The 144,179-nt window shown below is 35.5% G+C and overlaps 1 protein-coding gene and 1 long non-coding RNA gene across 2 annotated transcripts; one reads left to right on the plus strand and one right to left on the minus strand.

Annotated features, from left to right (window-relative positions):
* Positions 1-7,226: 7,226 nt before the first annotated feature.
* On the minus strand, positions 7,227-82,625 carry LOC123559793 (disintegrin and metalloproteinase domain-containing protein 10-like). Its single transcript, XM_053552253.1, has 18 exons — positions 82,376-82,625; positions 68,432-68,567; positions 60,632-60,744; positions 50,759-50,921; positions 46,784-46,835; positions 44,534-44,665; positions 40,215-40,370; positions 36,924-37,071; positions 29,762-29,890; positions 24,089-24,225; positions 20,098-20,278; positions 17,105-17,258; positions 15,927-16,034; positions 15,639-15,738; positions 14,333-14,444; positions 13,137-13,265; positions 11,924-12,063; positions 7,227-11,147 (listed from the first exon to the last, which is right to left on the minus strand). The coding sequence occupies exons 1-18, from the start codon at positions 82,458-82,460 to the stop codon at positions 10,794-10,796; spliced, it is 2,529 nt and encodes an 842-aa protein (XP_053408228.1). The 5' UTR covers positions 82,461-82,625; the 3' UTR covers positions 7,227-10,793.
* A 441-nt stretch (positions 82,626-83,066) lies between these two features.
* On the plus strand, positions 83,067-83,507 carry LOC123560887 (uncharacterized). The gene is made up of 2 exons (XR_008372610.1): positions 83,067-83,231; positions 83,468-83,507. It is a non-coding gene; the product is annotated as an uncharacterized LOC123560887 (long non-coding RNA).
* The last annotated feature ends 60,672 nt before the right edge of the window (positions 83,508-144,179 follow it).

The raw sequence follows: 144,179 nt of genomic DNA on the forward strand, positions 1-144,179 counted from the left end.
TGTGATGAAAAATACAAAATGTAGGGAGTTACCGTTCTTTGGACGGAAAACTACGTCGAATTTGCTTTAGAGGAATTGTTTTACCGCTCAAAGGAGGGAATCGTTCAAGTGCGGTGTCGTTTAGGGAGGAACACAGTAAGATCACCCTAATGTTTTGAAACAGTACGTCGATTAGAAGGTAATGTATTCGAATATATAACCAATGATAAAAAAAAAACTTAGTAAAGTAAACAATGTATCATCACGGAAAAGTCAACAGATATTTTCCGCGTTATCTGACCACAAAAGGTCAAGATTACCCTTGACAAACAAAACTTAACTAGTTTAAAAACACACAAAATGGAATGCACTTGAAGTATTCAGCATCTCATTTAAATGATTAACTCTTCTAATTTTTCTTAGCCACAGTCGCTTTTATTTCAATCGACATTGATTAGATATGAAAGAAAGAAATATGAGCGTTTACCTGGCCTATGTTATTGAACAAACATTTACGATTCTTGTTTGAACGTACCAAATTGTTCCAGATAAAAACTTTTTTTTTGTTTCGGTATTACCTACACAGCTGGGAATTTTCCCCAGAAAAATTCTTAATAATCTCAATAGGTCTGGGTTTGTTTCCTTTTTTGACAAATTGGTATTCGTCATAAATTTATAAGTTATTGGATCACGAAACCACCTGACCACTCACCAATTGTAGGTTGGTATTAACTTTCTTTTAATCTAAGCCCTAATATACTTTCTCACACAAAACCACCGGAAAACTGGTCTGCACAAGTCATTTCGAATCAGTTGAAATTTCTCCCACAAAATAAACAAGAAAGGCTAGTATGTACAAAAGTGTATGTTTACAGACGAAATGGACAAACTTACACTTACATCGATAATGGAGAAATAAGGCGAAAAGGAATTTCTCACTGACCCACTGTTCAAGCAGACGTATAAATGCCATCACATCTCAACAAAAAAATAATTATCTGTCTCTGAGCTATTTTCTCAAAGAGGGATTTGTAGCAGAGTAATATCGAACGACATTTTGCTTTGTCTTTCTATCTCCGCGAGTACTAATGGGTCAATGTTTCAATACAGAAAACTGAATCTTAGAAGGCCTTGCTCGAGTGGGATGAAAGTTTGAAGCTTTTTTGAGTCACTATCGAAACCGCTTTCTAGATACATTGGTTCTGGTGTGGATCTAGTACGAGAAGGTGAGTAGGGTTCCAACCAACGGTCTCCTTCCATTAAATGATAAATATACTTAACCTTATGCCACTTGGTGGCAGGTGATTCTGCCTAGTTTGCGACCAGTGCAGACCAAGATCAGCCTGCACATCCGTGCAGGCTTATCATGGTTTGCACAGTTCGCTATTCAGTCAGTAATATTTCAGTAAACACCCCTTTGAACAAGAAGTGGCACTGCCAAAACTGAATGATGGATCAGTCCATTTTGGAAATTTAGCAGGATGAAGGTTAAAGTTTACAAAATTTCTGACGCACGCCTCGATATTTTGGCGTTATTTTTAGACGTTGATGAAATTTCTCACACATTTAGAGAAGCATTTATTATTCATTTTACATTGAACCCTATATTAAAATTAACAAAAATACTTATTCTAACACGATCCGATTCATTTTCCTATTAAACAAAGAAGGCTGAAAACAGTGAATTATTATACAACAAATCACTGTTCTGACGTCACAATTATTACGTCATAGCGTCAAACGGCATAGCGGCGCGCTGTAAAAGAAACCGATTGAAAACGGTCAAATATTTAATGAATGTCGTCAAGGATGTACTTAAAAATCCTTGGTAACGTGTTAGAATCGAAATAATATAGATCTATCTCACTTAGTGATTTGCTCTTGAATAAATCATTGTTTGTCGTTCAGATGCGTATTATTATATCACTCGGGCTGCGCCCTCGTGATATATAATTCCTTCGCATCTGAACTCCAAACAATAATTATTCAACGACAAATCACTGGATGAGATATATTATTTCTTAACTAAATGTCTATAATTTTCTGATAATTCGATAGGCCATCTGCATCTCTCTAAACTTACAAAAACTAAATATTCATCCGTGTTTAATTGCATATAGTAAAGTATATGGTCATACTGTTGGTCGAGTATGTTTGACGACATGGAAGTTGATGCTATGTTTATTACCACAAAGACGACCGAAGTTTTCGTTCATTTAAATACCGTGGATTAAAAGTGCGATTAATGGTTTACTTGGTGTGCATAGCAGATCCGTCTTTACCCTTTCAGAACAGTTTTTATAAGTCATGCAATACAAACCATCTAATACAAGCCATGCAATACAAACCATCTAATACAAGGACATATTTTCCAGTCATGTAATACAAGGCTGAGTTTATCAGCAATGCAAAACAAGGCCATATTTGGGCAGCAATGCTTTCCAATGAACTAACAAGTCAACATGTAAATATATCTTACTGTTATGTACATGACATTATAACATTATAATCATGTGAATTAAATGTAAATGTTTGTATAAATTAATAGATATGGCGACGGATCTACAATGCATCGTCTGTGATTGGAATTCAAAGAATAAAAAACGTTTACGAACAATAACAAAAAAAACCCCATCTTTGTAAGTCTCAATTTACAAAAAAAACTGAAAATGGTAGAATGAAATATATAGCATCTCATATCCTTGCTGATTAAGTTCCAAATATATTCTGCAAATAACTAAAATCTGAGCTGTTCTATTGCACCGAATTATCAATAGTTGCAAAGGCATTCTTTTTTACGATATATGGAGAGAGTTAGCCATGACCTGACACCACCAACACATATTTTCAAATCGTTCTATTTGTGAGCAATAATATACATGTGTGCCTTCTCTCAACCTGTTTAAAGGTTTCGAAATGCAGTGCGGTCATGTTAGATCTATTCAGGTGAATAAGAAGTGACAGCGACAGTAAAGACGGCAGTTTACAGTACATTTCATTACTCGAAGTGACAGTTCTTACTTTCCAAGAGAGCTATTTTATGTCTGGAATAAAAGTTCTAATGAATACTTTCAAACTCATGCATAAAGATTATTTGGCAGGGAAGTGAATAAAGACGACAGGAGTAATGTCAGATTATTGAAGGGAATATTTTACGAAGGAATGACACAAATACCCATAACCTGTAAGTAAGGTCACTGCAGAAAACATTTTTGTTTTTGTTTTCCAATGTATTGTTCTTTTAAAGAAGATTGGTTCTGTTACATTAATTGTTATTATCTTTGCAGAAGAAAAATTCCGGTTTGCCGTACTCCTTAATCCGTAAACAGAATGCCTATAACATTGTTGATAATTTGGTTCTGAAGAAAAGCTCCGATGTCACTCATTTATGGTTTTATCCATAGTTCCATTATACATCCGCAAGCTCTGCTCTACATATCTGCTGTTTGAGAAATAACGAGACAATTCAATAACAAATACAACGGTTCTTCTTAAGAAATGGACCACAATGTCATAATTACAAAATATTTGAAATATTCAGTGTTATAAATTACTATCAGAGTAAAGTGTTTATTGTAGTGTCACCCCTACTGAAAGAGTCAACCAAGTTGACTTATGAGATACCTACAGACATTGATTAGCATTACTTCCCGATTCCTATTTTTAACGCCAGGCATCAGACAGGTAGGCAGTCAATAACCATTACCTAACCAGCTTGCGGCTCACCAAGCGGTCTCTCCTTAATAACAAGGTCTGCCCCTGACAGGACTTGAACCTCCGACCTCCCGATTGCGGAACAAGTGCCTTATCCATTAGACCATCGCAGCTCTATATTGTGTTTCAAAACTTTCCAAGTAAATAATGCAACTGAAAAAGATATTCTCGTTTAAGCAGTAATTAAGTTAGTTTCAAATTATTGTTATCTCATTAGATCGAAAGTTAATTTGCCTCCAAGAAACTTAATTTAAACTTAAATTTACAAAAATAGCTTGAAGCAACAATTCGGTGTTTGATAGACGCTTCTGTTTTAGGATCTCCGTGGCAATTTACACTGATTATTCAGTTCTTAAGCTTTTCGTTTTTCTGCTCTTTGTCATCAAGCTAAATTACATATTCCATTGAATTGGGTGAAAGTTATTGTCTTAAAAATATAAGCTTTGCGTTATTTCCAGATGAAATATGTAAATTTACTGTTTAAATAGTAATATGCCACCAGTCATTGTAGATCCAGACGGAAGATGAAATTTTAGATCTGAACTAAACGAGAAAGGTACGTATGTATAAAAAAAATATGTTAACAGACATAAAGGACACAATTACACTAAAACTGACAGAAACATGGTTTTTATGCAAGATTTCACTTGTCGTCTGCTAAAACAGTCATATTAATACCATAACAATACACTGACCGATTTTTCACCAAATAAGGAAAATATAGCTAGTATGCAATTTCTGAGCTAATTTCTCAATAGCAGATTCAGGAAATGTGGTTTGATCGACATACAATTAGCTTTGTTTTTACTGTCTCTGAAAGAAGTTGATCATATTTTTGATAGCTCCCAGTCCCAACATAGAAACGAGCATCACATTTGGAATTGTTTCTTAAAAAACTGTTTTACTGGTAATTTGTTTATATTGTTCTGTGTTCTAATTAAGCTACAAATGATAACTGCCCATGAATGAACAAATATTCTATATGCTTGTTACTGTTGTAACACGCTTATGCTAAAATGACGTCAAGTTAACGTGCGATGATGTCAATGTTTTTGTGTGTGTGTTTTTTTTTTTTTTTTGGTGGGGGGCGGACCAAGAAAGAGCGCGCGCTACATTTCATCTTTTGGTTTAGATAAAGGGCATATTAGAATCGAAAAAAAAATGCATAGCAAAATCGTGTTTACTGAAATTAATACACTCAAAATCCGTTATTCGTCAACAGCATAATTCACTCTGGCCACGCCCTCGTGAAATTATTCCGCGGACGTATAACCTCTATTTCGTGTATTACAACGTTAAACACGATTTTTCTATCCATTATATTTTAATTCTGGTATGAAAAATCCATGCACATTTCCGTTAAAACACGGAAATACAATCACCTTCGCTTTTTCTGACCTTTTACAGGATTGGTCAAATCATATGCCGACGGGCAATCGGGTAATGCTGTAGTCCTTCTGACTTCTAACTACAAGCGCCACGTTTTTCTGATATCAAATCGCAGACTTAAGATTGACCACTTAACAATCATTGAAATCTGCGAGAAATATAATTGCAATGCAACTGCTTCCAATGTATTGGCCACTTTTGCCATTGCTGTATCAAACATGAATGCTACTGAACCTTTTTAAGAGGACCATATGTCAGACTGGCTATAGGAAAATATGTTAATCTCTTCAAATAAAGTTATTTTTATCAAAATAGAAGGTCGAGTTGGGAATTAAAGCCCCATGTTGTGCGTTAATCTTATACACAACTATACACGAGAAAAATGCTATCATGTTTTTGACAGATTTGTTTGCTTGTTTATGTACGTTTACAATTTTTAAGTATATGCAGCATGCTACATTGTCCATTATACCATACCGTATTAGGTACAAACACCCCAATATTCTTGAAGAAAATAAGGATACTGAATAGTTCGCGGCGTCATGAATTGCTCTTAAGTTGCAGCTATGCAATTCAGCAAGGGCGAAACCATCGTTACGCAAAATACGCTGGATTCGCCCCCCCCCCCCAAGTTTTATGTCTAATATTAGGTATTTTACCAAAAAATATATATCAGCTTTGGCATTTCTGTATTTTCAAACTGTATAATTAGTTTTCAACTTTCAAATCAGAGGTGCATGTACATAAAACACTGACTTGTGTTTTCATATATAACCCTCTGAGCCGCGCCACGAGAAAACCAACATAGTGGCTTTGCGGCCAGCATGGATCCAGACGAGCCTGCGCATCCGCGCAGTCTGGTCAGGATCCAGGCTGTTCGCTAACGGTTTCTCTAATTGCAATAGGCTTTGAAAGCGAACAGCATGGATCCTGACCAGACTGCGCGGATGCGCAGGCTGGTCTGGATCCATGCTGGTCGCAAAGCCACTATGTTGGTTTTCTCATGGCACAGCTCATCTAATCCTCTTCGTTAGTTCAATAATATTTCAGGGAGAGAGGTTCAACATACGTTCAGGGATTCTGCAGGTAGTACCAATCGAAAATCGTGCTTTAATGCTGTTCTAGAATTAAACGCGAATCCAAATTTTGAAGTTATAGATCCACTTCTTAGTCCAGCTTTGACAAGTAATTGATTACTTCGTGTTGCTTACGTGTGCTGCTGAACTGAGTGCAACAGCATGTTCGGTAGCTTTTAATTAATTAAGCTTCAGTGGTTAGTTCGATTTTTTCCCAGAGTTAAGCATTTTGTAAAAAAAACAACAACAAAACATTTGTCTCTAGATATCTCATTTTTTTTTGGCAAAAAAAAAAAAGACTTATCAGCATCAATTATTAAAGTTTCGCCATGGAATGCAATTCAAAACCTATCATTTTTTAACTGTGCATGACTGTGCACACATATAAACACCCCTAAAAAGTGACATACCCTGAAAAATGACACAAACAGCAGCCTTATGTTAGATTGATAATCATCATTTTTTTCCTTCCACTGAGCAGATCATGCGACTTGCTCTTTGAAATGCAAAGTCGGAACAGTATATATTTTAGTGATGTCTTTTCTGCATGTCTGTCTGGAGCCGTCTTTCTGTCCGTGTTGCAAATCTTGTGTGTTCTTCTCCTTTCTTTATTTAGGGAAGATTTCATTCAAACTTTTGCAGTTGATCTATAATATTTTGAATGTATGCAAAAAAGAAAGAATTTTAGTCGACACTATATTTCTAGGAGTTATGACCCTTTGATTTTTTTTCCATAAAGAGGTTATAGCAACATTTTTATCGTTATAATGTTTGGAAAATATGTTTCTTTCAAAATAAGTTATTTGTGAGATTTTACTGACACGAACATTTCCATTTTTTTCCCCAGTTTGTATGGTATAACATAATCAGTGTTCAACTGTGAATGTTTACAAGACATTTTTTTAAATTCAAGGTAGAAATTCCACAGACCAGCAATTTGTGTTTTTTTTATTTCATTTTATTTGCAACTGCTTACAAATAAATGAATTCTCTAATTTTTGATGAAGTGTTCTTCACCTTGACAAATGCCCCTTTTAAAAACGGCTTATTTTAAAAATAATATAAAACAAGATTTTCACAGAATTTACTTCATTCATTTCATAGCAAAGCAATATATACAATATCAAATGTACAAAAATATACTAAATTATTCAAATAACAAAATTATGTACAATATTCATAACAAATCTAAACAGACTTTATGTAAAACGTAAACATAAAACAATAAAATTGCTGAAGCAGAAAAAAATTAATTCCTTACAACAGTTTTTACATTTTCATTAATTAAAGAAGTGCTATCAGAGGACAGCAATGCTTAAGACTATTCAAAAGTCTTGTTACTAAAACAAGAAAACATACTAAACACATAGACATAAACAAGTAAAACATGGTGCATTTTTTTTTAGTCATAGATCTTGATGCTATGTGAGGCAACAGATTATGACTAAGTCGAAAACAGGGGCAAAACTCTGGTTGCTGAGAAACTAGCTTAAAACAAAAAAATCACAAAAAAAATCTTAATTGAAAACACGGTATAACTTTGTAAAAATGTAAGAACAGATATAGAACCTGTGTATTGCGTGTAAAATCATCACAGTAAACAAGCGAGTGAAGTTCCAATCCATTCGCTCTAGTGTTACTGAACTGCCATCTTACATACAAAAATTTAACCAAACTGGGACACTGATGCCAACATTGATACTGACACGGATGCTGGTGAAAGGGTGTGTGCAATAGCTCTACCTATTCCTTGAAAAGTCAAGCAAAAAATGACTAAAAATATATTTTCTACCCCTAAAACAGCACACAGTTAATTCAATTTTATTGCACAGATTGGTGGTACTGCTGTTGTTAATGATGTTGATGATTATTTTTTTGATAAAAAGAAGAAAGAAGAAGATGTAGATCATGATGGTGATTTTGTTAACAATGATAAAGGGGCAGTGAGTCAAAATTGAAAGTGATTACATAAAAACTGTAAAAACTTTGTTGATGACTAGGATGATGAAGGTAGTCATGACTTCAAATAAACAAACTAGGATGATGAAAGTATTGATGACTAAACAAACTGGGTGGATGAAAGTAGCGATGACTTCAAATCTAAAATAAACAAAAAGCATGTTGACAATTTCACTATTTGCACTGATACTTTATGACAAACATAATGTATATTGTGAAATGAGGTGATTATTATGATAACAAAGAGTATTGCAGTTACACTGCTTCATGATGAAAGTGATGACAATGGTGTTGTAAATGGTGTTAATGATGTTGTTAATGAACAGCAATTACATTGCCAGTAAGTCACATGCAAATACTTTTAGATATCACAAGTTTTAGCAGAAATAAAAAATTGTGACTGCAATTGTACACTAGAATTATCACTAAACGCATTTAATACCCCTAGTTCAGTCTTGATACTGGCGAAGTAAAATGTTATGATCATGACCTTTTGACCTTCAAGTGTGACCTTGAACCTTGAACCTGGGTTGTGCTCTCTGCAAGTTGCTTGATGAGATTAACAACTGCTGTTGTTTGTACGAGAGTCCTCCTAGCATCTAGAGGTTTAGAGACTAAGGAGAAGATAGTCTCCGCGCAGTCTGGTCAGGATCCATGCTGTTCGCTAACAGTTTCTCCAATTCCAATAGGCTTTAAAAGCGAACAGCATGGATCCTGACCAGACTGCGCGGATGCGCAGGCTGGTCTGGATCCTTGCTGGTCGCACACCCATTATGTTGGTTTTCTCATGGCACGGCTCATTTCATTTTTTACCCTTATCATGCTGGACACCCCTTTTTAAAAGTTAATGGTACTGTCAAAATTGAAAGATGGACAAGTTCATTATAGAAATTTAGCAGGGTAAGGGTTAATCTTTGGCCTTCATGAGGTAAACAAATAATACTAGTTATTGAAGTAAAAGATCAAAGTTGCTGATAGGGCCTGAAGGGGAAGTGCCCCTACAGTCCATGAAGCTAATGGGGGTCATGAAATTAATACCTAGCAGTTTACTATGGGTAAAAACTTTTGTAAATGTATTGGAAAGTATATTTTATTACTAAAATAAGGGTAAAATGGGAAATTGATTGTATATAGTACTTGTTTCATATCACTGACAAATTCAAAGGAAAAAAATCTGAGTGAACGTTTCATGGTGGATTTCTCTACATAGATGAACACAATGATATCAGATAAAATGATCAAAAAGGCAATTTACAGACATGTACAAAGTTTAAAAACTAAAACTAGAACAGAATTATATTTTTTTTCTGTTTGCTCCAAAAAAAACAACAAAAAAACCCCTAAGATTTCACACTGTTTGCTTAAACAAAGAAAAAACTAAGATTTCACACTGTTTGCTTAAACAAAGAAATAAAACTAAGATCATGTTCTTGTACCCTGAAACCTCCTGGCTTATCGTCTCCTGTGTATGCTTTTGAAATCAACAAATTATTCCTGGGTTTTTTCAAGTATTTAAACTTCTTAATATTATTCAATATCAGGTGCTGAAAATGGAGATTTTCATACTTTTTTGCCTGACCTGTGAATAAATAACTGTTAATTTAAACTCACTGAGTTATTACATTCACAAAATTTATTCAAATTTGACTATCAGAAATGCTTAAATGCTAGTTTGTCCTTACAATTCAATTCTTTATTACTCTCATTTCATGAATCACATGATAAAATGAGGCAAATATTATACTGACATGTAATATCAGTGACGCTAAAATGCACCAAAGATTCAATCATGGATGTTTTAGTGACAAAAATCTCACTATTAAAACTTTAAAACATTAGAAGTCTGAAAATCTACTTTTTACGAAGACTTATATTGGAATATCCTGGAAATCATAAGCAAGAACCAGGATCAGTCCTTAAAAACCCAGACTTGCTAGGGAAACATTATTGATAAAAAAAAATGCTTTGACTATCAGAAATGCTTAAATGCTAGTTTGTCCTTACAATTCAATTCTTTATTACTCTCATTTCATGATACACATGATAAAATGAGGCAAATATTATACTGACATGTAATATCAGTGACGCTAAAACACACCAAAGATTCAATCATGGATGTTTTAGTGACAAAAATCTCACTATTAAAACTTTAAAACATTAGAAGTCTGAAAATCTACTTTTTACGAAGACTTATATTGGAATATCCGGGTAATCATAAGCAAGAACCAGGATCAGTCCTTAAAAACCCAGACTTGCCAGGGAAACATTATTGATAAAAAAAAAATGCTTTGAAATACTTTTTCAGAAATTACTACTCTCAAAATACCTGAACATGTTGATTTTTATAAAGATAATGGTTGGAACTTTTGTATTTGTATTTTTCGTATCTATTATGTATCAATTCATTTATATACACCACTGCTTTAACCCTGACCATGCTGGACACAATTAGTTCTGCCTTTGCAACCAGTGTAGATCATGATCAGCCTGCACATCCATGCAGTCTGATCATGATCTGCACTAGTCACTATTCAGCCAGTATCCTTCTGGTAAGCACCCCTTTCAACAGTTAATGGTACTGTCCAAATTGGAAGAATAGAAATTTAGCATGGTAAGGGTTAAGTAAGAAAACTGTATTCATTATCCACAGTCACTTAACATTCAGTTTCTTACATACTAGAGAAAAACATCGTCAACGTTTGTAGACGGATTATTATTTAAAACTTCCAATTCTTCTTCTATTCTCTTTAAGTCAAGTTCACTGGAAATAGGCCTGCTATTCATACGTCGAAAAGATGTGCGAAGACTTGTCACTGAGTTACGCATACTTCTCACTGAATTGCGAAACGATTTCTGAGGATGAATAACTGAGTCACGTACACTTGTTACAGATTGACGGACGGATCGATGTGGGTGCCGTAGCTCCACCTCTGGATTACTACTCTTTGTGTGTACAGCACAACACTTCACGAAGAGCCAAAATAAAAGTATACACGCAATACTGCCCAGCAGAACAAGCCACCAGTACACCTGAAACAAAATTAATAAAAACAGCTTTTAGATCATACGGAAACTGAAGATAGAGAAAGATCTGTCATCTTAAGTTTAAGGTATACCGACACTAAATATGACAATGGAATGAAAAAAAGTTAGTCACATAATGGTGGATTCAAATAGTTCTTAGTATATTTTTTTGCTCTGTAGAGCTGTTTTCTTTACTTTCATTACAATCTTTCTGCTGAAATCACATGACAGAGTGGTTAGTAGGTTGGACTACGACACCAGCGATCCATGTTTGATTCCCAGTCACGGCTGATATACTGACTAGTGTTCAAAGCTGGGTGATTTACTTGAATTGGTATTGTTTCCAACAGAATTGGCCTCACCTGGAATATGGGGAGATAAATATGACAACTGTCATGATCTAAACTGGAAATAAGTTGTTCCATTCATTCCAGAGGGGACGTTCGCTTACTACCCACGCTAAACAAGTAACATTAACCTTAATGAACAGACCCTTTGTCAATGCCAAAACTACATACTGTAAAATCATTTAATTTCGTGGGCATGAAATTTCGTGGTTTTGGTCAAAACGGCAATTTCGTGGGGATATGAATTTGTGTAGTTTAACTTTTGAACATAAAATGAATCAGAATTTTACTAGTTTGCTGGGATTAAATTTTGTGGATTGACTCAAACACGAAATCCACGAAAATAAGTCCCCCACGAACATTAATAATTTCACAGCAATAAGTTCCTACTTTTGTTAGCATTCTCATCAAGCAAAATATTTTTATAACGCTCACCTTCAAAATAGCTACAATCTTTGCACCACATTCACCACTTGAGATGCAATTTTTCAGTCTACTCAATGGTGTGTCAGGACTAGCACCTCGACATCGCTTGAACACATCACAGTACCCAGTGTTTCTGTTACAAGGGGTACCTGTAAAATAACAGAAGCAATTAAAGGCAGTCAGTGGTAAGGTAGCTGGTTGGACTACAGTGACCATGGTTCCATTTCCAGACAAATATGATATCCCAACTACAGTTCAGCACTGGGTGTAAACTTACATCTGAACTGTTTCCAGCAGTATCAGCCAGGTGATTATTTAATTCGGTATTTTTTCAAGCAGTTGAGTATCATCAGGGTGATAACTTAATTCGGTATTGTTTCCGGTAGTATCATATAGGTGATTACTTAATTGGGTACTGTTTCAAGCAGTATCATCTGGGTGATTACTTAATTTGGTACTGTTTCCGGCGGTATCATATGGGTGATTACTTAATTTGGTACTGTTTCTAGCGGTATCATATGGGCGATTACTTAATTTGGTACTGTTTCAAGCGGTATCATATGGGCGATTACTTAATTTGGTACTGTTTCCAGCGGTATCATATGGGTGATTACTTAATTTGGTACTGTTTCCAGCAGTATCATATGGGTGATTACTTAATTTGGTACTGTTTCATGCAGTATCATATGGGTGATTACTTAATTGGGTACTGTTTCCAGCAGTATCATCCGGGTGATTACTTAATTGGGTACTGTTTCCAGCAGTATCATCCGGGTGATTACTTAATTGGGTACTGTTTCCAGCAGTATCATCTGGGTGATTACTTAATTGGGTACTGTTTCCAGCAGTATCATCTGGGTGATTACTTAATTGGGTACTGTTTCCAGCAGTATCTTCTGGGTGATTACTTAATTCAGTATTGTTCCCAACAGCATCAGTCTAGACTGGATGGCACAAAGGTAAGAATGACACCTGTCACAGATTCCACTTGATACAGCTATATCAGAAGAAATGTTGGTCAACTTATTCATCAATTATTGGTGCTGTCAGTTTACTTACCTAAAGAAAACTATTTAAGAAGTACTGTATATCAGAAACAGAATCGTAATTCCTAGACATTGTAAGTTTATTTACCTATAGGGGTCAATATAGAAGTATTGTAGTATCTGCTGCCATGTTGGTCAAAAGAATAATAACTTCTAGGTGCTATCAGTTTACTTACCTATAGGAAGTCGTATCGGAAGTATTGTATTATCAGCAGTAATGTTGGTCAATAAATTCATAAATTCTGGGTGCTGCCTAACCTTGTCAAGGTCACTTGAACTAATACAGTCATCAGATTTAGGTTTCCCTGAAATAAGAAAGGTTTTCTATATAATAGGATGTATGAAATTCTTTAAACATAACGTCTTTGTTCAAAGCTCTATGGAAGATGTTGATTGCCCTACCTGAACTAAATATTATTCAGGCCACATTTCATCCAGATTCTCAGACAGCAAGTGTCATATAGTCCACATTCTAACACGACCAGCAAATAACCTACATACATGTAAAGCAAAATCTATCTCAGGTTATTCTGCAATAACCCACGCGCGTTCAGTGACGTCATACAATCCAGGTGCGTAGCACGGTCGTAAAAAGTAGTTACCATTTTTTCTAACACTGTTGATACTAGTATGTCGTGTTAGAATCGAAATAACAAGTTCCCAAGTGTGCTTTATCGTAGAATAACCAGAGTTTTTTGTTCTTATGCGAAACAATATATCACTCAGGCCAGTACGGCCTTTGTGATATATTCTTATGCATAAGAACTCAAAACACGGGTTATTCTACGATAAACCACGTTTGGGAACTTATTATTTCTTAAATATATTGTTCCAAAAGCAGCTATAATTGGGAAACTTTTGTAGACTTTTTGTTAAAACAGGAGTTATACTCGTGCAAAGTGTCACTGAAATCAATGTCAGTTTTACTAAGTATGACAAAAAGAAAACTAAGGAACTGGTCTATAACAACTACAAACATGGGCCCTGGATTTGTTTTGTTTGTTTTATCTTAGTTGCACCTACTCAAATCTGTGTAACATAGTGAATTTCCAGCTTAATGGCGGAAAAGGACCAACATCATTTCAGGGACAGGAAGGGGCCCAAAGAAGAACCACCAAACTTCCTCAAGTCACTTGTATAGCTAGGTACAGTGACATTTACCACTCGGCCACAAATTTATCCCAAAAAAATCCATTAATTTCATCTGTAAAATTTAAAATTCAGGACTTTGTGTTCCCATGAAATAGCAGTTTTGAATGAAACCACAAATTTTATGCAGACTAAATGAAAAGAATTCATGGTCATTTTCATTTAGCAACATTTAATGTGCTTCAATTACAAAGAAAAGAAACAATACAGCAGCTTAACTTACGACAACCAATATAGCACAGGTCCTCTTTCTCCTGAATGGTGAGTTTTTCTTCATCATTTGACATCTGACATTCACGCCATTGTATCAGTTTACATATGGATGCATTACAACTCTAGAAACAAAGAATATCCTTAAAATTATAAAAAAAAATGTTTTGAGCCTTTATCTTCTTTTTTTTTTTTTTTGGAAACATTTCAAAACATGCTGACCCAATTACAGGAAATATGGCAGGTGCCCCTCTGTGAATCATTTCATGCACGGACTGGCACATGGGTAGAACAACCAACCTTCCATAAGCCTAAGCCAGACTGATGGCTTACTCACATAAAAGAATCCAAAACTTCAAGCGAGGTTTTGAACCCATGGTTGTGAGGGGCAAGTGAATCAAAATGAAATGCATTCTGGGGGAATTTTACCTTAACAGAATTCGGCAGCCATTAAATCACTCTGAAAGAAACTTTTGGATTGGTTACATCAATAAAAATCTCTGAGGGTTAAATAATCAATTATTAATCAATTTATAAATTCATTTTTGAGTATTTATCTAATCTAAGAGTTTTTAATTATTAAATATTTTACTAAATTCACTAACTTTTTCTAAAAATAGTTTTTCTCTGATTACATAACTGGAATTCTACTGTAATAATAATAATTAAGTTATTTTATTCATTAAGCATTTGTCATCTGTATCAGTACTTTAGATTGTTAACAAAGGTTTTTGATGACTTATCCTAGTGACTTCATTTTTGACCTCAACAACAGACAGTTTATAAAGACAAATATTGGGCAAAGTTTCATAAAGATCAGGTAGAAAATGTGTCTGTTAGCCTACATCTACAGCGTTAAGAAGTTTTTTTTTACCTTCGACCTTAGGTTTTGACCCCTGAAGACCCAGTATCAAACCCATCTGAGATTTTATTGAGACAAACATTCTGACCAAGTTTCTTTAAGACTAGGCAAAAATTGTGACCTCTAGAATGTTAGCAGCCAAACTGTTCCCAATGAAGGACACAGGGCAATCACAATAGCTTTGTACTCAATTTATTTATTTATTTTATTTTGTTGGGTTTAACGTCACACCGACACAATTATAGGTCATATGGCGTCTTTCCAGCTTCAATGGTGGAGGAAGACCCCAGGTGCCCCTCCGTGCATGATTTCATCACGAGCGGGCATCTGGGTAGAACCACCGACCTTCCGTAAGCCAGCTGGAAGGCTTCCTCACATGAAGAATTCAACGCCCTGAGTGAGGCTCGAACTTGTACTCAGTTAAGGTAAAAAGGTTTAAGGAGAAGAAATATCTTACCCCAGCATCACAGACACGTCCATTTGGACTGCAAATGAAGCCATCTTGTCTAATCTCATGTTTTTCAGGTGGAGGACAGTGAGAGCCATACATCTCCCCAGTATAAATGGTTAAGGAACTTAATCACTGAACAAATCTCTATTCTCGTTCAACCAGACTCAATCACTGAACCTATGTCTAAACATAGCTTACAAACCTTAAATGGAACTATTTTCATATTATCATGAAGGTTTTATAAAAAAGCTTAAAGCTGCTTAATATTGCTTATTTGATACAATAAAAGGATATTGACAGTACAATTCATCCACACATGGTTTTGAGTTCTGACACACAAAGTCCTTTGAGCGGTTTATATACTGGCATACACTGCTGTCACAACACGGCCCTTGGCTTGGACTGAAATACAAATGTATACATATCTGACGTTTTTCACTTTATCGATCAGTTGTACCCACAGGAGAGTTGTTTTTCAAACTACTCTGCCCCATCAACACTATAAGCTCAACATTTCTGTGTAAGATACAGAATCCTGTCATGTGAGGAAGCTGTCCAGCTGGCTAGTATTAGATCAATGGTTCTTCCCCGCTGCCTATCCATGCCTGATGTAGATTTGCACAGTTAAATGCTAAATTTTCATTTTGCTCTTGCAAATGCACATATGCATAGATTGTAAGAGAATTTTGCGGAAATCTTCATTCGGCAACTATAATGATAGTTCAGCAAATTTCAGCTGAAATGAATGTGTGCTATTAAAGGTAAAAGGCAATGTTGTTCTTATATTAATTCTGTCTGCTAGGATTTCTTAAATCATTTAAAGAAGTGAAAGAATTTTCAAAATCGGCTTAAAAATTAGAAAGTTATGACCATTTAAACATTTTATCAAAATGGCCGCCATTTTGTTTCCATGACAACGAAAAAATGGCTGATTTATTAAATTTCGAGACATATATTTGAACTGCATTTACTTATTTCTGTAAAACAATTTTTCTACTTTTTTCAGCTATAATGAAAGGAATTACCATGTTTTACATCTTACACTCAAGAAAAATATGAAATGAATCTCTTTAAATTTGCTAAATAAAGAATATTATCGGTTTTTAAGTCCAGGTCTAAATTCCAGACTTTAAAATGCTGATGTGGCTCCAGGTTTTCCAGGAAGCAGACTAGAGTGATTTAAGCTCCAAGCATTCTTTAAAATTGTGCTAAAAATGGTACCGAGTCAACTAATTAAATCAGCTCAAAGGTTTCATTTTGTAGTCTTTTGTCTTTTAAAATATTAAATCTAAGACTATGAGCAAATAAAATTGAAAACGTACCATTGTCTACTCTTTTCAAAACCATGTAAAATTCAATTTAAATCTGATAAAATGATTTGTGTAAACATGTTAAATAAGGAAATTGATCAAGTCAAAAATTTAGAGAATACTTTCAGACACTTTGTAGAACAGTAACTTCATTATAGTTACCTGCACTGTGCTCCTTCTTTTAGCGTACATCTTAAACCTCCAGTTGCATTGTGGGAATGACAGCAGTTATCAAGGCCAGTGTCACAGTCATTGCCGCAGTCGCACTGCTCACCTTCATCAACTATACCATTACCACAATATGGTAATTCACTTTCTGTAGATAGAAAATGTATCATGTACTTCTAATTGCTGTTAAATTGGATTAACCCGTAGCCTGCTGGCAGCAAGTGATTCTGCCTTTGCAACCAGTGCAGACCAAGATCAGCCTGCACATCCGTGCAGTCTGATCATGGTTTGTACTGTTCGCCATTCAGTCAGTATCCTTTTGGTAAGCACCCCTTTTAACAGTTAATGGTACTGTCCATTTTAGAAATAAGCAAGGTAAGGATTACAAGAGATCATAGAGTGATCTTGGCACCCACTATTGAGCCATTTTTGAATGTTCCAAATTTCAAGACTAGCTCAAGGTCAAAATCAAGGTCAAATTTCATTTCAGTACACAACACTGTGCATGTGGTCCAAATTTGAATGCTTTACCTTGAGAAATGTGAAAGTAGGTCACAAGATCAAGTTCAAGGTCAAAGTTAATTTCCGTATACAAAACTATGCATGTGCTTAAAATTTGGAGGCTGCAGCTTGAGAAATGTGAAAGTAGGTACTAGGTAAAAATCAATATCAAATTTCAATATGCATGAGGTCCAAATTTGAAGCCTGTAGCTTCAGAAATGTGAAAGTAGATCACTTGGTCAATCTCAAGATCAAAGTTCATTTCAGTACACAAAACTATGCATGTGGTTCAAATTTGAAGGCTGTAGCTTAAGAAATGTGAAAGTAGGTCACTAGGTCAAAATCAAGGTCAAATTTCATTTCGGAACACAGAACTATGCAGGTGGTCCAAATCTGAAGCCTGTACCTTCAAAAATGTGAAAGTAGGTCACTAGGTCAATGTCAAGGTCAAAGTTTTTTTTCATTACACAAAACTATGCATGTGGTCCAAATTTGAAGGCTGTAGCTTGAGAAATGTGAAAGTAGGTCACTAGGACAAAATCAAGGTCAAATTTCATTTCGGAACACAAAACTATGCATGTGGTCCAAATTTGAAGCCTGTATCTTCAAAAATGTGAAAGTAGGTCACTAGGTCAATGTCAAGGTCAAAGTTTTTTCCAGTGCACAAAACTATGCATGTGGTCCAAATTTGAAGGCGTTAGCTACAGAAATGTGAAAGTAGGTCACTAGGTCAAAATCAAGGTCAACTTGAATCGTCTTGGTAGAGGACCACTAGATGATGCTTCATACCAAATATGAAAGCCCTAGGCTCTGTGGTTTTGGACAAGAAGATTTTCAAAGTTTTTCCCTATATAAATCTATGTAAATTATAAAAGTAAACAAAGGGCCATAACTCACTCAAAAATTGTTGAACCAGTCTGATTTTCAGGGGGACACAACTAGGGTACCAATACATCAATCTGACAAAGTTTGGTCAAAATCCCCCCAGTAGTTTCTGAGGAGATGCGATAACGAGAAATTGTTAACGGACGGACGGACCACGGACGCAGAGTGATTTGAATAGCCCACCATCTGATGATGGTGGGCTAAAAATCTCAATACTAAACAAAATCAATTTTGGAAATTCAGTTCTCTGCAATACCTCCATTCACTCTTCTTTTTCTTGAAAAAAACTTTCCTCACTTTTGGTGTCTCCTTTCATTCTAAATCTTTTTCTTGACCCTAGGATCACTAAACCTTCACTAAACCTTTTTCTACAATATCTGCTTTCACTTGAAATCTTTTCTAGATTACCTCCCTTCAACTGAAATCTTTTTTTAGATTATTTCCCTTCACTCTTATTTTTCTAACAATACCTCCCTGTACTCAAAATCTCCCTTCACTCAAAATCTTTTCTAGAATATCTGCCTTTATTTCAAAATCTTTTCTAGAATATCTCCCTTCACTCAAAATCTTTTCTAGAATATCTGCCTTTACTCAAAATCTTTTCTAGAATATCTCCCTCCACTATAAATCTTTTCTAGAATATCTCCCTTCACTCCAAATCTTTTCTAGAATATCTCCTAAAATATCTCCCTTCACTCTAAATATTTTCTAGAATATCTCCCTTCACACCAAATCTTTTCTAGAATATCTCCCTCCACTATAAATCTTTTCCAGAATATCTCCCTTCACTCTAAATCTTTTCTAGAATATCTCCTAAAATATCTCCCTTCACTCTAAATCTTTTCTAGAATATTTCCCTTCACACCAAATCTTTTCTAGAATATCTCCTTATATGCTACTATTTTCTAAATATCTCCCATCACTTTAATTTTCTTTTAATTTACAAAATATGTCCTGACTGGGAGGCTTTTGCTATGTGGAGGTGTTAATAATTTTTGTACTCCGCGTTACATCGTATAGCGGAGTACCTTTGTCCTAGCGTTATTATCTTTCAAAACCTGTTTTGAATGCTCGAGTGATTCGAGATCAGATATAAATAAGGTTTTTGGCGGTAAGAAATTAGTTCTAGCGATTCACTCTGTGCGGTGACATCGTTAAATTTAAATTCAATGTTATAGATCAGAGGAACATTATTGTAATACTTACTTTATTTACACAATAATTTGTAACCTCAATGTTGAGGAAACGTAACTTATCTAGAGTTAATAGTTATCCGACATATTGTTCATAAAAGATCTTTCAAGGATGAAGCCCAACATTCAGTGGTAAAAGACATGTGATAAAAGGGCACAGGTTTCCAGACACTGGTTTTTCCTGGGCGAGTCGACCACGTTTTGGAAATCTTTTATGAATATCATGTAAAACATATTCAAAGATCGTTTGTTTAAACGTATACATTTTGTGTTTGATTAATTCACATGTATCTACGGCTTGTACGTTTAAATATGTCATCGCAAAATAAATGTGTCTCGCAAATCGCACAACAGCGTCTGTTGTTGATTTTGTATAGTATATAGAAAGGACCAAAGGCTATACATTACCAGTGAAGCACTGTCGGGATTTTTGAAAGGAAAGCACTTCAGAGATATATTTCAGACTACATGCTGACAGTTTATAATGGTTGGGTTTGTCTCCTCGCTGTGCGACACTATGCATCAGGTAGTAACCATCTGTTGGTTCGTCTTTCAAGTTGAATTCTGAACATTCGTCCATATTGTCATGCTGTAATATATATCGTATTTATTTGTATAAATGAGCCACGCCATGGGAAAACCAACATAGTGGCTTTGCGACCAGCATGGATCCAGACCAGCCTGCGCATCCACGCAGTCTGGTCAGGATCCATGCTGTTCGCTTTCAAAGTCTATTGGAATTAGAGAAACTGTTAGCGAACAGCATGGATCCTGACCAGACTGCGTGGATGCGCAGGCTGGTCTGGATCCATGCTGGTCGCAAAGCCACTATGTTGGTTTTCTCATGGCACGGCTCAAATAAATAAAGAATAACACTGAGGAGCCATCAAACTGTAAGTAGAATTTTACACCGTAACTTATCGTACGCTGTTACATATGATAAACATATTGAAGAGTGAACGAGTCTGAAAAAGTCTTGAAATATATAAACTGTTAATCAAATGCTTAAAAATAAATAATAATTATTATATTAGTTTTAATATACAGGGTTGCCACTTAGTTGAGAAAATGAAATTCCCTGACTTTTCCCTGACTAAACCATACTTTTCACTGACCAATACCACCGTATTTTTTTCGGCTTCCTCCTCCCCTACATCCATTCTACCCACCCTTTGCAAAACTTTAACTAAAATTTTGGAGATAAAAAGGGGCAAAATGTTTACAAAAAACAAGAGGACCATGATGGTCCTGAATCGCTCCCCTGTCCCCACATGACCCAGTTTTGAACTGAGTATGACGTCATTTTTTCTATTATTTGACATAGTGACCTAGTTTTTGAGCTCATGTGACCCAGTTTTGAACTTGACCTAGATATCATCAAGATAAAAGTTCTGACCAATTTTCATGAAGATCCATTGAAAAAATATGGCCTCTAGAGAGGTCACAAGGTTGTTTTATTATCTGACCTAATGACCTAGTTTTTGAAGGCACGTGACCCAGTTTTGAACCTGACCTAGATATCATCAAGATGAACATTCTCACCAATTTTCATGAAGATCTCATGAAAAATATGGCCTCTAGAGAGGTCACAAGGTTTTTCTATTTTTATACCTACTGACCTACTTTTTGACCGCATGTGACCCAGTTTCAAATTTTAGCTAGATATCATCAAGGTGAACATTCAAACCAATTTTCATGAAGATCCATTGAAAAATATGGCCTCTAGAGAGGTCAAAAGGTTTTTCTATTTTTAGACCTACTGACCTAGTTTTTGACCGCAGTTGATCCAGTTTAGAAATTGACCTAGATATCATCAGGATGAACATTCAGACCAATGTTCATACAGATCCCATGAAAAATATGGCCTCTAGAGAGGTCACAATTTTTTTTTTTATTATTTGACCTACTGACCTAGTTTTTAATGGCACGTGACCCAGTTTTAACTTGACCTAGATATCATCAAGGTGAACATTCCGACTAACTTTCATGAAGATCCATTGAAAAGTATGGCCTCTAGAGAGGTCACAAGGTTTTTCTATTTTTAGAACTACTGACCTAGTTTTGGAACACGTGACCCAGTTTCGAACTTGACCTAGATATCATCAAGATGAACATTCAGACCAACTTTCATACAGATCCCATGAAAAATACTGCCTCTAGAGAGGTCACAAGATTTTTTTATTATTTGACCTACTGACCTAGTTATTGATAGCATGTGACCCAGTTTCAAACTTGACCTAGATATCATCAAAATGAACATTCTGACCAATTTTCATGAAGATCCATTCAAAAGTATGGCCTCTAGAGAGGTCACAAGGTTTTTCTATTTTTAGACCTACTGACCTAGTTTTTGACCACAGGTGACCCAGTTTCAAACTTGACCTAGATATCATCACTGTGAACATTCAGACCAACTTTCATACATATCCCATGAAAAATATGGCCTCTAGAGAGGTCACAAGGTTTTTCTATTATTTGACCTGCTGACCTAGTTTTTGATGGCACGTGACCAAGTTTCGAACTTGACCTAGATATCATCAAGGTGAACATTCTGACCAATTTTCATGAAGATCTTGTGAAAAATATGGCCTCTAGAGAGGTCACAAGGTTTTTCTATTTTTAGACCTACTGACCTAGTTTTTGACCGCACGTGACCCAGTTTCGAACTTGACCTAGATATCATCAAGGTGAACATTCTGACCAATTTTCATAAAGACGCAATGAAAAATGTGACCTCTAGAGTGGTCACAAGCAAAAGTTTACGGAAGGACGGACGGACGCTGCGCGATCACAAAAGCTCACCTTGTCACTTTGTGACAGGTGAGCTAAAATGGTAGAGTTATGTTAATTTTCCTGTTAGGTAATCTCATGATGCCAAAAACATAATTGAAGTTTGAAAGCATTTAGCCTGGTAGTTTTAGAGAAACCTACTTACATGCTAAACTTTTGTGATGTGGATGCTGATGTGGACACTGATGCAGATGAAAGGGTAACAACAAACGCTCTACTATTTGTAAATTTTTAAATAGACAAGCTAACAAGAGGGTCATGATTACCCTGGATCGCTCACCTGAGTAATATGAGCTACATGTTTCAAATGTCAAACTGATGGTAAAATATTAAGAAAGTAGGTCAGTAGGTCACATTCATGGTCACTGAAAGTCAGTGTTAAGAACGATCGGTGTGCAAAACTGTACATGTCATCCAAATTTCAAGGCTGTATCTTAAAAAACAAGAAAGAAGGTCAGTAGGTCAAGGTCACAGTCAAGTAACCCCTAATTACTTGGGGTCATCAGGTAATTATAATTAAAAAGTCTTGGAAATTTAATCAGATAATTTTTGAAGAATTTTTTCCTATATAACTCATATACAAGTGACCCCAGGGTGAGGCCTCTTTTCACCCCAGGGGCATAATTTAAATAATCTTGTTAGAGAACCACTAGGCGATGCTACATACCAAATATCAAAGGCCTAGGTCTTGAACATTCAGAAAAGAAGATTTTTAAAGTTTTTTCCTACTTTTTCCTATGTAAAACTTGGGACCCCCAGAGCAGGGCCTCTTTTCACCCAAGGGGCATAATTTAAATATTTTTGGTAGAGGGCTACTAGCAATGCAACATACCAAATATCAAAAGCTTAGGCGTTGCAGTTTCAGGAAAGAAGATGTTTAAAGTTTTTTCCTATATAAGTCTATGTAAAACTTGGGACTTTCACCCCAGGGTAATAATTTGAACAATATAGGTAGAGGACCTTAAGGCAACACTACACACCAGATTTCAAAGGCCTAGGTCTTGTGGTTTCAGAAAAGAAGATTTTTAAAGTTTTTTCCTATACGTCTATGTAAAACTTGGGACCCCCGGGTGGGGTCTCTTTTCACCCCAGGGGTATAGTTTGAACACTCTTCATAGAGGACCATTAGATGATGTCACATACCAAATATCAAAGCTCTATGCCTTGCGGTTTTGGACAAGAGGATTTTTAAAGTTTTTCCTTTCTGTTGCCATGGCAACCAGAGTTCTGTGTGGAATTCAATTCTTTGAACAACTTTGAAAAGGGGCCAAACAAGGATCATTCCTGTGAAGTTTGGTGTAAATCTGCCCAGTGGTTTTGAAGAAGATGATTTTTTTAGAAATTGTTGACAGATGAACGACACATGATGGACGGCAGACATCAAACGGTCACAAAAGCTAACCATGAGCCACTGGCTCAGGTGAGCTAATACTTTGGCAGGACTTCATAAGGAATTCCCAGTGCATATTCTCTGCACTGTTGGTATTTTGAAGTATTTCTGAAGCAGTTATTGTATTAACAGTATGTACTGGGCAGTTGGACAGTGGGGGCTGATGTGGTGGTGGCAGTAGAACAGTGATAAGACACACAACTTTTTAAATATACTTACTGCTGCACCAAATGCATGTGCAACTTCATGTGTAAACACGAGCTGTGTAACCTGGGCTGGTAACGCTTGCGGAGTTTCTTGAAATAATGTTACAAAGCCATTATTATTACTAGTTGAGCAGATCCCAGCTTCTTTACCTGTAAAAGATACTGATATTGTACAATAATATTCAATTTACTGAAAACTTATCCTTTGCCATATGGAAACCTTGCCAAATAGAGACCTCAGTCGTTATATTGCAGCACTACAATTTGTAGCCTTGATAACCAGGTCAGTTACTACTGAATGCTTCAGGTCAGTTACTACATACTGACGTGAAACATTCAGTAGTAACTTACCTGAAGCATTCAGTAGTAGCTGACCTGAAGCATTCAGTAGTAATTGACCTGACGCATTCAGTTACTAATGAATGCTTCAGGTCAGTTACTACTGAATGCTTCAGATAAGTTACTATTGAATGCTTATAGTCAGTTACTACTGAATGCTTATGGTCAGTTACTAGTAAATGCTTCAGATCAGTTACTATTGAATGGTCAATATAACAGAATATATTTAATCTTTGCAGCAAGGAAAGCTAGGCCAAGTAAAGAACTGAGTCAATATTACAGAGTACTTACCCTCTGCAGTATTATTACTATTATTATCATTATTATTATCATACCAGATTTATATATTAGGAATATATTACAGTATAGAATATCAAACCAAGTAGAGAACAGTGTCATTATTATAGAACACTTACCCTTTGCAGCATGGAAAGCTAGGCCAAGTACAGAACAGAGTACTACCCTTTGCAGCATGGAAAGCTATGCCAAGTACAGAACAGAGTACTTACCCTTTGCAGCACGAAAAGCTAGGCCAAGTACAGAACAGAGTACTTACCCTTTGCAGCACGAAAAGCTAGGCCAAGTACAGAACAGAGTACTTACCCTTTGCGACATTGAAAGCTAGACCAAGTACAGAACAGAGTACTTACCCTTTGCGACATTGAAAGCTAGACCAAGTACAGAACAGAGTACTTACCCTTTGCAGCACAAAAAGCTAGCCCAAGTACAGAATAGAGTACTTACCCTTTGCAGCACGAAAAGCTAGGCCAAGTACAGAACAGAGTACTTACCCTTTGCAGCACGAAAAGCTAGGCCAAGTACAGAACAGAGTACTTACCCTTTGCAGCACGAAAAGCTAGGCAAAGTACAGAACAGAGTACTACCCTTTGTGACATTGAAAGCTAGACCAAGTACAGAACAGAGTACTTACCCTTTGCAGCATGGAAAGCTAGGCCAATTACTAGGGGTGACTATTGAGGCCAATTTTGACTATTGCAATACTATTGATATTGCTTAAAAACTATTGCGATACTATTCTATTGCAGGTTACTATTGCGATACTATTGCAATAGTTATCGGCCATCATATTTTATACAGTAAAGCTACCAACTGGCATTGTTACACAGTGTAACAGATGGCACTGTTTATAATTGCTGTTAACACACATTGAGATGTTTGTATAACTGAAACGGACAGAAATAATTCTAACATTAAATATTTCTTGCCTTCCTAGGCTTTGGAACAATAAGTAAAACAATAAACCTATGCAAGGTATACTCAAACGAATCGGCCATTTTGTTGCGAAAGTCAACATGTTTAATAACCCAAAGCATCGAAAAAGGCGAAAATGAACGGATCGGATTAAGGTGTACCATCACTAAATGAAGGGCCCTACCGAACAGTTTGCTGTATAATACAAATAGCCTTCTTTCTCCATGTCCATAGTACATTTTCTCATCTAAAATTAACAGGTTATTTAAACATATTTAATTCTAAGAAACTAAATTTATTAATTATCTCCCAGACTTCTCAGTCCTTTATGGTAGTTTAATTCCGTGAGGGTAATTATTGTAATGGAGACGTAAACATTTTCCGAGGCGCAAATGAAAGCTGACCCTGTTTCTTGGTTTATAAATTATAAATTATTTCTGTATTTACTAAAATTTCAAAACTATCGAAACTATCGATTGTTGAAGGAACTATCGGCGATTGTTATTGGATCGTGACTTTTCTATCGATGCGTGCTATCGGGACACTTAGTATCGCGATGCATCGATAGTTCGATGTATCGTTACATCCCTACCAATTACAGAACAGAGTACTTACCCTTTGCAGCACGAAAAGCTAGGCCAAGTACAGAACAGAGTACTACCCTTTGCAGCATGGAAAGCTAGGCCAAGTACAGAACAGAGTACTACCCTTTGCAGCATGGAAAGCTAGGCCAAGAACAGAACAGAGTACTACCCTTTGCGACATTGAAAGCTAGACCAAGTACAGAACAGAGTACTTACCCTTTGCGACATTGAAAGCCAGGCCAAGTACAGAACAGAGTACTACCCTTTGCAGCATGGAAAGCCAGGCCAAGTACAGAACAGAGTACTACCCTTTGCGACATTGAAAGCTAGACCAAGTACAGAATAAAGTACTACCCTTTGCAGCATGGAAAGCTAGGCCAAGTACAGAACAGAGTACTACCCTTTGCAGCATGGAAAGCTAGGCCAAGTACAGAACAGAGTACTACCCTTTGCAGCATGGAAAGCTAGGCCAAGTACAGAACAGAGTACTACCCTTTGCAGCATGGAAAGCTAGGCCAAGTACAGAACAGAGTACTACCCTTTGCAGCATGGAAAGCTAGGCCAAGTACAGAACAGAGTACTTACCCTTTGCAGCACGAAAAGCTAGGCCAAGTACAGAACAGAGTACTACCCTTTGCGACATTGAAAGCTAGACCAAGTACAGAACAGAGTACTTTCCCTTTGCAGCACGAAAAGCTAGGCCAAGTACAGAACAGAGTACTACCCTTTGCGACATTGAAAGCTAGACCAAGTACAGAACAGAGTACTTACCCTTTGCAGCATGGAAAGCTAGGCCAAGTACAGAACAGAGTACTACCCTTTGCAGCACGAAAAGCTAGGCCAAGTACAGAACAGAGTACTACCCTTTGCAGCATGGAAAGCTAGACCAAGTACAGAACAGAGTACTTACCCTTTGCAGCACGAAAAGCTAGGCCAAGTACAGAACAGAGTACTACCCTTTGCAGCATGGAAAGTTAGACCAAGTACAGAACAGAGTACTTACCCTTTGCAGCACGAAAAGCTAGGCCAAGTACAGAACAGAGTACTACCCTTTGCGACATTGAAAGCTGGACCAAGTACAGAACAGAGTACTTACCCTTTGCAGCATGGAAAGCTAGGCCAAGTACAGAACAGAGTACTTACCCTTTGCAGCACGAAAAGCTAGGCCAAGTACAGAACAGAGTACTACCCTTTGCAGCATGGAAAGCTATGCCAAGTACAGAACAGAGTACTACCCTTTGCGACATTGAAAGCTAGACCAAGTACAGAACAGAGTACTTACCCTTTGCAGCACGAACAGCTAGGCCAAGTACAGAACAGAGTACTACCCTTTGCAGCATGGAAAGCTAGGCCAAGTACAGAACAGAGTACTACCCTTTGCGACATTGAAAGCTAGACCAAGTACAGAACAGAGTACTACCCTTTGCAGCACGAAAAGCTAGGCCAAGTACAGAACAGAGTACTACCCTTTGCAGCATGGAAAGCTAGACCAAGTACAGAATAAAGTACTACCCTTTGCAGCATGGAAAGCTAGGCCAAGTACAGAACAGAGTACTACCCTTTGCAGCATGGAAAGCTAGACCAAGTACAGAACAGAGTACTACCCTTTGCGACATTGAAAGCTAGACCAAGTACAGAACAGAGTACTTACCCTTTGCGACATTGAAAGCTAGACCAAGTACAGAACAGAGTACTTACCCTTTGCAGCACGAAAAGCTAGGCCAAGTACAGAACAGAGTACTACCCTTTGCAGCATGGAAAGCTAGGCCAAGTACAGAACAGAGTACTTACCCTTTGCAGCATGGAAAGCTAGGCCAAGTACAGAACAGAGTACTACCCTTTGCAGCATGGAAAGCTAGACCAAGTACAGAATAAAGTACTACCCTTTGCAGCATGGAAAGCTATGCCAAGTACAGAACAGAGTACTTCCCTTTGCAACATTGAAAGCTAGACCAAGTACAGAACAGAGTACTTACCCTTTGCAGCACGAAAAGCTAGGCCAAGTACAGAATAGAGTACTTACCCCTTGCAGCACGGAAAGCTAGGCCAAGTACAGAACAGAGTACTACCCTTTGCAGCATGGAAAGCTAGGCCAAGTACAGAACAGAGTACTACCCTTTGCAGCATGGAAAGCTAGACCAAGTACAGAACAGAGTACTACCCTTTGCGACATTGAAAGCTAGACCAAGTACAGAACAGAGTACTACCCTTTGCGACATTGAAAGCTAGACCAAGTACAGAACAGAGTACTACCCTTTGCAGCATGGAAAGCTAGGCCAAGTACAGAACAGAGTACTACCCTTTGCGACATTGAAAGCTAGACCAAGTACAGAACAGAGTACTACCCTTTGCGGCATTGAAAGCTAGACCAAGTACAGAACAGAGTACTTACCCTTTGCAGCACCAAAAGCTAGGCCAAGTACAGAATAGAGTACTTACCCCTTGTAGCACGGAAAGCTAGGCCAAGTACAGAACAGAGTACTACCCTTTGCAGCATGGAAAGCTAGACCAAGTACAGAATAGAGTACTACCCTTTGCAGCATGGAAAGCTAGGCCAAGTACAGAACAGAGTACTACCCTTTGCAGCATGGAAAGCTAGACCAAGTACAGAACAGAGTACTTACCCTTTGCAGCATGAAAAGCTAGGCCAAGTACAGAATAGAGTACTTACCCCTTGCAGCACGGAAAGCTAGGCCAAGTACAGAATAGAGTACTTACCCCTTGCAGCACGGAAAGCTAGGCCAAGTACAGAATAAAGTACTTACCCTTTGCAGCACGGAAAGCTAGGCCAAGTACAGAATAGAGTACTTCCCTTTGTAACATGGAAAGCCAGGCCAAGTACAGAACAGAGTACCCTTTGCTGCATGGAAAGCTAGGCCTAGTACAGAACAGAGTACTTACCCCTTGCAGCATGGAAAGCTAGACCAAGTACAGAATAGAGTACTTCCTTTTGTAACATGGAAAGCCAGGCCAAGTACAGAACAGAGTACCCTTTGCTGCATGGAAAGCCAGACCAAGTACAGAACAGAGTACTTACCCCTTGCAGCATGGAAAGCTAGACCAAGTACAGAACAGAGTACTTACTCTTTGCAGCATGGAAAGCTACGCCTAGTACAGAATAGAATACTTACCCTTTGCAGCATGGAAAACTAGGCAAAGTACAGAACAGAGTACATTTGTACTAAGCCTAGTAGAGACAAGTGACTGAGTAGTGCAGTGGCAATACAGAAGCCCCTACTGGTGAAAAATGTTTTAACATGACCTTCAATAGTGACCTTGACCTTTGACCAACAACCATGGGTCATGTGCGTGACACATAGTCTAATCATTGGGAACATTTCTGTGTAGTACTAAAAAATCCTCCCATGCAATTAAAAGTAATGGAGCAGAAACAAATTTTTACTTGACCTTGAACAGTGACCCGACATGCATAGATCATGCGTTGACACTTTGTTTCTTCATGAGGAATGTTTGCCTTTGCCTAGTACAGAACAGAGTACTTAACCTATGCTGCATGGAAAGCTATGCCTAGTAAAGAAAAGAGTATTTACCCTTTGCAGCATGGAATGTTAGGCCAAGTAGAGGACTTCCCTTGCCACGATACAACACTCTAGCAGTGATCAGGAAGGATAGACAATACTGTGCTTCATCATTTCCATAATAGTCAGTGTAATTATAATCTGAAATGAAAAAAAACAACAAAAAACATCAAGAAAACATAATTGTATTACAATGCTTGTTTCTGTTAAAACACGCTTAAGCTAAAATGACGTCAAGTTAATGGCTGATGACATCAATGTTTCTGTTGCGACCAAGTATATTTTATCTTCTGAATCAGATTACAGGCATATCTGAATCGAATTTATGTATGGCAAAAATGTGTTTTACTTAAATCAGTACACTCAAGATCAGTTATTCGTTGCCAGAATAATTCACTCTGGATAATTATGTCCTCATGAAATTATTCAGTTTTTTGTGTGTGTGTATTTCTAACATTTAAACACAATTTTCTGTACATTATTTCTCAAGTAACCAATGGTAATTTTGACAGTTTCAACCCTTATCATGCTGGACATGACTGATTCTGCCTTTGCGACCAGTGTAGATCATGATCAGCCTGCACATCTGTGCAGTCTGATAAAGATCTGCACTGTTTGCCATTCAGTCAGTATCTTTTGGTAAGCACCCTTTTTAACATTTAATGGTACTGTCCAAATTGAAAGATGGACAAGTTCATTATAGAAATTTAGCATGATAGGGTTAATTTCATCCAATATATGAGCCGCGCCATGAGAAAACCAACACAGTGCATTTGCGACCAGCATGGATCCAGACCAGCCTGCGCATCCGCGCAGACTGGTCAGGAGCCATGCTGTTCGCTAACAGTTTCTCTAATTGCAATAGGCTTTGAAAGCAAACAGCATGGATCCAGACCAGACTGCTTGGATGCGCAGGCTGGTCTGGATCCATGCTTGTTGCAAATGCACTATGTTGGTTTTTTCATGGCGTGGCTCATATTATCTATTAGCCATTATTCAATACTTCCTACAATAAAAAGCATTACGGTAGTGGACTTTTTAACAGTAATGTTTAAAAAATTGCATTAACCTGATACAGTCTTGAAGTTAACATTGTTTTGCATTGTGTTGCAATTTTAAACTACTTCTACCGTGTCTTTTTTTTTTATATTAATTTTGTATAATTTATGATATTTCCTCAAGCTCAAATAGAGGCATAATTCAAAGTGATAACCACTGTACAAAACGTTCGCAGAAAATTCAATATACCAATAATTTTAATAAAAGAAACCTCAAAGTATTAGTAAACAATTATAAAACACAAAATAAAACTGTCGTCAAAGGATTTAATCAGACAGAAATTTAGCCCTAACACTGAAAAATTATGGCTGATATCTGTGAGATCTTTTTAAATTTTGCTCTCTACATTCAAAAATAACCATGGGGCAGAAGTAAAACCTACCTACATTTCTTCCACAATATGTAAACTAAAGAGTAAAGGCGAAATTAAGAACTTTTACCGCATGTAACTCAGTATTAAGCAACTCAGTAACCCTGTATCAGAGGTAAAATTCACTTTAAACAGCAACTGAAAAATTAGTCAATGTAGGTTTATTGTAGGAATTTGAATACTCTTCAAAAGGAGGTACATTATTATGGGTCCATTACCTTAAGTATACAAAGGTGCGGATATTAAATCATTTGTAATATATGATTAAATAGTAAGCCGGATTTAAAACTGTTTCTAAGATACAGCCTGAAACTGAAGAAATTTTGCTTTTGTCATGATTTTCTGCCTTTATTAATAAATTTGTTTGTTAATTCTAAATATTTATATGTATTTTTGTGACTCTTTGAAATTGGATTGCAGCTACCCCCAAACAAGAGGGCCAAGATGGCCCTAGGTCGCTCACCTGAGAAACACACCAATACACACCATAACAGTGTAAACATGTTTGACCTTGTGATTTCAGGGAAAAAAATATTCTGACCAATTATCATTAAAATTGGAGCAAAAACCTTGAGTATAAACAAGTATTTTCTTTGATTTGACCTAGTGACCTAGTTTTTGACCCCAGATGATCCATATTCGAACTTGGCCTAGATTTCATCAAGGAAATCATTCTGACCAAATTTCATGAAGATCAATTGAAAAATACAGCCTCTATCGCATACACAAGGTTTTTCTTTGATATGACCTAGTGACCTAGTTTCTGACCCCAGACAACCCATATTCGAACTTTACCTAGATTTCATCAAGGCTATCATTCTGACAAAATTTCATGAAGATCAGTTGAAAATACAGCCTCTATCACATATACGAGTTTTTTCTTTGATTTAACCTAGTGACCTACTTTTTGACCCTAGATGACCCATATTCAAATTCTACCTAGATTTTATCAAGGCAATCATTCTGACTTATTTTCAGGAAGATCAATTGAAAAATACAGCCTCTATCGCATACACAAGGTTTTCCTTTGATTTTACCTAGTGACCTACTTTTTGATCCCAGATGACCCATATTCGAACTTGACCTAGATTTCATCAAGGCAATCATTCTGACCAAATTTCATGAAGTTCAATTGAAAAATACAGCCTCTATTGCATACACAAGGTTTTTCTTTGATTTGACCTAGTGACCTAATTTTTAACCCCAGATGACCCATTTTCGAACTTGGTCTAGATTTCATCAATGCAATCATTCTGACCAAATTTCATGAATATAAATTGAAAAATACAGCCTCTATCGTATACACAAGGTTTTTCTTTGATTTGACCTAGTGACCTAGTTTTGACCCCAGATGACCCATTTTCGAATTTGGCCTAGATTTCATCAAGGCAATCATTCTGACAAAAATTCATGAAGATCAATTGAAAAATACAGCCTCTATCGCATACACATGTTTTTTCCTTGATTTGACCTAGTGACCTAGTTTCTGACCCCAGACAACCCATATTCGAACTTTACCTAGATTTCATCAAGGCTATCATTCTGACAAAATTTCATGAAGATCAGTTGAAAATACAGCCTCTATCACATATACAGTTTTTTCTTGATTAACTAGTGACCTACTTTGACCCTAGATGACCCATATCAAATCTACCTAGATTTTATCAAGGCAATCATTCGACTTATTTTCATGAAGATCAATTGAAAAATACAGCCTTATCGCATACACAAGGTTTTCCTTTGATTTTACCTAGTGACCTACTTTTTGACCCCAGATGACCCATATTCGAACTTGACCTAGATTTCATCAAGGCAATCATTCTGACCAAATTTCATGAAGTTCAATTGAAAAATACAGCCTCTATTGCATACACAAGGTTTTTCTTTGATTTGACCTAGTGACCTAATTTTTAACCCCAGATGACCCATTTTCGAACTTGGTCTAGATTTCATCAATGCAATCATTCTGACCAAATTTCATGAATATAAATTGAAAAATACAGCCTCTATCGTATACACAAGGTTTTTCTTTGATTTGACCTAGTGACCTAGTTTTGACCCCAGATGACCCATTTTCGAATTTGGCCTAGATTTCATCAAGGCAATCATTCTGACAAAAATTCATGAAGATCAATTGAAAAATACAGCCTCTATCGCATACACATGTTTTTTCCTTGATTTGACCTAGTGACCTAGTTTTTGACCCCAGATGACCTATTTTCAAACTCCGCCTAGATTTCATCAAGGTAATCATTCTGACCAAATTTCATGAAGATCAGTTGAAAAATACAGCCTCTATTGCATACACAAGCTAAACGTTGACGGACGACAGACGCCAGACAGACGACAGACATCGAGCAATCAGAAAAACTCACCTAAAAAAAAACTGAAAGAATTTTGAAACATATTGTGCTAAACATGTACAAAATTTATAAATATTCCATAATGTAACATAAAATATACTGCAATAAAATATGAAGGGACATTAGAATTTTAGCTGGGTGAAATGTTTTGTACAAACAGAAGCTCTAAAACAAAGTAAGAAAAAGAGCTGTTAAATGATGGTGCACTTGACAAATTGAAACTCTTTTACATACTGTAAGCACTGCATATTAGCACAGTATTAACAGTTGTGCAGTTGGTGCTAGTCACTATTGTGTAAATTCATTACTGAGGCATTGTATGTACATAAAATTTAGTATAAAATCGTATCTTTATTGCTTTATTACAAGTAAGAACTAATAAATTCTAGAACTGAAAGCTGTCAGAAGAGACAGCGTGCCTAACTTGACGCAAGACGGTGAAATAGGGCACATTTGTAGAGACTAGAGTTATCGCTGGAGTGATATGGATGATGATGTGGGACAAGAAGTTTTAGTAAAATTCATTTAGTAATATCAGAGATACAGAGAAAGTGCATTAAAACCGCAACCTGATTCTGTAAGTACAAAAGGGACATAATTCATTGTATATTTCTGCCAAAGTAATGCACCTTATGTCACACGATGGAACAACTATTATTCTATTAACCCTTAGCCTGCTGGCGGCCAGTGATTCTGCCTTTGCGACCAGTGCAGACCAAGATCAGCCTGCACATCTGTGCAGTCTGATCATGGTCTGCACTGTTCGCTATTCAGTCAGTAAATTTTTAGTAAACACCCCTTCAAATGATAAATGGTACTGCCTAAATTGGAAGATGAACCAGTCCATTATAGAAATTTAGCATGGTAAGGGTTAAGTTTGAATCAATCCATTCAGTAATCAGCAAGATAAAAGTGGAAGTGCATAAAAATTAAATCTAAAAATCAAAGTAAAAACGTGGCATAATTCACAAAATATTTGAGTGGACCTTGTGTCATAATTAAGATGTTAGTGATAATATCTGGCAACTATTTCAAGTATGAATCAAATCTATTAAGTAATAATGGAAAGAAATTGCTGCAATTCTAGGTAAAAATACTGCATAATTGATATGTGTAAGTAGTATGCGAACTAAGTCAAATCTTATATTCTTCATATTTAAGTTAAGTAGTGCAAAGTACAGACTTACCTTCATCATATTAAGGGTACAGATTGCTAGGTCAATTAAGTCTTACCTTTTACATAATTAGAGTGTATAATATTAGCTTGTGTTTTACTTTCACAGTCAATGTATATATTGTTAGGTTACTGCTAGTTAAGGTAAATAATGTTAGGTCAAATCTTACCTTCTCCCTTGGTAATGTAGAGACCGTACCATAGCCCTTCGCATACTTTGATTTTTCAAACTAAAGTGATTTTTACAAGTGCACCGGTTACGATAAAAATGTAAACAACGGACTCTGTCTATGAAACTTTGAAATGAATGAATGACAGTCGATCTTAGTCATAATACTGACTGACAGTGAATGCTAATGACTCCATGTGTTGCAGAAAGGTATTTAGTTTGTAACTGTAATTTCCCAGCAATTGAAATCCTCTCAAAACTGGTAAAATAATTACTTATATTTGGACAAAACTCACCGTCTTTGCCGTTCGGCAGCTGCAAAAAGGGCAACTATAAAAGATTCAGTGTAAGTAATATTTCACTGGTACTACCAGTTAGTAAGTTCATACTCTGAACAACACGTCAGAGAAATTTTGGCAGATTTGACCGATTATGACGTTGGCAGCATTAGATTATATTTTTTCTTTACACAAAAATTGCCGTTAGGTAACAAAGCGAATACGCCAATAATCCGGAGTTCACCGATTATTGGTCCAGTTCACGCAATGTAATCCAGCAATTAAACTGCATAGCTATTAGCTACTGCTGTTATAGGGAAGTGGTAGAGTGTCTGCCTTGGGTGTGAGAGGTCCTGGGTTCGAGTCCCAGTTAGAGCTTAACTATTTAGATTCTGCTAAAGCATAGTTTTGCTGTTAATAGACTGTTCCAGATGTTCTAAATTTTTAGCACACAGTATCATGGATCATTATTTAGCAATCCAGATCAAAACTGAATGTTAAATCAAATGCACCCAATTAGAAAATATTGACTATATTATGTCCCTTTGATGTTTATGCTCTCCATGTTCAAGAAGAGTTACATTTCCTTGATCACAAAATTTTCGTTAACATGAAAATATTAAATGCTCATAACTCCACACTTCTGGTTAAAATATTGTCGGTATTTCTGTTTTTGAAAAATATATGGACATTTGTATTCATTTCAAAGCTTTTTAACTTCAAACCTATGATTTGAAAAATTTAGGTACTATCTCTAGGTAATGTCTTACCCTTTTCATAGTCAGGTCAAGTCTAGCATTCTTCATACCTGGGGTAAATACTGCTTGGTCAAACTTTACCATACCTTTTCACAGTCAGGGGAAATATTACTACATCAAGTCTTACTTTCTCCATATTCAGGGTAAGTATTTATTGGTAAAATTGGTAATCTTAACTTCTTCATAGTTGAGTAAATATTGCTAGGTTGCATATTATTTTCTAAGTCAATTTATTTATTTGAGTTTTACGGCGCACCAACAAAGTATAGGTTATATGGCGCCAAACAGGACTATAAATTTTGGTTCCACATCTCATTTACATCGAAATAAAAACATGAGGTATGGAATCAAACTTTGCATACCTGCTGAATCACAGAGTTACTGGAAAACCAAATGTTAAGAACCTATTAGTTGCCTCTTACGATCATGCAAGGGTAAGGCAGTGGTTCCAATTCTTTTCATACACAGATCATCCCAGAACCACATGGGGCTTTCTCAGTCAAGTCAAGGTAAATGTTGTAAGGTCATAGCTGGTCAAGGTAGTATTGCTAGGTCAAGTCTTACAATCTTGCTTGGTCATGTCTTACCTTATTCAAAATCAGGGCAAGTACTGCATGGTCGTGTCTTACCTTATTCGCCCGCCTACTTAGCTCAGTAGGTAGAGTGTTGGTCTACCGATCGCGATTTCGATCCTCGGGCGCGGTGTATGTTCTCCGTGACTATTTGATAAACAACATTGTGTCTGCAATCATTAGTCATCCACCTCTGATTCATGTGGGGAAGTTGGTAGTTACTTGCGGAGAACAGGTTTGTGCTGGTACAGAATCCAGGAAGACTGGTTAGGTTAACAGCCCGTCGTTACATGACTGAAATACTGTTGAAAAACGGCGTTAAACCCAAAACAAGCAAACAAACTTACTTTATTCAAAATCAAGGTAAATACTGCATAGTCATGTCTTACCTTATTCAAAGTTTGGGTAAGTACTGCATGGTCATGTCTTACCTTCATAGTAATAATTATCGTCCTCATAGTAATCAATTAATTTCTCTTCCTCTTCAGATGAAAAATTTCTTAGCAGTGTCTCTCCATCAAGATTTTCATTGCACGTAACAGATTTTTCATCACCTGCGCAATCTGTATCTGTCATAATCTGTTTAGTAAACACAACATCTGGTCAATAAGAGTTCTTGCTTTCAAAATATATTCAAACAAATGTTCAGGCTATTTGTTCAACTGGGCTGGGGTTAGAGAGAGGGGTGGGGGGCTTGAGTGGCTAAGGTGGCTGACTTTGAATTAAATGCCCCCACTGACGCTTGTTTGAGGACCTCGCTATGGGGTGAAGAATTCTTCATGTCAGGAAGCTATCTAACCAGCTGACTGAAAGCTGGTGGTTGTTCACAGGGGCCCACCAAGCCTGAGACAATGCTTGTAGGACTTGGGGCCTTAATTCACCATCAAAAACTGGAAATGTTGACACATGACCTATGATTATGTCTGTGATGTTAAACCCAACAAAAACAAACTAGTTCAACTGGATTTAACCTTTATCCTGCTGGCGGCAAGTGAGTCTTCCTTTGTGATCAGTGTGGACCAAGATCAGCCTGTACAGATGTGCGGGCTGATAAAGGTCTGCTTTGTTCTCTTTCTGTCAGTAAATTTTCAGTGAACACCCCTTTGCTGAACATGTGGTACTGCCAAAACTGAATAATAGACCAATCCATTTTAGAAATTTAGCGGGGTACAGGTTAAAAACAACTTGTTCATTTGGGTTTAAATCTTCAAAACATACTGTGAAGTCATTAATATTTGTGCAGGACTAACTTTCATGGTTTTCGTGGCCGATTCAATCAACAAAATTCAATCCCAACAAAAAGGTACTTTTATATATTATGTTTCCAAAATAAAAAATCCATTCTTTTTATGTTCAAAATTTTAAAACCGTGAATTAAAATCTCCAAAAAATTGCCATTTTTGACAACACCGCGAAAATTTGTGACCATGAAATGAAATGATTTTGCATGTAAAATGACATTAATTATTTTGACATTCAGAAATAACAAGATATGTGAAAACATTTCTAAATACTTCAGAAGTATCTCAGGTGGTTTACTGTGTATGGCTTTCTCCTTTCAAAGCATTTTCATGCACATTACAGTGATACTTAGCAATAACACATGTCAGTTAATATACAGCAAAGGTCATTTTCACAAAATTCAAGTTATAACCTTTAGCCTGCTGGCGTCAAGTGATTCTGCCTATTTGCAGTTAGTGCAGACCAAGATCAGTTTGCACATCCATGCAGGCTGATCTTGGTCTGCACTGTTCCCTATTCAGTCAGTAAATTTTCAGTGAACACCCCTTCAAATAATGAAGGGTACTGCCCAAATTGAATAATGGACCACTCCATTTTAGAATTTTAGCAGGCTAAAGATTAGATACTGAAAGTCTCCCTTAGCAAAAGAAAGTTGCCGAAGTTATGACAATGCCGCACAGTGATAACGTGCCGTTGCTTTGATGACACCCGTGTGTAACCAGGGAAAATGTTCTTTAGATGATGTCACATTGTTCTGTCTGATGAATAAAAATGAACGGGAAGCAGATTCTAATAAATATGTGCAATTTATAAGATCTTGTTAACAAATGGAAAAGTATAATGTAAAACTAAGAGTCTGGAGTTTACATGATTCAGTATTAATTTGCTTATCACATTATGTCATTCATTTTGCATGAACCCTTAAAAAACAGTTCAATTTCTTGAATAGATTTCAAGACAATGAAATTTTTTTTCATAAAAAGTATTACTTAAATATTCAATATTTACACTGCTTTTGAATACCAGATGAAAATCCTATACTCCTATAATTATGACCTGTGTATTTACTATTTCTAAATAGGTTATACAGCTTTAAGGGGTCACTTAAAGACAAAACATTTCAGTGGACAAAATGTTTGACTGACTAAAATTGTATACATATGTTACCAAATGAAGACATACATTTAACTGAAGAATACGTATGGATAGGGTGCATCATGACATGATCTTAGAACATATGAGCCATGCCATGAGAAAACCAACGTAGTGGGTTTGCGACCAGCATGGATCCAGACCAGCCTGCACATCCGCGCAGTCTGGTCAGGATCCATGCTGTTTGCTAAAAGTTTCTCCAATTCCAATAGACTTTAAAAGCGAACAGCATGGATCCTGACCAGACTGCGCAGATGCGCAGGCTGGTCTGGATTCATGCTGGTCGCAAACCCACTATGATGGTTTTCTCATGACACGGCTCATATGGTATTCCAATGACCACCTTTGCTTGATGCTTTGAACCTTTCAGAGATTTATTACTTCAAAAGTATGCAATGGTGGATCAACAAGAGCTGATGAAGCATGCCCCCATGATGGCTTGTCCCATTTTCAGTCCCGTGATCACTATGACCTTGACATTTGACCTACTAACCCCAAAAACAATAGGGGTCATCAACTTCAAAAGCCCAATCAAGCTATAAAGTTTGAATACACTGGTTCAAGTGGTTCTCAGGTTATTGAATTTGAACTGTTTTCAAGGTTCTGACCCCTGTGGCCTTGACCTTTGACTTACTGACCCCAAAAATAAAAGGAGCATTCTACTTCATTAAGCCCACTCATGCTATTCAGTTTGAAGGTTCTTGATGAAGTGATTCTCAACTTATTGAAGGGAAACCATTTTCAATGTTCAGGTCCCTGTGACCTTGACCTCTGAACTATTGACCACAAAAACTTTAAAGGTCATCTACTTGATAATCCCTATCATGCTACCAAGTTCAAAGGTTCTGGATCAAGTGCTTCTCAAGTTACTGGGTGGAAACTATACTGACCAACAGACCAATGCAAGCAACAGGTGAAAAGCAATATACCTCTCCCCCCCCACCAACCCCCGATTTATCGAAAGGGAGCATAATAAAAAAAATGTGAAGAACGATTGTATGACACATGCCCCCAGATAATATATGACCGTTCTTAACATTTTAAAATCTTATCCTACTGTAAAAGCAGAAATTTTCACAAGGGTTTAATTTAAGCTATATCTGCGAGGCCCTAAATCTTGCGAAAATTAATCCTCGTGTAAATATTCACCATTAGTATAATTCAAATTCAAGCAGGATACCAGAATACAATTTCACAAATATACTGCACCTCGCGCACGTGCTCAAAATTAAAAATTCGAGAAATTTTAACCCAACGAAAATATGTGATTTTATAGTATATGGAAATCAAAGGAACCACAATATATAAATAAGAGAGGTTTTCCTCACCTTTATTCCTCTAATCTCAAACTGAATTCCTTTCAGCTTTTCCTCTGTATCTTGACCTTGATTCAAGGTAAATTCTGTATTTCTAAACACGTCATTAGCCTCGGCAACATGGTTCTCCAACAAGAACAAAATATCGTAATAGCTTCGATCTTCATTCTGTACAAAAGAAATATCATTTTACTGCATAATTTAAAGGTAAATAGATTTGTATCATGAAATATGTACAAGTTCTGTAGCGGAAGTATTGAGCAACTTCAGGAGCGCAGTATTATTCCGCAAAGATCGAGTGCATATTTTTTATGCAAATCTTTTTTTGTTTTGTTTTGTTTTGTTTTGGGTTTAACGCCGTTTTTCAACAGCATTTCAGTCATGTAACGGCGGGCAGTTAACCTAACCAGTCTTCCTGGATTCTGTACCAGTACAAACCTGTTCTCCGTAAGTAACTGCCAACTTCCCCACATGAATCAGAGGTGGAGGACTAATGATTTCATTTATGCAAATCTAACATTCTTTTTATTACAGATACATATTACACTTATATTTATTATATAAATGTTATAAATTTGGTATTTAGCATGAGTAAAAGTGAAACGATCATCGTAAAAGAACATCTAAACTAGATGTTTGCCCAACTCCTGCCACTGTAACATGGTTTAATGACTCTGGTTAAACAATTTTTAAGATGTTTGCAACAAAAACTTATAAGAACCTTATGTGTATTTTTCACTTAGATGGCCATAACTCTGGGCTAGCTGAGTAAAATCCTAAAGAGAACACTTCATAGGCTATAAAACAATCCTCTAATGTTTTATGATTCGAGGTCAAGTACATTTTAACATACATGTTTCACAAACTTTTTTTTTGAGTAAGTCTGGACAAGAAGTCTGGTCTTGTGTAGTGAAATAATGACTGTAGGTAAAATATTTTCCGAGTTATGCGCAACAAAACATTAAAATGACAATTTTTTCCTAGGTCAGGGGCCATAACTCCTACAATACTGAATGAATCCGGACACAAAACCCCAGGTGCACAACTGCACATGCTGACCAACATTCCTGTAAACTTTGGTGACTCTAGGTCAAATACTTTTAGAGCTACGCGCAACACAACATTAAAATGACCAATTTTTTACTAAGTCAGGGGCCATAACTCCTACACAACTGAATGAATCAGGACGCGAAACCCCAGGTGCACAACTAAACATGCTGACCAACATTCCTGTAAAGTTTTGGGGTGGGGGGAGGGGGGGGGCACAAGGCACAAAAACAAACAACACCCATGAAATTGGCATCACAAATGACTTGTATAATTATAACTTGTAAATTACATACTGTAAAAACAGAAATTTTTGTGAGGTTTCATTTTCTCTATATTCACCAGCTCCTACATCTTGCAAAAAAATAATCTTCGCATAAATACTCACCATAAGAATAATTCTAATATGATACCTTTTTACACAATTTTACAAATACTAAACCTTGCGAACATACTCAAAATTTCAAATTCACGAAATTCTGACCTAGCAAAAATATGTGCTTTTACAGTAATCAACACTATTTTGAAAAATTTAATGTTAACATTATGTCAAAATGAAAGAAAATTCCATTTTGGAATGACATCAGTTTATTTGTTTTTAATTCTCAGTCAATTTTGATAATATTGTACAATACGAATTAATACATTGCATTTATGATATTTAAGTAATTCGCTCATATTTTTATGGTGAATTAGAATTATCTAAAAAAATACATTATATTTCAAACTGTATTTTTGAAAGTGGCATATGACATAAATACTCTGACATGAACTTCTACAATTTCTTAATTGGTTTGAAATATGAATGAATTGATTTATTAAGTAACTATGTTTCAAGGCCTCCTTAAGAAATGTCGTACCGTAATCGGCCGATTATAGGTCGCACTCTGGTATAGGACGCAGTGAAAAAATATCAACAGAATTCTGGAAAAATGCTTATACCCATGTAAAGAGAATCTCTCGGTCTGGATTGTCCATACTTAGATTAAAACTACATGTTGTTAAACTGAGAATTCTTCTCGTTTTAATTAATTGTAATATCACAAAAGGAATGTCAATCAATTTTTATAAACTTGCAAAATCCATAGGGTAACTTATGAATTGCAATTTATCTCATAAAATTCACTTATCCGAATTTATGTTTGTCTGAAATTCTCTATAGTTTTTGACACAAACTCGCCAGTTTTTGCTAAATCATTATCATGTTTTTGCATGTTGTGCAAGTATTTAAATTGAAAGCATAAACTCTGTTTAAGTACTAAACTACCATATCCTCTAATATTAATAAACGCCAGCGAAAACGAAAGGACACTTTGGCACTGGCAGAAAAATGACGTAATTTCAAGACTGGTTTGCAAATTGTTTTGAACATTACGGATCAGCGACTATGATGTTATTAGATCAGTCTAAAATCTTGCATGCACATGTTTACAATTGCCTCTGGGTATGATTAAACGGTTAATTGTTTGCCGACTGTGACAGTAGGTGGTAAGATAATTAATGCCTTGGGCATAAATTTCTCGATGAACAAGAGGATTATAGAAAACTATCAAAATTATGTTTGAAGACTAGATAATCGATTTCCGAGCTACTTGATATGGAGGTTCAAGCATTTTATTGCAAAATGTGGGAAAGTTTTACACAGGTTTTGATAAAAACTTAATGATCACTTACAGAAATGCATTGTAAAATGTATTTTAATGAAAAACAGCATTTATTTATCTTAAGATTTTTCGTGAGCTCTTAATTTTACATTTTATACAAAAGTAATTTAAGATGCCGGGTCCCGATACCTGCTATTAGCTATGCCCGAGTCATTGGTATTTACTCCCCTTGAATTGAACTCTTCAATATAAAGGTACACATTGTAAACAAAGATCAATTTTCTTAATTTTTGAGTAGGGGTAAATGTTTGGTCTTTTTCTATCCCCGTATATAGGATGCACCGGTCCTTCCAGACCAGAATCTTGGTAAAAAAGGTGCATCTTATATTCGTAGGATGATGGTGATAATTTTCTGATGAATGAAAATTTTTTTCTTTTCGTTGTTGTACCATATGGAAGTCAGTGCCTTTAACACAAAAGTTCTGAGGGAAACTTGAACTAGGCTGGTTTATTTATTTGTTTGTTTTGGGTTAAACTCCATTTTTTCAACAGTATTTCAGTAAATGGCGGGCAGTTAACCTAACCAGTGTTCCTAGATTCTGTACCACACTGGTACAAACCTGTTTTTCACAAGTAACTGTCAACTTCCCACATGAATCAGAGGTGGAGATGAATGATTTCAGACACAATGTCTTTTATCAAATTGTCATGGAAAACATATGCCCCGTCCGGGGATCAAACTCGAGATCCTGTGATCCGTAGATCTGTGCTCTCCTTATTGAGCTAAGCAGATGGGTGGAACTAGGCTGGTATCTGTCCTCATATCATTAGATGCGGGTGTTACTGCTTAAGGTTTTTTTTTCTGAGTTCTACCAACACTATATTCATTGTACTGTAACTCAATTTATGATGAATATTTGGTAAAGAAAGATTAAATGAGCCCATTTACCACTTTTCTCATACTTTTATGAGACTGGTTAGTCCTGGAAAGCCACAGCACTATCCATTTGAATTTGTAACCTATTTTTGTACATACAACTCAATTTTTTTTCCAATCAAAGTTCATGCATCTATAAGATATTATATTATAATGAAGAAAATGTTATGCAATGCAAAAATGGTCAGATATTAGAATTTCATAGTGTCCTATTTTAACTTGGAACACTTCATGCAATTTTCCATAATGAAGTGCAAATTTCATACCAGGTGAGTGAAGTCATTTGTGATACACATATGTACAAGTGGTGTTCAATAAATACCTGGAAAAGTGCCCTCAGTTCTTCATGTATCATCAAAAATAAATAAAACTGCTATATAATGTAGATGATACAAGTTGTGTCGATAAATCATGTGTGGTATGACAGCGTCATAATGACGTTTGGTCGCTTCGGAGGTAGTAACATTGCCTAAGAGACAATAAATAGATATTGGGCATGTTCTGAAATCTGGTATTCAATGAACACCCCTTGTATGAATTCATGTTAAAAAGTTCATTAACAGCAATGATTTTAACTTTACATAATAGGCTAAAGAACAAAATAAACATTCTAGAAGGCAATTCACCTTGCCAGGGGGTTGAACTTTGACATTTTCTTTGTGAATTATATCCGAGTTTACTTACACCAAATTTTATTTAAAAAGCTCCTTAATAAACTGGTAAATGAAAATGAGAATCCTTACCTGATTTAAATTCATGAAATATTTCCAGACAGTGTCGTCTGTTGTCAGTTTGACAGTGCACACATGATGGTCTTGTCCCGGGCGTGGAGAGAGTAAATCTCTTTTCAATCTATCTCTAGGCTTTTTAAACACCTGTTAAAAGACAAAAGAACATGTTCAACAGAACGACCATGAAGAGGGTGACAAATAAAGAATATTTTGCAGTGGGTAAACAAATATTTGCAGTGAGCGTAAACAAACCCAGTCTGAGACAGAATATAAACAAGAGCTCATCCTAACATGACATTTCATGCCAATTCACCAGCAGAATGAGACAGAGCAAAAAGGGCATTAAAAACAACAAAAACTTTGGAAGTGTGTGTGTGGGGGGGAGGGCTCTTTTAAACAGGAGAAATTAGAGATGATACAAGAGCGCACTTCATTTTTTCAAGGCTTGTCAGAAAATGTTCTATCTAAGAATAGGCACATTGTTAAAATTCATGCAAGATTTATGGGACATAATGCTGTAATCTTGTTCAACTGCACACTTTTCACCATGTTTCATCCACATAAATAACTTGTATAATGTTTCAAATATCTGTACTGACCTTGTAGAGAGCAATTTGTATACAAAACTTCAACCCAGATTTTCTAAGTCGATTTATTTATTTATTTTGTTGGGTTTAATGTGGCATCGACACAATTAAAGGTTGTATGATGACTTTCCAACTTTGATGGTGGAGGAAGACCCCAGGTGCCCCTCCATGCACTGTTTCATCACAAGCGGGCACCTGGGTAGAACCTCCAACCTTCCGTAAGCCAGCTGGATGGCTTCCTCGCATGAAGAATTCAATGACCTGAGTGAGGCTCAAACCTACATCGATGAGGGGCAAGTGATTTGAAGCCAGCGACCTTAACCACTTGACCAAGGAGGCCCCTTTCTAAGTCAATTTTATTTATTTATTTATTTGGGTTTTATGGCGCACCAACACAGTATAGGTTATATGGCGCCAAACAGGACTACAAAAATTGGTTTCACATCTCATTTACATCAAGGAGGATATTTTGTTAAAATTCATGCAGAGTTATGGGACTTGATGCTGAAACCTTGCATTATTTCCTAACAGAAGAGTGTGAAGTTTAAATGCAGTATCTGTAGTGGTTAAATATTCATGTCAAGTTAAAAATATAGAAAGGATGTAATATTCAACTTTTGAGCCACATCATGAGAAAACCAACATAGTGCGTTTGCGACCAGCATGGATCCTGACCAGTCTGGTCAGGATCCATGCTGTTCACTTTCAAAGCCTATTGCAATAAGAGAAACTGTTAGCGGACAGCATAGATCCTGACCAGACTGCGCGGATGCACAGGCTGGTCTGGATCTATGCTGCTCGCAAACGCACTATGTTCGTTTTCTCATGGCGCGGCTCATTTGTATTCATTTTATATTACACTTGTCACATGTCTGAGAAAACTCTGACATCAAATGCATTAATTAAAATTAAAAGCCTAAAATTGGTTTCAAAGGAAAATGTTCAACTAAGTAAAAATAATTTCAAAGTGAAGGATGTAGATATTAAAATGTACAAATGGAATATTAATTACCTTACCCTACTTAATTTCTATAATGAACTTGTCCATTTTTTAATTTCGACAGTACCATTAACTGTTAAAAGGGGTGCTTATCAAAAAGATAATGACAGAATGGCAAACAATGCAGAGCATGATCAGACTGCACGGATGTGCAGGCTGATCATGATCTACACGGTTCGCAAAGGCAGAATCAATCATGTCCAGCATGACAAGGGTTAAAGCCAGTTTTTATTTTCTTATCACTACTAGTGAATCCTATCCTTAGAGTGATCTTTTATGTTTGGCAAAATCAACATTTGATATAACATGAATACTTCAAATTCCTGGAAGTATTATAGTTCTATTATTCTATTATGAAAAAGAAACTGAAGCTCTCTTTTCAATGAAAAGCTAAAAAGTCATTTCAAGTTACACTGCATTGTTAAGTATTTCAGTTGCTTTTTTGATGTTCTTTTTGTTTGTTTGTTTTATATCATTTCGAGGATACACTACCTTCTAAAGCATTTCTATTATTTTTTTTTTTTGTTTAGCACCTTTTTCAACAGTATTTCAGTTATGAACAGTGGGAAGGTACCCCTATGAGTGTTCCTGGATTCTGTACCAGTACTAACCAGTTCTCCACATGTAGCTTGTTCAGTCACTGAATAGATAATTACTATGTAACTATGAGCAAACCTGTGTCTGGCTGCCAGCATGCTGCACTGTATCAGAATGAAACGTGTGATTCCTGTAAAATATACAAAACAGGTGAAAAGTCCCCTACTGGAAGATGTCAAATTATCTCCACTGCAGCATAACCTAATGATATCATCTGGCCCCGTGTTCACAAAATTTTTTCGGTCTCAGCTGAGTTTGAGTTTGAAATTTTAATATCAGTTTTACTTAAACTTCTATGTTAAATTCCGAGTATGACTGACCATCAATACTGAATAGCTACTTGAAAATAGTTATTGATTTAAAATTCAGTTTTAAACATGCTATTTAGATATAAATGACTAATAAAGTTTCAAACTCAAACTCAGCTGCTGAGACTGAAAAATGTTTTGTGAACACGGGACCTGATAACTGTCAATAAGGTCCAGCTTAACCTGCCTATGTAGCCAATGTTAAGAGGATATCATCAAAACACAGAAATACTTGATAAATGAAAATCCTCCTTACAAACAATCTACCTGACCATTTCAGGTTCTGCCATACTGTCCTATATGGTGATACTTAAATTCTTGCATACCAGATGGGGATTTCCGGTATTTTTACCAGTGCTGGAAAAAAAATGATCCATCTTACACCCCGGGGTGAAAAAAAGAAAACTTTGAGAATGAATTTCTGATATCATGGAACAAAATACTTATTGAATAGCTTTCAGGTCAATAGTCAAAACTACTGACCTATGGTCCTTTGGGATCAAAGGCAAAAGTAACTGATATTGACTGTCAAGCCAGTCAGTAAGTATTATAAATTATATTACTAATACTTAGTTCAAAGACCAGCATAGGAGAGTCAAATTTGTCTTAGTTTACATGTAGCATATAGCATAATGCAAATGCTTAAATCAGAGATGAAAGTAGTGGTCGTTTCTGCTCAAAGCAGGTTTTCGAACACTGTTAGGATGGTATGTGACAAGGTGTTTTATACCCCCATCACACCAAGCTCGTTTTCAGTACGTTCTGAAAAATGTAGCCGAACGGTCTAAAACTGCGTGGCAACGGAACAGACGTAGTAGCGACGTTCTACAGTCTCTCTAAGAACTTTATGGACTGGCTCAGGCGGGGTTGAACGGGAATGGTGCTCCAGAACTTTGAGCCTACTCAAAATTTTCGGCCGATCATTCCGTCCTACAGTTAGACGGACTGACAACGTACTTAAAACGAGATGGACGTACTAAGAACTGAACTGCCGTACTTCGCTCGTACTAGAAACGTGGTATGATGTAATGCGATCGGGAGTCAATTTAAGTACGCGTGCAAACCGACCGGATCCGTTTGTAGCTCGTTTAACCTGTTCACAGAAAGACTTAACTCGACCGCATTACATCCTTAGAGCGTCGTTATTCTGTCTGAATACGATCAAAACAAAATACTAAGTCTGCAATATGTTTCAAAACAGTTCTAAGAGTTTACAATACGTTCTCAGTACGCTCCGCATGTTTTTAGTACGTTTATTCACAGTTCCTACAACGTCAATCCCGTCTGTAATACAACAAGAGCCATGTTAGACATGGCCAATCCCCCCGCCGGGCATATTATAACTGAAGGCTAAAGTTCCTGGCAAGTTAGTGTCTGAAAGTATTCATTTTGGGAGAAGCTTTGAAAAACCGTTTGGTCCGCATCAGGGGTTTTAAAGATGTGGAAGAAAGAATTATTCAGTGGTGAGGTGGTTTACTGCTAAATTTTATTAATTTTCATGAACAGTATAGCTGTATGATGTTTTTCTATATGGCTACTGTAAAAAGAAGGAATGGAAAGCTAACAGGGAACAAGAGTGCCAGACTGTCACAATATACGCCCGTCACAGCAAATTTCTTTACTCTAGCAGCTGTATTTGCAAATTGAATTTTAATTTTGTAGAAATCATTGTAAGTCTTTTGTTTTTCTAAGTCCACAAAAAAACTCCTTACTTGGTCTTGTTTTTTTCCCTGTGCTCTATTATAAAAATGTTACAACATAAGTTATTTATAGTAATAACTAATGGAAGTTAATCTTTAAAAAAAAATAAAAAAATTGTAAGTCCACACAAAAATCTTTACTAGGTAGAGATTGGTCAAAATACACCTCAAAATTGGATGTAGCATGCATGTTGTACTACTGAAAGGTGGTCTCGATTTTTCCCTACGACTAGTAATGAAAAAGTTACAATTAAAGCTATTTAAAGTAACAACAAAGGGAAGTAATTCTAAAGAAGGGAACTGCGCATGACACTTCGTCTCATGATGGTGTATAATTGTGCCAAGTTACATCAAAATCCCTCCATGCATGAAAAAGAAGTGCTTCGGACAAGCTTTTCATTCTTGTATCCTTTGACCTCTAAGTGTGACCTTGACCTTAGAACTAGGGATCTAGTTCTTGCGCATGACACTCCACCTCGTGGTGGTGAACTGTTCAACATTTGTGCCAAGATATATCAAAATCCCTCCATGCATGAAAAAGATAAGCTGCAGACAATTTTTTTTAAAGAAAATATGATAAAGGGGAATAACTCAAAAAGTAGGCAAGGTAGAGTTATTGTTCTTGCACATTGCACTTCCTCCCAATGTGTTCTATCAGTGTATGAAGTTTGAAGAAAATCCCTCCAGTACTTTTGGAGTTATGCTCCGGACAAATTTTTTAAAGAAAATATGATAAAGGGGAATAACTCAAAAAATAGGCAAGGTAGAGTTATTGTTCTTGCACACTGCACTTCCTCCCAATGTGTTCTATCAGTGTATGAAGTTTGAAGAAAGTCCCTCCAGTACTTTTGGAGTTATGCTATGGACAAAGATTGTTGCGGACAGACGCACGCACGCACGGAGAGCATTTCTAATATCCCCTTCGCCTTTGGCAGGGGGATAATTACACAAGTTAGGGTATAAATACATGCCGTTGTCGTACAGGTTCAAGATTTGCGCACAAGGGTCAGCCAAGTTGATGCCTTTTGGTTTCTGGCTCTGTCCTCCTTCATCCTCGGACTTGAAGACAGAGTCGTTAGAAGGTACAGGGAATAAACTACGACGCTCATCCTCTCAACTTTCATGTTTAGGGGCTGACTCAGAGACTCTGTATCGGCTTTTGTGAGACATTGGTCTTTTACTGCTTTAACACTTTACACCTTGTCTCTGTTTGGCTTTACTTTTCTTTGGAGTCATATTGATACTTGCCTATTGCTGTGGAAGAGGTTGAAGAGACAAACGAGAATGAGAACTGGGTGAAATGTGATGGTTTTATATAGCCATCGGGTCAGAATGTGATTGCAATTTACGTTCTGAACGTACTACGGAGAGATGAGGACATAATCAGAACGGGTTAAACTGTCTGTGAACGATGTGGTCGTGTTAACAACTAGTTAGAACGTATTTCGACGTACTCGGAACGAAGTCGGACTAGTTATGAACTTCTTTAATCTGACTTCAGACGGACTTGGACTGCCTACAAACGGTGTCCACATGAGGTGAATGGGCATTTTTTCCGAACTGAACTTACTATAAACGTACTTCAGACGGGATAAAGACGCGATGGACGTATCGAGGACTGTTTAAGAACTAACTACGATCGCATTATGGATATTTTCCGGCCAAAGTACAAACGTTCTAGCCAGATCGCAGCCCGTTTTACAATATTTTAGGACGGGTTGGGACGTTTTGAGAACTAGTTTGGTGTGATGGGGGCTTTAGCAATTTTTCTTTTGATAGAATACACACTCAAATGAAATCCACTGAACACATGATTCAGGTGAAAATTTTCATTTCATTATATTCATCCGATATTTCGCCATAACTTCTGTAAATATTTCTATTATAAAATACATTAAGACAGGCTTGTACAAAAGATGAACTGAAATGTGAAATTAAACAAACATGCTTTTTGCCTATTAGTGTTGAAAAATGTATAGGAAGTACGAAAGTTTCTTTGAAAATTGCATGTTGTCAAGCAACTTCAAAGCAAAAAACAGTCTTACCAGTTATAGTCTTTGTCAGAGTATATCACTGTATGAAAGGGAGGTAATTGTTTGAACAACCTAGAACTTGGAACAATATGATAAATTGTCTCCCCTGGATGCTTAATTTTACCCTGCAATGTTCCATTTATCACAGCCACTCGTACTTCACTTCCAGTATAATCTGAAAAGAAAAGAAGTTTATAACTATACAGTATATAAACACAAAAACAAAATATCTCAAATACGCTCAAAGTTCCCTCCCTTGGAATAAATTTAATCTTCGACCTACAAAATCTTATAGAAGTATCTAAACAATACAATTAAGATTGAAATATATTCAGTAATTGCTTTCAGAAAGGATTCATTCCTACTGAAGATATCTAAAATATAAATCATATGCATATGAGCAATGAAAGGAACTGTTACTTAACAAATAATAAGTTCCCAAACGTGGTTTATCATAGATAACCAGAGTTTTGAGTTCTTATGCGTAAAAATATATCACGAAGGCCGTAGGCCTGAGTGATATATTGTTTCGCATAAGAACTCAAAACTCGGGTTATTCTACGATAAATCACACTTGGGAACTTATTATTTCGATTCTAACACGACATACTAGTATCAAAAGTGTTATAAAAAATGTTAACTACTTTTTATGACCGTGCTACGCGCCTGGATCAGATGACGTCATTGCACGCGAGTGGTTTATTGCAGAATAACCTGAGATAGATTTTGCTCTACATGTATGTACGTTATTTGCTGGTCGTGTTAGAATTAAAAATTTAATCAACAACTTATCTCCCCTGAATGTTTGCTTACAAAATAGGACCTCTAAATAATTCCTTTGGTATCAATCAAGCATGGTATTACTAGACCAATTTTAATCAAAAGTGCACTTTTTTTAGTCTATTCATCACTTTTAACCCTTATCATGCTGGACAAAACTGATTCTGCCTTTGTAACCATTGTAGATCATGATCAGCTTGCACATTCGTGCAGTCTAATCAGGATCTGCACTGTTTGCCTTTCAGTCAGTATGTTTTTGGTAAGCACCCCATTTAACAGTTAATGGTACTGTCCAAATTGAAAGATGGACAAGTCCATTATATAAATTTAGCAGGCTATTAAAGTGTTAAATACAACAGGAGCAACATTTTCCAAAGCATGGAATGAGAAACTGCAAACAGGAAATCTCGCTCAATTTGAACGGTGCACCTGTACTTTAACTGGAGCAACACTGTCTAAGCAATGTGTGGTTCCATGCTGAGAAAAAGGAAAACTTTTTTTGAGGTCTTGAAAAATTGCAAGGCTGCAAGTTTTGATAGATAAGAAAAGGAAAAGAAAACACTGACGAAAAGAATTTATTACAAAATTGAAAACAGGATCAAAAGTAACTCATCCACGTCTTTTAACATGCTAATAAATTAATCTGTTGATTTTTAACCTTGATAACCCACATTGAGACGTTCAGGCATTTTTGACAAATTAAGCGCAAGAATTGAAGAAATGTTGCCCGAGTGGCAGGTACATATTTCATATTGTGGCAAAAGTACATTTCTTAAATAAAATGACAAGGTGTATAACATAACTGTTATTGTTACAAATGTTTATTCATAAAATAAACGTTCAAAGAGTAATTACAGGCTTTTTACGGTGACAATCTTTCATCCAAGTTTTCAAGGATTTTCATAAAATTTAATGTATATTAAGGCCTTCTGTCACAGTAACTGTATCTAACAATTACATATTATATTCAACTGCATATTTATAATAAACATTGAACAGTCCTGAAACTGATATTTAACCTTTAGCCCACTGGCGGCAACTGATTCTGCCTTTGGGACCAGTGCAGACCAACTGCACATCCGTGCAGGCTGATCATGGTCTGCACTGTTCGCTATACAGTCTGTACATTTTTAGTGAACTCCCCTTTAAAATAAATAATAAATGGTATTGCCCAAACTGAAAGATAGACCAGTCCATTTTAGAAATTTAGCAGGGTAAAGCTTAAATAATTATTATGACTGTGTAAATTACATTTCTATCATTATATCATTTCCTAAATGTGCTGACAAGACTTTGTCTCTCAAATTATATAAATTATACTGTTATATTTGTTTAAAATCTTCAATTTTAAGATAATGACCTTTTATTCCAGATAACCGGGCTTATCAGTTAACAGATTACTGTTTGATAGGTACTTGAGAAATTGTCAAACAAATATCTTGATGTGAATTTGCACTCTTATTCTTAATGTCTGCCCTTGAGATGTCAGTAGGAAATCAAGGCTTGAGCGCAATACTGCCATAACTCTTTTATTTAATAGGAGTTACTGCATGATTGCGCTCAACCCTCGGAATGATTCAGTCTTATCTTAAAGTACACTGGTTTTGCAAAACACTTAAAGTTAGCTTTAGAGGTCTGTAATTATAATTTACTGACTTCTCCAACTTCTAACGTTTACAATAATTGTTCAGTGAAAACTAGAGCTATCACTAAAGGTGATGAATGTACCCCCCGCATGCACTGACACAGTACATTGCAATTTGACACACACAAGACTGCATAATTATGTGGACTGTATGTATATAGACTGTATGTATACAGTATAGTAACAAAAAACAAAGTCCCATAACTATACAGAATATTTATCTAAAAGAATGTAACATGCCCCATGCACAACTAGGGTTGGTACTGATCACTTGTGTGAAGTTTCATTAAATTGTGTGCAAGGGTTTGGTAGATTAGGCATGCACAAGATTACATATGCAGACTGTATGTACATAGTATGTTAACAAGAAACAAAGTCCCATAACTCTGCAATTTTTGTCGCTGAAAGAACCTAACATGCCCCATGCACAACTACTGTTGTTACTGATCATTTGTGTGAAGTTTCATTAAATTGTGTCAAGGGGATGAGGAGAGATGGTGCCAACAAGATTGTGTCTATGTCTATAGTATAGTAACAAAAAAAACAAAGTCCCATAACTCTGGAAAAAAATTTTCTGAAAGAACCTAACATGCCCCATGCACAACTACTGTTGTTACTGATCACTTGTGTGAAGTTTCATTAAATTGTGTCAAGGGGATGAGGAGAGATGCTGCGCACAAGATTGTGTCTATGTATATAGTATAGTAACAAAAAACAAAGTCCCATAACTCTGCAAAAATTTTTTTCTAAAAGAACCTAACATGCCCCATGCACAACTACTGTTGGTACTGATCACTTGTGTGAAGTTTCATTAAATTGTGTCCAGGGAATGAGGAGAGATGGTGCGCACAAGATTGTGTCTATGTATATAGTATAGTAACAAAAAAACAAAGTCCCATAACTCTGCAAATTTTTTTTCTAAAAGAACCTAACATGCCCCATGCACAACTACGGTTGGTACTGATCACTTGTGTGAAGTTTCATTAAATTCTGTCAAGGGGATAAGGAGAGATGGTGCGCACAAGATTGCGTCTACGGACAGACGACCAGACAGACAACCTGAAACCAGTATACCCCCCCCCCCCCCTTACAACTTTGTTGTCGGGGGGGTACAAAAAGCATGACCAATAAATTAAATGTAAGTCAATGATACTTAAGACCTTTAGCATGCTAGATAAATTGTCGTCTGCTGGAAATGTCATCTGCTAAAATTGTAAAGTTCATTCAGTTTGCTCCAAAATTGGAAGAAATATTGTCAGAGTAGCAAACAGGTTGGAACCTGATCAGACGCCGATTTAATCGGCGTCTGATCTGGTTCCAAGCTGTTTGCAAAGGCTGTTAAATTCGCCTGCAGCAGGCTAAGGGTTAAGATCAATTTCATATGTTGCTTAAAGTGCATGTTAAAGTTTTTTTTATTTGTTTAGGTTTAGCGCTGTTTGTCAACAGTATTTCAGCCATGTAATGGCGGGAAGTTAACCGCTAACCGGTGTTCCTGAATTCTGTACCAGTTATGACCTGTTTTTCACAAGAAACTGGCAACTTCTCCACATGATTCAGAGGTGAAGGACAAAATGACTCCTGACACAATGTCTATTATCAAATCATCACAGGGAAGATACAACTCGCCCTGAGATGGAGCTCACGACACTATGTTCTTTAATAGACCTGCACTATCCCTATTGAGCAAAGCTGGTGGGCTACAATTTTTTTTGAAATACTGCAAAATCATTTCATTTTGTAGGCATTAAATGGATATCTGAGTTGTGCCATGAGAAAACCAACATAGTGGGTTTGCGACCAGCATGGATCCAGACCAGCCTGCGCATCCGCGCAGACTGGTCAGGATCCATGCTGTTCGCTTTTAAAGCCTACTGCAATTAGAGAAACCGTTAGCGAACAGCATGGATCCTGACCAGACTGCGCGGATGCGCAGGCTGGTCTGGATCCATGCTGGTCGCAAAGCCACTATGTTGGTTTTCCCATGGCACGGCTCATATGTTTTACACTTTGGCGTAGGAACGATCTCGAGCCAAAGTATATGCTGGTCCCTCCACTTTCAAAACTGGAGAGCCCCCGGCTCCATCTGGCCCAACCTTCTCCTACTCCTATGTTATAGTCACTTTGTTATTATTATTCTACCTTCTACTTTTTTTGCTGATAACTACAAGAGTAGAATTTTGTATAAAGGAAATAGCTAAGTAGCAAAAAAGTCGTATTATCATCAAAATGAGAGCCACAGTGACAGGAACCTAGGTCATTCAGTTGGTATTATCATGGAAAGCCTGTGTGAAGTTTGTATCAGTTGTGATGAGTGATAATTTAAATATGAGCTGTCTGATAATCATTCACAACGGGTGTCTACACAGGAAGCCGACACCGGGTGTCGACACAGGAAACCGACACCGGGTGTCTACACAGGAAGTCGACACGGGTGTCTACACAGGAAGCCGACACGGGTGTCTACACAGGAAGCCAACACCGGGTGTCTACACAGGAAGCCGACACCGGGTGTCTACACAGGAAGCCGACACTGGGGATCCAATATGGAAAATTTTGTCACAGCAAGCTAAAAAGTAATATATAGTCTTTATTGAACGGTGTTCTCTGAACCCAGGTAAATATACTCTACATGTCTTAATGGTTGAATGAGAACATTATAAGTCACCATGCATGCTAAGCAGGTTTTAACCTATAGCTCGCTGGCCGCAAGTGATTTTGCCTTTGCAACAAGTGCAGAACAAGATCACATGCACATACGTGTAAGCTCATTCAGTCAGTAAATATTCTGTGAACACCCCTTCAAATAATAAATGGTACTGCATAAATTAAATGATAGACCAGTCCATTTTAGAAATTTAGCCGAGGAAAGGTTAAAGCAGTTTTCTCTACAACCTGACTCCTTTAGCCTAACTTAATTACTAAAATGGATAGGTCCATCATTCAATTTGAGCAGTACCTCTTCTTTTTCAAAGGAGTGTTCACTCAAAATTTACTGACTAAATAGCGACCAATTCAAACCAAGATCAGCCTGCATGGACGTGCAAGCTGATCTTGGTCTGCACTGGCGCAAAGGCAGAATTCACTTGACGCCAGCAGGCTAAAGGCTAACATCCTATAAATGATAAACTGCCCTGGTGAGTACAAAGATAACATGAATTTTACTATGTTAAGTGCATTTTTTATTTGAAATATCAACTATTCTTATCAAAATTTAATGGTCTGAGTAATTTCCTATGGATATATTACATACAAACAGGCTATTATCATCTTATCAAATAAATTATCACAGGTTATAAATTGGTTACTACTTTCATGGAAGTTTCATGATTCACGAAACAGGCTGATTCATAAAAAAAATTATTCATTAATATAGCGACAGAATATTTATGACTGATAAAAAATTCTAAAACTACATGTGTATTTACATTATTGTACTGTATAAAATAAATAAATCTAACTTTTGCTGTATCAACCTTCCCGAATATTTTTTACGTACTAGTATAATTCTGAAGCTGTATGTTAAATACATAGAGGATAGTACATGCTGAATCTATCAAACAAGTCGAATAACATAATAACACTATAATGAGGCTCTGCCAAGCCGTTTATCATTCTTATTCAATAACTTCAATAAATTGAATGCACAAAGAAACAATTGTTAAATAATTCTTATCACATGTTAGCTTTTAATGCTGAATTATTACTAGATGTTCTATAATAAAGTCAATTTGTGGACCTCCCTGGTAGAGTGGTTAAGGTTCCTAAATTCGAATCACTCACTCCTTAACGATTCAGGTTTGAGCCTCACTAGGGGCATTGAATTCTTCACATGTGGATGACATCCAGCTGACTCATATGGAAGTTCAGTGGTTCTGCCAAGGTGCCCTTACATGATGAAACAATGTCTGTAGGAGCACCTTGGTGGTTCCCACCCAGCCCAACTCCCCTGGCCATTACAAGTTGGAAAGTAGCCTAATGACCTATAAATGTGTTGGTGTGACGTTTAACAAAACAAGAGCACCGCCTTGCGGGTGCTGACGCTCATCTGATTTTTTTTTTGTGTAATAGAAATATTGTCCTACCCATGATTTTCTAAGTCTAAAAAGGGGCATCATTCTTGCAAAAAGCAGGATAGAGTTATGTTTCTTGATGTTCAGTGTCCACTTATGATGGTGAAAAACTGTTGCAAGTTTTAAAGCAATAGCTTTGATAGTTTATGAGGAAAGTTGACTTAAACATAATACTCAACCAAGAAAATGATTTTCTAAGTCCAAAAGGGGCAATAATTATTGCAAAAAGCAGGATGGAGTTATGTTGCTTGTTGTACAGGGTCAGCTTATGATGGTGAACAAGTGTTGCAAGTTTCAAAGCAATAGCTTTGATAGTTTAAGAGAAAAAGTTGACCTAAACATAAAACTTAACCAAGAAATCTGATATTTTCTAAGTCCAAAAGGGGCCATAAATCTTGCAAAAAGCAGGATGGAGTTATGTTTCTTGCTGTACAGGGTCAACTTATGATGGTGAACAAGTGTTGCAAGTTTTAAAGCAATAGCTTTGACAGTTTAGGAGAAAAGCTGACCTAAACATAAAACTTAACCAAGAAAACTAATTTTCTAAGTCCAAAAGGGGCAATAATTCTTGCAAAAAGCAAGATGGAGTTATGTTTCTTGATGTACAGGGTCTGCTTATGATGGTAAACAAGTATTCCAAGTTTCAAAGCAATAGCTTTGATAGTTTAGGAGAAAAGTTGACCTAAACATAAAACTTAACCAAGAAATCTGATATTTTCTAAGTACAAAAGGGGCCATAAATCTTGCAAAAATCAAGATGGAGTTATGTTTCTTGCTATACAGAGTCAGCTTATGATGGTGAACAAGTATTCCAAGTTTCAAAGCAATAGCTTTGATAGTTTAGGAGAAAAGCTGACCTAAACATAAAACTTAACCAGGCAACGCCGACGCAGACGCCGACGCCGACGCCGACAACCGCTCAAGTGATGACAATAACTCATCATTTTTTTTCAAAAAATCAGATGAGCTAACAAAAACAAAAACAATTCGGCCAGTATCTTCTGTAATGACATAAACATCAATATGTTTAGAGAATAGCAAATTTATAAAGTGGCTTTATTTCACTCCCCTGATCTAAAACATGTGATTATATTTCGTACAGGCAACAGAAGCAACCCTGGAGTAAACCTCTACCCCACAACCTGACATACAGTCATTAAACCTAAGGTTATTGCATTCATTAAAACCAAGAAATAAAAAATTTAAGATATAATCTGCAAGCTGTCTCAAAACTGGAGTGAGTTAATAAAAAACATTACTTATCACTTATGTTTTTGTATTACATAATATATTGGATTGCGTGACATTTTTATTTGAGATCAAGGCTTTTTCTTTATAGACCAGGGAGCTCAACTTGACAAACAGCCTGCTACTGTGTATTTATCACCAACAACAACAGTGAAATATTTTCTCAACCAATGAAATAACCTCCCTATATCGCAAACAAAACAAGAGCACCGCCTTGCGGGTCCTGACGCTCATCTGATTTTTTTTGTGTAATAGAAATATTGTTCTACCCATGATTTTCTAAGTCTAAAAAGAGCCATCATTCTTGGAAAAAAGCAGGATAGAGTTATGTTTCTTGATGTACAGTGTCCACTTATGATGGTGAAAACCTGTTGCAAGTTTTAAAGCAATAGCTTTGATAGTTTATGAGAAAAGTTGACTTAAACATAATACTCAACCAAGAAAATGATTTTCTAAGTCCAAAAGGGGCAATAAATATTGCAAAAAGCAGGATGGAGTTATGCTGCTTGCTGTACAGGGTCAGCTTATGATGGTGAACAAGTGTTGCAAGTTTCAAAGCAATAGCTTTGATAGTTTAAGAGAAAAAGTTGACCTAAACATAAAACTTAACCAAGAAATCTGATATTTTCTAAGTCCAAAAGGGGCCATAAATCTTGCAAAAAGCAGGACAGAGTTATGTTTCTTGCTGTACAGGGTCAACTTATGATGGTGAACAAGTGTTGCAAGTTTTAAAGCAATAGCTTTGAGAGTTTAGGATAAAAGCTGACCTAAACATAAAACTTAACCAAGAAAACTGATTTTCTAAGTCCAAAAGGGGCAATAAATCTTGCAAAAAGCAAGATGGAGTTATGTTTCTTGATGTACAGGGTCTGCTTATGATGGTGAACAAGTATTCCAAGTTTCAAAGCAATAGCTTTGATAGTTTGGGAGAAAAGTTGACCTAAACATAAAACTTAACCAAGAAATCTGATATTTTCTAAGTACAAAAGGGGCCATAAATCTTGCAAAAAGCAAGATGGAGTTATGTTTCTTGCTATACAGGGTCAGCTTATGATGGTGAACAAGTATTCCAAGTTTCAAAGCAATAGCTTTGATAGTTTAGGAGAAAAGCTGACCTAAACATAAAACTTAACCAGGCAACGCCGACGCCGACAACCGCTCAAGTGATGACAATAACTCATCATTTTTTTTTCAAAAAATCAGATGAGCTAAAAATTATCTTTTAAAACCAATTTATAAAAAAAATGTAAGATAAACTGAAAGGCCGCATTAGCACAGCTCCCCTGGTAATACTGGGCTAATTCGCAGGTTCTGCAGCGAGATTTGCATCAGAGAAAAAACTTGAAAAACATGTGCTAAAATATACCTTGCAATCTTCAGGAATTTTATTCAGCAATTCAAAGTTTTTTCTCGCTGTTTTGGGAACATAGCCTATACCCCAAAAATTGGGAATTTTGATGTGTAAATGTTCCGAATTCGGAAATATTTAGTCCCATAGGATATAGTAAGGATGTGTTTCAGTACTTTCTCATACACTTGTTTCACATTGTACAACTTTTTTAACATCCTGCCATTACAAATTTGTCAATAATTTGGTCAATTTTTGTGCAATTCTGATGCATTTTCTTTTCAAAATGTTGATTTGCATAAATTTGTGCTGGGATACTAATTTACAAGAAGCCAATACTTATTCAGGTCAAGATCTGTGACAATATTTACTTAACTTGGTCAACTGACAGTTCAAACAGGTTGCCCAACTGCTTGTAACTGGCTACAAAATAAATTTCCATTTTTTTCTATTTTGAAACTAAATGTGCGCTCTGTTTGCCCAATATACTGTAAAAGCACATATTTTCGCTAGCTCAAAATTTTGCAAATTTAAAATTTTGAGTATGTTCACTAAGTTTAATATTCGCGGAATTGTAAAAATGATATCCTACTTTAATTTAAATTATACTAAATGGTAAATATTTATCCGAGAATGAATTTTAGGGAGATGTAGGGCCTCGCGAATATAGTGAAAATAAGACCCTCACGAAAAAATTGTGCTTTTAAAGTAATGTTGATGAACTTTGAATGCAGAATATCAAACTATACTAATGGACCTTCAGGTCTGGTGAGCTAAAAATAGCAAAAACAAACCTGTATTTTTTCCGGTATATACAAATGACAGATCTGGTGTGGACCATTTCTTTTTATGATGTAAAATAATGTTTGATGTTGATGGAACTCTTTTCAGTTCAAGAGAAAAATTTCTGAAAAGAAAAAATATATAGATTGTAAAAACATAGTTCCCTGTTACCTACAAAATCAAATTAACCTTTAGCCTGCTGGCAGCAAGTGATTTTGCCTGTGTGACCAGTGCAGACCAAGGTAAGCCATCACTATTCTGTCAGTAAATTTTCAGTGAACACCCCTTTGATAAACATTAGCGGTACTGTTCAAACTGAATGATGGACCAATCCATTTTAGAAATTTAGCCAGGTAAAAGTTAAATTCCTCTTTATTCTATTCTGAGTATTTGAAATCCATGAGTTCCAATCCCCAAAGAAATAGGAATTTTGAGCTGAACAACAATTAATTGCAATAAATAATTTGACAGTAACTGTTCTTATCTTGAAACTCTTATCACATCTGTTACTACCAGCTAGGCTTTACATCAAACACTCCTGTGAGGTTTCATTGGAATATGACTTTATACCAAACATCCTGTGAGGTTTCATTGGAATACTGCTTTATACCAATCACTCCTGTGAGGTTTCATTGGAATATGACTTTATACCAAACACTCCTGTGAGGTTTCATTGGAATATTGCATTATACCAAACACTCCTGTGAGGTTTCATTGGAATATTGCTTTATACTAAACACTCCTGTGAGCTAGGTTTCATTGGAATATTGCTTTATACCAATCACTCCTGTGAGGTTTCGTTGAAATGTGGCTTTATACCAATCACTCCTGCGAGGTTTTGTGTAAGGTTTCATTGAAATGTGGCTTTATACCAATCACTCCTGTGAGGTTTCATTGAAATGTGACTTTATACCAATCACAACTGTGAGGTTCCATTGAAATGTGGCAAGAGTTTTGGAGATGAAAATGCAGACAAGCCAAGCTGGGACAAATTCTACATAGACTTTCTAAAAACAAGTCAAATTAGAACCATAACTCATTCAAACATAAAACCCTGCAACGTGACTTATGTTCTGGTCATTATAACTTACAGAGTTTCATTTAAATTCTACAAGTAGTACAGACAAATTTTATTCAAAAATTACATTTTAGGAGCCATAACTCCTGCAAAAACAAGCTAACTGGAACATGTTGAAAATATTCATAACCAGGCTTTAAGTCAAGCACTCCTGTGAATTTTTATGGAAATCTGATCAGGGGTTTTGGAGATGACATGGTGGAGACATAATATGGCTATTTCATACTGATCTGTCAACTGGAAATTTTGATATATTCAAAAAAATTGTTTATATCTTTAAATTCTATCACGTTTGTAAAGTCTGGAGGGGGTTGGTGCATAAACAAGCAAAGTAAACAGGATCAACAGCCAACATGCCTATCATAAACATTTATCTAAAAAAATTAAAATCCTTAAAACTGTAACTGTTGTGGAAATAATATTTCTCATACTTTTTTTTATTACTGACTTGCTTAGGTATAAAAGATGTATTTATTTATTTATTTATTTGGGTTTTACGGCACACCAACACAGTATAAAAGATGTAATATTGCATACTTTGTAAAGGTGTGTGTGCAATTTCCATAAAAAGCACATTGTATTTTCTATGAACTGAGTTTGCTAACTTGACCTACTTATATGCTGGGTTAGGATAAGACTTTGGTATGCTGGGTTAGGATAACAACTGAAAATTGCTATAAAACATATTCAACTTTTCTTTCTTTGATATTGACACTGTCAGATCACTGACTGGACCATTTGTCATGTTTTCGCGACTTCATATCATGGTCATAATAGCCACTTCATAGCAAGATTTAATTCAGTAAAACAGCCTTTTTCTAATCTTTAACTGACTGACTGGCTAAATTGATTTGATAAATTTGGACCTCATACAAGTTTTCATAATGGGAGTCTATGGGAATATCACAACTGGGATTACTTCTGGTTTATCAAATGTCCAGAAGTACCTTAAACAGAATTTGATTTCAATTACACAGTATATTATTAAGAATTTTAGCATTTCGGTAGTACCCTTACCCAGAATACAGAAATATAAAGGATATAGGTTATGGAAAAATAGATAAAAAAAGATAGTAGTTCTCTTTATTCTATAAATTATAGCATTTCATTCATGGATTAGCAGAAGAGATTTTGTTGACACACAAATGATAATAATTTCAGGGTACTTTAGTATAATTATGTACTCTAATCACAAACGAACAAACGAAGTGTTTTTTAGTTACCAGAGTGCATTTTCAAAGTAAAAGGCATTCCCTGGAGCAATAAAACAAAAAACGAAATCCTTCTATCAGTGCACGACAGGCGAAAAAAAAAATCTTGGCTTAAAATAAAACATTCTTTGCCTTAGATTCTGTCATAGCAGTAAAAGATCATTTTAACATGCTGTGCAAAAAAGTAGAAAAAATCACAGCCCTATCAAAATATGCTTTATCAAGACATAAACAGCACTACCAAAAACATAACTGAATCAAAATGTAAACAAAATCATGGTGATCACGTATCTCAAATACTTTTCCAGAAAATTATCAATTATCTTTAACTGACTGAAAAATATTTAGATGGCTTTTTAATGTTTTTAAAAAATTATTGAAATTTTGAAATATTCAAGGATGTTGCATATCAATATATTAAATCTTAAACAGTAGTTTATATACTTTAACACAACATTTAATGCCCCTTTAAACATTATCGCATATTATTTATTATGAGCAGTTATAATTAGCCTTGGTTGGCAACAATAAGGACGTGCCTTAAGCTGAAATTAATTCCTCTGTTTGATGATGAATATTGATGAAGTTTTGAGTGAAAGACCAGCAATAAATGATATAATTTAATAGAGGAGATATGAATTAGTAGCTAAATGTATAATTTGACAGAATGAGAATGTCAGAATATGCATAACATGACTTTCTGATGGAGCCAGTTTTGCCTGTTTGCAGCCATTTAGAGAGTTAACCACTGGAACTTTTTGCTCTTGAATAGTTCTGTTGGAGTGTGTGCAGGTCGGAATGCAGGCAAAATTGCAACAGTGCACAATGTCAATATAGAACATTATAGTAAAAACAAGAGGACCATGATGGTCCTGAATCGCTCACCTCTTCCCACATGACCCAGTTTTCAGTATGACGTCGTTTTTTCTATTATTTGACATAGTGGCCTAGTTTTTGAGCTCATGTGACCCAGTTTTGAACCTGACCTAGATATTATCAAGATAAAAATTCTGACCAATTTTCATGAAAATCCATTGAAAAATATGGTCTCTAGAGAGGTCACAAGGTTTTTCTATTATTTGACCTATTGACCTAGTTTTCGAAGGTACCTGCCCCTGTTTTGAACTTTACCTAGATATCATCAAGGTGAACATTCTCACTAATTTTCATGAAGATCTCATGAAAAATATGGCCTCTAGAGAGGTCACAAGGTTTTTCTATTTTTATACCTACTGGCCTAGTTTTTGACCGCACGTGACCCAGTTTCGAAACTGACCTAGATATCATCAAGGTGAACATTCAGATCAATTTTCATGAAGATCCATTGAAAAATATGGCCTCTAGAGAGGTCAAAAGATTTTAATAATTTTAGACCTACTGACCTAGTTTTTGACCGCAGTTGACCCAGTTTCGAACTTGACCTAGATATCATCAAGACAAACATTCAGACCAACTTTCATACAGATCCCATGAAAAGTATGGCCTCAAGAGAGGTCACAAGGTTTTTTTATTATTTGACCTACTGACCTAGTTTTTTAAGGTACGTGACCCAGTTTCGAACTTGACCTAGATATCATCAAGGTGAACATTCTGACCAATTTTTATGGAGATCCATTCACAAGTATGGCCTCTAGAGAGGTCACAAGGTTTTTCTATTTTTAGACCTACTGACCTAGTTTTTGACCGCACATGACCCTGTTTCGAACTTGACCTAGATATCATCAAGATGAACATTCAGACCAATTTTCATACAGATCCCATGAAAAATATGGCCTTTAGAGAGGTCACAAGGTTTTTCTATTATTTGACCTACTGACCTAGTTTTTGAAGGCACATGACCCACTTTCGAACTTGACCTAGATATCATCAAGATGAACATTCAGACCAACTTTCATACAGATCCCATGAAAACTATGGCCTCTAGAGAGGTCACAAGGTTTTTCTATTATTTGACCGACTGACCTAGTTTTTGAAGGCACGTGACCCACTTTCGAACCTGACTTAGATATCATCAAGGTGAACATTCTGACCAATTTTCATGAAGATCTCATGAAATATATGGCCTCTAGAGAGGTCACAAGGTTTTTCTATTTTTAGATGTACTGACCTAGTTTTTGACCGAACGTGACCCAGTTTCGAACTTGACCTAGATATCATCAAGATGAACGTTCAGACCAGCTTTCATACAGATCCCATGAAAAATATGGCCTTTAGAGAGGTCACAAGGTTTTTCTATTATTTGACCTACTGACCTAGTTTTTGATGGCACGTGACCCACTTTCGAACTTGACCTAGATATCATCAAGGTGAACGTTCTGACCAATTATCATGAAGATCTTATGAAATATATGGCCTCTAGAGAGGTCACAAGGTTTTTCTATTTTTAGACCTACTGACCTAGTTTTTGATGGCACGTGACCCAGTTTCGAACTTGACCTAGATATCATCAAGGTGAACATTCTGACCAATTTTCATGAAGATCTTGTGAAATATATGGCCTCTAGAGAGGTCACAAGGTTTTTTCTATTTTTAGACCTACTGACCTAGTTTTTGATGGCACGTGACCCAGTTTCGAACTTGACCTAGATATCATCAAGATGAACATTCTGACCAACTTTCATAAAGATCCCATGAAAAATGTGACCTCTAGAGTGGTCACAAGCAAAAGTTTACGGACGCACGGACGCACGGACTGACGAACGCACGGACGGACGACGGACGATGGACACTGCGCGATCACAAAAGCTCACCTTGTCACTTTGTGACAGGTGAGCTAATAACTGTGGTTATTGGCTAGACTGCTGTTATCAAGGCCAGCTAAAATGCTGAACAATCATTTTATCTAATGGGCATTTGGTTTTGTTTAAAAAAAAGGCGACATTGAATCCCTGGATTTCAAAACTTAAAGATAATTGAAAATTTGCCTTTTTGTCAGAATATAATTATAGGTTATTAGATTTGTATCGAGAAATATGCACAAATTCTGCAAAGGAAATATTGCGCGACTTTAGGAGCGCAATATTATTCTGTGAAAGAACGAGTGCATATTTCTCGATGCAAATCTAATAATCTTTTTATTACATGCACATACTGCACTGTCTTATAATTATTATATAAATGATATAAATTTGTTCTTTAGCCTGAGTAAAATAGAAATATCGTTGTTAAAGAACTTTTAAACGTGACAACATGCATGAAACTGACATCACAAAAGACGTCACGCACCCGATATGAAATTTGAACGTTAATATGGAAAAATATTGACATTTCAGGTTCCACTGTAATTTAACGGAGTTTATAAATGAGTATGTAATAATTTCTTAGATTGATGTTACCACAAAATCCATGAAAATGAGTCCCCCATGAATATTTATAACTTTACAGTCATTCTGTACTTTGTTTGTAACTGACAACTTCTCCACCTGATTGACAGACAGAGAAGTCAAATCACCAAATCATATCATACAAATGAGGCGCACCATGAGAAAACCAACATAGTGCATTTGCGACCAGCATGGATCCAGACCATTGTCCTGCGCATCCGTGCAGTCTGGTCAGGATCCATGCTGTTCATATTTAAAGCCACTATTGCAATTAGAGAAACCGTTAGCGAATAGCATGCATCCTGACTAGACTGCGCAGATACGCAGGCTGGTCTGGATCAATGCTAGTCGCAATTGCACTTTGTTGGTTTTGTCATGGTGCAGCTCAAACTGTCTTTAGTAAATCATCACAGAAAATGAACAACTTGCCAGGGGATTGAAATCACAACCCTGCCATTTGTAGATCTGCTCTTTCCCATCCACCACCCCGCCACCCCCAATTGAGTTAAATGGGCTGGTCACTTCATTTTGATGTTATTATATAAAGTTTCATTTAAATTGGATGGAAACTGTAGGAGTTAGTCCACAACTTAAAACTGAAATAAGGTCCAAAAAAGGCAAAACTTTACATCACTCAATGAGAAAAACATCTGTTACAGTTCATTTAAATTGTTTACAAGCAAAAAAAATTCTTTGTCATATTTTCAAAACCACATAATTAATTTGATTTTCTATCAGCTATTAATCAAGTTTGTCTCTAGTAATACTTGAAAACAGGCTTTATTGTGCCATATTTTATCTTTTGATATCCAAAATTTTCATTTTATAGACAGACTCTGGGCAAATGTCACAAACTGCGCATTTTATAATGGAATGAAATGGCGCATAAAAGCAAAACAGTAGTGAATCATACTGTATCTCCAATCAACATGTTTTGTTTGCAATCAAAACTTTTAATATTTAAGATAACTAACAGACGAACAAAAAGAAACGTATGTGTGTATTGTAGTTGTTGCCAGGAGCTGTGAAGTGAGAAGAAAAACTTGAAAAACAAGAGCTGACGTAGGAGACAGCACGTTTGACTATTTCAATGCTGGACTTTGAAATAGAGCTTAATCTGAGGAAGTAGTCTGGCTACCGACAAGATAATCTTTTTTAATCATTTCTCATATAAGCCGCGCCATGAGAAAACCAACATAGTGGCTTTTCGACCAGCATGGATCCGCGCAGTCTGGTCAGGATCCATGCTGTTCGCTAACGGTTTCTCTAATTGCAGTAGGCTTTGAAAGTGAACAGCATGGATCCTGACCAGACTACGCAGATGCGCACTATGTTGGTTTTCTCATGGTGCAGCTCATATATTCTGACTGATCTTTCTTAGCCCTGATTATCCAGTGTTTTGAAAAGAAAAGGGACATAATTATACAAAATTTAAATAGCCTCAGGAGTTATCTCCTGTGAACAAAACACAGGGTCTGCACACAGACTCCTGAGCAAGTTACAGCTATCACTTGAAAAATTAATACTTTCAATGTAAATGATGATATCAAACAATAATTTAAGTCTGAAACAAACCTGTTTCATCATTAACTTTTAAGTATAAATCATTAACTTCTAAGTATTAAAGGGACATAATTCATGAAATTCTAAAGTAAACGAGGGCATAATTCATGAAATAATAGAGCCAGAGAAATGCATCTTGTGTCATATAATGTGGGTTATGAAGTGGAGCATCTTCTATAAGTCTGAATCAAATCTACATTTTTGTACGTGAAATTACATCAAAATGAACCTGAAATTCTAAGTAAAAAGGGGATATAATTCATAAAATATTGCAAGAGTTATGATCCTTGTGTCATATAATGTGGGTGATGATAAGGAAAAACTATTTTCAAGTTTGAAGCAAATCCAGGTAATAACATAGTGAAAGTGCATCAAAACTTTAACAAAGAAGTGTGCACTGATGCTAGTAGGAAAGCTCTTCATATACCACGAACAGTTAAGCTTAACATGTCAAAATTTTGTCTGCTATTTTTTACAATTAATATGACAACAAGCTACTGTGCAAACCATTTTGTGAAAACACCCTAAATCACTGGTTCATTCATCATGCATGCATCAAACGTTTATCTTTTGATGTGGCTAGAAAAATTACATTCACAAATAACACGACGGGTACTCAATAAACCCAAAGACTACCTGTTAAAGGCCCGAAACTTGAACTGAACCACATCTCCCAACTTTCCGGCGACAGTATGTTGAAGGTGAAGGTTGTCTCTATCATAATCTAATGGCTCATAGTACAGAAGTCGCTTGTCTAGCAATTTGTGCTTTTCTGAAAAACAAAATACATTTTAATTGACCTTTCAAAGGATGCTTTCAGATGCTTTTATATTTACTTTTTTGTTCAAACTCTCAATACTCATTAGATGATTAGGATTGGGATTAATATACTTACAGGCTCCTTTGTCTGCAAGAGGTCTATAAATAACTTATAGACCCGTTAAGAGGTCTATAATAATTATCAGACCTGCCCCGGTACCTCTACAGTTCACAGGGGGCCTCTGTGGCCTATAGTGGTAAAGGCCACTGACTTCAAATCACATGCCCCACACTGATGTGGGTTTGCGCCTCCGTCGGGCCTCAGAATTGTTTGCAAAAGGTAGGTGGTTCTACTTATGTGCCAGCCCGTGATGAAGTAATGCACAGACGGGCACCTAATTGTGTTGGTGAGACAATGAACCGAACAAAAAAAATATGCTGTTCACAGTACAACAGAATTTTGTGCATATCATTAGAAAGTAAGACCTGCATGCTTGGAACGTTTGATCTTTTTAATGTAAATTAAACAAAGTAAATTAAGGTCGCAATGGGGAGTTTGTCCCCAAATCAATAAGGCTACTACAGCAGGATATTGTTGGCCATTTTGGTGGCTTCAAAATCTGAATGATTGCTATCATTGCGGTGATAACCTCCATCGATGAAGAGCAACTGATTTTTTGCGGTATCATGACACATCAAAGGTCTTAAATTATATGAGTTACCATAAATTCTGTGTGTTATTTATGCAATTTACATTTATCTTATCTATTTATTTGGCACTTTTATATATTTCATAATTCCATATCACAGCCAAAGTCTCATATAGATAATAACATTATGATATATGCCGTAACATGGCTTTATCTGGCCGTTACAATATGATGATAGGATTACAGCAGCATAATAATGACAGAAATTATCTCCCGGCTGAAGAGTTCATCATGATAAAAATATGAGTGATGGAACTTGGATAGCTTCTGTTACAAAAATATGTTGTTCTGAAAAAAATTCAGACAGTTTTGTATGTCAATTTAATTTAAATAGCACACTTTTATTATTTATAATGATATCTATGCCAAGAAATTCAACATCCTTCCAATTAGTCACATCCATAACTACTTACCCCCCCCCCCCCCCACCCCTGCACCCCATTCCAATATCATTAATATCTAAAGTTTATAAAGATATCAATAATAATAAAATATAAACTATATTCTCAGTGTGTGTGAGTTTTATATCCATCAATAATTTAATGATTTTACTCAAAACATCGAAATCATATTTGTTATAACTATATACGCATTTAATAATATCCAAAAAAATAACTTCAACATATCATAAAAAACTTGATTCATCAATGAACTCATCTTAAAACACACAACCCAAAAAAATGAATGAAAAACAGTAAAATAGTTGAGCCCGTGGCATGTTTTTACAACACTGTGTTTCAGCCTATTTGATGATGCAAATGATAGCAAAAAGTATCCTCACATAAATTCAATGATGCAAAAAATTTTTTATCCTGTTTATTACAAATGCTATCTTAATGGCATTTTAAATGGTAACTTTCATTGGTATTTCAGATATATACAGCTCAGATATATACAGCAGTCAGTTTACCTAAAGGTGTAACTGGATTTTGCACCAAAACTGCCTACTACACGCCACAATGAGAGAACAAATTTGTGACCGTCTTATGCTTTATCTACTAAGGTAGTTATGGAGTGGGCACTTCATTCTAAACAAGAGTTTAAATATAAATAAGTATGTAAATCATATAAGCCTAGCTATGTTCTGATTATCAATATCATTAATGGAAAAAAAAGCCGTGGGAAAGTTATGTCTTGTCAAAAAATGGTCACGTGTAATATCCATACAATCCTATAAACAGCGACAAATAAAACATTGCGGGAAGTTTATTTTCACAAACACTTACAGACTCTTCAATATAAAACAAAGACATGTTTCATGAATGAGCCCTCTTCCTAGTTCACTCCCCTTACCTACTTATCTGGATGACATACTAATTTATTACCACTCACATTACTATCATGTTCTACTATTGGTGATATACCATCATGACTCAAGGATGACTGTTTTTCTATGAACGTCAATTTATAAGTAATTTTATTCCTGTATCAGAAATTATCTCGACTGTTTGGCTCCTGTGGGTGCAGAGGATTGCATATCCTGTTCGACAAACAAATATGAATGGTATAAAAAAAATTGGGTTTGAAGTTTTTTCCTCCTAAATATATCATATACAGTAAACAGATCCTGTTTATGTAACATTACAAAAAGTAATAAATAGTATATTATGATGCAGAGTGTGTATCAAATTACATATAGACCAGGATGTATGTAATATTTCAGGATTCAATAAAAATTAATTACCAGGAACTATCAATTTAAGCAAAAGCTAGCATGCACTTTCTACTGTTAATTCCTGGAAGTTTTTCAAACAAAATGATTTCATGACACTATGGGGATTTTTTTATGGTTTTGTTTAGCTGTTGTTCTACAAAATCTCTAAGATTTCTCTGTAATAGAATTTGTACTTAAAAATGTCAGACTGGGAAGGTTTTAAGGAAAAGAAATACATTTGAAGGAAAATCACCACAACTGTACAAAAATAATGTCAAACATTTAAATTTAATAGTATTTTAGGTGAAAATTCAGGATATCAATTTTGTTTACTATTTTAAAATCCTACCCACAAAAGTTGAAGGGATAAACGGTACTTTGCAGTTGATGTCATCAAGTTTATAAATCAATGATAAACTTTACATAATAAAATTTTTTTTTGCACTCTCTTAATGATCTTTTTATTTTTTGCCAGAATCCTAAAGTTCCAAATTAACAAAACACCTGTCACAAAAAGAGAAGAAAGAAAAGCCTCAGTCTATTTTTTTGTTTTATTTTAAGTATACAAGTCAGTAGAGAAATGATAATATTGATAAAAATCACTGCAAGACATACAGACAGCCAGGTGCAGTAGTAAAAAAAACTCTGCAGGTCTGATCTATCAACACTGATCAATCTGTACAAACAGGTTGGTAAATCATGCATTTTACATTGATCTCCTTGTTTAAGGCTTTTTCCCTAGTTTATTCTTATGCCAATAAAGCTGTTACATTTTGATCTTTGTTCAGACCTGCATGAATTCTTGTTATTATGTTATCAATTGTAGTAAAAAAAATATCTTTTGATTCTTATCATACATCAATATTTATAGTAAGATTTTCGCTAGAACTTCTGCTAGAGGTACAAGATTCAAATATCCCCACGAAATTGCCTTTTTGACCAAAACCACGAAATTTCATGCCCACGAAATTTAATGATTTTACAGTATTAGAAAAATTACTGGTACTACCACAAACCTGTCAGAAGAGAGATATCAGACTCTCAACTTGATTTGGATGAAAACTGTAGGAGGGATCAAGTGAGCCGCGCCATGGGAAAACCAACATAGTGGGTTTGCGACCAGCATGGATCCAGACCAGACTACGCATCCACGCTGTCTGGTCAGGATCCATGCTGTTCGCTAACAGTTTCTCCAATTCCAATAGGCTTTAAAAGCGAACAGCATGGATCCTGACCAGACTGCGCGGATGCGCAGGCTGGTCTGGATCCATGCTGGACGCAAACCCACTATGTTGATTTTCTCATGGCACGGCTCAAGTAATCTGTAATAATTTTTAGCTTATTTCTTTTTCCATAATGACACTGATAATTTCTAGGAAAACCCTTTTCTCTCTAGGCTCATCTCAACAGAGATAAGAGATATTGTAATTTTTTTTAAGAAAGTGCTATTTGAGAGGATTTTATGGCAGAGATATTCGTTTTAAAGGACTCTAACAACTGATGCCAGTCTATAGGAGTTGATTATACAAGGTACAGAGGTAGTTGTGACAAAATGGGGCATAACTCAAAAAATAATAACTTGACAGGAAAGTCTCGATAAAATGGGCTGTATCATCATTAAGTTGGATGGAAATTGCAGAGTACACCAGAAAGTTTCACAAACAGACAGACAGACAACTCCTAGGCCTTATATAGACAACAGATGACAGACACTTCAAACAAACTTTAAGCCTCCTAAGTCTAAAGGTACACTGGAGGCATACAAATGTAAAAACACAGAAATAATTCTTTTGTTTTTTCTTGTTTTATGATCAGATAAAAAGGTCTGCTCTTACAATCAGTAATGTATCCATCAATTTAAAAAAAAAAGCATAGACAGGGAAAAAACCTGGCTTGCTTAGAAATATTTCTGACAAAAAAAATTTCTTAATATATCTTACAGATACTATAGATTGAAAGGTTATAAAAATATCAGATTTAGGCTAGCTCATTGTAATTCATTGTAAATTGAATAACATTAAAATGAAATATCTGGCACACATATGTAAATTAAAATCTTTACAGAAAAGTGTAAATCCATGAAAACCAAACACAATTGCTCTGTAAACTGAAATAAAACAAATTGAAATTTACCATTATTACTAAAAATAGGATTTAAGTGTTATAACTTTTCAGCACTTGAAATTAACAAAATAGAAATCTGCAATTAAATTCAGTCTTGGTAGCTAGATCTGACATTAATGTTGAAAGTTCAAAATTATTCAAAACTTTTTGCAACTTTCCAGCAATACAGGTCCCGAGATACCAAGACAAATCTATGTTTATTAAAATCACGGCAATTTTTTTTCACTTAAATCACTACATGTTTTTACTAAAATCATTCAATCTTTGTTTAGACTATACTACATCACAGTGTTTGACACTGAAATCACAATATTAAACTGTTAAACTATTGCATGTGTTTTACCACTGAAGTATTAAACCTGTTCTGTTAAATACTAAACCTGTTGTCAGAATATTTTACTGTTAAATTATTGCATGTGTTTGACATTGAAATATTAAACCTGTTATCAGTATATTACGCTGTTAAACTATTGCATGCGTTTGACATTGAAATATTATACTTATTATCAGAATATTGAAGTATTGAAGCAGTTATCAGTATATTATCCTGTTAAACTATTGCATGTGTTTGACATTGAAGTATTAAATATGTTATCAGAATATTACACTGTTAAACCATTAAACTACTTCATGTGCTTGACATTTATGTATTAAACCTGTTATCAGAATATTACACTGTTAAACTACTGCATGTGTTTGACACTGAAGTATTAAACCTGTTATCAGAATATTACACTGTTAAACTACTTCATGTGTTTGACATTTAAGTATTAAATCTGTTATCAGAATATTATACTGTTAAACTACTTCATGTGTTTGACATTTAAGTATTAAATCTGTTATCAGAATATTATACTGTTAAACTACTTCCTGTGTTTGACATTTAAGTATTAAATCTGTTATCTGAATATTATACTGTTAAACTACTTCCTGTGTTTGACATGGAACAAGTACTAAATATGTTATCAGAATATTACACTGTTAAACTACTTCATGTGTTTGACATTTAAGTATTAAATCTGTTATCAGAATATTATACTGTTAAACTACTTCATGTGTTCGACATGGAACAAGTATTAAATCTGTTATCAGAATATCATAATGTTAAACTACTTCATGTGTTTGACATGGAACAAGTATTAAATCTGTTATCAGAATATTACACTGTTAAACTACTGCATGTGTTTGACATTGAATTCTTGCATACCAGACTGGGATTTCCGGTATTTTTATCGGTGCTGGAAAAATCCATCTTACACCCCGGGATGTAAGATGACTCTCGTGCTGCAAGTGACATATTACGAACTACATATATGTAGCAATTTACATTTTATTTCATAAAACGGAATAAAAATCCAATACCTTGACAGTTGCTCTTGTTTCCTGATAGTATATTTCTCGATTCAAAAAACGTTATTTTATCAAAAATTCATAATATTACGCTGCAACTGATAATATAAAACCGGAACTAAACATTGTTATTTGTCTTTGAAATGTCATGACATCTTTCCTGTTTACGGACATTGGTTTCCCGCGCTTTGTTTAACCCTTTACCACACAGAACAGAAGCCAAAGTAACCTCTTTTACACAACACTGATAAGTGATAATCAATAATCTATAATCGGTATATGGCTGATAAAGGTGACTGTCTTATCTGAACAGAGGTGTTGGCATTATTTTGTGATTACACACACTTATGTTAAAAATGTCATTATTTTAATATTTTCTGTAAGTTTGACATTATTTTTGTCAATATAAAGTTTATAGCAATTTAAATTCTCTTTCCGGTGATACAAAATTTATTGTAGTTTCTCTTTGAGTTTCGAAGATATAAAGTGTTAAAGTACGGGAATATATATTTTTAGGCATAAAATTCTGTTTTGGATTACTTTCACATTGAAATTCATATACAATTTCATTTCAAAATGATGTTTGAAAGTTTGATTTATAGTTAATAGACTTATCTTCCGAATCGGAATCAGTAAGTATTTATATAAAACAACAACCATCAAACTGAATAACACTACAAAAATAACGGATCGTAAAATTTCTGAAAGTGCAAAAAGATCGCTGAGATCGAGACTCGTAACCGACTACAGTATTCTTGTGCTAAAAATTAATATATTTTTTGGATAATATTACGTAATATTTTGATGATCAAACGTCGGTACATCACGGGTGACTTCCGCTGCAATTAACTCTTGGGGTGTCATAAAATATTTGAAAGCCGTGGTCCTTCTTTTTTGATTAACACTTCCCGTTATGTAAGGCCATAAATTCCAAGCCATCGTATACACAAATTGTTGTTTAGGGGAAATCTGCATGTATCACGCGTGACCTTCATGACCTAACACATTTAAAAATACTTTGATGTTAAATGGTTGTTATTTTTAGAACGAGGAAAGCCCGCGAACCGGCCAGTTGCAAGCAGTTTTCTCAGTAATTTTCCATGACGTAGCGTCGTGCACATGTAGGAAATTTCCTTGCAAAGTACTCGATAAATTTAAATAGTAACCACATGATCTTGTACGTAAATAATGATGACGAAATCCCATATTTTGAGTTAGTAAACATCCGGAATTTGTTTCTTTAGGAAAAGAACGAAAATAAAGCGATTGATTATGAGACACGGGATAAAACGATTCTGTTCAAATGGCCGTTAATCGGTATAATACGTTTCTATCGGGGAACCGATAGACACGGGTCAATACGTTTCTGTTTGGTAATCGATAGATACGGTGATAAACGTTTCGGTGTGGGAAAGGGTTAAATACGCTGCTAGAACAAAAATAGTTCTTAAAAGAAAGCCGTTCGATTGATTTAATTTCTATTTTTATTTCTTTAATATGGTATGCAAGAAAAAGATTCTAGCTGTCACTGGTTGTAGGTGCAGATGGGAATATCCAGCTCTCGGGTAACTGTTTACGCGGTTACTCGGCTGGAGCCTCGTAACCGCCTAAACAGTTACCCTCGAGGCCGGAAATTCCCATCTGCACCTACAACCGGTGAAAGAATCTTATAGTATTAAATCTGTTATCAGAATATTACACTGTTAAACTACTGCATGTGTTTGACATTGAAGTATTAAAACTGTTATCAGAATATTACATTGTTAAACTACTGCATGTCTTTATAACATTGAAGTTTTAATTTAAACCTGTTTCAGAATTTTACCCTGTTAGACCACTTCATGTGTTTGACAAAGTATTAAACCTGTTATCAGAATATTACCCTGTTAAACTACTACATGTGTTTGACATTGAAGTATTAATTCTGTTATCAAACAATACATTTTTTAAACAACTGCATGTGTTAGACACAGTTAATTTCTGATGTTTTTTGTTACCTATGATACCTACAACAAAAGGAAGATACAAAATAATAATGTAGTTAATAACAATAATAATCTAGCCTCAAGTCAGATTATCTTGACATTCCCGATAAATTTTCTATTTTTTTAGGGCAATAAAACAACAAGATTTTTGATGCCAGACAAACATGACAATCGGAATCTTCCATGCGTAATCCATTAGGAAGCACTTGAATACCCAATAGAAAAGTTTTAGAAAAGGTATCTCTTGTGAAAAAAAATATCAACAGGATTTAAAAAAAAAGAGAAATGAGCCGCACCATGAGAAAACTAACATAGTGCGGATGCGCAGGCTTGTCATGATCCATGCTGATCGCACATGCACTATGTTGGTTTTCTCATGGTGCGGCTCAAATAAATCTCCTAGATTTATATCATGATAATCTCTGACTAAGAATGTGTGATGTAGCTATAATTGTGTAATTTCTAGATTTTTGGAAATATCACATTTTGATAGGAGCACACTGCAGTGACATGGCATGCTGGTTTCAACATCATAATTTTACTATTTTTTGCAAAACTTTGTCCTCATTGATCCTGCTATGAGCTGAGATTATATTCCACTCATATTGTTTTATGTCAATTAGTGTAAATGAGATTATGCATGCACTGTTCCCTTAATATGCTGCTAAGTACTTTATACTGTAATAAAACACAGAAATAATATGAGCTGCACCATGAGAAAACCAACATAGTGCATTTGCGACCAGCATGGATCCAGACCAGCGCAGGATCCATGCTGTTCGCTAACAGTTTCTCTAACTGCAATTGGCTTTGAAAGCGAAGAGCATGGATCCTGACCAGACTGCACGGATGCGCAGGCTGGTCTGGATCCATGCTGGTCGCAAATGCACTATGTTGGTTTTATCATGGTGTGGCTCATATTTACTTCTGTAATTAAACACCTTTCTTGCAACCATTTTCACATGTGGTATGTTTCAAGCTTATTTCACCCACAAAACCCACTACATAAAAAGATAATCATTAGTTTTACCTGTTAAAAGTGCAACTGCAAGGGATTTGTACAACAAGCAATCAAATCGCACAGTGCAATCCTTTTGAATATTCAGGTGTAGGTAACTTTACTGACAACTTCCCCCCTCAATGGCATGGAATATTATGAAATTATATTTCATAATTGTATCAAGTCTGTAATTTTAAGTTTTCTTGTCCATATCGATATGTAAGTATATTGATGTCACATGCAATAGCAGTAAGTTTTCATAACAAATGTAAAGGGCTGCAGACTGACCCCTAACTTGAATAACTGTGACCAAATTAAGAATCAAATTGAGGACACCTCATAGGGCTGAGTAATTAACCTTTACCCTGCTAAATTACTAAAACGGTTTGGTCCACCATTTAATTTGAGCAATATCATTTATTATTCGAAGGGGTGTTCATTGGAAATTTACTGACTGAATAGCAAACAGTGCAGACCACGATCAGTGCAGGCTGATCTTGGTCTTCACATGTTGCAATACAAGTAGACACACTTTCCGCCAGCAGGCTAAAGTTTTATATTTACAAAGTATGTATGACTGACTGGTGTGGAAAAATGTCCAATGAATATAATATATTTATTAATTAACGTAAATTTATAGAAATCAGATACTGTGAAATCATTTAATTTCGTGTGCACGAAATTTTTTCATGATTTTGGCCAAAATGACCATTTTGTGAAAACATAAATTCGTGGATTTCAACTTTTGAAGATAAATGAATGACAATTTTATTTGAAAGATGGGATTAAATTTCTCAAGGCAACCACAAAAATTCATGGAAATAAGTCCCCCAAGACAATTAATGATTTGCAGTAAATCAGTAATGAATGGAGTGTTTGAAGTCTAGGAGGTCTGCAATGATAGAGAGGATATGTGGACTTAGAGAAAACAATGACATGAAATAAAATGAACAGAAACAAAATTTAAGTACAGTAACTGAAATTATATAAAATAATTATAAAGGAAAATATATTCAAATTCAGATACATATTTGGTTAATTGGATGAAATTTTCTTTAAGTGTTTTTCTAAGATGGTAAGAAGGAATATATTGTTTTTCCTTCACTTTCTTGTGGTGGACAATTGTGAAAAATATATCATCGTTAAAAATTATTACCTATATTTCCTGCCGAACTACAGTTTATTCATTTATTTATTTTGTTTGGTTTAACATCACACCAACACCATCTCAGGTCATATGGCGACTTTCAAGCTTTGATGGTGAAGGAAGACCCAGGTGCCCCTCCGTGCATCATTTCACCACAAGTTGGCACCTGGGTAGAACCACTGACCTTCCGTACACACCAGGCTTCCTCACAGGAAGAATTCAATGACCTGAGTGATGCTCAAACCCACATCAATGAGGGGCAAGTGATTTGAAGTTAGTGACTTTAACCACTCGGCCACAGAAGCCCCTGACAGACTACAGGCATTTGACAAATATTCTTGGTTGAATGATGGGTGTAAATTGCAATGCCCACCACCCCACAAATACATAACAGACATTAAACTAATTGGCTCTTGCTTTTGCAATACAGACAACAGTATATTTTGTTATTTCTGTTGTATTCTTCCAGCATAACATTTATGCAGAACAAGACTATTTAAGGTAGTTCTGCACATCTGATAAGCCAGTCTCAGAAATGGCTTAACATCATTTATCCGGATAAAGCAGAATAAAGCCTGGACTAATATATGGAAATGTAAATTGTTTTATGAATTAATGGCAACCAATTTGGAAAATGGTTACTTTCTTTCTAAATATTAAATATACTATTAAAACCTTAAATAATTCCAAACAACATCTTAAAATCAGCAATTGTAATGCATGAATCTCTTTATAAAAAATACGCACACCTGACCTATACATTTCATTTAACTATACAATAGGCTATATGTGAGAAGTTTCATGAAAATCTTCATTGTAGAAGAAATCATATTCGTGAAAATGTGATTTTCCCACTGTGAAATCAAACTGTCTAGCAAAAAAACAAAACAAAAAACAACAAGTACATTGCCCTATCTTTGCTGAATTTTCTTAATAAATTCTGAAGTTTAGAAAAATCTGGGCTTAATCAAATTCTACATGGTAGAAAAACGTTTCATCCGAACATGCAGCCACTACCTTAACGGGGCATGCCTACAGACGCATTATACACTATAAAACTCTTTAAAGCCAGGAGAAATATCCAAAAAATATAAACATATAATCATAAATCCAGCTATTATATCTTGTGAATATGATATAAATTACACTTCTCAGAATTCACATGTTAATAATGCAGTAGACTGCCTATTTTTTTTTACAAACAAACTTGCTACAGAAAACATTTCCATTAGCAGACTTTTTGCATGCATTAATTTTTTTCATTTCATTTTTTTTTTTTGTTATGTTAAAAAGAACAAATTATGTTGTGTTAAGAGACCAGTTGTGTTAAGAAACCACTTTTTGCCCTACCCTAAAGAGGTCTTTTGATGTATGTTAATTGTACTGTATACATTTTGTAATGCCAAATGCCTTCTATTTCAAACCCGGTTCTTACTGTGTGACTAACACAGTAGAAGCGTTTATATATATATATACATACACTTTAAAAAGCTAATTTCTTTGAGTGTTACATTTATCATGTGTAATGCTAAATGCCTTTTATTTTAAATCTAATTTCTGTGTGATTAACACAGTAAATAGCATTTTACATATATATTCTATAACACTAAATTCCTTCTATTAAACATTGACTAATGCAGTAGAGTTTATACATATATATATATATATATATATATTTTATAATGCTACCTTCCTTAGAATTGTCACATTAAACATTTATCATGTGACTCATGCAGTAGAAAGCTTTATACATTTATATTTTATCATCCTCTATGCCTTCTATTTCAAATCCAATTTCTACTGTGTGATTAACACAGTAGATAACATTTTTACATATTTCAAAATGCTAAAATGCCTTTTATTTCACATTGAACTTTTAGCATAAGACTAACACAGTAGAAGCTTTTGTACATATTTAATTTATAATTCTAAATTTACTCGATTTCATATAAAATATTTATCATGTGATTAACACAGTAGATAAACTTTTGGCAGATATATTTCATAATGCTTATTTCCTTAGATTTGCATTAAACATTTATCATGTGACTACCACAGTAGGTAACTTTTTTACATGTACCTTATACTTTGTATTTCACATCCAATTTTTACTGTGTGACCACTGCAGTAGATACTAGTTTTTTTTACATATGGGCCGTTCCATGAGAAAAAGCTGTATTAGTGACATGATACAATTATTGCATAATAAGAAGTTTTAAACACTGGAAAATCACTGTTTGTCTAAATAAGATCATAGAGAAACTCTAAGAAACAAGTATATTGTAATACAGTTATCTAAGGCAAATCAGTCTACCATATTTTACAAATAAATGTTATTTAAGTGTTGTCATGGCAATACAAAAGCACCCATGCATAATGGAAATATAGTGTTGTATAGATAAAAGGCCCGTGATGAAACTAAAAAAAATAAGGTTCAGTTATTTTTCAGTAAAATCATTTTAAAACTATTTCTAAATATTCAAATGTATGATGTTTAATAAGCAACATGCATAATTTGTTGCATTAATGACTTGTAAAATACACGTTATGCACAGCGTCATATAGTACTGCTTTCACGACGTCCTTAACGTCACGTCTCAAAATGCCTTCGGTGACTTACTTAAAAGCATTGTAGTTCCTAAAACGGTAAAGATAATTACTTCAAATTTTCAGATTTGAAAGGTACAAGAATGTTCTTTATTAATATTTTGTTTCTTCAATTTTGATTTTTTGAAACTAATACAGGTTTTTTCATAATGCTAAATTCCTTAGATTCATATTAAACATTTATCATGTGACTAACGCAGTAGATGGCTTTATACAGATATATTTTACAGTGTTAAATTCTTCACATCTAATTTTTACACTTGACTTACTTGCGGTAGATAGCAGTTTAACTTATATTTTTAACGCTAGATTTCTTTAATTAAATATTTATCATGTGACTAACACAACGAATAGATACATTTTTTCATACATATGCACATTTTAATACTAATATGTTTATTAAACTAATTCTATTTCACATCAAAGTTTTACAATGTTTCTAACACAGTAAACAGCATTTTCTTGAATAATTAAAAGACTATAGATAATGTGTTTTTAACTCACCACATTACCTTTATATTACTTTCTTTTTGCAGTTCTTTTACTAACATAATAACAATGAAAGAAATTTCTCAACTTTGAAAATCTAGTAAAGTCTTTCTGGGATCTAAATACAAGTTAACATTACAACAAGAAGATTAAAACAACAGAAAAATATTATGTACTTTTCAGCAACAGAACTTGTAATACATGCTGAACCATATTTTTTTCAACATTAAAAAAAAAGAAATTTTTCAACAGCATGCACCCTGGTTGATAAACTGGTACTCTACAAAGCTTAAATAACTGCTAAGTACTACTGAATGACAAAAAACACATTAGAATTGAAATTTTCTGCACACCAACTTTACATAGAAAGAAACATTCTTTACACCATTTTAAATTTATACAACTTTTAAATCCCCCCACTGTCCACAGACTGTACAAATATTGCTAGATTTTGAAAAAAATAGGTAATAACAAGTCTTGCAAATATCAATTTAAAAACATGAAATTTTCAATAATTTCTACAAATATAAGACACTAAATACATTTAAATAACTTAACTTTTAAAGTTTGCAAGTTTTTAAATTCTATAACACTTGAAGTTTTACCCGGCACAATGAAACCATTCTTCCCAGGGGTTTCATGTTTACAATATTAATGTCATCTTAAATAAAATAGGGCAAACTTTAAAATTATGACAAAATTCAAGATGAAACGGTATACTTTAAACAGTAAAATATAAATAAATTTGCACCAACCTGTAAATGCACACGTAAGAATCTCACATAATGTTAAACTTATAAGTGCAAAATATCTCATTGTATATAAGATAACACTCAACATCCAATAAAAGAATTAATTATTATGACACAAGTGGACAACTCTTTCATCCTATACTACAATATAAACTATTATCCTTTTCACCCAGTTTTATCAAACAAGAATTGAACAGTGTACTTATAACCAGTTGGTAGTTCTCTAATTTATACCACTGTGTTTACTTTTTCTACCTGTGTACCACACATGCGCATTTCCCCCTTTTATGTTAATATTATTTATCTCATACTTGTGTGGCTTTTGTGGTCAACTGGTTCATAAAATTTCCCTTAAAATACCATAAACTCATAGACAAGCATAATGTGCATGAAATTAATTCTGGGATGGCCACATAATATATGTCTTAATACAACAGACCTTCCTTGTTCAAAGGTCAGGTACTGAAAAAAAAGAAGTTGAAAAGATCTTAAGGTTATGAACTTTCAATTATATATTGAATTCAGATGTTGTACAGTCATTTTTATATAAAAAAAATTAATTGATGTTTTTTGTTTTTTTGTCACTGAAAAAAGTTGAGTTCTGCATTTTAAATTCAGCTAACTTTGCTACAGGTTATGTTAGAAACATAAATGTAGTTTCTAATATTTGTTGTATCTGACGCTGTTTATTTGACGTCTGTTTGGCGTCTTCAGCCACGTGATAATTTGCGGCGTTCGTTGACGTCAACGTCATACTTGTTTATACTTCCGCCCAGACTTTGAAACGTTAACTGAACTGAACGTTAACTGTGGACATTAATTATTCTGATGAGACTTGATGAGTAAGAGACCAAATTCGGTAACTAAATACTGTTAATTTATTCAAAGCGTAATTATTGAACTCGAAGTTATGATATTGAATTTGTTAAATAACATAAAATGAATATATAGACTTTAAATTTTATTTTCTGAATGATTGGATAGTGCAAGCTTTGTTGATGTGAAGTATGTTCAAAAGTACATCTGTTGTTTATATGAGTATATGTATAATTGGTGAGCGTTGTATGAATGTTGTTTGTATGTTTTTATTTGCAGAGAATCGCTATATCTAGAGAAATAAAAGAGTAAAGGCGCATCTCTCGTTTAGTCACTGAGTTGATCCAAGTCCCAGAACAATTCTCGAATCGTCGAATAATCGAATGCTCGAATCCAGCGGTTGATGTAGATCCACTGAAGAAACAGTGACGATACCATTGGATACAAGATGACAGACTCTGAAAACAAAACCTTTCAAGGACTTAAGCGGTCAAGGTCAGCACAATGTGCGCAACTGACGAAACTGTATAAGGAGTTGGAGCAATACATGATTTCTCATGATAATGATGATCTTGTTGAAAACTTGTATGTGAAACTGTGCGACAAATTCAACGCTTTCAAGAACATACATTTAGAGTGCCTAGACTTATGTGACGAACCTGCCGATTGTGAAAATCTAGAACAATCCTATGAGTGTTATCATAATAATTTCACAGAGTTTCAGAAAAGATATGAACAATGGAAGTCATCGAACCAGTATAATGAAAATGACGAAATTTGTTAGCAATGCGTCATCAACGTGTAAAACGAAACTTGCGAGTTCCAAAGCTAAACGTTTGATTGCTGAGCAAAAGTTAAATTCTCTTAGAAAAAAAACACGAGCTTGAACTGGCGCGCAGAGAAATAGAAATTAAACAGCAAGAACTTGAATATCGGGTGAATTAGAGCAAGCGCGTATTGAAGAATCGGTCTGGCACGAGGCACTGGAGGAAGAAACTGGTGAGCACGTGCAAGATTCGTCATATGTGAAGCAGACGACAGTAAATGATTTCACTTCCGGTCATGAACAGTCGGATAAGAACATAAGAAGTGCACACGACGACTGTGTAAATTATAAATACACCTAACAACACTCATTTGGAACGGAGCAACGTAAGAATGGATCAAATGAATCAGAACGCGCATCCATCTGAGAATGTAGTCACGAGCGTTTTGAGAAATACAGACACTAAACGTATTGAGAAATACAGACACTAGCATAGAATCAGCTTTTCAGTTGCTGGCAAATACGTTACAAGAAGGATTCAACTTACCAAAGCCGGAGCTCCTGAGATTCAGCGTTTCAACATTGGAATACTGCAAATTTGTGAATAACTTTGAAACAAACATTGACTGTAAAGTTCGTGACGACAGGTTACGACTTAGTTACTTGATACAATACTGCGATGGAGAGGCAAAGAGTGCAATAGAAGACTGTGTATTACTGAGTCCAAGTGAAGGTTATAAACGAGCAAGAGACATTTTGTACTCACGGTACGGTAGGCCACATAACATTGCTAGAACGTATGTAGATAAAATTGTTAATGGTCATTCCTTAAAGGCGTCTGACACTAATGGTCTTTCAGATTTAGCACTTGAGATGAGAAAATGTGAAATTACTTTGTCTCAGTTAGGATTTAGTCAGACATAGATAACACAGACAACTTACGTCGCATTGTTAGACGTTTGCCTATGCACGTCCGCGGTAAATGGGTAGATATTGCACACTCAATAACTGAGTCTGGTAGGAACCGGGCTTTTCAGATCTAGTGAAATCTGTAGAAGAAAAGGCTCGAATCGCCACTTCCCTATATGGCCTTGACCTTGCAAATGAGAAGAGTCATGGTAAGATTGTTGAAGATCGAACCTTTAAGTCAAAGCCAAGTCCTGCACCTCGTAGAAATAATGCTGTCAGTTTTGCTACGAATAGTGCAGTAAACAATCCAATGTATAAGCCGTCACGTAAGTGCTATTGTTGTTCAGGTAGTTGTAAAGATTTAGCTTCATGTACAAAATTTACAGCCATGAATTTAAATGACAGGGAACAGTTTGTAAAAAAGAACAGACTTTGTTTCAATTGTTTAAAGGGCAAACATTTTTCTAACGTTTGTAGAAAACCTACTGGGTGCAATGTAACAGAATGCAAATCTAGACACCACTTCTTTTACATAAGTTGGGTTGATAGTAAATCTGATCACACAGATCAACAATTTGTCGTAAATTGCGCAACTAAAAGCGGATCTTATGTGAAGAACTGTTTAGGTATAAATACCTGTACTTATTAGAGGTAAAAGTGGGACGTACTGCAAGACTTATGCTCTGCTTGATGAGGGAGCTGACCAAACATTATGTGATGAACGCTTGTTGAAAACGCTGAACCTACCCTCCAAACCTGTGACGTTCAAGATGTCTACAGCAAGCTCTTCCGGTATTATTGTTGAAGGACAGGAAGTTGAGCTGCACGTGCAACCGGCGTCAGGTGGTAACGACGTTACGTTGAGAAAAGTTTGGTCAGTAAAATCTCTTCCAGTATCAACTAGATCTGCTGTGAGAAACGCTGACATCCGAGATCTACCATATTTATCTAAGATAGAAATCCCTGAAATCGACTCTAGCTCTGTGATGCTTCTTATTGGAACAGATGCACCACAGGCACAATATACCCTTAGAAGTGCGTTCAGGCCACCATGATCAACCCTACGCCATTAAAACTCAACTAGGCTGGGCAGTGCGTGGACCTGTTACAGACACTACAACACAGAAATCACTAATGTAAATTTTCAGCAGTCAGCTGATGTATTGTTACAACAACAACTTGAGAAAATGTGGACTACGGACTTTGATGACAAAGTGAAAGTAGAAAGAAATTCAATGTCTCTAGAAGACAAGAAAGCTTTAAACACTATGAACTCTTCGTTGAGATATGAAAATGGACATTACAAACTGAAATTACCATGGCGTGACGAGAAAGCAGTAATGCTAACAACTTGACTCTTGCGCATGCGCGACTCGAACATTTGAAGAGGAAGTTAGCACGAGATCAAGAGCTGCATAAAATGTACAACAGCATCAGTAACTGACTATATCCAAAAGGACTGCACAGGAAGAAACACACATTGAATCTGATAGTAACCGCGTGTGGTACTTACCCCCATCATCCTGTGACGAATCCTAATAAGCCCGGAAAAGTGAGAGTTGTATTTGACTGTGCCGCCAAATACAAAGGAATTTCCCTAAATAGTCAACTTCTACAAGGACCCGACTTTATGAACAGCTTGGTTGGCGTTTAATCAATTTCGTCAAAGAGCCCGTTGCTAATAGCAGCCGACATCGAGGCTATGTTTCATCAGGTCCGTGTCGAAGATTTAGATGTGATGCCCTACGGTTTTCTATGGTGGCCTGAAGGGGACATGACTCAACAACCTAGATGCTATAGATGCTGGTTCACCTATTTGGCGCGACCTCATCCCCAAGTTGCACAGCATATGCATTAATACGAACAGCGACGGATAACGCACATATGTATAAACCAAGGTAATCACACACCGTTAAAAGGAACTTTTACGTTGACGACTGCTTAAAATCAGTTTCTTCTGATGAGAAAGCAATCGAGTTAGCCGCAGACATACAGTCATTGTTAAGGAGAGGAGGATATTCGTCTGACGAAATGGCTCAGCAATAAGAGAGATGTCGTTGAATCTATCCCAGATCAGAACGAGCGCCATCTATAATGAATCTTAGCAAGAGCGACAGTTTGCCAGTAGATCGTGCCCTCGGTGTTCAGTGGAATGTAGAGAAAGATGAACTCAAATTTAAAGTGAAAGTAAGTGAAAAGCCAATAACAAGACGCGGCATCCTTTCCATCGTCAGTTCCATATTTGATCCCCTTGGACTGGTAGCACCAGTAACTCTACGTGCAAAGGCTATAGTACAAAACCTATGTAGACAGAAGCTTTCATGGGACGATCCATCCCTGAAAAAGATACGTACGAGTGGAAACAATGGTTAGATACTCTTCCATATTTAGAAGCTGTCTCTGTGAGAAAGATGTTTTAAACCACAGGACTTTGGAACATTAAAGAATGCCCAGCTACATGTATTCTGCGACGGTTCTCAACTTGGTTACGGCGCATGCGTGTACTTGAGATTAAAAGATGAAAAGAACCTGATTTCATGCTCTCTGGTGCTGGAAAATCACGACTAGCACCAATAAAACAGACATCTATTCCAAGACTTGAACTTTCAGGAGCAGTTGTCGCTTCCCCGCTTTAACGCTAGTAGCAGACGAACTAGAATAAACATTGACAGTGTGACATTCTGGACAGATCTATGATTGTCCTTGGATATATTAAAAACGAAACCCGAGATTCAAAACCTTTGTTGGAAATAGGGTAAGTGAAATTCATGATGTGACGTCACGAGACCAATGGAGACACGTAGATACGGCTTCCAATCCAGCAGACGTCGCTTCTAGAGTGAATGCAAGCCAGTGATTTTAAAGACAATGAAATTTTGGATGCATGGACCTGAATTCCTTCAAAAAGATGAAAGCCATTGGCCAAGCCACCTAACTAAACCTGAATTAGACGACGACGACACTGAGCTGAAAAAAGAGGTTGTCGTCAACACAACTAGTGCAGTTGAAACCATTCAAGTATAATAGATAGATACTCCAGTTGGACGAGGCTGAGAAGGGGCCGTTGCTTGGTTACTAAGATATAAGGCATACTGCAGACGTAAACACTTAAACCACACCTTGGGACTGAGTGAAGGTGACTTGAGCACCAATGAACTCAACATGGCGGAACATACCATATTAGCGTTGGTTCAACGTACGTCGTTTACCGATGAGAGAATATGTCTACAAAATGGGAATTCTGTAAGAAAAGACAGTTGTTTAGCATCTTTGAACCCGATTATACACCATGACCTGATCAGAGTACAAGGACGCTTACAATGCGAATATCCAAGCAAATATATCCAGTCGTACTACCTAGCAAACACCATGTAACAAAACTAATAATAAAACATATCCACGAACATAATGGTCACGTTGGAAAAGACATGTACTTTCTATGTCACGTGAGAAATATTGGATTCTACACGGACCTAGCGCAGTGAAGAGTATTTGAGAGGTTGCATCCCATGCAGACGACAACATAAACCGTTAATGACCCAACAGATGGCGCCCTTGCTAGACGAGCAGAACGACACACGATATGCCACCATTTTCCCATATTGGAAATCGATTATTTCGGACCATTTATTGTGAAGACAGCTCGTGCACGAGAAAAGCGTTATGGTTGTATTTTCACGTGCCTAACGTCGCGTGCGGTACATTTTGAAATTGCTACACAGTCTATCTACTGATTCTTCATATCTGCCTTTCAACGCTTTCAAAGTCGACGTGGACGCCCACGGAAAGTCTTCAGTGATAATGGAACCAATCTTGTTGGAGGTGAAACTGAACTACGAAAATCATTGCAGCTATGGAACCAGTCCAAACTCAGTGGATTTTTTGCTCAGAACGACATGAATGGCATTTCAACCCTCCGAACGCAAGCCATATGGGAGGAGCATGGGAACGTTTAATTCGTTCTACTAGAGTTAAATTGAAATCTCTCGTCCGAGAACAACTACTTAACGACGAGCAGCTGCTTACATTTATGGGCTGAAACTGAGAAAATACTAAATGACAGACCTTTGACACCCGTTAGCAGTGATCCCAGAGACCCACCAGCATTAACGCCGAGTATGCTACTGCTAATGAAATCAAACCAGGCTTACCTGTTGGTATCTTTAAGAAGCAAGATATATACGCAAAACGGTGGTGGAGACAAGTGCAGTATCTCGCAGATGTATTTTGGAAACGATGGTTGAGAGAATACTTACCACTACTTCAGAAACGTCAGAAATGGCAACGTAAAACTGTAAACCTGAAGAAAGATGATGTAGTTCTTGTTGCCGTTGACAACGTTCCCAGAGGACAGTGGCCACTAGCCCGAGTGGTTGACGTGAATCTTAGTAGAGATGGCCTAGTTAGAAGCTGTGTGATCAGAACTAAATCAGGTCAATTAATTAGCCAGTTACTAAACTGTGTCTTCTTGAGGCTTCAATGTAAATTTGATCCTAACATTTTTCGAAGCTAAATAATAATTAAACAAACAAGTAAGACCAAGTTTTGTTGTACAAATTGTTATAAATGCGCTACTTATGAATTGTCTTTATGAAGCGTAGATAATTGTTTTTTGGTTAGATTTTGTGCACCTGCATAGATTAACTAATTACGTGAAATATGTCATCAACTTAAGAATTATTGATTATTGATAAAGCATGGAAGAGTAATTTTTGAAAAGTTTATTTGTTATGAAATGTATGTAATTTCATAGTGGGGACTGTTAGAAACATAAATGTAGTTTCTAATATTTGTTGTATCTGACGCTATTTATTTGACGTCTGTTTGGCGTCTTCAGCCACGTGATAATTTGCGGCGTTCGTTGACGTCAACGTCATACTTGTTTATACTTCCGCCCAGACTTTGAAAACGTTAACTGAACTGAACGTTAACTGTGGACATTAATTATTCTGATGAGACTTGATGAGTAAGAGACCAAATTCGGTAACTAAATACTGTTAATTTATTCAAACGTAATTATTGAACTCGAAGTTATGATATTGAATTTGTTAAATAACATAAAATGAATATATAGACTTTAAATTTTATTTTCTGAATGATTGGATAGTGCAAGCTTTGTTGATGTGAAGTATGTTCAAAAGTACATCTGTTGTTTATATGAGTATATGTATAATTGGTGAGCGTTGTATGAATGTTGTTTGTATGTTTTTATTTGCAGAGAATCGCTATATCTAGAGAAATAAAAGAGTAAAGGCGCATCTCTCGTTTAGTCACTGAGTTGATCCAAGTCCCAGAACAGGTTATATGAAGATGCACTGGATTTGTTTATTATTTTAGCTCAAAAATACTACAATTGTGTGTAAAAATGTTTCTACATGCACAATGAAATACACCATAAATTCTCTAGTCAACACCTCCCATTAATTAACACCCAACAGGTATATCTGTGTACATGAGTGAATACCAGCAGTTCTATATAATTGTTAAAATTCCTTCATTATAAGAAGCAAAAACAAAAACAAAACAAAAAGTTCCTTTTTCTTAGGGCCTTCATAAATGCCCCCTTAGTCTCTTGGGGTTGTTTATAAGGGAATATACAGTAATAATAATATCGCTATTAAGAGTCAACAAATCAGAACACTTACCATGCTGGACACAATTGGTTCTGCCTTTGCGACCTGTGTAGATCAATATCAGCCTGCACATCTGTGCAGTCTGATCATGATCTGCACTGTTCGCTATTCAGTCAGTATCTTTTTGGTAAGCACGCCTTTTAACAGTTAATGGTACTGTCCAAATTGAAAGATATAGAAATTTAGCAGGGTAAGGGTTTAGGACTTTAAAACTGTGAAATCATTATTGGAAGAAGTGGGGGCCAATTTTTGTGAATTTTGTGGTTTAGGCTGAAATTCTATCCACAACACATCAGAAGTCTATCTTTAATAATACCTCTCTTGTATAACATTCAAGAATATATCTTTTAAGAACGACTTCTAGTGCATTATGGATTGAATTTCAGACTCCATGTAACCACAAAATTAAGACCAAACAAAAATATGTAAAATTCTCTTGGTTAGAAACAAACAAACCTATTACAATGAAATTTTATGCAAAAGTAAATAATGTTTGCACAGTTTCAAAATCCTTCATAGTTTTACAGAAATGCTATTCATCCCCTTTTTTGACATAAACTGTAAAAACAAAACAAAAAATATTTTAATCTTATTACGATTTCATTTCTTTTCAATCAATTCAGTGAAAAGAAACTATTTCATGAGAAAAAAAAATCCTGTATCTGGACGCTTTAATTATCTTAATAAATAACTAGATCCTTTGATAGGCCATAATTTATATATAGTGACAGGAAATGTAGAAAATTATCTTATTCTTGATGAGTTAAGACAGAATAACATCATTTTAATATCAACCCTATCCAATTATTTTCTCAACCTCAACTTTAATTAACTTCATCTCAGTGTAGTGTCCAGATAACTAAAATAAACTGTAAAACTTAAGAACAAGTTATGGAAGCTTAAGGCAAATTCAGTCTTACCAATTCGAGGGTTCAACGCAATAAGGGCGTATCTACATATAATAACTATATGTAGATACGCCCTTATTGCACTGAACACTCGAATTGCTAGACAGATTTGATTCTGCCTTTGCGACCAGTGTAGATCATGATCAGCCTGCACATTCATGCAGTCTGATCATGATCTGCACTGTTCGCTATTCAGCCAGTACATTTTTTTTAGTAAGCACCACTTTTAATAGTTAATGGTACTGTCCAAATTGAAAGACGGACAAGTTCATTATATAAATATAGCAGGGTAAGGGTTAATAAACAACTAAATCCTTCAATAGACCACACTTTAGTGACAGGAAATGTAGAAAATTATCTTACTGTTGATTAATTTAGACAGAATAACACCATTTTAATATTAACAGTATCAAGTTTGTGTCTGAACCTCAACATCAACTATCGCTTTAAGTTCATCTCAGTGTAGTGTCCAGGTAATTAAGTAAATTGTAAAAACTAGAACCAGGATGCATATCTAATATCATATGAAAGCTTACAAATTCAGTCCTATCCACTGATATGCTGATTAATCATGGTGTCCAGGAATCATGAGTAAACAAGCAAATTCAGTGAATTTATATCCCCATTGTTTTATGAATCAGGGAACTATAATACTTTGAAAGATATAACAATTAAAGGGAAATAATTCTGCAGTTACTGAAAAGATCCTGACAAAACATTGTGTAAGCACCACAGCCCTATATTAATCTATATTATTTGTGTTAAATTTCATGAAGATCCATAAATTAATTACTATAATTATGTGGGAATTTATGGATTGTAAAGCAATGAAAGATCAATAACTCTGAAGTAACTGAAACGATCCTGACAAAAGTTGCATGTGCACAACGGCCCTTTAGCGATATACATTTGTGTAAAGTTTAATGAAGATCCATTATGTAACTTATATACAGTCAAAATCCCTATTTTTTACCAAATCGATGGGAAAAAACTCTGCTTTTAATGTGTCAAGAAGGATAATACTTAATGTGAACAAAGGTCAATTTCTAATTGACAATAATGTAAGGTTTGGTGATTCTAGCTATAATACTTTTTGAATATAGCACTTTCAGACGCATGTGTGCATGAACAGACAACACCATATCTGTAGCCCTGCCCATTTGGTCACAAAGTATTATGTACAGGGGGATTATGAGCCAATATGGCGTGATCATCCTTAAAAAAAATTATGGATGAAAAAATACTGACATCCTAATAATGCCCCTAAAATAAGATAAAACTTGTAAAACTGCCACTTGTACTGTGTTAACCTTTAGCCCGCTCTGCCTTTGCGACCAGTGCAGACCAGGATCAGCCTGCACATCCATGCAGGCTGATCATGGTCTGCACTGTTCGCTATTCAGTCAATAAATTTTTCAGTGAACACCCCTTCAAATAATTAATGGTATTGCCCAAACTGAATGATGGACCAGTCCATTTTAGAAATTTAGCAGGCTAAAGGTTAGAATTGAAGAAATAGTGGAATTATGTTATTGTCCAAAATAAAACTCCTTCATCACATTTTGGCCAGATTTCATCGATCAGATTTTCATCATGACTAATCAAGATCAGGCTTTTTTGTACTGAAAAATGTTTTTGTCTAATTCAAAACACTAGTCTTATCTCTGTGCAATAGTTCAGTTGTGAGAAAATATGGAATTATGGTTCCATTTCAATTTTGTTATGCCTATGGAGGGATCCAATGTTTACATAAAACAGACGGTCCTGTGAATCGGGACTGTCGAATATGATTGACCTAATTTACACAATAGACCACGTGGGGACTGTCAAATATGATTGACCTAATTTACACAATAGACCATGTGCGTTTTGTTTGTGATACTGCTGCCCCTGTTAAAAATGTTTTAGAACTAGTATCAAGTTCTTGAACATTCAAGAACTTCTGAAGAACTTATGGAACTGTTCTTGAACCAGCCAAAACATTTCTCAGACTGGTTCTAGAACAATGATGGTTCTTGAACAATTGTTCAAAAACTGCAGTAGTTCAAGAACTTTAATTCTAGAACTTTACAAGTTCCTGAACAGTTACTGTTGGTCTAGAACCAAAATTGTTAATGAACACAGGTTCATTAAAAGTACTAAAATTCAATTTTTTTTTCTAGTTCAGTACCATTTCTTGAACTCAATTGTGAGTTTCTTAACTATTCATTCATTATACATACAACTTAGGTTTATTACCTTTTACAATGATAAATAAGTTCAAGAACTGTTCATGAACATTAAATTCATAAAGTCACATGACCAGTTTCCATTATTTTGTTGCATGCTGGGAAATTTTTTGCACATGTGAATCAGCAATTTTTGAGAAGTTTGTGCAGCAAATGAGAAGGAAATATTTATCATACTACAGTAAGGAATGGTTTAAAAGGAACATGAGTATATTGAATATCAAATAAGTAATCATGGTGTTGTCATTAATTGTTCATTTTAAAAGATATAAAATCCATTTAAAATGTCACAAGTTTTCATGACCCTGAAGCAAATTTAAAGCTAGTATCTGATCTTAATTTCAATCTTGAGATTGAAGTAAATTATACATTGTTTAACATAATGTTTTGTATTTTATGCAGCAAGTTTTTACTTCTTACTATGCTCCAATCTCACTCTAGTTTACCTTTTTACTCATGTTATTTGTTGAGGGTGAAAAATGTCAGTAATTGTAACAGTGACTGAGACTAAAAGAAACAGTCTCTAGCCTCTAATTGAACAACACCCTACCTACGGCTGTAAGATTGCATAGGATCCCTATAGAAAAAAGTCAGTGGAATACCAGCAGTTTCCGGTGGTTTCCAGTGGAATTCCACTGGAAGCATGAGTTTATAGTTATTCCACTGGAATTCCAGTGGTATCATCACTGGCATTCCACTGACAGTGGAGTTCTAGCGGAGTCCACTGGAATTCCAGTGGAGTCCACTGGCATTGAGTTTCACTGGAACCAATACCACTGGATTTCAACTGACCAGTGGCATTCCTATGAAATTTCTCTGTAATGTAAAATAATAATACTTAGATTATTTTTTCAAATGTTATCTTGAAACTTGTTCACATTATACCTAGTTTTATCTCTGGGTTAGTAAAATCTCAGATATATAGCCTGTCGCCAGATTATATTTATTGAATCATCTGATACAATAAATGTTATAATATAAACATCATTATTTAGAACTAAAGCCTTCAATAGTAATAATGTACACTCATATGCCAAATTAATGTCCTCAAAAAGACCACCAAGTTATCAATTTATAGGGGACTGCAAATTTCTTCCAATTAAAATCCAATTAAGGGTAGGATCATTTTTCAGGGTAACAATTTATAGTAGCACTGAAGATCTTAAAAGGGAAATAACTGGTTTTTACATATTTCGTCTGCAAAAGTGACATGAGTAGAAGATTTGTGAAAAATACCATATTATCATTTCATGAACATGGTTGTAGTGGAAGAAAAATTGCAGAATGATTTAAAATAGATAGTTGCACAGTAAATAAGTGTTTAAAGCATTTCAAACATGCTGAAAATTTAGAAAACATGAATGTAAACAAGCGGGTGGGGAAATGTAGAAGTAAAAAAGAAGACAAATGTGAGATAAGGTGCTATTAAAGGTGGTGAAAACCAATACAAGGAAGACTTTGATATTTGTTATGTAGCATCATCTAGTGGACAACTACCAAGATTATTCAAATTATTCCCTGAGGGTCAAACATGACCCGCCCTAGGAGTCACATGGATTATGCAGACTTTTGTATATAGTGAAAAATTTTAAAATCTTCTTGTCAAAAACCACAGGGCCTAGGGCTTTCATGTCTGGTATGCAACACTATCTAGTGGTTCTTTACCAAGATTGTTCAAATTATGCCCCTGGAGTGAAAAGAGGCTCCACCCTGGGGGTTCCATTAGTTTTACATTATAGATTTATATAGGCAAAAAACTTGAAAAAAACTTCTTGTCTCAAGCCTTTGATATTTGGTATGTAGCATTGCCTGGTGGTCATCATCCAAGATTGTTCAAATTATGTCCCTGGGGTGAAATGAGGCCCAACCCCAGGGTCCCAAGTTTTGCATAGACTTGTAAAGGAAAAAAGACTTTAAAAATCTTCTTGCCTGAAACCACAAGACTTAGATCTTTGATATTTGGTACGCAATACTGCCTTATGGTCCTCTACCAAGATTGTTCAAATTATTACCCAATGGGGGGGGGGGGGGGGGGGGGGGGGGAAAGAGGCCAGAGGCCCCACCACGGGGGTCCCAAGTTTTATGCAGACTTATATATAGGATTTCTTTTTAAAAATCTTCATGTCTGAAAGTTCAAGGCCTTGGCCTTTGATACTTGGCATTTAGCATTGCCTAGTGATTCTCTTACAAGATTGGTCAAATTATGCACCTGGGATGAAAAGAGGCCCCAGCCTGGGGGTCATTTGTTTTATTAGTTTTAAAGGAAAAAAACTTCAGAAATTTTCTGATCTTATTTCCTAGACAGTTTAATTATAATTACCTGAAGAACCCAGTTGCCCCTCTGAGTATGGGCACTTACTGGTAGAAACAATGTGATGTTCTACAAACTACACAAGACAATTTCACCGCTGGATTTCAATGGTATTTTACTGGAAACCAGTGGCTTTTCCACTCGATACCAGTGGTAAAACCAGTGGCTTTCCAATGGTTTCCAGTGAAATACCGGACAATTTTACTGCTGGATTCCAGTGGTATTCCACTGGAATCCAGTGGCATTTCCACTGAATACCAGTGGTAAAACCAGTGGCTTTCCAATGGTTTCCAATGAAATACCGGACAATTTTACCGCTGGATTCCAGTGGTATTCCACTGGAATCCAGTGGCATTTCCACTGAATACCAGTGGCAAAACCAGTGGCTTTCCACTGGTTTCCAATGAAATACCGGACAATTTTACCGCTGGATTCCAGTGGTATTCCACTGGAATCCAGTGGCTTTTCCACTGGATACCAATGGTAAAACCGGTGGAAAACCACTGGTTTTCCACTGGATTCCATTGAAATACCGGACAATTTTACCGCTGGACTCCAGTGGAATTCAGCTGAAAGACCAGTGGCATTCCACTGGAAATCCAGAGAAAATTTTCTATAGGGATGTGCCAATGACTTCTTAGATGATCAGTCTGCTTAATAACTGCAGTGTAGTTTCAAAAGAAATGTTGTTTGTGGTCCCTGCCGAGATCAGTTCATGAAAGTTTCGACAGTGTTCTTGAATTTGTTCTTGAATAGTCTGGTAGTTGGAGAACTGTTCTAGAACTAGTTCCAGAATGGTTCTGGAACTGGTGCAAGAACTGTTCATTAATGTGAAATGGCAGTTCAGGAACAATTCTTGAAATGGTGCAAGAACTGTTCATGAATGTGAAACGACAGTTCCAGAACTGTCGTTCTAGAACCAGTTCAAAAACAGTTCTGGAACTGCCAGTGCTAGAACTGGCCATTTCAGGTTCAGGAACAATTCTTGAACTGATTCTTGAACTGTTCAAGAACTACTCCTGATTTTTTCACAGGGGTTGTGAGCACTTGACCTTGGTATGAATAGAAGGGATGAGTTAGATGAAATTTATCGACAAAAACTGGAACTGTCCATTGTAAGTCACCACTAGTCTTGTGTTAAGACCTTATGTTTTGTTCAGACATTATTCAACTTTTTGTACAATTATGTCCCTTTTCTGCCAAGAAAGATCAGTCAGAATATTTTAGAGAAATGATCAACAAAAAATAAAAATAAAAAGAAGATTATATATATCTAGTTGGTAGCCAGACTAAATCACAACAGATACAGTCCCTCTAAACCATTTGTATATAATATTTAGAGATGGTACCTACCCAAGTAAATCTAAGGGGAACAACTCTGAATTGACCAATAAACTGAAGCCAACATAAAACATTGTTCAAAAGTGAAAGAAAAATCAGATAGATCCTTTTTTCAACAACTGATCAGGCAGACAAAATATGACCTACATTTGTTTAAATCCCATTGTATTCAATATACAACATGCACATTTTTTTCATGGCTTACACGGACAGTTATTTTATAAGTTGTAGTGAGGCCTTGATAGAAAGTTTCGTAGTGCATGAAGATAATGTAAAATAATGCATTAATTCCTTTATAGAAAAATTAGGAAAGTAAGAAACGTTGGTCAAAGTTATTTATTGTTCTCAATAGTGATACATTGGTTTACACAAAATAAATATATTAAAAATGTAAAATGAGAAATAGCAAAAAAGTTAAATTGGTATCACTTTTGTGTAACAAAGTAGCTAGATTGCGTATATTTATCACTTCAGTGAATCATTTTGAAAGTGATTTTTATGCTATAGTCATTTTGAAGAGTTTCTCTTACTGTTCAGGAGTACTTTGCTTCAAATAATGTAACACAAAAAATCATTGTCATCGAATATAATTACAATGTTTTAAGGTGGTCGTTGTAATTATAACATTTGAAGGTAGCTGATAGGTAATGACTCTATGTAATGTATTTTAAGCAATTCAACATTCTCTGGATGGAACTATCAGATCATTGCTTTCCTTGAAAAACGAATAAATGCTGTAAAAGCATACTGAGTTTACTTTATTTGATGTTTTCCGATACAGGTCAACTACCTTAAACAAGCTATATGGTGTTTTATTCATTGTTTTTAACAAAGTAAGCGGGTAACTTCAGATATCAACATTAATTTACAACTTAAACTGTTTACACAACTTGAAAAAAGTTTTTGTTGGGGCCTCTCATTTACAATTATATCAACAATTATCACCTGAATTGAGTGCATTCATGAGTGGAAAATATTGATGGTAAAATGGTGAAGGGGTTTGTTTACATTATGAAATCTTTGATAACTTCTTTCAGGTAAATTTTTGGTATGGTTTTGATAAGCTTATAATAAAGAGTATGTCATTCTCTTTCGCTCATAATTTTTTCAAGCGTTTTAGACTCTTGGCTAGTCTTGGAATTTGACTTTAATAAAAGACAAAAGGAAGTCCAGTATAGGATGTTTCAAAGTGTTGAAAGTAGGCTAAACTTACACTATATTCTATTGAATTTATATAGCTGTGGAAACTTTTGATATAGACTATAATTGGGGAAATCCTAAGATCATTGAAAAACGGTCAATACAAGAGTTGTCCATTTTGCTTCAGATATTTTGAAAAGTCATTTTTTTTAACAATCAAATATTTCTATTTTTACACGGAGAAGAGGAAAATCATAAATATATTTAGAAAATTGGTGCACTTAGCTATCATTTCACTCTGAAAAAAAATCTGTAAAGATGAATATGATTTTTTTAGGTACCATCTCTATAATATTGTATACAATAGTAAATAATAAGAAAAGAATCACATGGCACCATAACAGAAATTTAATATATTGTACAACCAAGAGTAAAGTTTCAGATATCACATAATTAATACAGCTGACACACAAACAATTATCACATTCTTACATAAATTAATGTGTTGCACTTAACTTTTTAATATAATCCCTATATTAGCACTTTATCTCTTTGTTGGAATAAAAGACATATATTATGACTGAAAGTTAGATGGGATTTCATTCTGTCACAGAATATACATTAAAATGCAAAGTGTTTTTGCTACCCATGTTGTTGATTTTTACATCTTTTCAAATTTAGAATTTTTTTTTACCAATACAGAGAATATCTTTTACAAAATGTAGATCATTCACTGAACTCAACACATTATAGTTCCGCAGGCAGTCACTAAGAAGTTGATTGACAGATGACAAACAGTTCAAACAGAATAGGTTTAGTTGGTCTTTTTGTTGTTTTAAAAATTCACAAAGACAACTGGAGCAGGTTGAGGGTATTTGGGAAGGTCTCTTTATATTGGTTACCTACATCAAATGGTTCATGGGAAGTTGTTTAAAGGTATTTCTGTTTTTAGCTCTAGTGTCACCTATAAGGTGCCAAGTGCCCCCATTTGAACAAATTTAGGAGTGGACTTTACAACAATGATACAGACCAAGTATAATGCAGATCTATCCAGCAGAACATGAGAAAAAGTTGCTTAACAGTTTTTCTTTTTTTAGTTCAAGTGGCCCCTTAGCAGGGCCAAGCACTCAAATATAAATAAATTTATAGAGAACCTTATAATGATGTTACAGACCAAGTTTGGTGAAGATCCATCAAGTGGTTCATGAGGAGTCATTTAAAGGTTTTCTATTTTTAGCTCTGGTGACCCCTAAAAGGGACCAAGCTTAATCATCTGAGCAAATTTGATAGAGGAGCATGCCAAAATGCTACTGACCAAGTTTAGTGCAATTCTGACCAGTAGTTTCAGAGGAGATGTCATTTTAAGAAAAGAGTGGATGGATTCATGGGACCCCAGGTGAAATGATGACCATGGTGGTCACCACGGTTTTTGATGGTTGACCATGTTTTAAAATGGTCAACCATCAAATACCATGGTGAAAATATGGTCAGGAGCACAGTCGACCATGGTGAAGGAAGATTGGCCCTGGTCAGCCATGGTCAGAAAAGACAATCAACTGTTTAATCATGGTCTACCATGGTCAACTTTTTCAACCATGGCTGACAATGGACTACCATGGTCATGTTAGTAATTTTCACACTTATCAAGATTTACAATGCACCAAAGATGTCTGACTGCATTTTGACTCCAAAAGTTTTCCTAGTTATAGAATAGTTTTCCTGCATTTATAGACAGATTCAAAGGTAAACTTTCATAGTCTGACTATAATTTGTTGTCATCTCAGCAATTTTATGACAAATAAACTGTTGCCCCTTCAGATTATTGAATTAAATTAAGACACTATTCCATTTTTACAAACATTTCAGCTACGATATTCTATCAATTCCTCTTTGCATTTATTGGTTCTGGCCTAAACTTTGTACTCTTATAATATTCATATCCTTGTCCATTAGTGTATTCAATATTCAAATTCCCTAATTATGCATCAAGGCTAATGACCTATGGAAGGTCAATGTCTTTATGAACCAATGAATGCTTAAAACTGTTGACACTTCTTAAAGGTGCAAAATAAAGACAAATTAATAGACATAAATCTTAAAAAAAGACTACACATTTTGAAATATAGTACTAAACATTACGATAGCCGTGCAATATTCCCTTGAAATCAACACATGTACAGAGAAACAAATGATTGTTTCTGTATTTTCTTAGACTGACATGGGGGGTCATTTTGTCCTACTTTCGTGTTTATCGCTTTTCCGTAATCGGTCGGAAATTCTTCGGGATCACGTGATTTTAAAATTGTTTATAACAAATATCCATTTAAGGCGCGCAACAAAATAACTGTATTTCCATGATGGTAATTATGATCGACTTGCACGAAAAATAATTTAAATTTAAAACTGACAGTGACATACTTAGTATATTAGGCCAAGACAATGTGTTTACTGTCTAAAATCTTATTAAATTAATGTAGCCATGTGTACATAAATAAGTGTATTTAGGTAAATTTCAATCATACTTTGTTTCTGCAGTGTAAGACAGTTACTCATTTATATTCTTAAAATTATACTGAAAAGAGATTAACTGAAAAAGTTTACAGACGAAGTTGTAAAAACACTTTTATTCGGGAAGGGCCTGAATTGTCCTTATGAAAACTTGTAGTATAGCTGTATATTACCTGTATTATAAGAATGATTATGAGTTACAAAATTGTTGAATTCCATGTGCTAAGTTTGTAAAAATCACGTTATGGTTTGGGCATATGATATATTTTGCATCTATTTATAAATTATAGCCTCGTTTCGGAGGATTCTTCCGAAAAAGTCCGAAGATGCTCTACGGGTTTGTAAGCAGTCGGAAAGCATACTTTCGGTTTGACATAGGCAACATTTTTTGTTTATTTGTTAGTTATTCTTGAACATATTCATGACTATTTGGTCAGAACCGATGCAGTGGGCCATATTTTCAGTAAATAGGAAGTCTCAGCTACAAACTCTGGTTTTCATATAATACAGGTTTTATTTATGGACCTTTAAATTACACAAATTTTGTTTATCTTTGTAGAAGTGATTAACTATCAAGGTGATTCATATTCACTTGTCATCTTACAAAAGTGACTGACTTACATCTAATAATATTTCAAGTTAAATATTTCTAAAAATAAGTACTGTATAAGTAAGAATAAACCCCTTTGCTGCTGAAGGGGTTGTTTATTATTCCAGGCTTTTTTTTAATGTCCTACAACCCAGGACAGGCGTAAAAATGTTGAAAAAGCATGATACAAAAAAAACAACAAAAAAAAAACTTCCAACAAAAACATTTCAAATATCAACAAGTACATCCTTCTTTATCTTTAATGTGGTTTCTACAATGCAGTTCTTTTATTCGAAAATGCTGACTTGAAAAACTCTTTCAGATAATTATAAATGCACACATGTTTCATTCACAGACAGAGGGTATCAAAACTTCTTTCTTTCCAAATAACCTTTGTAAAGTCAACAATCTTTCAATTTTTTTTCCCAGACATAATAAAAAAAACCTGTTACCACCTACAATGTCTTTAACTGTCTTTTAATGGGTGAAAAATGACTGACATTTACACCAGTGCAATCTAGATAAGTGATGTGCATACAAAATGTCAGATTTCTACACTCATTCATGTGGTTAGATTATTAAACACAGCACCCTTCTTTTTTAGGTCTTTATGCACAATTAAATAAATTGGTAACAAATATATTTTGTTTATCTCTAAATTTTGGTAACAGATATTACCCAGACATGAAAATGTTTACCAAAAATGCATGAACAGAAGTTATTATTATATAGATGCTTCCGCATGATAATTCTATTTTTGATATTCAATTTTTTTATAAATATTTCAAACTTGATAAATTTTCTCTCCCACTTTACTTTTCACCGGATAAAAAATGTTCTAATAAAAAGCCGACATGAAAAATTATTTTTCAGATAAGGCTGCCACTCTTATCATTTAGAGGACTGGCGTAAATGAATTTCTCTTTCAAGAAACCTTTCAAAATATCAACAAAAAAAATGAGATCACTTTTCTTCCAAACTTTTAATATAGGTGCACAATTAATCACAGTAAGGTCTGTTTTTAAAGAGAATCTCTCGCAAAGTTCTGGTGTAAAAATGAAATGGCATTTGGCATATATCTTGTTTGAAAAATTTCACCTTTACAATGTCTTAACACTGGAGACACTTTGAATGATGAATAAAATTAACCATCTGCGTCAGTTTTGAGAATACTAAGAACCACTTTTCTCTGTCAAGGTCAGCGAAACTAAAGCTTGGATTGAGGACATTTAATACAGTGTCCCATTAAGACCATCGCTGCACATTGTGAGTTCGAAACAACGGAAGCAGACTACACTATGATGTTGGAAACTTAAAAATAACGTAACTGCAATGGTGAAATCAGTCAAAACCATGATGATGAAAACCTGAAATTATGACACTGAAAAGCCGATATCTAAGGATGGGGAATTTTTTTTAATAATTTCGCACTTTGATCATCGTACTTTAAACTTTTCACCATCATTGTTTCGTTGTATCAACTTCTTAACACAATGGTTTTGCTTTTTGACTTTTCACAATCGTACTTTTGACTTTTCACCATCTTAGTATGTATGGCGTTCCTGTTACAAATTTTGACTTTTATAACATCACAGTATTGTGCTTTGAAGTTCATTGTTTCGAAGTCACAATATACAGCAATGACAAAGTCAAACCTGACTTGTATTTTATGATGTTACACATATGTACCAAAATTTATTTAAATCTGTCAAGCCTTTCTTGAGTTATTGTCTGGAAACCATGACTAGATGTCCATGGGCAACATGTTGAGCCCGCCAGCTGACAAAAGGATTGATTACGGCAAACATTTCTGCCAAGTTATTTTTTAGAACATCTCGGTCCGTGGCTAAGTTACAGCCCACATGAACTTTTGACCTTTGACCCCTAAGTGAGACCTTGACCTTTCAAGTACTTATGCCAGACAGACTGTCTCATTGAAGCAAACAATTGTGCCAAGTTATTTAAGAAACCCTCAATCCATGGCTGAGTTATAGCCCTGACAAGGAAAACTACACCAAGTTTTGACCTTCGACCTCTAAGTATGACCATGACCTTTGAGGTAGGGGTCTTGGAGTTGCACGCAACACTCTGTCTCATTGAGGCAAACTTTATGCCAAATAAAAAAAAGATTGCTTTATGCATGGCAAAGTTACAGCCCGGACAAGCTCTAAAATGACCTCTGACCCCCAAGTGTGACCTTGACCTTTGAGATAGGGACCTGAGGTTTGCGCACTACACTCTGTCTCACAGAGGTGAACATTTATGCCAAAGAAAAACAAGAGCTCCGCCAAGCAGGGCAATATACGCCCAAAGGGTTACATCAGAAGATGGGAGCAAAATTTAAAGAACTTGACTGTTGAAGCCCAAAGGAGAGGAACAACAAAGGGAAGAAATTCAGAAAAAAATTCCAAGTCCACAAAAAAAATTTCTAAGTCCACAAAAAAATCCTAACCAGGTAAAGGTATGTCAAAAAACACCTAAAAATTGGAGGTACCATCCATGTTGTACCACAGAAAAGTGGTCTCGGTTTTTCCATAAGACCAATAATAAAAAAAGTTTCAAAATAAGCTATTTATAGTAACATAAAAGGGAAGTAATTCAAAAAAAAATTATTGTAAGTGAACAAAAAAGGGATCTGCCAAATAAAAACAAGAGCACTGCAATGCAGAGCAATATACACAAAGCAGTCATATATGACCTTTGACCCCTAAGTGTGACCTTGACCTAAAAGCGAGTCATCCGAAACATGCGCTCTGCATGTTGTCTGGGTGTGGTGAATATTTGTGCCAAGTTTCTTTGAAATCCTTCAAGCAGTTTAAGAGTTACAGAGCAGACATGAAACAAACTGATATGACCTTTGACCCCTAAATGTGACCTTGACCTTGAAGCAAGACATCCAAAACATGTGCTCTGCACGTTGTCTCGGTGTGGTGAACATTTGTGTTAAGTTTTTCTTTGAAATCCTTCAAGGGGTTCAAGAGTTACAGAGCAGACACGAAATTGCTAACTGATGGACGGACGAACAGACAGACGGGCACCGGGGTATAACATAATACATCCTTTCGGGCGTATAAAAAGATTGCTCCATACTTACCGAAGTTATGGCCTGGACAAGCTTTAAAATGACCTTTGACCCCTAACTGTGGCCTTGACCTTTGAGATAGGAACCTGGTGTTTGCACATGATACTCCATCTCATTGAGTTGAACATTCATGCAAAATATAAACAAGATTCCTTAATGCATGTCAAAGTTATGGGCCGGACAAGATCTGACATGACCTTTGACCTCCAACTGCAACCTTGACCTTTGAGATAGGAACCTGCGGTTTGCACATGACACTCTGTCTCACTGAGGTTAACATTCATGCCAAATATAAACGTGATTGCTCCATGCAAATCAAAGTTATGGTCCGAACAAACAAATCCGGACGCACCCAAGCACAGAGGCATGCACATACACCGAACAGCCATTTGGACAACTATGTCTTTGCTTCTGAAGCAGGCTAGACAAAAACCAATGGAAAGACAGACCGACTGACCGACAAGCTCACTCCTATATACACCCTCAAATCAACTAGAAGCCCACGGGCAACATGTTGAGCCCGCCAGCTGTCAAAAGGACTAGGAGTTGCACATGACACCCTGTCTCATTGAGGCAAACATTTACGCCAAATAAAAAATGGTTGCAAAAAGTTACAATGTAAGTTATTTATAGTAATAACAAAGGGAAGTAAATCTTTAAAAAAAATCAAAGTCCACACAAAAATCCTTACCAGTAGAGATAGGTCAAAATACACCTCAAAATTGGATGTAACATGCATATTGTACTACAGAAAAGTGGTCTTGATTTTTCCCTACAACCAGTAATAAAAAAGTTACAATATAAGCTATTTATAGTAACAGCAAAGGGAAGTAATTCTAGGTTCTTGCACATGACACTCCGTCTCATGATGGTGAACAATTGTGCCAAGTTATATCAAAATCCCTCCATGCATGAAAAAGAAATGCTCCGGACAAAGTCATTCTTGTATCTGACCTTTGACCTCTATGTGTGACCCTGACCTTAGATCTAGAGTCTTAATTCTTGCGCATGACACTCCGTCACATGGTTGTGAACATTTGTGCCAAGTTACATCAAAATCCCTCCATGCAAGAAGAAGAAATGCTCCGGACAATGTCATTATTAAATTTAACCTTTGACCTCCAAGTGTGACCATGATCTTTGAGATAGGAACCCGCAGTTTGTGCATGACATTCCGTCTCACTGAGGTTTACATTCATGCCAAATATAAACGTGATTGCTCAATGCATGTCAAAGTTATGGTCCGGACAAACAAATCCGGACACGCACGCACATACATCAAACAGCCATTTGGACAACTATGTCTTCGCTTCTGCAAGCGGGATCGAGAAAAATTCATATTCTTATGTTCATAACATGACCAAACTTCAATTTACCAACTGCTAGACAGATTTGATTCTGCCTTTGCGACCAGTGTAGATCACGATCAGCCTGCACATTCATGCAGTCTGATCATGATCTGCACTGTTCGCTATTCAGCCAGTACATTTTTTTAGTAAGCACCACTTTTAATAGTTAATGGTACTGTCCAAATTGAAAGACGGACAAGTTCATTATATAAATATAGCAGGGTAAGGGTTAATAAACAACTAAATCCTTCAATAGACCACACTAATGGTCTTTAGTGACAGGAAATGTAGAAAATTATCTCACTGTTGATTAATTTAGATAGAATAACACCATTTTAATATTAACAGTATCCAGTTTGTGTCTGAACCTCAACATCAACTATCGCTTTAAGTTCATCTCAGTGTAGTGTCCAGGTAATTAAGTAAATTGTAAATTCAGTCCTATCCACTGACATGCTGATTAATCATGATGTCCATGAATCATGAGTAAACAAGCAAATTCAGTGAATTTATATCCCCAGCTTAATAGGTTGTTTTATGAATCAGGGAACTATAATACTTTGAAAGATATAACAATTAAAGGGAAATAATTCTGCAGTTGCTGAAAAGATCCTGACAAAACATGTGCAAGCATCACTGCCCTATATTAATCTATATTATTATTTGTGTTAAATTTCATGAAGATCCATCAATTAATTACTATAATTATGTGGGAATTCATGGACTGTAAAACAATTAAAGGGCAGTAACTCTGAAGTAACTGAAGTGATCCTGACAAAAGTTGCTGTGCACAACTGCCCTATAGTGATATACATTTGTGTAAAGTTTCAGGTTGAAGATCCATAATTTTTAATATGTAACTTATATACAGTCAAAATCCCTATTTATTACCAAATCATGGGGGAAAACTCTGCTTTTAATGTGTCAAGGGGGATAATACTTAATGTGAACAAAGGACAATTTCTAATTGACAATAAAGTGAAGTTTGGTGATTCTAGCTATAATACTTTTAGAATATAGCGCTTTCAATTTCAGACTGACGGACGCATGTGTGCATGAACTGACGGCAAAACAGACAGACAACGCCATATCTATATCCCTGCACCTTCCAGGGGGGATAATAAGCCATGGCGTGATAATCCATAAAAGAAATTTATTGTTAAAAAAATTCTGACATCCTAATAATGCCCCTAAAATAAGATAAGTCTGGTAAAACTGCCACCCTTAACCCTTAATTACCCTGCTAAATTTCTATAATGAACTTGTCCATCTTACAATTTGGACTGTACCATTAACTGTTAAAAGGGGTGCTTACCAAAAATATACTGACTGAATGGCGAACAGTGCAGACCATGATCAGACTGCACCGATGTGCAGGCTGATCATGATCTGCACTGGTTGAAAAGGCAGAATCAATCGTGGCCAGCATTAAATAAGGGTTAATATTAGTATACATGTAAAATGATTTCCATTTACGACAAAATACAATTCAGTCAATAAACTGTCAGTGAACACCCCTTTGAATAATTAATGGTACTGCCTAAAATGAATGATGGACCAGTCCATTTTAAAAATTTAGCAGGCTAACGGTTAAATTGTCCAAAATCAAACTCCTTCATCATATTTTGGCAAGAATTCATCGAGCTGACTTTCATCATGAATAAACAATGATCCGGCTTTTTTGTACTCATGCATATTTATCAATGTAAAAAATTTTGTCTAATCAAAACACTAGTCTTATCTCTCTGCAAGAGTTCAGTTGTGAGAAAATATGGAATATATGTTCCATTACAATTTTGTTATGCCTATGGATGGATCTAAAAACTGTCAATCATTAATGTTTACATAAAACAGATGGTCCAATCGGGACTGTCAAATACGACTGACCTAGTTTACACAACAGACCACGTGCGTTTTGTTTGTGATACTGCTTGTGTACACTTGACCTTGGTATGAATAGAATAACAATAGGGGGAGGAGTTAGATGAAATTTATCGACAAAAACTGGAACTGTCCATTGTAAGTCACCACTAATCTTGTGTTAAAACCCTATATTTTGTTCACAGGAGATAACTCCTGACATTATTCAAACTGTTGTACAATTATGTCCCTTTTCTGTCAAGAAAGATGGGTCAGTATATTTAGAAAATGATCAACAAAAAAAAAGAAAGAAGATTATCTAGTTGGTAGCCATACTAAATCACCACAGATACAGTCTGTCTAAACCATTTGTATATAATATTATACAATAGTAAATGATAAGACAAAAGGGCTATGAAGGCCCTGTATCGCTCACCTGACCTACAAAGATCAACAAGATTAACATTCTGACCAAGTTTCATTAACATACGGACATAAATGTGGCAACTAAAGTGTAAACAAGCTTTTCCTTTGATCTGACCCAGTGACCTAGTTTTTGACCCCACATGACCCAGATTCGAACTTGACCTAAAGATCAACAAGATTAACATTCTGACTAAGATTCATGAAGATATAGTCATAAATGTGGCCTCTAGAATGTTAACAAGCTTTTCCTTTGATTTGACTCGGTGACCTAGTTTTTGACCCCACCTGACCCAGATCTGATTGTGACCTATAAATCATCAAGATTAACATTCTGACTACGTTTCATTAAGATATGGTGATAAATGTGGCCTCTACAGTGTTAACTAGCTTTTCCTTTGATTTGACCTGGTGACCTAGCTTTTGACCCCAGATGACCCAATATCAAACTCGTCCAAGATTTCTTTGAGGGTAAAATTCTGACCAAGTTTTATTAAGATTAGGCCACAATTGTAACGTCTTGAGTGTTAACAAGCTTTTCCTTTGATTTGACCTGGTGACCTAGTTTTTGACCCCAGATAACCCAATATCCACTCGTCCAAGATTTAATTGAGGATAACATTCTGACCAAGTTTCATTAAGATTGGGCCAAAATTGTGACCTCTAGAGTGTTAACAAACTTTTCCTTTGATATGACCTGGTGACCTAGTTTTTGACCCAAGATGACCCAATATCGAATTTGTCCAAGATTATTGAGAGTAACATTCTGAACAAGTTTCATTAAGATTGGGCCAAAATTGTGACCTCTAGAGTATTAACAGTCAAACTGTTGACAATGACGCTGACGACAACGGACGGACGACGGACACTGGGCGATCACAAAAGCTCACCTTTGAGCACTTTGTGCTCAGGTGAGCTAAAAAGTATCACATGACACCATATTTAACATAACAATATAGAAATTTAATATATTGTACAACCAAGAGTAAAGTTTCAGATATCACATAATTAATACAGCTGACACATAAACAATTATCACATTCTTACATAAATTAATGTGTTGCACTTAACTTTTTAATATAATCCCTATATTAGCACTTTATCTCTTTGCTGGAATAAAAGACATATATTATGACTGACAGTTAGATGGGATTTCATTCTGTCACAGAATATACATTAAAATGCAAAGTGTTTTTGCTACTCATGTTGTTGATTTTTAAATCTTTTCAAATTTAGATTTTTTTTTTACCAATACAGAGAATATCTTTACAAAATTTAGACCATTCACCTAACTCAACAGATTATCATAACAATCTTGATTTGTGTTTATTATTTTATCTATCATAACCATCTGTATTATAACCATGTTTATTAAAATTACACATTTGCATAAAGAAAAAAAAGCCATGATGGCCCTAGATCGTTCACCTGAGTTTCAGAGATTAAAGAGGTTATAGACAATGCACAAGATGAGGACTATAGTATGCTCCAGATGCCAGAAGTTCCCTAGGCAGTAGAAGTTGATTGACAGATGACAAACAGTTCAAACAGAATACGCTTATTTGGTCTTTTTGTTGTGGAAAAAATTCACAAAGACAACTGGAGCAGGTTGAGGGTATTTGGGTAGGTCTCTTTATAATGGTTACCTACATCAAATGGTTCATGGGAAGTTGTTTAAAGGTATTTCTATTTTTAGCTCTTGCGTCCCCTATAAGGTGCCGAGTGCCCCCATTTGAATAAATTTAGGAGTGGACTTTACAACAATGATACAGACCAAGTATAATGAAGATCTATCCAGCAGAACATGAGAAAAAGTTACTTAAAAGTTTTTCTTTTTTTAGTTCAAGTGGCCCCTTAACAGGGCCAAGCACTCAAATATAAATAAATTTATAGAGAACCTTATAATGATGTTACAGACCAAGTTTGATGAAGATCCAACAAATATAAATAAATTTATAGAGAACCTTATAATGATGTTACAGACCAAGTTTGATGAAGATCCAACAAGTGGTTCATGAGAAGGAGTCAGTTAAAGGTTTTTCTATTTTTAGCTCTGGTGGCCCCTAAAAGGGAGCAAGCTTAATCTTCTGAGCAAATTTGATAGAGGTGCATGCCAAAATGCTACTGACCAAGTTTGGTGCAATTCTGACCAGTAGTTTCAGAGATGTCATTTGAAGAAAAGAGTGGATGGATTCATGGGACCCCAGGTGAAATGATGACCATGATTGACCATGGTCACCATGGTTTTTGATGGTTGACCATGTTTTAAAATGGTCAACCATCAAATACCATGGTGAAAACATGGTCAGGAGCACGGCCGACCATGGTGAGGGAAGATTGGCCCTGGTCGGCCATGGTCAGAAAAGACAATCAACTGTTTAACCATGGTCTACCATGGTCAACTTTTTTCAACCATGGTTGACAATGGACTACCATGGTCATGTTAGTAATTTTCACATTTATCAAGATTTACAATGCACCAAAGATGTCTGACTGCATTTTGGCTCCAAAAGTTTTCCTAGTTATAGAATAGTTTTCCTGCATTTATAGACAGATTCAAAGGTAAACTTTCATAGTCTGACTATAATTTGTTGTCATCTCAGCAATTTTATGACAAATAAACTGTTGCCCCTTCAGATTACTGAATTAAATTAAGACACTGTTCCATTTTTACAAACATTTCAGCTATGATATTCTATCAATTCATCTTTGTATTTATTGATTCTGGCCTTAACTTTGTACTGTTATAATATTCATAATGTCGAAAATATATCCTTGTCCATTAGTGTATTCAATATTCAAATTCCCTAATTATGCATCAAGGCTAATGACTTAGGAAGGTCAATGTCTTTATGAACCAATGAATGCTTAAAACTGCTGACACTTCTTAAATTACACAAATTTTGTTTATCTTTGTAGAAGTAATTAACTATCAAGGTGATTCATATTCACTTTGTATTTTGTCATCTTACAAAAGTGACTGACTTACATCTAATAATATTTCAAGTTAAATATTTCTAAAAATAAGTACTGTATAAGTAAGAATAAACCCCTTTGCTGCTGAAGGGGTTGTTTATTATTCCAGGCTTATTTTTTTAATGTCCTACAACCCAGGACAGGACTGGTGTAAAAAGGTTGAAAAAGCATGATACAAAAAAAAAACACAAAAAAAACTTCCAACAAAAACATTTCAAATATGAACAAGTACATCCTTCTTTATCTTTTATGTGGTTTCTACAATGCAATTCTTTTATTCGAAAATGCTGACTTGAAAATCTCTTTCAGATAACTGTAAATGCACACATGTTTCATTCACAGACAGAGGGTATCAAAATTTCTTTCTTCCCAAATAACCTTTGTAAAGTAAACAATCTTTCAATTTTTTTCCCAGACATAATAAAACAAGAGGGCCATGATGGCCCTATATCGCTCACCTGTTATCATTGCACTTAAGGACAAGTCTTCAAGGTCAAAAGATCATAATAGAAATCAATCAAAAGAATTATGAGAAAATATAGTTGAAATTTTCTTTAAGTAACTTTAAAAACAAGATTTGAAAACTTGTTGTAGAGGTCCACTAGGCAATGCTACATGTCAAATATCTAAGCTCTTCTGGTTTATTTTTAGAAAATTTTGAAGATTTTTCTATGTACAATCAAGTAACCCCATGGGGCAGGGTCAATTTGACCCCAGGGGTCATGATTTGAATAAACTTTGTAAAAGTCTAATAGGCAATGCTACATGTCAAATATCTAAGATCTAGGCCTTCTGGTTTATTTTTAGAATTTTTTAAAAAGATTTTCCTATGTAAAATCAAGTGACCCCTGGGGCGGAGTCAATTTTGACCCCGGGGGACCAGGTTTGAACAAATTTTGTAGAGGTCCACTAGGCAATGCCACATGTCAAATATCTAGTCTCTAGGCCTTCTAGTTTATTTTTAGAAAATTTTTGAAGATTTTCCTATGTAAAACCAAGTGACCCCTGGGGCGGGGTCAATTTTGACCCAGGGGGTCATGATATGAACAAATTTTGTAGAGGTCCACTAGGTAATGTACATGTGAAATATCTAAGCTCTAGGCCTTCTGGTTTATTTTTAGAAAACTTTTGAAGATTTTCCTATGTAAAGTCAAGTGACCCCTAGGGCGGGGTCAATTTTGACCCCCGGGTCATAATTTGAACAACTTTACTAAAGGTCCACTAGGCAATGCTACATGTCAAATATCTAAGCTCTAGGACTTCTGGTTTTTGAGAAGAAGATTTTTTAAATATTTTCCTATGTAAAATCAAGTGACCCCTGGGGTGGGGTCAATTTTGACCCCGGGGGCCATGATTTGAACAAATTTTGTAAAGGTCCACTAGGCAATGCTACATGTGAAATATCTAAGCTCTAGGCCTTCTGGTTTATTTTTAGAAATTTTTTGAAGATTTTCCTATGTAAAATCAAGTGACCCCTGGGGCGGGGTCAATTTAGACCCCGGGGTCATGATTTGAACAATTTTAGTAGAGGTCCACTAGGCAATGCTACATGTCAAATATCTAAGCTCTAAGGCTTCTGGTTTTTGAGAAGAAGATTTTTTAAGATTTTCTTATGTAAAATCAAGTGACCCCTGGGGCCGGGTCAATTTTGACCCCAGGGTCATGATTTGAACAAATTTGGTAGAGGTCCACTAGGCAATGCTTCACACCAAATATCTAAGCTCTAGGGCTTCTGGTTTTTGAGAAGAAGATTTTTAAAGTTTTTCCTTTCGGTTGCCATGGCAACCAGTGTTCTGCATGGAATTCAATTCTTTGAACAATTTTGAAAGGGGGCCATCCAAGGAACATCCCTATGAAGTTTCATCAAAATTGGCCTGTTGGTTTAGGAGGAGATGTTGTTTAAAGGAAAGTGTGGACGGACGGACGGACGGACGGACGGACGGACAGACGGACGGACGGACGGACGGACGGACGGACGCCGGACGGTGAGCGATCACAATACCTCACCCTGAGCACTTTGTGCTCAGGTGAGCTAAAAAACCCTGCTACCACCTACAATGTCTTTAACTGTCTTTTAATGGGTGAAAAATGACTGACATTTGCACCAATCCAATTGAGATAAGAGATGTGCATACAAAATGTCAGATTTCTACACACATTAATGTGGTTCGATTACTTACTGTGAGGATTAAACACAGTACCCTTCTATTTTTATGTCTTTATGCACAATTAAATAAACTGGTAACAAAGATATTTTGTTTATCTCTAAATTTTGATAACAGATATTACCCAGACATGAAAATGTTTACCAAAAATGCATGAACAGAAGTTATTATTATATAGATGCTTCCGCATGATAATTCTATTTTTGATATTAAATTTTTTTTATAAATATCTCAAACTTGATAAATTTTCTCTCCCACTTTACTTCTCACCGGATAAAAAATGTTATAAAAAGCCGACATGAAAAATTATTTTTCAGATAAGGCTGCCACTCTTATCATTAAGCATAAATGAATTTCTCTTTCAAGCAACCTTTCAAAATATCAACAAAAAATATGAGATCACTTTTCTTCCAAACTTTTAATATAGGTACACAATTAATCAGAGTATTTAAAGGTCTGTATTAAAGAGAACCTCTGCAAAGTTCTGGTTCAAATGAAATGGCGTTTGGCATATATCTTGTTTGAAAAATTTAACCTTTACAATGTCTTAACACTGGAGACACTTTGAATGATGAATAAAATTAACCATCTGCGTCAGTTTTGAGAATACTAAGAACCACTTTTCTCTGTCAAGGTCAGCGAAACTAAAGCTTGGATTGAGGACATTTAATACAGTGTCCCATTAAGACCATCGCTGCACATTGTGAGTTCGAAACAACGGAAGTAGACTATACACTATGATGTTGGAAACTTGAAATAACGTAACTGCAATGGTGAAATCAGTCAAAACCATGATGATGAAAACATGAAATTATGGCATTGAAAAGCCGATATGACTAAGGATGGGGAATTTTTTTTTATAATTTCGCACTTCGATCATAGTACTTTAAACTTTTCACCATCATTGTTTCGTTGTATCAACTTTTTAACAAAATGGTTTTGCTTTTCGACTTTTCACAATCGTACTTTTGACTTTTCATCATCTTAGTATGTATGGCATTCCTGTTACAAATTTTGACTTTTATAACATTGTAGTATTGTGTTTTGAAGTTCATTGTTTCAAAGTCACAATATACAGCAATGACAAAGTCAAACTTGACTTGTATTTTATGATGTTACACCCGTGTACCAAAATTTATTTAAATCTGTCAAGCCTTTCATGAGTTATTGTCCAGAAACCATGACTAGATGTCCACGGGCAACACGGGCAACATGTCGAGCCCGCCAGCTGACAAAAGGACTGATTGCAGCAAACATTTCTGCCAAGTTATTTTAGAACATCTCCATGCATGGCTCAAGTTACAGCCCACATGAACTTTTGACCTTTGACCCTTAAGTGAGACTTGACCTTTCAAGTACTTATGCTGACAGACTGTCTCATTGAGGCAAACAACTGTGCCAAGTTATTAAAGAAACCCTCAATCCATGGCTGAGTTACAGCCCGGGCAAGGAAAACTGCACCAAGTTTTGACCTTTGACCTCTAAGTATGACCATGACCTTTGAGGTAGGGATCTTTGAGTTGCACGCAACACTCTGTCTCATTTAGGCAAACATTTATGCCAAATAAAAAAAAGATTGCTTTATGCATGGCAAAGTTACAGCCCGGGAAAGCTCTAAAATGACCTCTGACCCCCAAGTGTGACCTTGACCTTTGAGATAGGGACCTGAGGTTTGTGCATAGAGGTCTGTCTCATAGAGGTGCACATTTAGGCGAAAGAAAAAAAAGATAGCTCCATACTTACCAAAGTCTGGACAAGCTGTAAAATGATCTTTGACCCCTAACTGTGGCCTTGACCTTTGAGATAGGAACCTGGGGTTTGCACAAGACACTCTGTCTCATGAGGTTCATGCCAAATATAAACAAGATTGCTCCATGTAAGTAAAAGTTATGGTCCAGACAAACAAATCCAGATGGACGCACGCACGGACGCAAGCACAGACGCACGCTCACACGCACTTACACCGAACAGCCATTTGGACAACTATGTCTTCGCTTCCGCAAGAGGCTAGACAAAAACCAATGAAAAGACAAAAATCTGGAGGTCAGTGCCTTTAATACATATAAACTTGTTCATTTTATGTTTACATAAAATATATGAACAAAGTGTTCATGATTTTAAATATGAAATTTGGATCTAATATACCTTTGACATTATGTGCATAAAACTAGCAAGAGAACAACACTGCTAGTCTAATATTTCAATTGCACAGGACTGTCAATATTTATACAATCCACTTTGCAAGTTATATATTGAATCCTCTTAAAAACGATCCACATTTAATATTTAATTTCATTCAAAAATTTCATCAACAACTTGAGCCCTGATTGCAGCATAATGTATTTGTCTGCTATTTTTAAATATACAACTTTAAACTTTCATGAATAACATTGATATAAACTGGCCTCTATGGCCTTGAGCCTGAAGTCAAGACATACCAATATATCACTTAAATATTGTAGTTATTATGAAGCAAATATTTGTCAATCTTTTTATACACTGCATTTTTTAATAAAATTTCAAATAATATTTATATTTATAGAATACTGACATGTTTAGTATCAGAATGCTTGTCTTTTAAAGTTTAAGTTGATTTAATAATTAGTTTTTGTAAATTCCTATGTTTATTTCAATCACTGGAAATTTTCATTTTCTTTTACTATAGGGAATTACTTAAGTGTCAGATTATGTTAAGCTGACTCTCAAAGTCTCAAAAAGATTGTTAAGCCAGGAGGCCAAGCTGTCAACTTGTAAAAATGCTTTGTGTTGTTTTTCCTGTTCTTCTGTTTAATCATTAAGTACCTGCCAAATATTGTGTTACATGATAACTAAGTAATTACTTAAGCCATATGTGTAAATATGTCACATGTCATTTCACATAACCAATGAGAATCCTTCATATATTTTAACATGATGTTTCTTTTAATTTAAAATAGCATATTCTTGACTTTACTTTTAGACGTCAAAGTAGAAGGTGTTCCTTCATAAAGATTAACTTTACTATTTTTATTTGTGGTGTTCCACATGGACTTTAGTGTTTGAATTTTTGTTTGGTGTTCCAACACATTTCTGGTGAACCAGATAAACTTCTGTTGTGCTTAAATATTGGAACTTTATTGAATTAAAACAGATAAACTACACTGGACTTGATTTATTTTCAATGTAGTGGGATTCCCCGCATAATATAGTGATTACCTGTACAATATCTATTCATAAAAACACAGTTATTGTCCGTAAGTATTGACCTGGCACTCATGAATATTCCGTATGTTTCCGTAAATTAATTTTCGGTGTACGAACCCAAACAATGATATTGCATTTGAAAAGCCAATTATATACCAACACGTATCATGTGCAGATATAGCTGTACGGACAAAGCGTTTTGTCACTAATCTCAGGGTTGAGTGTTCGAGTCCTCTGACTGACCAAGTTATTTTTTATGATTTTATCTGTAAAAGACGGAAACTTGTCACACTTATCATGTTTTATCAACGAAATACTCTTTCTTCTACGTACATAAAACCGTTCTACAAAATGTCGTTTAAAATCTTCAGGACCGGACAAGCATTCATTCATTCAACGGACAATTCAAAGAACTGTTGTTACCGATACAAAATGCAATGTGTCATAAAAAATATATATATATAATCATAGATACAAATACAAACACAAGGAATTATATTTTAAAAAATGGTTAGAAAAGAATTCGAACCCATGGTAACGTGTTTTCAAGTCGGAGAGCTTACCATTACACCACTGTGCCGTTGGTTCTCTAAATTGATTATTTTGATAAATCTAGATATTTTCAGGACACGAATATCACGTGAAATAACGAAAACGCCCGAAAATATTGGCGAAGATTAATGAGTGCCAGGTCAATACTTACGGACAATATTAATCAGAGCAAACATTTAAACAAGATGTCTATGACAGCCCTACATCACTACCTTGACTCAAAAGGGTACACAACTTCAATAAACTTTAGTGTGATTCGCCGCATAATATAGTGATTACCTGTACAATATCTATTCATAAAAACACAGTTATTAATCAGAGCAAACATTTAAACAAGATGTCTATGACAGCCCTACATCACTACCTAAATGACTCAAAAGAGTACACAACTTCAATAAACTTTGTAGAGGACCTCTGCACAAAGCTACTTGCTAAGTATCTAAGATCTAGGTTTTGAGGCTTTTATCAAGGATTTTTTAAAATGTTTTTCCTATATAAATCTATGTAAAACAAGGTATCCCCATGGATAGGGTCAATTATGACCCCTATGACATGTCCTGAACAGACCTGACTACACCATGCTGCATACCAAATATCTAAGCTCTGGATCTTGCAGCTTCAGATATGGATTTGAAAAAAATTCTTACACAAGCCTATGTAAAAAGTGACCTCCAGGCAGGGCCAACTTTAACCCCAGTGGCATGATTTGAATAACAAGAGCTGTCCGTAAGACAGCGCGCTTCACTATTCGGCGATTTGACAGTAAAATGAATAAATGTCTCAATAAGAGACCTCTACTTTTAAAAGGAAGATACACCAAGGGGCATAATTCTGTCAAGAACACAAATTAGAGTTATTGGGATTGTTACCACACATGCAGATAATGATGGTAAAGATATATTTTGAGTTTCAAGTCATTATCTTATATAGTACCAAAGTTATGTCCAGAAAACGAAGTTTGTCAAAAAATTTAAGTATGAAAGGGGCATGATTTGGTCAAAAAAACAAATCAGAGTTATGGGGATTGTTACCACACATGCAGATGATGATGATAAAGATACATTTTAAGTTTCAAGTCTTATCTTATATTGTACTAAAGTTATATCCAGAAAGCGAAGACTGCCAAAAAACATTAAGTATAAAAGGGGCATAATTCTGTCAAAAATACAATAAGAGTTATGGGGATGGTACCCACACATGCAGAATCGATGATGATTATAAAGAATTTTTAATTTCAAGTCAATATCTTTTAAAGTACCAAAGATATGTCTATAAACAAAGCTTTTGAAAAAATTTAACATGAAAATAATTCCAAGTATAACAACTTTGTGACCTTGACCTTGGCTATAATAGGCCCAGCCCCTGCATATACTTTGTTTGTATGATGGACAATGCTTTTGTGAACTTACAGTAAGATATAAGCAATAGTAACAAAGATATGACAGAAAAGCAAAGGTTGCTGAAAAACTTTAACCTTAAAAATAACCAAAGTATAACACCATGGTGACCTTGACCTTGGGGTATAATAGGCCCAGCCCCTGCATATACTTTGTTTGTATGCTGGACAATGTTTATGTGAAGTTACAGTAAGATATAAGCAATAGTAACAAAGATATAACAGAAAAACAAAGGTTGCCAAAAAACTTTAACCTTAAAAATAACCTAAGTATATAACAGCCTGGTGACCTTGACCTTGGGGTATAATGGGCCCAGCCCCTGCACATACTTTGTATGCTGGACAATGTCTATGTGGAGTTACAGTAGGATATAAGCAATAGTAACAAAGATATGACAGAAAAACAAAGGTTGCCGAAAAACTTTAACATTACATATAACCTAAGTATAACACCTTGGTGACCTTGACCTTATGTATAATGGGCCCAGGCCCTGCACATACTTTGTTTGTATGCTGGACAATGTTTATGTAAAGTTACAGTAAGATATATGCAATAGTAAAAAAGATATGACAGACTAGAAATGTGTCCATGGGACACAGATGCCCCCACTACATGACAAAGGACACAAATTTTTTCCTAGGTCAGGGAACATAACTCCTACAATACCGAATGAATCTGGACGCAAAACCCCAGGTGCACAACTGCACATGCTGACCAACATTCCTTTAAACTTTGGTGACTCTAGGACAAATACTTTTGGAGCTACGCGTGACACAACATTGAAATGACCAATTTTAAAATAAGTCTGGGGCCATAACTCCTACAAGACTGAATGAATCTGGACGCGAAACCCCAGGTACACAACTGCACATGCTGACCAACGTTCCTGTAAACTTTGGTGACTCTAGGTCAAATACTTTTGGAGCTATGTGCGACACAACATTAAAATGACCAATTTTTAAATAAGTCAGGGGCCATAACTCCTACATGACTGAATGAATCCGGACGTGAAACCCTAGGTGCACAACTGCACATGCTGACCAACATTCCTGTAAACTTTGGTGACTCTACGTCAAATACTTTTGGAACTAGGCGTGACACAACATTAAAATGATCAATTTTTTACTAAGTCAGGAGCCATAACTCCTACAAGACTTAATGAATCCAGATGCGAAACCCCAGGTGCACAACTACACATGCTGACCAACATTCCTGTAAAGTTTTGTGACTCTATGTCAAATACTTTTGGAGATAGGCACGACACAACATTTTCGGAAGGACGGATGGACAGAAGGACGGACAAGAGCAAATCTATATGCCCCCCCACCCCACCCCCAAAAGTGGGGGTATAAAAAACAAAGGTTCCTGAAAAACTTTAACCAAGAAAGGTTACGCCGACGCAGACACCGACGTCGACGCCGGGGCGAGCAGAATAGCCCCCCTATTCTCCGAATAGTGGAGCTAAAAAGAGTAGAGGACCGCTACATTAGTAACAATAGTGACTACACAATGCTACATGCCAAATTTCTAAGCTCCAGGGCTTGAAGTTTTAGACCAGACAATTATTTTCCTTATTTAAACAATCTTGACCCCAGAGGCATAATTTGAACAAACTTGTTAAAGGACCTCTACACAAAGCTACATGCTAAACTTTCAAAACTTGTATGGGATTCTTTTTTCTGTTAGAAAACTTCAATTACCTTATAAAATTAAGTAAAGGAAAATTAAGACTTTTTTAATTGAGTTACCTTTCTTCTACTATAAAACAATATATTTCTAATATATCAAATAAAATTTACAGCCTGATATATCCGGTAATCAACCAATTCTATGTTAAAATTATATCTAGCTGCAGACTTTTTAATGCCTTTAAAAAACGCAATATTATGTACAAGTTTTATGAAGTCACAAAGTATCAAACAATAAGCTAGGAAATCATACCTATATCCATCACTAATTACCCCCAATAAATTCATTAATCACCAAAACCTATCACTAATAATCCTAATCAATTCATGAAACACCAAAACACACCACTAATCTAGTAACACTATTCAATTCATTAAATTCAAAAACTCTTAATACAGTGTGAAGAAAGAATACTTTTTGATAAACAATATTTTGTTTCATCTGGTTTACTTGAGACTTCTTGCAAGAGATTCAGTTTTATTTAACATCACACTGACAAAATTAAGTCATATTACAACTTTCCTACATTTGATGGCATCTGAAGACCTCAAGTGCCCCTCTGTGCATTATTTCATCATGGGCTTGCACCTGGGAGAAACACCCACCTTTTGTCAGCCAGAATTCAATGCCCTGAGCAAAGCTCAAACCCACATCAGTGAGAAGCGAATGATACTAGGTCAAGAACGTTAACCACTCGACCACAGAGACCGTGAAATAACTGATAAGTCCTGTGTAGGTGGTTAATATTGCAACATTGATGCATAAATCTGTGCTAAATACTAGTACCAGTCTGTACTAAATCCTAGTTCCAGTCTGTGATAAATACTAGTACCAGTCTGTGCTAAATACTACTTCCAGTTTGTGCTAAATACTAGTTCCAGTCTGTGATAAATGCTAGTTCCAGTCCGTGCTAATTACTAGTACCAGTCTGTGCTAAATACTAGTACCAGTCTGTGCTAAATACTAGTACCAGTCTGTGCTAAATACTAGTTCCAGTCTGTGCTAAATACTAGTACCAGTCTGTGCTAAATACTAGTTCCAGTCTGTGCTAAATACTAGTTCCAGTCTGTGCTAAATAGTACCAGTCTGTGCTAAATACTAGTACAGTGTAACTTTCGAAAACCGAACGACCTCCGGACCAGCCTAAAAGTTCGGTATTTGGAAGTTTCCGGAATTCAGAAGTTTGGAAATTTGCAGGCAAAGTAGATACTATGCATTAGAGTTATGTTTTCTTACACGTTGGATGAAGGAGATTATTAACCTTTTTAATTGTACAAATTCGTATAAAGTTATTTAATAATTGATTTAATAATTATTGAATTAATATGTTACAAACATTAAGGATAATCAATTACATAAAATAAATTTCCTTTTTTGTATATAAAACAATAATAGCATTTACTCAAACATTTTCCACTTACATTTTAACATCTTTGAAGTCCCCAGTTCATCAATATTTAATTGATGTTGATAAAGCGTAGTTTAATCGATGTAACTAAATCAATTAAAACATTTTCTTTCATTCAAACATTACAAAAGTTACTCAAGATATTTAATAAATCACTTTTAATATATTGAAAACAAATTAAAGTAATCGCTGATTGATTCTTTACTTTTGCATCAAATGATTATTGTGATTATAATGTGTATCAAAACAAACGCGCGACACTAATAGATAAACAAAAGAACATGTTGACAACTTGCCATGGGCGTTTTAGGATTAAAAACATGTTAAAGACAAACCGGCAAATATTTTGCTGTTAGGTTTTCGGAAGTCAATTTTAGTGTTAAAATATAAACGGTCCTTCAAAAATCGTTCGGTTTTCAGAATTCGGAAGTTCCGGTTTTCAGAATTTAAAAATATATAGAAATAAGAAGGAAAAAAACGGGACTTAGAGTTTCGTGCGGTTTTCAAAGATTTCCGGTTTTTAGAAGGTCCGGTTTTCAGAAGTTACACTGTACCAGTCTGTGCTAAATACTAGTACCGTCTGTGCTAAATACTAGCTAAATACTAGTACCAGTCTTGGATAAATACTAGTACCAGTCTGTGATAAATACTAGTACCAGTCTGTGCTAAATACTAGTACCAGTCTTTGCTAAATATTAGTACCAGTCTGGGCTAAATACTAGTACCAGTCTGTGCTAAATACTAGTACCATGAAATATGACTATTGATACAGCCAACATTGTATTAGGAGACAACCCGAAGGACCGCCAAAAAGTGGTTTCAGATCTGGTAAACTTAGAGAAACAAGGTATATTTTGAAACTGTGATAAGTAGCGTTCAAGATTTGTTTTAAGATACCAAACACTTCTCAACTGCTTGTTTGCTGGACGGTTAGAAAGGCAAATTGTACACATTAAATTTTGCAATGAAATTATTGCAAGAAGTTTAGTACACGGTCATTCTGACAGTAAATACTATTAATTTTCCAGGCAATAGCAGGTATTATGTGATCCCTAGTCAAATAATGAAAACGTTGTTTAATTCGAAAACGCAGTCACTATAAAAAAATGTCACTTAATATAGGTGAATGATGTCAACTGTACATTAATCAGGGTAAAAGCATTTTACCATTAAAGTGATTCTTAAAATATTATAGCCAGATGTTCAGCAAGTGTAAACAAAACTCTTTCTCTCACCTTGCCCCTTCTCCAGTACCACTCACTCAGAACTACAACTTTCTTGGTCCATATATTCAGCCTCTATCCATATCAAATTTTGTTCACAGATTTCTCTAGTAGACAAAATACAAAATATATTCTAAAAATTTATATATAGGCACAAAAATACCAGTTGATCAATGCAGAGTCACTCAAAACAGACCTTTTGAAAGACCCTGATTAACGTAACAATTTATTTAGCACTTTTGTAATGTTATTTGCATGTTCATACAGTTTATCAAAAGGTGAAATAATCATATTAAGACAATAAATTGTGTTTTCTATTATGTAAGTTAAGAGTTACCTCCCTGGTTTAATGGGGAAAATACTAGATTTTTCATGCATGGTACAAATTTAAATCGCCTTTTCTAAATCCACTGATTTTCAAAAACTGCAAATGTAGCAAAAATAAAAGTTCAGCAATTAACCTTTAGCCTGCTGGTGGCAATTGATCAGTGCAGACCAAGATCAGCCTGCACGTCCATGCAGTCTAATCATGGTCTGCACTGTTCGCTATTCAGTCAGTAAATTTTCAGTGAACACCCCTTTGAATGATAACTGGTACTGCCCAAATTGAATTATAGACCAGTCCATTTTAGAAATTTAGCAAGGTAAAGGTTAAAAGCCCCTGTATAGTATTGTAATTTTGTCAGTGCTTAGTTTGAAACAGAACTCATGCTCCTTGATGATAATCATGTAAATGCCATTTTTCCTTGCAGGACCATAACAAAAACAATTTCTTTGCTTCATCAGATTTTCTGAAACTTTTGTTTCTTGCTGATGGCTTAACTCCTTGGAATCATGGTCAAGTGTCTTCCTACAGATCAAGAACTCCTACGTTCAATTCCTCCCGGATGCTTATAAATCCCTTTGTCTCTTTTACTTCAGCACTTATTTTATAACACTTTTTAAGGTTTGACATAGCTTGGAATGGATGCCGTTCATTGACCAGATAATAAACTTTTTGAATAGTTCTAATGTAATAGAAGAACAGATATTAACCTTTGTCACTACAGTTAAGGGCATAGCCATACTAACAACTGCTATGTTCTCGCACCATCCTCAAGCTGTACTGTATTGGCTACAAAATTTACCTTGGCCAGGCACCATCCTCAAGCTATACTGTATTGGCTACAACATTTACCTTGGCCAGGCACCATCCTCAAGCTGTACTGTATTGGCTACAACATTTACCTTGGCCAGGCACCATCCTCAAGCTGTACTGTATTGGCTACAATACTTACCTTGGCCAGGCACCATCCTCAAGCTGTACTGTATTGGCTACAATACTTACCTTGGCCAGGCACCATCCTCAAGCTGTACTGTATTGGCTACAATATTTACCTTGGCCAGGCACCATCCTCAAGCTGTACTGTATTGGCTACAACATTTACCTTGGCCAGGCACCATCCTCAAGCTGTACTGTATTGGCTACATTTACCTTGGCCAGGCACCATCCTCAAGCTGTACTGTATTGGCTACAACATTTACCTTGGCCAGGCACCATCCTCAAGCTGTACTGTATTGGCTACAATATTTACCTTGGCCTTCTTGAACAGCATAACACTGAGGCCTTAGTGGTATCTGAAATGACAGTTCCGATAATGAATTGTGTGTCTTGATATTATATACAATAAAATATCATTTGTGGGGGACTTAAATTTTACTGAATTTCCTAGTTGTGTCAGTCCATGAAGTTTAATCAAACAAACAAAGAAAATTCCCATTTCTTGTATCTTCAACATCTTGAATATTGTAAAAGCAGAAATTTTCGTATGGGTTTAAGTTTCGCTATATTCACGAGGCCCTACATCTAGCGAAGATTAATCCTCCCTTAAAAATTCACCTTTTGTATAATTCAAATTCAAGTACAAATGTATTACATTTTTACAATTTCGCGAATATTAAACCTCGCAAACATACCGGTATTCAAAATTTCAAATTTGTGAAATTTTGACTCAGCAAAAATATGTGCTTTTACAGTACCGGTACACAAATTCATGTCCTAACAAAACAGCCAAAACCACAAAGCCCATGACATTGTATAATTTTACAGTATCAGCATCAATAACACAGGTTTATGCAAGTAATGACTCTGTATAGATTGGAGTATTAAAACCATCTTTGTTTTTCTATATACAACTAGAGCTATCACTAAAGGCGATTAATACCCCCAGATGTTGCTCTGACACTGGGAAATTAAAATGCTGTGAAAATGAGCTTACTGAGCTAATCATTCAGAATTTTAAAAAATTGAACTGGCAATTGTTATGGGGCAAATTTCCAGTGTCCTACATTGCATACATCATTTTAAAAATTTTATTAACAAGAATGCAAGTTGTCAATAAACTCACCTTTGGTTCTACCCAAATCAAAATTAGCTGTCCCCAAGCATCCTGTTGAGGTAGAGGGTGGTCCTTGTTGCCCCTGAAAGCCACATTTCAATGATTAATTACAAACTGGCATACATCTGCCATTTTTCTTTAGTGGGGTCAATTATCCAATACAACAGGAATTGTAGACGGGTTGCTCCACAGAACTGGAAATTTTAGACAAGCTACACAACTCCAGTGTTCTGCTGACGATCAAATATGGTTGGGACAAATGTCCCCTTGATATGAAAAGTGTGGAGACATTTTCAAAATCTTGGGGACAACAACTCTTGACCATATGTCATTGAAATGAATCAGTAATATTACTACAAATGAAGTCTTTATTTTAGTCCAACCATTGGTACTCTTTAAATCAATCCTCCTGAAATTTGGAGTCACTTTTCTTTTCTGCACCCTTTGTGGTTTGATGTTGTGATGTATTTTCAGTTTTGGAGATAATAAGGCAGTCAACGGACTCGCTTTCAATTTCAACTGCCGAGACCACGGTGGGGAAACCACGTGACTAAATCGGATAACGTGCACGCAAAAGTGCTAAAAATAGGCCCGCTTCAGGTATGTTTTTTCACTATAACTTTTTTGATCCGCAATTGTTTTAAACGAGATAATGTGCATAAACCCCGCAATAAAAAGCTCTTTCATCGGATATATGTAACTTGATAGAACTCCCTCCCGTTTTTACGTAATCCTTGCCCAACAGATTCGAAAGATGCAAAATATTTTGGTAACGAACACGTCTGTTCACAAGTTACGCACCTAGCACAGATTCTGCAGAGAATGTTATTCTTTTTGTGGGTTAGTATGTTGGTCAGCTAGTTATTCATTTAGACCTCCTTACTGAAACAACATATCAGTATTGACCTAAATTTTGCATATCTAAGGACTATAGTCATTCCATGGTTGATTAAATTATAAATGCTGACATATTCTGATAATATAGATCTATAAATGCATCAATTACATCCAAAGCTTTAAAGTAACAGCCTCGGTTAAGTTTAGGCTGTTCATTCACAAAATCAAATACCTTATATAAGCATTAACGAGATTACAATTAACTATTAAACTAAACTAAGCTATATTGGATCGCAAAAAAAGTTAGAAAATGTCGCAAAAAATCTGAGTTTTTTTAACCAAGTACAGTTGACTTAGACAGATTTTGTGTCGCCTACTACAAAGTAGCTGCGACATATAGGGATCACTTTTCCGTCGTCTGTCTGTCTGTCCATTAGCGACCGGCTGGCGTCCATCACGCTTCTTGTCCGTAGCATAACTCAAGAAGTAATAAAGATGCATATTTGTTACTTCACACAATGATCGAACACAGTGAGAGGATGTGCAGTATCAAAGAACCATAACACCAGGTGGTCCCATTTTTCAATTATCTCCCCTTATCCTTATAAAAAAGACTTGTCCAGAGCCCAAGTCAAAAACTATTTGAAGAATTTGAAGATACTTTACACATTGACAGAGGAAGCGCAGTGTGATGGTCACATTTTTAAATAACCTCCCCTTATCGTTATATAGAAAGCTTGTCTGAAGCCCAAGTCGAAAATATATAAAGGATTGACTTGAAGCTTTGCACATAAATAGAGGTCCAATGAAAGGAAGTAAAGTGTCAAAGAACCATAACTCTAACTGATCTTATTTTTGAATAACCTCCCTTTATCTATGAAAACACTTGTCTGGGGCCAATGTCAAAACCATATAAAGGATTGTCTTGATACTTGATACATTGATAGAGGTCAGTGAAACAAAGTGCACTGTCAAAAAACCATTACTTTAGCTGACCCCATTTTGGAATCACCTCCCTTTATGCATGAAAAGGAAAAGCTTGACTGAAGCACAAGCCAAAAACTATGAAGGATTGATTTGATACTTTGAACATTAATACAGGTCAGTGAAAGATAGTGCAGTGATAAGGAATCATAACTCTTACTGACTCCATTTTTAATTACCTCCCTGTATGTATAAGAAACTTGTATGGAATCCAAGTAAAATCAATATAAAGGATTGACTTGATACTTTGAACATTAATAGAGGTCATTCTTCTCCTATGTGTACTACTCTAGCATTCGTCTCCAGCAGGCGACACGTGCGATCTTGTTATTCATATTGAAGCGCGATAATTTTTGGACAATAAATTTACACTGTGACTATAAGATCTATTATACTGATTTTTATTTGACATGATATACAAAATATAAACATGTCAAAAAGAAAATTAACAAGTTTTTTTCTGTTGTTATTTTTAGACAATGGGTCGTCCAAAAAAAGTTTTTCCTACAACAGTGGTAGGTTCACGCTCCACTATGTCTCTTCTCGTGCGCCTTTAAATTACTTTTTCTCCGAAAAGACATTTCGCACTCCTGGCAAATATATTCATTCTCCGTGCTATAAATAGATAATAGTTTTACTGCTGCTACTCTCGGTGCAACAATTATACCTATATGCGTATTTAATACTTCTTTTTGTTTGTCTCTTTCAAAAGTCAGAATCATATGGTGCGGACAACTAAACTAACTATCATTACTGGAAAGAACAAGTACTAGGCTTCCATCACCCATAAGCAACTGTCAACTTTTTCACTCAAAGATACATGGTCAGTTGTGCATATGATGGATTTAGAGCAAAATAATTTCAAAATTTTATCATTTTACCTATTTATGTATAGATATACAAGAGCTGTAAATGTGTAATTATTTCCAAGCTAGGATGAGGACCGACGCTACTCATTTTCACTGTAGCATTTCTGTATATACTAACCTACCGAAAGAAAAACAGCCTGTTCCCAGCATCTGCATCTTTTTTAACAATATCAAAATGTTTACAATTCAGTCATTTAAAGACAAAGATGGTCTACATGCATGATAAATAGTCTTTGACGTGTACGTTACCCTCTGGGGAAAAATGACGTGTACATCACCTCCTGAAAAACCGCAACGTGTACGTTACCGCACCCTTTGTCTTATGATATCTTTAATATTCCTGAATAGTCATGTTAAATATTTGGTACAGGACGTTGGACAATGACAAGCTTTATTTTAAACTTAAATTCCAGCGAAAATTCTCTGCAGAATCTGTGCTAGGTGCGTAACTTGTGAACAGACGTGTTTGTTACCAAAATATTTTGCATCTTTCGAATCGGTTGGGCAAGGATTACGTAAAAACGGGAGGGAGTTCCATCAAGTTACATATATCCGATGAAAGAGCTTTTTATTGCAGGGTTTATGCACGTTATCTCGTTTAAAACAATTGCGGATCAAAAAAGTTATAGTGAAAAAACATACCTGAAGCGGGCCTATTTTTAGCACTTTTGCGTGCACGTTACCCAAGTTAGTCACGTGGTTTCCCCACCGTGGAGACAGTGGGTGGAACGCTAAGCAACATTCGGTTTTGTGTGGTCTATGGGGTTGTTTATGAAGCGACATAAAGTACTTGGCCATAAATCATTAGACTGAATGTTTTTCTTGTCTGCAGATACAGAAACATAGCTTAAAATTGTTCATTGTTTCTTCGCTGGCGGGTCAGTGACTTTTTTGCGGGAAACTCTTCTATTTGGATGCGGAAGAAATATGAACGATTCGTACTCAGTTCTGGTTGTCCCACACGCACATTTCTCCCCAAAATTTTTGTAATGCGACAATTGATGCTTCTAGACCAATTTTAGCGCGACAATCGTAATTTTTACGCGAGATTCTCTCGATATCGCTGCCTCGGCAGAACACTGCAACTCTGTTATACCAGCTCAACTAAATCTGAAATTATTATTTTAAAAGTCTTAATTTCATACAGTACACCATCACGGCCTTACATCTGAGCCGTTAAACCAAATACATAAACCTTTAATCTACATTTACGTGGTACTCCCAACAGTCGAGTAATGGCTATGTCCGTGAAGTAAATGTCTGGAGACACTTGAACGATTAAGCCGCTATTGAATGACACAAGATTAGTAATCAATTATTCAAATTTAAAATATTACAACTGTTTTACAAATTAAGGTTAAAAGATCATAAAAAAAAATCATTTCAGGTAAGAACGCTAGTAATCCCAGGCTGCTCCTAAATTCATTGAGGGTAGCACTGGATTTGACATGATGGGAGTCTGATGGGTCTAGGGAAATATAAGTTTATGTGATACTGTTTGCATGATTCACTGAAGAGGGAGTTCCAAGATTCCAGTAGATATAACAATGCAGGCCCGGGCCAAGGGGCCCGTGCCCCCCACCCCCCCCCCCTCAATTGGCTGAGAAGTGACCAGTATACTCATCAAAGATGCATTCTACTATTTTGGCAAAGGAATGATTTTTTTCTCAAAATTTAGACCCAGAAACACACCACAGGCACCCCCTCTAATACCTCGCTGTGCACCTCGGCGGTGACATCTTCGTTCTAGACTGGTGCATCCCCACCACCCCACAGTCAAAAATTTCTGGGCCGGGCCTGCAATGGAATGATTGATTTTCTATAACATTACAAGGGATGTGAAATTTCTCCTTGTTTCTAGAGTTTGTTATTTTACATTGATTCTCCACTAAACATGTAAATTAAAATGTCAGAAAACTCAAAAATGAACTTTGGCCAAAATAACTTTTAAGTACATTATTTTGAGGTTTAATGTTTGAATAACAGTGAATGAATACTAGATTTTCTTAGCTTTCGTAGACAAAGTCGAAATTTAGGTTGAAATCAGGTCATCCTAAATACTTATTTCATTTTAAATAGATACGTTACTAATCTATTGTTTAACTAAAAGCACCTGTTTTATAACATGAGCATATGCATGTCTTATTTAGCTTGTGATTTACATTCACACAACTATTCTGCTTAAGGAATTGCTAAATGGACGAACTTGTGTACATTTTCGAAGAAATATTTTCAGTTTATCTTTGTATACCAAACAATGTTTAAGATTTAGTTTTCAAATTAATCAGTGCCTTCTTTGCTGTTTTAATATATACAAATGAAAGCTGTAAGATACAATAATACAACCAACATTTAATGTCTTGATGCTGACACAATTTAGCCTGAACAAAATTGTTAACATATCTTCAAATCACTATTTGTAATCAAAGGTCATTAAAATGGTAACGTATCTATTCAAATAATAATATTCTTTTAGAAAGATGTGAAATATTAAAACCATGAACAATGAAAACAAATTTACTTGCTAACACTATAAGAATATTCAATGTAAGTGTTTAAAAGTAGTTTTAGATTAAAAAACGGACACATACTTTCAATTTTAATGTTTCAAGTGGTGGTAACGTATCTATTGTCTATTTTTGCATAGATTTTAACTTAGCTCCAATTAATTCAAGTGCATGGTCTTTTGTGATCTGCCAATAAATGTAGAGATGCTATATTACAAATGACGTTAGTTAATGTAACCCACAAGTCGTCAGCAAGTTTTTGCTACTTATACTTCACATCATGCTTGATGACCATATCAGCTAAAGAAATGAGGCAAATTTCACATTTCATGACCTCCTATAAACCATTAGTTGATGTAGATTTGTGACGATTAATTGTTTCTTTTTCTCATGGCAAGGCCAATGCATTTCGACTCCGAGTTCGCCATTTTTATGAAAATTTTTGAAATTAGATTTGGTTTATTTTTTATTTGCAAATTATAACATTACGACGCATAGAATGGTTATGTATTTTCTAATTATTGCCCCTAACACGGCCCTGTTTCTGAATCAAAGATATAACTGATATTAGAAATTTATCTACTGTTAAAGTTTTATAATCTATACAAAAATATAAAAGAATATCTAGTCGTATCCTGTAGTAAAACACACTACTTAATATGAAACAGATACTTTACAATAAATGATAGATACGTTACCAATAGTGACATTGGCACAGTTTTTTTTATTTGACTGTAAATCATGGTAACCAAGTTCTAATATATACATATATTTATATCATAATATTACCAGGTAAATACAAAGCTTTAGAAAAATTATACTTACCATGTTATCCAGGTACGTATCAGTTCAATATCCAAGTTTTAAGTAAAATAATCATAAAAATGGATTTCAAAACAATATGTAGCTTCCCTCTCGTACTGTGACAGAAAAATAATCACACAACATTATTAAAACACGTGAAAAAGTCAACCAAAGGCTCGATCAATAAAAATCGGTAACGTATCTATTGGTAACGTATCTATTGTGCAAAAAAGAAAAATTAATTTATAGATCCATTTTTGTTGTCACAGTTACAAAAAAGACCTTCAGTCACGTAGAAAATGTGTGAATGTTTAATGTGTATCAATATTTCTAATGGACTTGTAATGGTAAATGATACTTGATTGGAAAGAGTAGTAACGTATCTATTCCGATTTAAATGATTATTCACATAATGTTGCCTGTTAGACAATATCATTGCTTTTGCAATTGCATGGTAAAAAGTTTGATTATTACATGGAGAAACATAACAACTTATGGTTTTTAAAACATAATATTAAAGCATATCAGGTGCATGCATGTGGTTCTCTGGCTTCTCCAAAGTTTGGTAACGTATCTATCCGATTTTCAAGGGACAAAAGTTTAGCAGCCACACTTTATGCAAAAGCCTTTTTATACAGGTAAAATGTCTTTCCACTCAATTTTTGAAACAAATAGGTAGGAAAATTGAGCTTATTGCTTGTCATACACAAGAGTAAAGTGACATTATTTCAGCACAAATGTATGCATTCGAGCGGGCGACAAGGCAAAATCGTCCATATGAAGCTCATTATGAAGTTGTAGTTCGCTCAAATGTGTCAAACACATTATAATTTGATATGATTCTACTTACTGTACAATAGTTTGACATGTATAAAAGTTTAAACATACATTGTTACAGTTGTATTAGCAAATGCACACGTGGGACTGGATTTTCACTAATTTGCATGTTTAGTGGAGAATCAATGTTTAGCAGAGTTAACATTTCTGTAATGTTTAATAGTTGTTTAACACATTTTAGCTGTTCCTCTGAACTCACTCAATTTCATGTTAGATTTTTTTGCCATGGGTGCCAAACATTTGAACAGTACAATGTATATTCAAATTGGGGTCGAACATGTTTTATCTTAGCAATTTCATTAATACTTATGTTGTTTGTTTGAACATTTCTGTTTATGTATTTTAAGGGAGCGTCTCTTTTTCATGTAGGATACATTATCCAGGTTTTCAATTTCATCTTCGTGACGTTCGTCCGTTTCTTGCAGCTAACTTGAAAAGGAACCATATTCTTTTTACAATTGCGATGGGAAAAAAGTTCTACTGCACATTAACTCACCATTAACTGCTTCATTGCTGCTCAACTCTTGTCATGCACTTTGCAAGGCGGATTTTAGTTTCATTCCCGATCCAAGCGCAGCAAGCGCACACTAACATACAAATGGCGTAATAGTAACGAAGGGACGTAACTCATACAACTTACCTGCGCTTATTTTACCTCCTGGTAATTTACTCTTTAGATCAAAGGGGTCCGGCACATGAGTGGATTAAGTTTAATGACTTATTTTTGAATCCTAGAGTCATAATTATGGAAAAAATCATACTAATATAACTACTCCATAGATAAGGGTTTTTACCCCGCAGAAGCTATGTTTTCAACTACTTTCTTTACATGGCCAGGAAAAAAATATTATCAGCTATTTTCCCATTCAAACATTGCATTCAGTTATTCAAATGAATCAACTTTTAAAATTACCTCAACATATTTTCATATATTTATCTGTTTTTCGACAATTCGACATCATACCGAACAATACACAGAGCGAATGCGAAGTCTAACAACATCGCGTAACAACATATCAAGCTATGCGCAGTCAGTAAAGACAAATTCTAGACCTTCCGCGGACAAAGCAACCATTGCAATACAAATGGTGAATAAAAACAATAATCTAACCAGCAAAATTCAATTCCTGTAAAGCCAAGGTTGTCTCCAACACCTTATTATTTTTATTTCATCAAAGTAGCTGTCAAATTACAAATCACGCGACTCTGGAAAAACCCCTAATACTGTGACGGATACTTACCCAATACTTTTATATAGGAGTCGTAACATAGTTACTTCCCTTATCTGCTTCTCCGCCATTTGCCGTCTCTACCCGTCAGAAAGGAAACGCCAAAATTTATTACATTGGTAAAGCTATTTTTCTACTGTAGGTATTTTGTGATCTTACATTTAGAATAAGTTATTTAAATGGTATGAATTGATATATGTTTTCTGGAATGCATTTATGAAGTATTTGTTGTTTTGAATGCGGGAATCGGTCTTAGACGTTAGATGCTTATAAAAGTATATTGAGTTTGAAGGCGCTCTATGAATTAAGAAGGCTGAGAGTTTTAACCAATCAGAATAGCTTTAATATTTGTTGCGGGGTATGATTGAGAATTTTAGCCAATCAGAATAGTCGAATTATTTGCTGCGGGATATGACTGGGGTATAAATAGATCTGCTCAATGCTGTAGAGTCAGTCTGCTGGTTGTCCATGTAAGTGTCGGATCGGAGCAGTACTTATATTTACTGATGCACAGAAATCTCAGATATCTGGCATTAAAAATATTTTACTGTTCCAGTAAAACCTCATGGGCAAATGTTTGAAAGGGTTTAGAATATATAGAGATATATTATATAGGAATATATTTAGAGTTCTTAAATAGAGGAGATCTATTTAAGATTCCTGAAATAAGCATTCGAACGAAGAGTTGTTTGTGAGTTGGGGATATTCTGAAAGTTTGAAATAATTCATAAGTTTATGATTTAATTTGTTCAGATGTTTTGAGATTGAAAATCTAATTGTTTCAAAGATAAATCATTTCTTAGAATATAAGCCAATCATAAGGTTAGGAAACCTGAGGAAAATTTATATATATTTTGAATAGTTAAAATCATTAGGCAAAATAGCCCAAGAAAAATTATTATTACACATATTAGATATTAGGAATAAGGCACGCTCCTGTTGCACGCTACAAAATTGGTGGCAGCGGTGGGATATCATTGATAAATATATCTTTATCACTTACCTACGTATTTTAAAGCTTAAATACACACATATTTTTGAGTTATGGCCGAGGCAAGGGATACGGAAGATTTTTCTTTCTATTTGGAAAAGATAGATAGGTTACAGAAAGAGAATGAGAGTTTAAGAATGAAGTATGAAATTGAACTTTTAGAAAGACAGTTGGCCGAGTTACAGGCTTCAGGCCTGGAGAATGCTAAATATGATATGACTAGTACCCCTATATACCCAAAACCAAAACGGCAGTTGCCAAAGATACCTAGTATAACACGTGAAATTTTGAGTCAAGGGCAACATTCGACCGCTTCACCTGGTTATGACCCGAATGTTAAACATTCAACGCCAAAGTTTGAGATACCTTATTTAGGGTTAAGAAATGAATCACAAAATGAAAATGCAGAAGCTGGGGGTTGGGATAAGTTTGTCACTAAGAGAAAAATATTTGTGAAACCAAAAGAAAGCTCAGATCAAATAAGCAGTGATAAGAAGTCTGAAATGTCCGTTAAGACTAAAGATACAGTTTCAAGTTCAAACAAAAATAAATCTGAAAATGAACTTTCGGATAACAGAAATATATCTAGTAGTGATAAATCTACAAGTTCAGATACACCTGCAGAATCTAGTGTTAAATTTATTCAAAGTAAGCCTTCTGTATTAATGAAACCAGCGACATATGATGGTACAGGGTCTTGGATAGACTATAAAGCACATTTTGAGGCTTGTTCAAAAATAAATAATTGGTCAGATGAACAGAAAGGGTTGTATCTCGCTGTATCGTTAAGAGGGCAAGCTCAGGGTGTATTTGGAAATTTAGGAAAGTCTAGTAGTAGTTATACTGATTTAGTAAATGCACTTCAAGAAAGGTTTGCACCCCCGAATCAGACAGAGCTATACAGAGCACAACTAAGGGAAAGACGACAGAAAGCCACAGAAACTTTATCTGAAATGGCTCAAGAAATAAGACGTTTGACTAATTTAGCATACCCTTCAGCCCCTGGAGATGTAAAAGAAACCTTAGCAAAAGAACAATTTATTGATTCGCTTTCGAATTCAGAAATGCGTTTAAGAATAAAACAAGCTAGGCCTATAAATCTAAATGATGCTGTACGCCATGCAGTAGAACTCGAAGCATTTAATAAGGCTGAACGCAAACGTCTAGATGGCCAGGGGTATTTGAGAAGTACTAATTCATCAGAACAAAATGAAATTAGAAAGCAAAACAGAACAATAGAAATGTTGGCAAAATCAGTTGAAGAACTTAAGACTAAGTTTAATACATTTCAAAACAAAAATAGGTCAAGAAGATCAGATAGCTTTCATGAAGGGAAATATAACTATAAAGATAAAACAAACACACCTAAGAATACAGACACATCTAGGACATTTTCAAATCAGAATAGAAAACCTGACAATAGGTTTACATGTTTTAACTGTGGTGAAGAAGGTCACACTCAGTATTATTGTCCGAAAAGGCGACAAAATAATGACAAAAATTCAGTAGGACCAAAATCGAAACATAACTTTAATTCATCTTCTAGGAATAGTTCTTCGAATTCAAAACAAGGTTCCGGGTTGTATGTTACTGGAATAGTTAACGGAAGAGAGGCAAATTGTTTAATTGACACAGGAGCAACTCTTACCATGGTTTCATCACAGTTCTTTGAGATGCTTGAGCATAATAAAGATTTAGAAATATTTGAGCATGACATTTTGACTGCATCAGGTTCACCTTTGAATACAAAAGGTAAAACAGAAATTAATATTGAGATAAATAAATGTAAATGTCTTGCGAATGTTGTTATCTCAGATATTGATCTTGATATTGTCTTGGGACTTGATTTTATGAAAACTCATAATGTAGTTGTAAATGTGTTAGACGAGACAATGCTGCTTCAAGGCAAAACATGTAAATTAAGCTGTCAGGGAAACATAGGGTGTTATAGAATTCTTGTTAAAGAAAAATCGGTTGTTCCACCAAGGTCCGAAACAATCATTGAGGGAAAAGTTTTGAATCCTGAAATGATACATAAACACGACCTTTATATTGTAGAACCTATGGAGAACCAACACACCTATGATAATAGGCTGATTGCAAAATCTTTAGTACGTGGAAATAGTACGGTTCCACTTCGGATAATGAACCTTTCGCATGAAGAACAAACTTTGTATCCTGGAACAAATTTAGCAACTTTAAGTCCTGTTTCTAGTGTTAGTTCCACGTCAAAGAAATGTAATTTTCCTTCCAAAATACCTGAACATTTGAAAGATCTTTATGAGAGATCTATTACAGGTCTTACTGAAATACAAAGAAAACAGGTAGCTAAATTGTTGATTAAGTATTCAAATATTTTCTCTGAGTCAGAAACTGATATAGGTAGAACTGGTATTGTAAGACATCAAATTCCAACAGGAGATTCTAGACCAGTTAAGCAACCATTACGTAGAGTTCCAGAACACTTGAACAAGGAAATTGAAAAACAAATTAAAGATATGTTGGACAGAAATATCATTGAACCTTCCTCTAGCCCATGGTCAAGTGGTGTGGTAATGGTTAAAAAGAAAGACGGTACACACCGCTTTTGTATTGATTATAGAAAAGTCAATGATCTTATGATTAAAGATGCATATCCACTTCCTAGAGTAGACGAATCTCTCGATCAATTAGCTAATGCACAATGGTTCAGTAGTCTAGATCTATCTTCGGGCTACTGGCAAGTAGAAGTAGAAAATGAAGACCAAAAGAAAACAGCGTTTTCGACAAGGTTTGGTTTATTTGAATTTAAGGTCATGGCATTCGGATTATGTAACGCGCCTGCATCCTTTGAAAGGCTTATGGAAACTGTTCTAGCAGGCTTACATTGGCAAATTTGTTTAATCTATTTAGACGATATAATTGTGATCGGCAAAACATTCGAAGATATGGCCAAAAATTTAGAAACAGTTTTTGAACGATTACATGAAGCAAATCTGAAACTTAAACCTAAGAAATGTTTTCTATTTGCTAAAGAAGTCGAATTTTTAGGACATATCGTGTCGGCTTCTGGAATAAAAACAGACCCAAAGAAAATTGAAAGCATAAAAACGTGGCCAACACCAACTAATGTTCACGAAATAAGATCTTTCTTAGGTCTTTGTGGATATTATAGAAAATTTATTTTGAATTTTTCTGAAATTGCAAAACCTTTGTTTAAGTTAACAGAAAAACATCAGTCATTTTTATGGAATCAGGAATGCGAAAAATCGTTCACGACTTTAAAGCAAATGCTAGTTCAGGCTCCGATTTTAGCACATCCTGATTTTACAAAGCCATTCATCTTAGATGTAGATGCTAGTAATTTTGCTATTGGAGCAGTTCTTTCACAAAAGGTGAATAATTCAGAACGTGTTGTAGCTTATGCCAGCAGAACTTTGAGTAAAGCTGAACATAAATATTGTGTTACCAGGAAAGAGCTGTTGGCTTTGGTTTATTTCGTGAAATATTTTAGACATTATTTATATGGCCAGAAAGGACGGGATATGATAAGGTATGCAAAATGGCCCCCTAAATGATTAGAATATGAAAACTCCATAACTGAAATTTTAACTGTCTAAAACAAAAAAGAAGATCATAATCGTTAAAACTATGACTTTTAAAAACTTCAAAACCAAGTTATTTGTACGACTCAGACCTTTAAAATAGTCGAGGTCTGTGACTTTTACCGTTTTTACACGCGATTTACACACTACATGCTCGATTTTCATTGTGAGCCGGACCTGGTGTCAAGCTGAAGTTTTGCTGAGAAAACAAGGTTACTAAAATATACATTTTCAGAAAAAATCAGCTTGACACCCGCTCCGGCTCATATTGAATTTCCCCTTATTTCACAATTTTTAACCTCACTTTTCTTTGAAGGAAACAGGATAACGTGCTCATCTCTAAGCAACCGAGCATCAAACAGATACGCGGGAGTTTTGTTCTAATCATGAAACTGATAACCAAAAGTTTTTTTATAAGAAAATTAAATGTTTAGAGCCGAGTTTAATACAAAAGTGAAACTGAAAGTAGATCTAGACATTTTAATGATCAGTTACGTGTTTTAGATCTACGTGAACTGTATTTCGGGATTAGATCTATATCCAAGTTGATTTTGTTTAAGCGGCATTTTTAAAGAAAGAATAAAGTGTAATTAAAGTTGTTTAAAAAGAAAATTGTTATTGTTTATATAATGTTATAGAGACAAGAAAGATAACTCATGCACACCGCAACTAGTAGACACATGTAGATAGTTCTTTTATGTAAAAAATATGACGTAATTCGTACATAAGTCTCTGTGACGCAATCGGTACGCACGACGGCTGAAATGAAATTTTTATGCCTGGTGTCAGTGGTATGCGAGATCGATTCCCAACAAATCCTGTAAAACTTTTTTTTTCTGGCAAAAACGACAGAAAGTACTATTCTTTGATGATTGCAAACCATATTTAGATTTTATATTTTTAGCAGCGAATTAAAATATTTTAAACCATTTAACCGCGTTATTTCTATAATTAGTCAATTATTCTTTACTGTATGTCTGTGATAAAGTTATAAACATGTGTTTTTATTCTTTTTTTATGACATATGTAAAATAGTTAGTCAACAACTCAGAATTGTTTCATCAATTTTAAAATACTCCGTTTCATCGCCGTACGAAGTTTCATAAATAAATGTATGTTGAGTCAATAAATGTCACTGACATGCCATTTCCGGTGTGAAATATTTTATTTTATGAATAAAAGATAAAATCCCTATCGATTCTATAACCATTTTTAAAACAAAATAGCTAAGCTATATTTGTGTTTAAAGAATATCTAAATATCGAAAGACGCGTCAAATTATTGTTTTTAATAATTTATTGTAGGTTGATTGTGACTTGTTTTGTTTTGCGTTTTAACGCCGTTTAACCAGAGTTCCTGGATTCCGTACCAGTAAAAACCTGTTGTCCGCAAGTAATTATCAACTTCCCCACATGATTATGAGATGGAGGACGAATGATTATAGTCACAATACCCCTTATCAAATCGTCACGGAGAAGAAAAACCTCGCCCGGGGATCGCACTCGCAATCCGATCCGCAAATCTGCAGTGTCCTTATTGAGCTTGTGAAGCAAGTTCTACAACTTACATAAATCAATTTTGACATTTAATTCCTGATGAATTCATCATCAGGGTAGGAGCAGAGAACCAGTTTCCTTTTTAATGACAGGCATCCAAGCAAGGGAGCTACTGGTAATATTTCTCACGTCTTAGGTATGACGGGGCCGGAGATCAAACCCAATACCGCCCCTCCCCCCCCCCTCCCGATCGAAGCGGGCCTGGACTAGCTAGGCACTCTGCACTGTTAATGAATAAGGCAAATATGCAGGTGTTATGTTTTCTCTCTCTCTCTCTCTCTCTCTCTCTCTCTCTCTCTCTTTTCTAGAATAACTGTAATGATTTTTAAAAAACAGAGGAATGTATATACATGTAGTTAAGGTATCACAGAGGGGGACATGGATGTTTTTGTCATACTAAAACGTGCGCACGTATTAGTTACTTCGTGCGCACGTAATATCTATTACTTGCGCACGTAATAAGAATTACGTTACGTGCGCACGTATAAGTATTAAACATCTGCGCACGTATTAGTATAAAAAATACCTCTGCGCACATATCACTCGGCATGATGGAAAACTTACTATAGAGATCACTTATTAGCTATTACGTGGGCACGTGCATAGATGTTTCTTAGACTAACACGTGCGTACTGAGCAACTATGCCGGGTTTTTTTTTATCGCTGCAGCCGTTTCGTCTCGAATCTGTCTGTCTTTCTATGTGAGGAAAGGAAAAGCGGTAATCCAGAGGAAAGTCGGGTTATCTGCTTCTCACTGTGTAACCATGACCTATTGTTATTTTGTAAAGAACTTATACCTACCGCGCTAATGAATTCAGTGTTTAATACCATTAGAATAAAATCAAATGTCTTCATGCGCGCATAAAAATGTTACTACTTGGGTATATCCAAGGTCGTCTTGTAAACTGATTTTGATATAAACGCAAGATATAATATAAATGCAACAATTGTGATTGGAATATAACATAATGGAGTAAAATCAAAAAAATTTCTTTCATCTATAACCCAAAATCTTTTGCAGGAAATCGGAAGCATTTTACATTACATAAGGGCATTTTGGCGGGAAACTGCACGTGCCTTTCATGTCACTCCTTCCGTAATGATCTTACATATGCTAATGTATATTTCGTGCTTCTCATATCGATATTATAGTTTCGTGTCAAAGAAAACGTTTTTTATTTAATCCAAGAAATTAAGTTGAATAAACTACATAGATATGCTTCCATAATTGTAATACCGATCTAACTCGGTCCGGCGACGTTTCTGCGGGTACGTGTTTTAATTATGTGGTAAGGATTTAATAATATTCAACTCGTATATTATTTATTCAAGTAAAATGAACACTGTCGTTTTTTCCAACTTACTTGATGAAAATACTTCATTACATATTTAAATAAAAAAAATCACCGAAAATATGAAAAAATGGAAACTTGTAAGACAAAGTCCTGCCTCTTGATTTATTTGACGAAGGTTTTGTTTTTATACGAATGTCACACAACAAGAAGAACATTCCGTATACGAAACAAAAAAACCCTCTAAATATGTAAGGAGATATAGAAGCAAAATTTTTTTTTTAAAGTTAATATTTCATCAAGTATGTGAAATAACTCGCTAAATTACTATAAATCCAAAAAATGCAAAACTGCTTCTATGTTGCTATGGTAACGCATATGAAATGAAAGTTTTGAATTTTAGTTTTAGAAATTTTCTTGATACGAAATAAAACGAAACAGACATTATAGTTAGAGAATAAGCCAATGTAGATGTATAAAATAAAAAAAAATCTTATTTCTTAAAAGAGTTTCCGATCGTCCTTACATAAAAGAGTTATCTCCCTTGTTTTTGCATGATCATTCTGCCTTAGAATACAAAATAAAAATTCGTTTCAAGAAGTTGGATCACTGTGTATTGTGACGACATACAATTTATAGGGTTCAGCAATATAAACTAAAATATATTGCAAAATAGTTTTCTATACCCCCATTCTAAATGATCAAATATCTTTTCAGCGGAAGTCTTAGATAGATGTAATAATCAATTATTTTTAGTTCATTACCGACGTCTGGTCGTTATATCTTGGTGGATTTTGAAAAATATAGTTAATTACCAATGGAATGGTATTGTTTTACATGCATATTTAGTGGGGGCCATTTTTGGCCCTTATCATATCCCGTCCTTTGTTATAAGAACTGATCATGGTTCACTCCGTTGGCTGATGAATTTTAAAAACCCCGAAGGACAAGTTGCCCGGTGGCTAGAAATTTTGTCAGCATATGATATGACAATTGAGCATAGACCAGGTAGACTTCACAAAAATGCCGATAGTTTAAGTAGAATACCTTGTAGACAATGTGGCATTGATAATCACCCTGAATTTAAAGAAAAAGCTTTCATGATCAATTCATGTGATCAGAAATCTGAAAATTACACTGATATAGATTTACAAAGTGCACAGGAAGCAGATGACAATATCCAGATTGTAAAGGCGTGGTTAGTTAAGGGAAATAGACCAGAATATAAGGACATTTTAAGTCAAAATTATTTTGTGAAATCATTATGGGGTCAGTGGTCTAGATTAGCCATTAGAGATAATTTGATAGTTAGGAAATGGGATGTTTTAGGTACTGATGTTGTTTATTGGCAAGCAATAGTACCGCTTAAGTTGAGACAAACAGTTTTAAAATATTCACATGATATAAAAGCTTCTGGACACTTGGGTATTCAAAAAACTTTGAGTAAAATAAGACAAAGATTTTACTGGCCAGGGCTTCAAAATGATGTCAGAGGTTACGTATCGAGTTGTGAAGCATGTCTTAAACGGAAAGGACCCACACAAACAAGAAAAGCTCCTATGCAAATTGTAAGAAGTGGTTATCCGTTTGAAAGAATTGCTATTGACATACTAGGTGAACTTCCCCAAACTGAGTCAGGAAACAAATATATTTTAGTAATTGCAGATTATTTTACAAAATGGACGGAATGTTTTCCGATGGCAAATATGGAAGCACGAACAGTTGCTAAGATTTTAATTGAAAATGTAATTACTAGGTTTGGTATTCCAAATACCATTCATTCAGATCAAGGTTCTCAATTTGAAAGTAAACTTTTCAAAGAAATGTGTTCTTTATTGCAAATTAAGAAAACCAGAACGACACCATACCATGCTCAATCTGATGGAATGGTGGAAAGGTTTAACAAAACTTTGGCTACAATGTTGAGTATGTATGTTGAAGAACATCATAGAAACTGGGATGAACTTCTTCCCTATGTTATGATGGCCTACAGGTCGACTGAACACGAAACTACAGGAATGACGCCAAATATGTTAATGTTAGGTCGAGAATTAAGTACTCCTTTAGATTTAGCGTTTGAAATGCCCCCTAGCATTAAGAAAATACCAGCATCACAGTGGGTTTGGGAATTGCAAGAAAATTTAGAATCAGCTCACAATTTAGTTAGACAAACTACTGAAAAAGCTATGAAACGACAAAAGATTTTTCATGATACAAAATTATCTTTTGACAAATTTACTGTTGATGATAAAGTTTTTGTATATTTTCCTGTTAAAAAAGTAGGCTGTTCTTCAAAACTAACATCATTTTGGAGAGGTCCATATATAGTAGCAGAAGTAGTTTCAGATGTATTATATAAAGTCAATTGTGGTAAATTAAACACATTTCAGGTTATCCATGCTAACAGGATGCGAAAGGCGCCAAAACAGATGACGTTTGATGATAGCCCAGTAATGTCAGATTCTTTTCAGATAGACTCAGATCAGAATAACAGAATATCAGATGATGAAAGTTTAGAAGAAGTTATACCAGATAAGAGTAGATATGGTAGAGAGAGAAAGAAACCTGCATGGTTAAATGATTATGTACGTTCTATTTTCAGGTCTAAAATGCCAAACACCAAAACGACCAAAAGAAAAGAAGTGACTGAAAAGGATACAGAGAATATCAGAATACCATGTGCAGTGTGCGGTGTCACTTTCAAGAAAATTTCCTATCTGAAAATTCATAGGAAGAAGTATCATAAGAAAGTAGAAGAAAAAGCTACATTTGAGAAGAAAAGTGAAAATGCAGCTCAAACAATAAGTGTAGATACAAGTGAAGACGAAAGTGATTGGGACGTAGACCCAGACATCAGTATTCAAGATGATGAAGATACGGAAAGGGATGAAAAGGAGAGCAAGGATGAAAACAGTCAGGAAAGTGATGATAGTGATGGAAGCAGTTTAAGTGAAAGTGAAGTCAATGTAACAGGTGCAAAGTCCGAAATCAAGGAACAATCAGAAATAGAAGACAAAGTCCTAATGAACAAAGAATTGGAAACACAGAAGCAGTCTGAAGCTAAAGATATTATGAAGGGACGTCTTGAGAGACTAGGAACAAAGCCAAATATATTCGTGCCGAAACGAAAAGCTTTTCCATTGATGGAGAAATCCAAGGAGATGTATAAGAAGCAAAAATTTGACAATACTATTAAGCCTGAGAAAAGACTACCAGTAGATAAGCAAACTAACCTTCCTAAGGTTGAGAAGAATGTTAATAAGATTAACATAGAGTGTGAAATGGCTATTGAGCAAGACAATACTGCAGTGCAAGATATGTCTGTGAAATATGGTTCAAAGAAAGTTTTTCAGAGTTTTGAAAAAGTTAAAAGAAGAAAATATGAAAGAGAAGAAACCATAAACTTAGGTGATTACATACCAGAAGATATAAAGATTGAACCTAGAAACATTACGTTGAAGAAGAAAACGTCAGAGGGAAAAT

Source organism: Mercenaria mercenaria, chromosome 10 (assembly GCF_021730395.1).
Source record: "Mercenaria mercenaria strain notata chromosome 10, MADL_Memer_1, whole genome shotgun sequence".
Classification (NCBI taxonomy): Eukaryota; Metazoa; Mollusca; class Bivalvia; order Venerida; family Veneridae; genus Mercenaria; species Mercenaria mercenaria.

Excerpts from the sequence above, each read along its gene's own strand:
- LOC123559793 (XM_053552253.1), bottom strand. The coding sequence starts at position 82,460 with ATGTTGAGTGTTATCTTATATACAATGAGATATTTTGCACTTATAAGT. Across the intron at positions 17,259-20,097 it reads ATCCCGACAGTGCTTCACTG|AAAGTGAATTACCATATTGT; the intron begins GTAATGTATAGC and ends TTCTATCTACAG. Across the intron at positions 14,445-15,638 it reads GACGTGTCTGTGATGCTGGG|AGTTGTAATGCATCCATATG; the intron begins GTAAGATATTTC and ends CTTTGTTTCTAG.